Source organism: Momordica charantia (genome assembly GCF_013281855.1).
Source record: "Momordica charantia cultivar OHB3-1 chromosome 11 unlocalized genomic scaffold, Mcharantia_2.0 BLBB01000011.1, whole genome shotgun sequence".
Lineage (NCBI taxonomy): Eukaryota > Viridiplantae > Streptophyta > Magnoliopsida > Cucurbitales > Cucurbitaceae > Momordica > Momordica charantia.
The window spans coordinates 425,614-534,891 of record NW_028275159.1 but is presented as its reverse complement, the minus strand read 5'-3'; the positions used below and the strand labels follow the sequence as shown (position 1 = coordinate 534,891).

General features: G+C 35.4%; 19 protein-coding genes, 1 long non-coding RNA gene and 1 other non-coding gene across 34 annotated transcripts; 6 read left to right on the top strand and 15 right to left on the bottom strand.

The window, feature by feature from the left end:
• Positions 1-4,994: 4,994 nt before the first annotated feature.
• Positions 4,995-8,256, top strand: LOC111012154 (uncharacterized). Its single transcript, XR_002601522.2, has 3 exons — positions 4,995-5,475; positions 5,686-5,865; positions 8,070-8,256. It is a non-coding gene; the product is annotated as an uncharacterized LOC111012154 (long non-coding RNA).
• Positions 8,257-9,063: 807 nt separating this feature from the next.
• Positions 9,064-14,465, top strand: LOC111006037 (uncharacterized). The gene is made up of 12 exons (XM_022277776.2): positions 9,064-9,479; positions 9,765-9,984; positions 10,097-10,297; positions 10,412-10,482; positions 10,808-10,967; positions 11,783-12,376; positions 12,642-13,022; positions 13,134-13,209; positions 13,285-13,348; positions 13,658-13,793; positions 14,021-14,134; positions 14,221-14,465. The coding sequence occupies exons 1-12, from the start codon at positions 9,163-9,165 to the stop codon at positions 14,284-14,286; spliced, it is 2,400 nt and encodes a 799-aa protein (XP_022133468.1). The 5' UTR covers positions 9,064-9,162; the 3' UTR covers positions 14,287-14,465.
• A 159-nt stretch (positions 14,466-14,624) lies between these two features.
• Positions 14,625-20,008, bottom strand: LOC111012116 (Pseudouridine synthase family protein). Its single transcript, XM_022286163.2, has 15 exons — positions 19,777-20,008; positions 18,591-18,904; positions 17,775-17,895; positions 17,481-17,601; positions 17,020-17,138; positions 16,549-16,620; positions 16,370-16,438; positions 16,200-16,280; positions 16,000-16,119; positions 15,844-15,918; positions 15,627-15,707; positions 15,364-15,437; positions 15,213-15,273; positions 15,042-15,097; positions 14,625-14,964 (listed from the first exon to the last, which is right to left on the bottom strand). The coding sequence occupies exons 1-15, from the start codon at positions 19,933-19,935 to the stop codon at positions 14,880-14,882; spliced, it is 1,608 nt and encodes a 535-aa protein (XP_022141855.1). The 5' UTR covers positions 19,936-20,008; the 3' UTR covers positions 14,625-14,879.
• A 694-nt stretch (positions 20,009-20,702) lies between these two features.
• Positions 20,703-25,929, bottom strand: LOC111006263 (TCP-1/cpn60 chaperonin family protein). Of its 3 annotated transcripts, none has more exons than XM_088119452.1 (13): positions 25,810-25,929; positions 25,298-25,401; positions 25,032-25,094; positions 24,833-24,889; positions 24,653-24,718; positions 24,390-24,501; positions 24,095-24,223; positions 23,688-23,759; positions 23,410-23,525; positions 23,033-23,109; positions 22,341-22,826; positions 21,623-21,938; positions 20,703-21,070 (listed from the first exon to the last, which is right to left on the bottom strand). In XM_088119452.1, the coding sequence occupies exons 3-13, from the start codon at positions 25,035-25,037 to the stop codon at positions 20,924-20,926; spliced, it is 1,584 nt and encodes a 527-aa protein (XP_087975578.1). In that variant the 5' UTR covers positions 25,038-25,094; positions 25,298-25,401; positions 25,810-25,929; the 3' UTR covers positions 20,703-20,923. The 3 variants fall into 3 exon arrangements, with proteins under 3 accessions (XP_087975578.1, XP_022133788.1, XP_022133779.1); XM_022278096.2 differs by having other exon boundaries at positions 25,032-25,078; XM_022278087.2 differs by lacking the exon at positions 25,810-25,929 and having other exon boundaries at positions 25,032-25,078; positions 25,298-25,485.
• An 857-nt stretch (positions 25,930-26,786) lies between these two features.
• LOC111024532 (L-ascorbate oxidase homolog) lies at positions 26,787-32,686 on the bottom strand. The gene is made up of 8 exons (XM_088119633.1): positions 31,371-32,686; positions 31,163-31,272; positions 29,401-29,671; positions 28,720-28,819; positions 28,269-28,614; positions 27,681-28,046; positions 27,453-27,531; positions 26,787-27,368 (listed from the first exon to the last, which is right to left on the bottom strand). The coding sequence occupies exons 1-8, from the start codon at positions 31,506-31,508 to the stop codon at positions 27,156-27,158; spliced, it is 1,623 nt and encodes a 540-aa protein (XP_087975759.1). The 5' UTR covers positions 31,509-32,686; the 3' UTR covers positions 26,787-27,155.
• A 144-nt stretch (positions 32,687-32,830) lies between these two features.
• LOC111012778 (uncharacterized) lies at positions 32,831-35,454 on the bottom strand. Of its 2 annotated transcripts, XR_002601615.2 has the most exons (3): positions 35,003-35,454; positions 33,824-34,045; positions 32,831-33,122 (listed from the first exon to the last, which is right to left on the bottom strand). XR_002601615.2 is itself a non-coding variant. In XM_022287043.2 (2 exons), the coding sequence occupies exon 1, from the start codon at positions 35,347-35,349 to the stop codon at positions 35,023-35,025; it is 327 nt and encodes a 108-aa protein (XP_022142735.1). In that variant the 5' UTR covers positions 35,350-35,452; the 3' UTR covers positions 32,831-33,122; positions 35,003-35,022. The 2 variants fall into 2 exon arrangements, 1 of the variants encoding a protein (XP_022142735.1); XM_022287043.2 differs by lacking the exon at positions 33,824-34,045 and having other exon boundaries at positions 35,003-35,452.
• Positions 35,455-36,001: 547 nt separating this feature from the next.
• Positions 36,002-37,820, bottom strand: LOC111011363 (uncharacterized). The gene is made up of 5 exons (XM_022285096.2): positions 37,556-37,820; positions 37,325-37,446; positions 36,829-36,993; positions 36,588-36,737; positions 36,002-36,361 (listed from the first exon to the last, which is right to left on the bottom strand). Exons 1-5 carry the CDS (start codon positions 37,803-37,805, stop codon positions 36,296-36,298), a joined length of 753 nt encoding a protein of 250 aa, XP_022140788.2. The 5' UTR covers positions 37,806-37,820; the 3' UTR covers positions 36,002-36,295.
• Positions 37,821-39,655: 1,835 nt separating this feature from the next.
• LOC111022345 (Ubiquitin-like superfamily protein) lies at positions 39,656-48,946 on the bottom strand. 2 transcript variants are annotated; one of them, XM_088119788.1, is made up of 18 exons: positions 48,620-48,946; positions 47,463-47,610; positions 47,159-47,276; positions 46,443-46,538; positions 46,227-46,360; positions 45,913-45,990; positions 45,007-45,201; positions 44,825-44,897; positions 44,570-44,691; positions 43,066-43,230; positions 42,912-42,983; positions 42,229-42,349; positions 41,861-42,148; positions 41,669-41,793; positions 41,361-41,567; positions 40,506-41,144; positions 40,172-40,324; positions 39,656-39,972 (listed from the first exon to the last, which is right to left on the bottom strand). In XM_088119788.1, the coding sequence occupies exons 2-18, from the start codon at positions 47,586-47,588 to the stop codon at positions 39,904-39,906; spliced, it is 2,781 nt and encodes a 926-aa protein (XP_087975914.1). In that variant the 5' UTR covers positions 47,589-47,610; positions 48,620-48,946; the 3' UTR covers positions 39,656-39,903. The 2 variants fall into 2 exon arrangements, with proteins under 2 accessions (XP_087975914.1, XP_022155231.1); XM_022299539.2 differs by having other exon boundaries at positions 45,016-45,201; positions 48,620-48,945.
• A 1,248-nt stretch (positions 48,947-50,194) lies between these two features.
• On the bottom strand, positions 50,195-53,924 carry LOC111009062 (putative CoA ligase CCL5). The gene is made up of 5 exons (XM_088120099.1): positions 52,540-53,924; positions 52,183-52,328; positions 51,785-51,852; positions 50,740-50,842; positions 50,195-50,521 (listed from the first exon to the last, which is right to left on the bottom strand). The coding sequence occupies exons 1-5, from the start codon at positions 53,771-53,773 to the stop codon at positions 50,402-50,404; spliced, it is 1,671 nt and encodes a 556-aa protein (XP_087976225.1). The 5' UTR covers positions 53,774-53,924; the 3' UTR covers positions 50,195-50,401.
• A 2,132-nt stretch (positions 53,925-56,056) lies between these two features.
• On the top strand, positions 56,057-58,174 carry LOC111005527 (butanoate--CoA ligase AAE1). The gene is made up of 2 exons (XM_022277045.2): positions 56,057-56,449; positions 56,532-58,174. The coding sequence occupies exons 1-2, from the start codon at positions 56,252-56,254 to the stop codon at positions 57,993-57,995; spliced, it is 1,662 nt and encodes a 553-aa protein (XP_022132737.1). The 5' UTR covers positions 56,057-56,251; the 3' UTR covers positions 57,996-58,174.
• A 691-nt stretch (positions 58,175-58,865) lies between these two features.
• Positions 58,866-60,170, top strand: LOC111005567 (NADH dehydrogenase ubiquinone 1 beta subcomplex subunit). Of its 5 annotated transcripts, none has more exons than XR_002600751.2 (5): positions 58,866-59,076; positions 59,446-59,491; positions 59,596-59,646; positions 59,709-59,785; positions 59,883-60,170. XR_002600751.2 is itself a non-coding variant. In XM_022277129.2 (4 exons), the coding sequence occupies exons 1-3, from the start codon at positions 58,973-58,975 to the stop codon at positions 59,644-59,646; spliced, it is 201 nt and encodes a 66-aa protein (XP_022132821.1). In that variant the 5' UTR covers positions 58,866-58,972; the 3' UTR covers positions 59,865-60,170. The 5 variants fall into 5 exon arrangements, 3 of the variants coding, with proteins under 3 accessions (XP_022132821.1, XP_022132809.1, XP_022132798.1); XR_002600749.2 differs by having other exon boundaries at positions 59,872-60,170; XM_022277129.2 differs by lacking the exon at positions 59,709-59,785 and having other exon boundaries at positions 59,865-60,170.
• Positions 60,171-61,094: 924 nt separating this feature from the next.
• On the bottom strand, positions 61,095-61,167 carry TRNAK-CUU (transfer RNA lysine (anticodon CUU)). Its single transcript has one exon. It is a non-coding gene; the product is annotated as a tRNA-Lys (tRNA).
• A 566-nt stretch (positions 61,168-61,733) lies between these two features.
• VAR1 (FtsH extracellular protease family) lies at positions 61,734-64,802 on the top strand. Its single transcript, XM_022277024.2, has 5 exons — positions 61,734-63,176; positions 63,421-63,667; positions 63,754-63,937; positions 64,233-64,404; positions 64,491-64,802. The coding sequence occupies exons 1-5, from the start codon at positions 61,866-61,868 to the stop codon at positions 64,710-64,712; spliced, it is 2,136 nt and encodes a 711-aa protein (XP_022132716.1). The 5' UTR covers positions 61,734-61,865; the 3' UTR covers positions 64,713-64,802.
• Positions 64,803-64,867: 65 nt separating this feature from the next.
• LOC111005536 (serine/threonine-protein kinase BSK1) lies at positions 64,868-68,646 on the bottom strand. Its single transcript, XM_022277057.2, has 9 exons — positions 67,832-68,646; positions 67,571-67,706; positions 67,137-67,270; positions 66,900-67,005; positions 66,696-66,781; positions 66,012-66,200; positions 65,633-65,797; positions 65,397-65,510; positions 64,868-65,220 (listed from the first exon to the last, which is right to left on the bottom strand). The coding sequence occupies exons 1-9, from the start codon at positions 68,156-68,158 to the stop codon at positions 64,966-64,968; spliced, it is 1,512 nt and encodes a 503-aa protein (XP_022132749.1). The 5' UTR covers positions 68,159-68,646; the 3' UTR covers positions 64,868-64,965.
• Positions 68,647-72,297: 3,651 nt separating this feature from the next.
• Positions 72,298-73,564, bottom strand: LOC111005551 (DUF241 domain protein (DUF241)). The gene has a single exon (XM_022277082.2). It carries the CDS (start codon positions 73,483-73,485, stop codon positions 72,589-72,591), a length of 897 nt encoding a protein of 298 aa, XP_022132774.2. The 5' UTR covers positions 73,486-73,564; the 3' UTR covers positions 72,298-72,588.
• Positions 73,565-79,453: 5,889 nt separating this feature from the next.
• LOC111005558 (transcription activator-like protein) lies at positions 79,454-80,002 on the top strand. Its single transcript, XM_022277094.2, has one exon. The coding sequence runs from the start codon at positions 79,489-79,491 to the stop codon at positions 79,786-79,788; it is 300 nt and encodes a 99-aa protein (XP_022132786.1). The 5' UTR covers positions 79,454-79,488; the 3' UTR covers positions 79,789-80,002.
• Positions 80,003-81,552: 1,550 nt separating this feature from the next.
• Positions 81,553-84,208, bottom strand: LOC111005544 (uncharacterized). The gene is made up of 2 exons (XM_022277071.2): positions 83,473-84,208; positions 81,553-82,534 (listed from the first exon to the last, which is right to left on the bottom strand). Exons 1-2 carry the CDS (start codon positions 84,001-84,003, stop codon positions 81,761-81,763), a joined length of 1,305 nt encoding a protein of 434 aa, XP_022132763.1. The 5' UTR covers positions 84,004-84,208; the 3' UTR covers positions 81,553-81,760.
• A 2,673-nt stretch (positions 84,209-86,881) lies between these two features.
• LOC111005586 (O-fucosyltransferase family protein) lies at positions 86,882-91,956 on the bottom strand. 3 transcript variants are annotated; one of them, XM_088119605.1, is made up of 11 exons: positions 91,433-91,955; positions 91,278-91,334; positions 91,073-91,163; positions 90,652-90,728; positions 90,151-90,239; positions 89,817-90,000; positions 89,404-89,585; positions 88,812-88,914; positions 88,084-88,418; positions 87,473-87,948; positions 86,882-87,390 (listed from the first exon to the last, which is right to left on the bottom strand). In XM_088119605.1, exons 1-10 carry the CDS (start codon positions 91,589-91,591, stop codon positions 87,501-87,503), a joined length of 1,725 nt encoding a protein of 574 aa, XP_087975731.1. In that variant the 5' UTR covers positions 91,592-91,955; the 3' UTR covers positions 86,882-87,390; positions 87,473-87,500. The 3 variants fall into 3 exon arrangements, with proteins under 3 accessions (XP_087975731.1, XP_087975732.1, XP_087975730.1); XM_088119606.1 differs by having other exon boundaries at positions 86,882-87,948; positions 88,084-88,415; positions 91,433-91,956; XM_088119604.1 differs by having other exon boundaries at positions 86,882-87,948; positions 91,433-91,952.
• A 435-nt stretch (positions 91,957-92,391) lies between these two features.
• LOC111005486 (Tetratricopeptide repeat (TPR)-like superfamily protein) lies at positions 92,392-100,061 on the bottom strand. Of its 4 annotated transcripts, none has more exons than XM_088119602.1 (15): positions 99,835-100,061; positions 99,697-99,757; positions 99,362-99,419; positions 98,896-99,091; positions 97,891-97,998; positions 97,610-97,792; positions 97,305-97,379; positions 96,676-97,173; positions 96,268-96,363; positions 95,966-96,139; positions 95,209-95,436; positions 94,264-94,407; positions 93,983-94,171; positions 93,457-93,576; positions 92,392-92,996 (listed from the first exon to the last, which is right to left on the bottom strand). In XM_088119602.1, exons 4-15 carry the CDS (start codon positions 99,043-99,045, stop codon positions 92,595-92,597), a joined length of 2,367 nt encoding a protein of 788 aa, XP_087975728.1. In that variant the 5' UTR covers positions 99,046-99,091; positions 99,362-99,419; positions 99,697-99,757; positions 99,835-100,061; the 3' UTR covers positions 92,392-92,594. The 4 variants fall into 4 exon arrangements, with proteins under 4 accessions (XP_087975728.1, XP_087975727.1, XP_022132690.1 ...); XM_088119601.1 differs by having other exon boundaries at positions 98,896-99,086; XM_022276998.2 differs by lacking the exon at positions 97,305-97,379 and having other exon boundaries at positions 98,896-99,086; positions 99,835-100,059.
• A 1,112-nt stretch (positions 100,062-101,173) lies between these two features.
• LOC111005519 (butanoate--CoA ligase AAE1) lies at positions 101,174-103,822 on the bottom strand. Its single transcript, XM_022277033.2, has 2 exons — positions 103,386-103,822; positions 101,174-102,974 (listed from the first exon to the last, which is right to left on the bottom strand). The coding sequence occupies exons 1-2, from the start codon at positions 103,581-103,583 to the stop codon at positions 101,505-101,507; spliced, it is 1,668 nt and encodes a 555-aa protein (XP_022132725.1). The 5' UTR covers positions 103,584-103,822; the 3' UTR covers positions 101,174-101,504.
• A 2,627-nt stretch (positions 103,823-106,449) lies between these two features.
• Positions 106,450-108,946, bottom strand: LOC111009236 (butanoate--CoA ligase AAE1-like). The gene is made up of 2 exons (XM_022282258.2): positions 108,689-108,946; positions 106,450-108,124 (listed from the first exon to the last, which is right to left on the bottom strand). Exons 1-2 carry the CDS (start codon positions 108,884-108,886, stop codon positions 106,655-106,657), a joined length of 1,668 nt encoding a protein of 555 aa, XP_022137950.1. The 5' UTR covers positions 108,887-108,946; the 3' UTR covers positions 106,450-106,654.
• Positions 108,947-109,278: the final 332 nt, after the last annotated feature.

Genomic DNA, 109,278 nt, shown 5'->3' with positions numbered 1-109,278 from the left:
AACTTTAAATTACCATGAGTTCAAAATTTATAACGTGGCCCACGAAATGTTGAATTTAAGAAGTCAATATATAGAGCTTTATTGCTTTTAAATTTGTGTAAGATTAACCAACTCTTGGATCCACCAAAATTTCACATTCGCATAGGCAAAGCCAACATCTTTATCCCTACTAGATATTTTACGTTCGTTCAAATGGAAGAATATCATTTTTGGTTTATATTCGTGAGTTTTCAGACCACTTCGACTAATCTCATGAGGCAGGCGCTTGACCTTACAAAATTTGATGTTGTGAAATAAATAAGAAAATGTTTGGATCTCTTCAACTGATCTTACAGGACAGTCGCTTGACTTTATGATATTTGATATCGAGAAACACATAGAAATAAATTTAATTAATTATTAAAGTTGGTGTTTACCATCGGATTTGAATCTATTTGTACTTAGTTTATCCTAATCTCTTTTGACCAATGAACCACATATTATGATTAAATTAGACAATATCACATCACGGTAGAAGTGAATTTTTTTTTAATGAAAGAAATTAGTAGAGATACGGATTGAGTTTGGTGTGAAGTTAATAATTTGTTTTGACACAGCCGTTGAAAACCATTAATCAGGCGCGGAGGGATATGACCTACAAATATAATGCCATCATTTCTTCTTTTTCCCAATCACTCTCATCTACACAACGCTAAATTTAAGGGTTTCTTTTCAAAACATTATATTTTCGATTCTTTTAATCACTTCAATTATATTATTATTTTTTTAGATTATTAACATTTTTAGTGATATTGAATCAGCATCTACAAGTTTTCACTGGATTTTATAGTACAAAACCCTAATGGCATATTTGGCTTACAATGTCGTCAATGATCACAAATTTATACATTTGAGAGTGAAATACTTGAATTTGAATTATACTTTATATGTTATCTAAACGCTTAATTAGTTCTCATAAATCTTAAGTTTATGTAATTCGACTTCGGTAAATGTAAATCTCTAATAACTTCAAAATATCAAAATGAATCTAACAACTAAATAAATGGGTATGTTAATTTGTTTTTAAATCTCAAATATTGAAAATCTAAATCCAAGATCTTCCAAGTTCAATCTGAAAAATGGTGACTTAAATACAAAATTGTCAATTAGTCTAGTTGAATTACGGTGGACAATCTAAACTTCGACTGCTTTTAATGAGACCATTTGAAATGGTTGTCGAGAAAGGAAATTAGAAAATGAAGTAGATGTTAATTATCGTTGAAGTTCATGTCGAATACCGTATCGATTAGGGTATTAAATATCCGTCCCGTCATTTTCAATTTTATAATATAGTAAAGATTTTGAAAAAATATATTAATATTAATAATTTTTAACTCACTTAGAGAATAGACGTACTAAACTCTGTCATTATTTCCTTTAATCCATTTTTCACCCAAAACCATCAATCATCCTTTACGATTAAACCCCATCTCTCTCTCTCTCTCTCCCCTTCCTCATCAATCCTTGTCATATTAATTAATAACCCTCTCTCTCTCTCTCTCTCTCTATCTCTCTCTCTCTCTCTCTCTCCTCTCTTAATTAGTTTAGTATAGTACTGTATATTCACTTCTTTTTCATCTTAAATAGAGCCCCATCTCCCATTCTTCCCTCTAATCTTGCATTCCCCATTCCCCTTTCTCTCTCCGTGTTTCTGGGTCGCTACCCAGATCAGATCGCCTCCATGGAAGAATCAGACTGCTTGTAAAAAACTGTGATTCCAGAGCTGTGTTTTTTCATGTGGGTTTTGGTTATTAACAAAGGAATTTTCCCACAGAGTTCATTGGCATTCTGTCCACCTCCCCTAATTTCTTCTGTTTGTATGGTGGAGGTGGGCATACTGCCAACTGAGCTCTGTTGGATTCTCTTTGTAAGACCCCTCATGACTCATCCTTTTCCTTTGCAGATCATCCATCATCTTTATTTCTCCCCTTTTTCCATTTGTTTAATTATTTGCTCTATATTCTCTCAAGATCCTTCATCATGCTGTTTGTTTTTCCAGAACCCAAGATTCCATGGACCTCTCTTTCTCACCTTCTATTTCATCGTAGCTGTAGAATTCCATGGAGATTGCGATCTAGGGTTTCTCTCTGCTCTATTGGCCTGATTTTTCGTTTTTAGGGTTTCTTTCTGAAATAGAAAAAAAAAACCCAATAAGTTTCAATCGAGGCTTACTCGGTCAAATCTTGAATCTCCAGTCTGAAACCCCTCCATTTCTTTTGAGTGAGGGGAAAAAGTATATAAAAAAAAATGAAGTGATTGTTTTCTTATTTTTTTCTTTTTGCAGCTTATGGGGCCGAAATGATGAAGGTGTATAGTATGTGAGATGAAAGAACATGCAGATCGATAAAATAGGATGAACTTTTCAACCCTTTTTTTTTTCAACTGTTCTGTGAATTATTTTATTTTTTTCTTTTTCCTTTTGGGGTTTGTGGGTTTTGCGAGAATGATTTGGTATTGTAAGGCCACAATAATTAGTAGAGATTTTTCAGATTGTGTTCATGCCCTTCATGCATGCCTTCTCTCTGTGTCTGTCCCCCATTAATTTTTACTTTCTACTTTGCTTTAATTATCATTACTACTGCGTGAAATTAATTCTTAATTTTGTAATTAATATTAATTTTTTTTGTTTGGGCATTGAACTTTTAATATATATATATATATCTGATTTTACCCAATTTCCCAAGCCTTGAATACGCAGCCCTCATGATTGCCCACTGACAAAAGAGTTGAAGCTTTTTTCTATGCCTATTGCCACTGCAAGCGAGAGATGCTTCCATTATTAGCGTGTCACCGCGGCGGCGCGTGGAGTGCCGAATCAGCGAGTTCCGGGACGGCGCTTGGAGGCGACGTGCGGCGGCGGCGGCGGAAAAGAGGGATTTGAAGGGGGTTTAAATTAATTAGGGTTTGGGTATGGAGATCTGATATGATCTTGTTTCAGTTGGAGGTGTGGAGGTAGCCAGCTACAGCTAGCTAGGGTTTCGCCTTATACTTATAATTCCTCTGTACATGTCGTAGTCGTAGCCCGTAGGGAATGTATTTCTTTTCTTTTTAATTATTTTGTTAATCTACCCTTTATTTGCATTATTATTTGGGTGAAAATACTATTATAGCCATAATATATATATATATATATATTTTACTTGGCTATAACTATACTTTTCTTTATACCATTTTAAAAAGTTTAAAAGTGATGTGTTTAAGAGCTTGTTTAGATTTGGTATGCAATTCTGTTTCTTGTATATAATTTTGAATTTGAAACTTGATAATAATGCATAATTACATTATACCAACCAAATAAAAACTTTAAAATATATTATATTCTGTTGTATTATAATCTCATTTGGTTTTTGTTAAAACTAAAACATGTAAAGTTAATATGTTATAAAGTATATAATATTGTAAAATAATAATTATACAAAGTTTATAATATATATTTTAATAAATCAATTAATATTATTTTAGATTTAACTAACCACATGAGACATTGAAAATAATTTAATACCTCATTTTCATTTTTTTTAGATTGCTAATCAATTGTAAGTATTTGATAATTATTTTTATTTTTTGTTTTTTATTTGAGAAACAACCAAACGTGTCCATATAAAAATTTTACTTTAAATTTACGAACAAGGGAAGAAAAAAGTGGTTATTAAACCTGTTTTATTTTTATTAGTTGAAAAAAATGATAAAATAAAAAAACAGACAAGGAAATAAGTAATAAGAACAAATAAGTAACAAAAACTTTTGCGAAAAGGAATCCTTTAACTTTTAAAAATTTGTGTTATGGTGTGATTTGTAAATTCATGGATGTTTTGGAAATATTTAAATATTTAAAAATAAGTAATATCTAAATTTAGAGAAACTATTATTAGGATGTATTGTTTATAATGTCACAACCGTTTACTTTTTTTTTTTTTTTTTAATATAGTATAAAATTGACTTTTTCTTAACGTGTTTTCTACTTTGATTTGGATCATTAAACAACACATGTATTTTATGCTATTCGTGTAAACTAAAAATTGTTGGGAGAAAGTACAGAAATAGAGACTATAATGGTAATTTAGGCTAGTTAATATTAATATAAGCATCAGGAGTTTTTGGAAGAATGTTTACAAATTGAACTAAACAAATTACCAAATTAATTATCTATTTTAGGTTTTATGTATCTTTAAAATTGAGTTGGCTTTTACTTATGAAACAAGAAACTAGGTTATAGAGGTATATGGTGAATTTAAGCAAAGAGATTCTTAATTAGGTTCTCACATAAAATTTAAAAAATATATTAAATTATTGTTATTATTTTTTTTATTATCAAATAGTGTTATAGCATTAGCATGTTCACATAGATAAATATACCAATAAAACAATAAATTACTAATTTATATATTTTTTTTAAAACAAATTTTAGCAAGCCGCTTTTATTAAAAAAGAAAATTAAATACATTAATTTGAAAATTCTAAAAGATGGAAGATTAAAACCATTGAGAGGTATTTTAAAGTTTTATTTCAATGAAGTCCTGTAGAAACTTCAAATAATTAAAATTTTAATTAAACTTAATCCTGTATTAGTGATGTTGATGAATTTATGTATGAATAGATTGATCGGTTAGCTAAGAAAGATATGTTTTTTTATATATACAACCTCCATTCTAATAGTAAACATGGTAGCTTTACTCTCATTTTTGTTTACCTATTTATATAATATTTAATGAATACAATAATTTCACTACAAATTTATTTAATAAAAATATATTAACCTAACTTAAATAATCTAACTAAAATAAACCATCACTAAAAAATAATAATTAAAATAAACTAGTCCACTCTATGCAAAATTATACTCAATGATACGAAATAAATATATATTTATAAAAATATTATTACTTTTTATTTATTTTTAAATGTCAGCATAAGTTTGAAGCAGCCTCGTTATTTCTTTTGTTTTTCATCTTTCGGTTGCAACATACAAAGCGGGCCAACAAGCTTGAAGCAGCTATGGAAGGCGGGAAGAATCTGCAAGTCTTCTGGACGAGCCGTACTGGCACTGCTCCTCCCACACTTTCCCCACATTCACCGCAGATCATTTGTTGCCTGCTCTGTAATTTGTACTCAACCAGAAGCAGGACGCGATTCCGACGATTCTGATTGATTTCACAAGTAAAATTTCCCTGCCGGAGAGTTCTTGCCGACGGTCATCTTCTATAGAAGATCGTTGCTCTCATTTTCACTAGGAGTTGCGATGCCGGTGGCCAATTTATGGTCTATAATATATGGACATCGAACATATACGATGTTCCTCCGCGGAAGGAGCGGCCATTTTTTTTAGCTTTTATCTCATAGATTTCCGAAGAACTTTGGATTCGACGGCCAGCGCAACTCAAAATTCGAGTTCGGTTTTGGAACTACGGTGCGTTCTGCAGCAAGCGCGACTGCGAGGTAAATTTGCGGGTGAAAGTATTTCTCGATTTGGAGAATCACTTCTTGAACTGTGAATATTTTCTGCACTTGAAATTTTCTGAACTATTTCCTTATAGAGCCTTAAGTTTTGAGAATCCTTGTTTTTGGTTCATGTTCTTTCGAAGTAATTGGACTACAACGTACGTCACTGATGCTTATGGTGTTACTTTGGTCAATCGATTATTCCAGAATTCCAGATGCTAAAAGTATTGGATTACGCTCCCATGTTGACATTTATATGGTGTGGTAGAGACTTGATACTTAGAAACAGCAAACTCATGGGGCATTGGCTGGATGCCTTTTACATCTGGAAACAACCAGCTGCATAATTGATGTTTCTGGCACAGTTTCTTGATGACAATTTTAACGGTACCCTTCTTTTTCATCTTGTTTTAATCTTTTACGAGTTATGTTATGGTAGATTTAATAGGCTATTCTCTTTCTTGCCACTGGTTAGTTAAAATCACGGATTCAATTTTAAAGAAAAAACTATGTCTATGGTTCACGCCTAAATATAGCTGTATATATCATGTTCCAGGTATGTTCTCTAGTTACAAGAAACTACTGATTTTACCTCAGATTATTACACTACAATAGATTTCACTTAGTTTGTTGGAGGGTTTGGACCTTTCGAGTAATACAAGTGATCAGCTACTGAACGTAAAATTGGTCACAGACTCGCAGCTAGCTTTGTGCTGCCTTTATGGGAATTGCTTTTTACTTATCTTTTTCCACGAGTAAACACGTTCGTTTCACAAGTAATGTGTACCTTTTGGAACTTCTCGACTAGCTCCGTTAGGAATTATTCTTTTTCAGGTTCTGATTACTGGTTAGTTCTTCTGCCAGAGTTTCCAACTCTCTGGTAAAATCGAATGATGAAACTGTAATTGAAGAGTTACTATAAGTTTGTTCAACTTCGAAATGACTGGGAGATATGTGCCTTTTTGCCTCTTGGCAGGACGCTGGCAAAATTTCCAAGGTTGCATACAGTTGAAGTCTCTCTACAGTTTCATGTGTTGTTTAGTGACCTTAGTCCCATTGTGTTGAATAATCCTAATTAAGTTTCTCATGATCACCCTTGTTTTCGATTAACTGACCATGTTCTTCAAAAGAAAATTTAATCTGACCTCATGACGACCTTCCCCATTCTCCAAAGGATGATAACTTCCTCTTTCAATGTTATGATTTTTTATTATAGAAGCATGGTTAAGAATGCGACCATAAGTTCTGATAAAGGGACGATCATGGATGTATAAGTGTGGGAGTAAAAGTATGAAAGCTTATATCCGAAGTGGACAATATCATACCATTCTGGAATGTATAAAGGGTCCATTGTCCTTAACTAATGGTATTTAGAGACACGCTCCTGATTAGATTACGAGTATATAAGTGAGGACTATAATATCTCATTGGTATGCATGAGGCCATTGTCCCAAACTTGTCCATTGGAATCTAGGAAACCATAGCCTTATACCATGTGGGAGGGTGTCAACTGTCAACACGATGTTCATTAACTTTACTTTATTCTCTATCTCACAAACCAGCCCTTGATTCTGCTACCCCAAGATGGTTTTCCAGATGCTTAATTTAATGCAATCAACTTCAGTTTTAGGTGTTCGTGCTTCCAAATTCGCATAGCAGCCTCGATCCCATTTACTATATCCAGTTGTAATCAGTTTGAGAGGTACGAGTTATCCAGTAATGGGAAATGTCCTATACTGTGGTAGTACGGGTATTAGTTCCTGGGAAGAACTGATTGGCTATAGGCTATCTTATGCTGGTACAAAATTTTCTACTAACCTCTCTATGTCCCTCCTATCTCTACAATAATACGATGTTCTTTTAGACTCTACCCAAAATGAGATGTTATCATTAAGTATCCTAACATGAAACCGTCCAAGATTTGTTAAAACTTAAAGGAGTGTAGTCCAATTAATGGCAGTATCACAAATTACAGTGAAGCTAATAGAAAGAAAAGGAACAAAATCCTCCAAAAAAAAATGGAAAAAGAAAAGCCGAATGAGCTAATCTTGGTGTTCTAGGGATATTGAAAGGAAAGTAACCATTGTTATTAAGGAAATTGATAGAAAAGATTGGTGACCCTCGTGTAGCCTATCACTAAATTTTTTATAAGTATTTATTCTTTTGGGAAAAATAAATGATATATCTTCCATGATTCTCTCTTGTCGGTCAAAATCTAGTACTAGTATTGCCTAGTCAATAGAAAAATATTATTAGATATGATTATTTTATATATTTTTTTTAGTTCAAGAGCATGATGATTCTCTAACTTTGATTATAATATGTTATAATCAATTATGTTAATATGTTTTAATCAATTAGGTTCGAAGTTAGCAATCGAATATGTTGTAGTTTTTTTTTAAGTACAATATGTGGGGTGGAGATCGAACTCACCAACCTCTTGGTTGGAGATATGTACCAATTACCATTGAATTATATTCGTTTTGACGAAAATCTCGGAGTTACCGAGACATGAGACAGTGAGGAAATTAATATTAAGTCCTTGTGGAGTTGTCATCACATGCGGCATTTTTCTTCTTCGATATTGACAGGGTAGAACGACTTGGCTGACCGGTGAAGTAGCCACTAAAATGGAAGTTCGAAGAGTCAATAGTCAAGAGTCGAGACCCAAACTGGAGATAAGGTTTCTCTCTCTCTCTTCTTAATCATTTTATCTTTGATTTTTCTTGGGCTACTTCCTTGCAACAAAATAATATTTTTGTTTAGGTTAAACTTTTATGTCCATGTATTTTGATATCTAAACCTTAAATTGTTTTATATTTTAAATTTTCTCATATAATTTAATTCTTAAAATTTGAAATTACTTTAATCCTCTTCTTTAATCATTTTAAGTTCAACATAAGGCTCTATCTATTTCGAAATTTGACACTTGGACCTCTATTTGTTTTGAATGGATTTTAGGTGAATTTTTAATCCGAATAGATTTGAAATGAATCCGGTTCTATGTGATATTTGTAAATAAAATGATTTTAGTAAATTTTCAAATTAAAATAGTTGGATTTTACAAGATTTAAAACATCAATTATATTAATTAAACCTCATTAGACTTTATCTTCTCAATTACAAATTAATGGTTTAGGATCAGAAGACTTTTAATAAAATCAAGCGGACATCGGAATGCCAATATGAGCTTAGCTCAGCGGTAATTGACTCTCTGATGAATAGATTATGAGTTCGAATTCCTTATTCCTTCTCCAGACCAGCAAATCTAATCAACATTTAAAAAAAAATTCAAAAGCTTATTAAACACAAAATTTAAAGTCGAGGGTCCTAAACTAAAAATTTATGAACTTGTAGATAATTTTTAAACTTAAAAATTTTATTAGACGAAAAATTAAAAGTTTCAGTACTAAATTTGTAATTTAATCTTAAAAATTTTAAATTATAATAACTGAAGTATTTAATTGAATATGAATTTTACAATTCCAAATTTGGGCTCGTTTGGTCGTTGGTACCTATGCAATATTCTATTCCTCAAACAAAAGGAAAAAAGAAGAAGAAGAGATATTCGAAAAGTGTGGGTGCGTATCATCGGCGAAAAGTACGTGGGAGTCTATCTAGCTAGAAAGAGAAACGGAACGGAAGTGGGGTTGAAAAGAGGGCGTGGTGTGGTGTGGTGTCGACATGGATGGTGCCATGATGGTGTCATTAGCTCGCCACGCGCCCCTCGCCTTCCGTTATACTTATATCCCGTTATCCTCCTCCTTCTCCCCGCTCTTCGCGCCCCGCCTCCGCCTTCAGCCTTTTCGTCTTCTTCAAGTTTCTTCCATTCCTCTCTCTGCATTTCCCTCTTCCTCTTCCTTCAAGTTTCTTTCATCTTCTCGCCCTAACATGGGATCTCTCTCTGCCCTCCTCCATCCCCTGCACTACCCTACTGCTCGCCGAGATGAGTCTATTGTCGATGATTATCATGGCGTTCAGATCGCCGACCCTTACCGATGGTAAACCGAAATCCTGTTTCCGCTTTATTCTTTTATTGCAGATATTGCTGCTGCTCTTTCTGGTTTTTTGAGGAATTTTATGAGTCAATGGAGTCTTCGCTATTTAATTACTTCTTTTGACAATCGATGAATGTCGTCAATCGCGTTTGTTGAGATAGCATAGCCATCGGACTTGGTTGCATTTTTGGCGGAACAAATTCTATCCTGCAATTATATTATTATTGTTTGAACATAATTCTCGCTTTTGGAGAAGTCTAATTGCATTGAGACTTATTTTGTTCGTAGGCTTGAAGATCCTGACGCCGAAGAAGTGAAGGAGTTCGTACAGAAACAGGTGAAATTGACGGAGTCGGTGCTTCAGAAATGTGAATCTAGAGAAAAGCTCCGCGCCAAAATCACTGAGCTATTTGATCATCCACGATATGAACCGCCTTTTAAGCGTGGGAATAAGTACTTCTACTTTCACAATACTGGCCTTCAAGCGCAGAGCGTTCTTTATGTTCAGGTTCGTGGACTTCGTATTCGGATTCTTTATGTTTTGGCGTGCGCTCTTTAGGTAGCTAATGAATGTATTTGCATGTGTTTGTTTTTTCGTTTCTTCCGATACTGTCTCTCAGGATAGTTTGGATGGAGAACCTGCGGTTCTGCTCGATCCCAATGCGCTAAGCGAAGATGGAACAGTCTCGTTGAGTGCTCTTTCAGTCAGCAAGGATGCTAAATACATGGCTTATGGGCTCAGTTCAAGTGGCAGCGATTGGGTGACAATTAAGGTCATGCGAGTCGATGATAAGAAAACTGAACCGGATACATTATCCTGGGTGCGTAGTTGAAGTATATTTTTTTTCAATGTTTACTGGAACGGCAAAAAGTAGACAGTAATATGGCCCAATGGTAGATCTGATTTTATATATGGGTCTTCTATGATGTTTCAGGTAAAGTTTTCAGGTATTAGTTGGACAGTTGACGGCAAAGGTTTTTTCTACAGCCGCTATCCTGCTCCCAAGTGAGTTACATGTAAAATGATAGTTGGGTTTCGAGCAGTATTATCCAATCAACGATTGTATGTTTGATTGAATTTTTATTACACTACGGATTCTTGTTAAAATTTATGAAACATGGACTAGTGATATAGAGCATCGAATGTAGGAAATTAGTTTCGTCAATAAAACTTCCTCTCTTCAACTTCAGCAGTAACTTTTTGATTAACTAGTTTGAAGCCAAGCAGTTTAGTCAGCAGGATTGATTTGAACTTCTTTTTTCCCTTTTATTCTTGATAATGAACTACACAAATAAATGTTTGTTTTTTCTCCTTGTTTTTTGTACTGTAGAGAAGCAGGAGTAGATGCTGGTACGGAGACGGATGCAAATCTTTATCATGAAGTATACTATCATTTCTTGGGAAGTGATCAGTCTGATGATGTCTTATGTTGGAGAGATCCAGACCATCCTAAATACCTTTTCTCAGCCACTGTTACTGATGATGGAAAGGTGATAATCTCCCGTTTCATTGATTTTGGAGCTTTCATGAGGAGGAAAATAGTAGAGGATTGGTTTCTGATATTCTTCCCCTATGTTTGCTATATCATGGTCTTAAAAACCATTATTACTGTTACAACTGTATCACTAATAATTAGTTTTACGACTTCTGCACTGCTGTTTAACTTATGGCCTTGTTGTTCGTTTCAAGGCCTGCATATTCTGCATATTCTTACTTGGCCGTTCTGAAAAAAATGCAACTGTTTCTTTGATCGTCTCCCTGAATCTTGAACAGATTAAGCTGCCTTCTGTTATGGGCTTTATCAGCAAAACTTTGAGATGATAGAGATACTATTTAGCACAGTGTTGTAATATACTTCATGTGCCGTGCGTCATCTTAATCCTCCTAGCTTGCAATATACTTCTTTCCTGTTAGATCTCTCTATCATCTGTACAGCTTAAATGATCAATGTGAAGGTTTGACCACCTCTTTTCAAGCCATAATAGGTATAAAATGTATTGGATTGTGCCAAAATAAACCATAGAAGATACAGTAAGATGTTAAGGTTTAAAGAACTTGTAATAGTGTTGTTGTTATGCTAAATTTATTCAATAGAGGATATAGGATTGTTTTACACTCTATATTATTGACATGTATGCCATTACCAATTGACCTTAAACTTGTCAATTCTCCAATTCAAATTTCCCCATAAGTGGTTTTTAGCTTGAAAGCTCGTGTATAATTAAAATATTCCTCATATATTTCCTTTTTTATTGATCGTTATGCAATTGCTTAGCATTTTTACTAACACCATTCTAATTTCCAGTATGTCCTTTTGGAAACTGATGAGGGTTGCGATCCAGTCAACAAATTTTACTATTGTGACATGTCAGCACTTCCTAATGGACTTGAAGGCTTTAGGGGGAAAAGTGACCTGCTTCCTTTTACAAAGCTTATTGATGACTTTGATGCTCAATATCATGCAATTGCAAATGACGATACACTGTTCACCTTTATAACAAATAAGAATGCTCCAAAATATAAGCTTGTAAGAGTTGATTTGAAGGATCCTATGGTTTGGACAGAATTACTTCCAGAATCTGAAAAGGATGTGCTAGAATCTGCAACTGCTGTTAATGGTGACCAAATGATAGTGAGCTACTTGAGTGATGTTAAATATGTTCTACAGATTAGGGACTTGAAATCAGGTTCCTTGTTGCATAAACTACCCATCGATATTGGCTCAGTATCTGGAATTTCTGCGAGGCGTGAAGATAGTCTAATTTTCATAGGGTTTACTAGCTTTCTAACACCTGGAATTATATACCAGTGTAATTTGGAGTCTGGGATTCCAGATATGAAGGTATTCCGTGAAATTGTTGTTCCTGGATTTGAGCGCTCAGAGTTCAATGTTAACCAGGTAAGAGTACTTTATATGTTGAAAATTTAGGTCCATTTTATCTTGCTGAGTTATCATTGTCAATTGTGGCATGTTTATTTTAACTGTTTGGCTATTTGTTTCTTTAGTCAATTTGGTCCATTCATTGCATTATTTCCACTTGACCCTTGAAATTTATATTTCTGGGACTCTCTAGTTTGAAGCTATCTCTCTCAACACCAAGAAATATGCATCTCTTTTGGATCCTTTTCTCTTCAAAATATTTTATGGTTCTTCTTATGTCTAGGTTTTTGTACATAGCAAGGATGGCACCAATATACCAATGTTCATTGTGGCCCGAAAGAACATTGTTTTGGATGGATCACACCCTTGCTTGCTATATGGTTATGGTGGATTTAACATTAACATCACACCATCTTTCAGCTTGAGTCGTATTGTACTTGCAAGGCATTTAGGTGCTATTTTCTGCATAGCTAACATTCGTGGCGGTGGAGAATATGGGGAGGAATGGCACAAAGCAGGTTCTCTTGCAAAGAAGCAGAATTGCTTTGATGACTTCATTTCTTCTGCTGAATATCTTATTTCTGCCGGTTATACCCGGCCCAGTAAGTTATGCATTGAAGGTGGAAGCAACGGAGGACTTCTTGTTGGGGCTTGTATTAATCAGGTGTGAAACAGTTTCTAAATTTTATTTTACACATGCATACGGCACCTGCAGTGCACATATCTGTAATTGAACCAACTCTTCAATGAGGTTCTGAAAGCATTTCTTTGGCAGAGACCTGACCTTTATGGCTGTGCATTGGCTCATGTTGGTGTTATGGACATGCTGCGATTCCACAAGTTTACGATAGGTTGGTTCACATCCTGTAGCAACATTATTTTCTTTATTCATGAGCTCCTTGTTTGATATAGTGCTTGTCTTTTAGGTCATGCATGGACTTCTGATTATGGTTGTTCCGACAATGAGGAAGAATTCAAGTGGCTAATCAAGTGAGTGAAGCTTCATTCTCTGCATCTCATATATATGCCATTAGCTGCTACACATCGTAGTTGACTGAATGTTATCTGATTCCTGGTGTTTTTTTCCTCCTTGCTGCTGGAATTTCTCTCGGCTGAAAATGCTTATTGACTACCTAATTAGTAACATAATAATTGGCTTGTTTCTGTTTTCTGACCTATTGCTCAAAACATTACAAAAAGAAAGATTGCACTTGCGACGACTCGCTTAACTTCAATGCTTTGAGCTTGATGATTGGTCTTTTTATTTGCTGTTTGTTCTAATTCTGTTACTGTTTCCAGGTATTCCCCCCTCCACAATGTGAGGAGGCCTTGGGAGCAGCATCCTGATCAATTTGTGCAGTACCCAGCAACCATGCTACTGACTGCTGATCACGATGACCGTGTTGTGCCATTGCATTCGTTGAAGTTATTGGCGGTCAGTCTTTTTCTAATATGTGAAACCATGTCTCAACAGAGTATTTTTTGGTTGATCTTTGCATATAAACTCAGCTTTTCATGCATTGAATTGGAAATAATTTGGAACGGTTTGTTTTGCTATATTTTTACATCACTTTTGTTCAAATTGGCCAACATAGGATGATGATTAGATTACACTTAAAATCTTCACAGCAATTTCCGCCTTCTGACACGTTAAATTTTCAGACAATGCAATATGTTCTATGCACGAGCTTGGAGAAAAGCCCCCAAACGAACCCCATTATTGGTCGCATTGAGTGCAAGGCTGGCCATGGAGCCGGCCGCCCTACAAAGAAAATGGTAAAATCTCTTCTCTTCTTTTTTGGATATAAAGAAAAGGGACAATATTTTACGTGTGGTTTGACATTCGTTGTTGAATTTTACAGATAGACGAGGCATCTGACCGTTATGCGTTTATGGCCAAGATGTTGGAAGCAACATGGATCGATTAAATTAGATACCACAATCACACAAAGTGGTCTACGCCTTCGGGGCATCAGATACTCTTAAATTTTGCGTAGTCTTAGTCTTGTTTATAAGAACTCATCCCCTCGTAATTTATATTTTATTTGAGCGGCCATATTACTGGCAGAGAATCCATAATTTCAAATATTTGAACTTTTAATTTTCACCTGAGCAATAACTTATCACCATTATTAGTAAATTTACTTAACAAAAGCGTACTATATGTTAATTTTCAATTAATTTATCTTATTTTATTTTATTTTATTTTTCGAAATATCACTCTTAATCCGAAAGTCACAATCCTCAATTCTTAACTTAAATTAGCTTTTAGCTTAAATTTAGATCGAGTACGATCTCCCACATTGATAATTGATGAATGAAAAAAGTTTTGATTATTACAGAAATCTATTCTAAGTCACCAAATTAAAAAAAAAAATCTATTTCAAATGATCAAATTAAAATACCAGGAAGACTACTGAGAACTTGAAGCCATCATTAACCAGTTGATATTTTCAGAAGTTGATAAAAGGGAAGAACAATTTCAAAACCCCACGAGAAAGATTGGTGCAGGAACAGACCTTCATTCAGTGAAATGGGAGTCCATTTTAATATCCGTAACGTCAAGTTGCAGTATCTCTGCTCTGCAACTGAGAATTGATCCAAAACTGAAACACAAAAATCAATTCTCTTAGCTTTCTGGTAACTTTAAATACAAGGTTCAGAAAATAAGTGTTCCTCATACCTGGGGTGTGTGCGACCAAGATCACCATGGACAAATTCTTTAATGTATGTTCCAGCCTGTCACACAGAAACGTTAGCATTTAAAAGTGTATAAATCTGATTTTTTATACATAGGACTATTTATTCATCCATCACAAACTAAGGTAGTCCTCATTCAACGTTAAAAATATACCTGGGTACACAAATGCAGAAGATAATACTGAGAACTTTCAGCAAACTTCTCGATTTTCATCCTAAAAATGAGGAAAGAAAACATCATTAGTGATTCTTAGGGCAAGCATGAATGGATCATTGCATCATTGTATAATTGGAAAAGTTCCAACCAGTGAATGATCTTTTCGCGTTCTAATGGACTACGACGATGAAGCACTCTTATTGGAGTTCTCTGCAAGACTTTCTGCACAAGAAACAGATAAACAATTCCATAAGCATATTTTGCCAAGAAAAGAAATAGAAAAGTTTAAGCTATAGAATAAGCATGCATTCAAAATACAGCTTCCTGGTAACTTAAAGAGTATATTTATGAGAATCTTAAACAGGACTGAGATACACGAAATATGAGCATCGAGCTTGCAGAACTCCTCACCAAGTCTTTTAGTGATGATATTGACAATAAATCGTCATCCTCAAGTGGGCGAGATGTCCACACAAGTGCAGCATATTGCTTCTGCATAATTAACACAGAGCTAGTAACCAATACAGAATGCAGACTTCTTATTCCACTAGTAAGCACAAGCCTCGTTCCATATAATTGAACAGAACTCAGTAATTGTAATCATCAAAAAGATTGTTCAGAGGAAAACCTGCTTCTCTGCTTCTCCTTCCTGCACAAAGGCCCAACCCTCGCTGCCAACAACTTTCAGATTTCTTACGCCAACCTGCATTACAATTTGATTGGTATGCAGTTCGCAATTATTTAAACCAATAGAAGAAGCAACACAACATGAACAGTATGTAACCAATTTATTTTCTGAGCTATTTATCTTTGACTCCATTTCATTTATAATCATCTCAGATGGGATATGTCGAGCATTCTGTATCTCAACCAGGAAAGGTCTACCTGAACCCAACATTCGAACCTGACAAGAAAATTAAAATATTAATTAAACAGTAAATTAGCTTCACGTCTGTCACTTAAGTGAAATCAGATTTTCAGTACATCGAGATCCTCTCTACCAGCAGCATGGAACTTGTAACTATCACCTTGACACAGAGGAAGAATATTGTTGCCTAGAATCTCCTGCAGAAACCCATGATACTATCAATTTTCTCATGCCCAATGAACAGTTGTACAATAGAAAAGTTAGTCACCAGAGGAACAACCACTACCTCGACAGATGCTTCTCCCATTCTCTCGTCACCAATGACCCAGCATGTTTGACTCACATTTCTTGAATACTACAATAAAATGAAATAGTTCATAATCCAGAAAGTTATGAGTCAGTGAATACTCAACGAAGTCTACCTGGGGGGCAAAAGAAAAAGTAGTAAAGCAAAACTTAGCTTACCTTAATGTATCTACCAACCAAGTATATTGGAGCCCTATAACAAATTAGAGCTAAATGGCATGGTTCATTGACCTATGTAGATTTGGGGCGAGAGAGAGAGAGTACCACAATTAGTAACCAATTAAAAATGAAACGAAAACCTGAATGAGAAAGTAAGCATCAAAGTCCTAAAAATGTAAGCAGAACACAAAGTTAATCTCTCGAGTCTCTTAAACTGGGAATAGGAAATGACAAAATGAACAAGATTCACACCACTTTTCCTTCACCAAGAGCCAGTAGTTCAGTTTATTGAGTTTAAATCCTTGGATCAAACATCCATATACTTTCGGTGAATTATTTTTTTGGATCGAGTATACTTTCAATGAAAGCATATAGTAAAGGTCACAATTTTCTTAATATCTGGAAGGACAAAAAGACCAAAGTTCATTCCAGTGAATGGCATCATTTTTTAAATCTATACAAAAAACCTACCTTTTCTTGAGGAAATTCAAAGCACTTAGGAAGTTCAACTTCTTTTGATGGGTTGAAACAATCATCAGCAACAGAATTGGCACCACAGTTTGAGATATCCGAGGGTTCATCATTGCCAGCTGCAATAGTATCATCAATAGTTTCTGAGCTATAATCACGGCTTTAACAATCCACAAATCCATCTAAAGTTCACATGTCAGAGGTTACTGATTCAGTACGTGTAAACAATACAAATCAATTCTCTACACTGTGTTTTTAGAAGTTCAGAACTGATTGCAGCATCCCTATAGGTTTCAGGAGGTAGGAAAAACAAGAAGGCCTCTAGGATAAAATAAGAGAACATATGAAATGGTATTGGGCACTCTCGCACAAGTTTGCTTCACATAAGACAATGACAATTTTTGCTCAACAGATACAAAAGAGGTAGCGACAATTTGATAACAAAGGTTCAATTAACTAACCAATTTTTCTCATCTTGCAGCCGCCCTGGCTTCTTTTGATGGAATTATCATTGCAGCTTGAAGCTTTAGGATGACTATAAGTTAAACGGATGCGCAAACCACTTGAACTAGATTTGCAGTCCTGCATAACTTCATGCATAAATATTAATCAATGAACTTTTCCCTTCAAACGCCCAAATCATAAGAGAAAAACCTACTAAAAGAATAGTCCACCTATTAACAGTTGTCTTCAGTAAACACCAGAGAGAATTAATATCGAACAAAAGAGAGATACAATCATGCAACTCTACTCACCAGTAAAGTTTCAAGAGGCTTTGTTATACAGATTTTTAATGCATCCTTTGCCGAAAGACATAAAGGAGGAGGCTTGCCCTGAAACCAATGTTCAGAACCATATTTTCTTTTCAAATACAGCCTGCAATGCATGGATGAAAATAATAGTTAGTAAATCAATTGACACTTTCAAATGAACTATTGAAAAGGCCCACTTGGCGGCACAAACGCAAGAGGTTTCAAGAGGATTATTTTCTTCAGCCATGTCTCATATTATTATAAAATCACCCAATAATAATAACTTTCAAAAGGTGATGTGTTTTAGAGCTTATATGATAACCATTTCCTTTTCTTCTGTTTACAACATGAATTATCCAAACAGTGTTTGTTTTCTTTTTAAAAGATACTTCAAAAAAATTAACCGAATTCAAAAACTCACAAAAGTAGTTTACTAAAAAGTTTGTATTTAATTTTTTGTTTTTTCAAATATTAACTGTTAGATACTGCTCTATTATAACTTGTTTTCCATTCCTCTAAACAGAATTTATTTCATTAATCTTTGCATGTACTTTCTCTCACTGATCTGTTTCTGCATATCACTTTTCACACAATATCTCTTGTTAATCTCTTTTCAAGTAAATTCTCACTTTAACTCTCCGAATAAATTAGCAGTAGCCACAAAGTTTTCTTTATAAATTACAAGTCAATAAAAAAGAATTAGAACAAAAAATCGGAAACAGTAATAGGTACCAAAAACAATTTATTAAAGTTTTTGTTTTTTTTTTTTAAATCTAGGAGGACGGACGTGTGTGTTGGTTAGTTGGGGGACACTCTTACCAAACAAGCTTCTCATTCTCCAGCATAATCGAAGGAACTGACACCTCAAGAGAAAAGCTATCAATCTGATGGCCCTCTTTCTTTACCATCTCAGAAATTGAGACAGCTAAATCATCAGCTCCTTTACATTTCACAAAGTTACCTTTGTCGTCAATGTAAATGAACTGCAAAATACCTAAACACAGCCTGCAAGTGTTTCTATTATTATCATCATTAATTGCTTCCTTATCAGAACCCAAGATTGATGCCGAAACTGACAAAGAATAATTGTGTCTTTCAATCCCAGATAGGCGAATGATGCAGGGGACGCATACCTGCAAAGGAAATATGACTCAGACGTCATCCACGCCATCCCAAATCAGTAATCATAGATGCAATTCCAACACATGACAGTATTATTTCTCGAAACAGTAAAAAATAAACCTAATAACACCACCGAAACGCATTATATAACATAATAGATGCCGATCAACTGTAGACCACTAATAAGTCCAGATAAAAAAATGCTGTCGGCCATGCTACTATTATCATCGTCATCTTCTTCTTCTTCTTCTTCTTTTTATTATATCATAAAATCATTATCATCAGCATCATGCCAATAAAACAGACATTGAAACACAACGAAATTTCCTCCAAAATACAAACTATCAAGTTATGATTCATCGCATTCCTAATAACTATGAAATTTCCTGTTGAAATTTAGGTAAAAATGAAGGATAGCGGCCTAATGAAGAAGCACATTCAAATATAACCAGAATTTCCTCCAAACTGCAAACTGTCAAGTTATGAAGTGATAGTTTCATCGATCGCATTCTTAACGACGGATATTTTAACAATGAAATTTTAGGTTGAAGTTCAAGAAAAAATTAAGGATAGCGAACGAATGAAGAAGCACATTCTAACACAACCGGAATTTCCTCCAAACTGCAAACTATCAAGTTATGAAGTGACAGTTTCATCGATCGCATTCTCAACGACGGTTATTTTAACAATGAAATTTTAGGTTGAAGTTTAAAGGAAAAAAAATGAAGGATAGCGAACGAATGAAGCAGCAAATTCAAACAGAACCGGAATTTCCTCGAAACTGGAAAGCATCAAGTTATGAAATGATAGTTTAATTGATCGCATTCATAACGACGGTTATTTAAGACTATGAAATCCTAGATTCAGAGACAAGAAAACGTACCCCAATCGACAACAAGTCTTTCATGACGTGAGAAGGAATCTGCGGGACGACATCGTCGAGCAGTTGCAGTTGTTCATTCTGAGAAATGGCTTCTTCTGGGGCGGAAGTAAGTAGTAGTGCTTCAGAATCAGATTGCACTTCGTTCCGTTGGCCCGCCATAAAAGAAGTCCTGGAGAGAAGGCAGCCTCCGCCGACTTGTTAGTTTTAGTTCACTTCACAACTTTGGCGGAAAGGGAAGGGAAGTTTATATACATTTTACTCGATTAGGTTTAAAACCATTGCATTTTTTTAAATATTTTGATCGTTTTTTTTTTTTACTGCATGCGGTAACTATGCCCACTTTGTCTTGATCAACTTATTTTACTAATATAACTTCAAATATGTATCGCAATCATCCAATGAATTAATATCGTTTAAAAAAAAAAGTCCAATGAATTAATATTAGGTAATCAATACCTCACTAAATAAGACATCTCATCTTCCTTAAAGTTGAAACTTTGGAAATTTGATCTTCCGCTTACATACTCGTTGAAATAAAAGTATGGGCTAATATTAAGTGGCAAAATAATAAAAATCTTGAAAACTTCAAAGAAATAAAAAAAAAAAAAAATCTGTTCTATTTTTGACACGTATATTTCATCATATTTCAGGAAATACACTTATTTTCCATTTTTAAAAAAACTGAATTAATTATGATAACCATTTTCCAACTCTATCTCGCAGTTTACTCCAAAACAAAACAATCCATACATTGAAATGAAGTCACAATAAGAACACGTTTTACTTTTACCTTCTTTTTCAAGTTTTTAACTTGGTTTCTGAAGCAGTAGTATATTCAGAAACCAAGTTAAATATGGGCACCAACACAAACATCCTTTGGCAATGGACAGAAGGAAAATAAAAGGTTGAAGAACAAAAGGATAAGGTAACCAAAACCCAAACAACATATGCATCCTCTTGTAAGTTCATCAATGAATGCCATATCAGAAAAACTCGGCAGCGTGCGGAAAACCCAAAATTCTTGCAAGAAAATGCAACCTCCCTACAAAATCCAGCCTTACATATGACAAACATTCACAAACACTGATGGCAATAAATATATGTCATAAGATAGAAAACACAGTTCCTTACAGACTAAACCACTCTTTTACATTCTATCTTCTCTCCTCCGTGGGGCACAAGTTATGATTTCATCAACCCTAAGAATCATCTCAGCTGCCTCTGTTGCAGAGAGCAGTATGGCCTGCTTGACTTTGAATGCTTCTGAGATGCCAAGTTCTGCCATATCTCCCACCTGTCACAGATATCACACAACAGAACAGGGTTAAAGAAGAAATTTGAACACAATAAACTATGGCGTAGAGTCAGGGAGTCTCTCTTTGTCCTGTGAATTAATGACATTGCTTCATATTACAGATTGGCCAGCTCTAATGAAGTATCAGGGGAGGTGCTTGAGGTATGAAACTAATTGGCCCTCAACCAGGGTTGTAAGAATATTTTCAAGCAAATCTGTCGTTAGGAACCAAACTGAGTGGCACTAATGCAGTTGGACAAACCTAGTTGATTAACTTAAAAAGTTCCCTATTGTACAAGCATGGAACAAAATGGCAATCTTCTATCGACAAATTTCAGTTCGCAGCCTATGTCTTATTGAGCTTCAATATTCTAACATGACGAGTGTTTAATCTACAATCAATTAAATAACATAACAAAAAGAACGGGGGATTGCCACATCATGAGGATTGGGGACTGTATCTTCCTACATATGATATGTATTCAGTGCAGCAATTTGTTTTAAAAATTGAGGTGTTACCCTTCTAAAATATGTTTCGATCTCAACACTTACCGATCCGGAGACGACATCAATCCCTGCATTGCAGCCTTCCTTGTGATGCTCAGCCCGGAGCTGTGCAATCAAGTCAGCACTATCCAACCCAGCATTATCAGCGATGATAGTTGGAATAGCCTGAAGAGCACGTGAAAAAGCTTCGATAGCATGCGATTTCTTCCCAGGAGTCTTCCTAGCCAACTCATCCACTTCTTTTGACATAATCATCTCAGGCCATCCACCTCCAAGCAGGACCCTGCTGTCATTGACTGTCTGAGACAGTACACACAAGGCATCATGCAGAGACCTTTCAGCCTCGTCAAGGACATGATGACTGGCAAACAACAAAAACAAGACGCAAAAATAGCACTGTCAAAACATATAACAACTCAAATGAGACAGCTCCAAGGTAAAATGTAAATGTAAAAATAATCATTAAAAAATATCCAACTGAGGGTTCATCTGATTGGACACCAATTGCAGGGTAACAATTGTAGGTGATAAAGCCTTCTTGCACCAGAGGTCCAAAATCACTTTATGATATTTACCATTCTTTTTTTTTATCAGAAATAAACCATCCATAGAAATGTATGATAAATATTATGTTAAAAAAATTATTAACTGACCAAAGTATAGAAAAATTCTCTAGGAATTTATGTTTCTCTGTAATATAATAAAGCACTCCAAAATATCTGTAAAATGAGATAAACGAAATCTACTGTATTTTTTAAAATACCTTGCACCCCTCAGCACAATTGTACAAGCCTGACCCATTTCCACACCTGAAAAATGGATCAGTTTGTCCTCGCCAATCATAATCTCCTCGATCAACTTGCAATGTCCAAGTTTCACAGATTCGGGATTGTCAAAAGTTGAAGCAATTTCACCACCAGTTACTAAACCCAGACGCTCTATGCCATCAAAATCAGCATGCTCAATAGCAAGTATTCCTGCATCTGCAAATAGTTCCTCTGGGAAATTGTAGATCAACTGTCTGTTAACAAAACAGTTGATTCCATGAGCAATTATCTTCTTCACCTTCTCTCTCATTTTTTCCTTTTCAGCTCCCTCAATTTCAGCAACTTTTGCCATTGAATCAACACGAACTCGAGCACCATAAATCTTAACTTTGTCAGTGTCCATAGCAGTATTTGCCACTAAAATTTTGGCATTCTCTATGCGTTTCGGTTGCCCAATACCAATTTTCTTGTCAAGAATAAACCTGAGGAAAGAAAATACAATACCAAACTAAATTTTATTTATTAAAAAAAAACTATTTTTCCAAGAGGATAAAAGAAATTATGACCAATTTTTTACATTTTCTAGTTATATTATATACCCTTTAGAATGTGGATTTGTAACTTTAGCATACTTGTATAGGCTTCAAACTTGTTATAAGGTGGGGAAAAACACTAAACCAAAACTCACCCTTCATCTAAAAAGGAATCCTTCAAGGATCCTCCAGGTTTCTTGATGATTTGAATTGACTCTAAGTTTGTGCTGCCCTGCAATTTCAACAAAGCAAATATCAAATAAAAGTAGAACACACATGCCCAAAGGGAAAGGAATATAAAAACACACCAACACAACATGAACACAGCTACATAGCATTTAACATGTGTCTCTCTCCCTCCCTCCCTCTCATCACACACACACATGAACATAGAATATATTACATGGAGAACAGTATCCATCTAATAGCAGCAGCCAACAATAAACATCAATATATTTAAACTTGGAACCAAACTTGTTCTTACATAATTTTAACCAAAATCACTATAAATATATTATGAATGAGCATTCACCTTTAACCTCATTACAGCATCCACTGCCAATTTGGCAAAATGCTCCTTGTCTTGTGATAGAATTTTTGAGCTCAGGGTAGTCATTGCAATCTTCATCAAGTCTGATTTAAATTTCTCTGAAAAAAGGGTAATGTGTTGCTTCAGAATATATAAGATGGAGAACAGTTCTATTCTAGTCCATAGAAGATTTGAAACTAAAGTTACTGATTAGAAAAATATACTTCAGTCTCATGCTAGACCAAGAAAAGGTAAAATGATAGAAAAGATGGGCATAATACCTAAATCTCCTTTGTTATCCACAACTTTCTGCAGCAAGGCATTACGAGCACATTCTGCAGCCATCCTATAACCTGAAAGTTTCAAATGAATCGTCATAAGTTTGAGACTCGTTACAAGGTACCACAAAAAAATGAAAACTGCAGAAAACATGATGTACAACGTAAAAGCATCAAAAAGCTCCCAAGATTGAATAAAATGGTAAGAAAGGTTAACAGATAGTCAAATAATCCATCTAGCTGCCAGAGAATGAAAAATGAAAAATGGAGGAGGGAGAGAGAGAAGGAGACATGGCATGCATGCATACATACACACACACACACATAGAGAAGAGAAAGTAGATTCATCTCCATGTCATACCTCTAGATGTCTATACAGTAACGTAGCATAAACATAATTATAAAAATACCTGCTATAATTGTCATCGGATGAATCTTTGAAGCAACCAATTTCTCTGCTTCCCTTAGAAGTTCTCCCGCCAGAACAACAACTGAGGTTGTGCCATCACCCACTTCATCATCTTGAGCTTTTGATATGTCTTAAACTTGTGGTCAAAGAATCTTCATATAAAGCCATAGGAAAGGCACGACTTCAACAGTAAAATAAATGAAGTACCCATACAAGAATTAAACAAACTTCCAGGACTACAATAGCCATGCAATTGCGTAAAAGATAAAACACGGCAAACACTCGACAAAGGATACCAACAAGAACTTTGGCTGCTGGGTTATCAATATGGAGAGATTTTAAAATGGTGGCACCATCATTGGTGACAGTGACTTGCCGTCCTCTGCCAGTAGATTGGAGAATTTTGTCCTGGAAGGTATTACATGCACAATCACAGAATCATATAAAGGTAAGAAATAGAGACCAGCTAAGCTAGTAATCCGTTGTTTCATTTTGTCACATTGGTATCTGGTTATAATATATATATATATATTTAGGAAGAATAAGCAGTGGGACTTACCATCCCCTTTGGTCCTAATGTTGTCTTAACCAAATCAGCAATCGCCATAGCACCAATGAATGATGCCTAAGAAAAGTGATTGAAAGATATTAAACTTACGAATGGGAAAAAGCGAAGAAACTTCTACTGGTACTGGTAGTATAATCAAATCTCTAAAACAGCACGAATTCTGAAACTTACCATTCTAGCACGCTCCCCCTTCTCTTCGTTCGCTTCATCTTTCAGGATTTTGTCGACCTACAAAGTTTGACATTCACGTAATAAACAAACAAAACTAGATAAAAACAATAACAAACAAGATGAGCAATGACTGTCATAGAAATGATGGAAACATCTGAAGAATGAACTAGAAAAGTATAGTCTCTAGAAACTAACTTACCGCCATAGAAATGATGGAAACTGAGACCTAACTGAAGAATGAACTACCTGAAACGTTGCACCGCTTTTCAGTCAATAAAAAGAAAACGAAATGAGACATACTGGATAATAACCACAAAGCAAGCCAAGGATCGCTCAGAATCAACTCGGCAACCATTTCCGTTTCCGGATTTTTCTTTAAGAACTAGGTTGCAAACTTTTCGAGCAGCCACAAAAATTCACTCACAACTAAAAAGGAAAAAATAAAGCTCTAAAATAAATCATTACCGTGGACGATAATGAACCCTGAGATGAGAGGCGATAGACGGCGGCGACGGGCGAGGGCGGACGGCGGATGGCGGCAGTGAGAAGAGTATGAGAGGCAAGAGTTTCTGAAATCGTGAGATTGAGATCGTGAGAGAGGGGAGAGGCAGTGAGATGGAGAGCACTTGGGCTTTACTGAAACTTAGCGGGCTCTATTAGGTCGTAGCGGTGACATTTTGATCGGTTCAGTTCCATTTTCAGCAAAAATTTATTTTAAAAAAAATCGATTCGGTTTATTAGTGAAATCGGTTTGGGTCGGTTTGCAGAAAGGCAAAAAAAAAAAAAGAGAGAGAGAGAGAACTCAAAACGACACCCTAATTTCCGAAGAAAAGGAAAGTGGCAAAATTTAAAATCCCATTTCTGAGAGTCCAATACAGAAAGGAAGGGGAAAGAAAAAAACTGTGAAATCCAAAAAGAAAGTGTCGCAAAAATAGGAATTTCAATTAAATACAACAACAGCAGTTGCAGATCCAAACCCCAAAATCCCCTCTAAAACTGCTAAAAATCGGTTGGTCCTCCGCTGGAACTGGACGACGAGAAAGAAACACGATGGAGCTTCTACGGGAGAGCGGCGCCTGAACAAAGACCCCCAAACCCTCGTTCTTTCCGGTTATAAACAACACCCCAACCGTAGTATTGATTAACCCCCGCTGGTCGGTTTTTACCATTTATATATAATCGGTTCGGTTCATAATAAACCAATAATTTAATTTATTAACTGATGACCGAATCGATCGGTTCTTAGAAACTTAACCCAACCCAAATCCAACATTTCCCTACAGTTTCGATTGGGTTGCTGAGGTTTTCTCTGTACACCGCTTCGTTCCTGGGTACAAATTGAATTTTTTTTAAACCTAATTTATATATTTTGTATTATTTTTAGTACAATAAATGGAAAGTTGAACTTTTGACCTCTATGAAATGGACAACATGTCATGACCAATAAATTATATTCATGTTAGTGTACCAAGCAATAGCTATCTTACTATGTTTAATACTTACTTGACCTATAAACATGTTTAAGAAAATACACTTCAATTAATATTTCTCAAACTTTTGTTAGGTTCATTTTTCACACAAAATTATTATTATTCACTCAAATTATTTATATTAAATGTTATCATGGTTCAAATTATTATGGCGTAATTACAATGGATTGATAGTCATTAGAATAACTTATTTTATAGCTAATGAAAGTATACGCTATTTTATTTGAGGTCGGAAGTTCATGTCCTCGTATCATGTACTAAAAAAATCTTATATTACTATATATGTTTCTATATTTTATTTGTTCGCTCCCCACAAAGAAATAGGATATTTTCAGCTTGCATGGTAGTTATTTTCCCTCTTCCCCACCAGTGATCCTCAAACAAAACAAACAAGCCAGTTCTAAGCGTCGATAAAAGTTCACATAGAAAAAATTATCAGATCCAATTTCTCACAATTCCAGACATAATCTCAAATAACATCTTTTTAATCTCAACTATACTCCATTTAAAAGAGTGACAATATCCACGACAAAAGATACATGCGGCACAAGCTTAAACTTGATTCAAGCAATATTTTGATATTAACTACCATTGATAGATAACAATATAGAGAAGAGATGGCCAAATGGGCAAGGAAATCCAATGATATCTAGCGAAAGAATGTGATCCGACCCTGAGCTGGGGTCGGTCGATCAGTGGGAGCGGTCTAACTATAGATATTCCAGTCTACGACAATTACAAAAGCAAAGAGACATTGCTTTTCCATGACATACCGAAGCTAAGATAGGCATTAACTACCTCTCAGATATCTAAGTATTTGGAATGCTATGGATTTAGAGTGGTCTGGTGTGTCTACCACTTGCCCTGCCACACAGAAGAGCATTTTTTGGAATGGGGAACTCGTCCCTAAGCGAAGTCGATGTCGTATAGACACGGAGGTAGAATTGTTGTCCGAGATATTGTCTAGCCCAAAACTCCGACCTTACGTTCCACATCCCTACGTTATCGAGAGCTACGTAAATTGCAGTCCATGAATAAGGGTATACCTGCACCAAACACCATCGTTAGGCGATTCAAACAGAGGAATTGTTTGGCAGAAAGCCAGAAGGGAATTGAAACTCAAGGCTTGCCTGAGTCGTGCAACGAGCAATTGCATCCCGGAGATTGTACTGGTTTCTGCTAGACTGCGTCCATTGGCCCCCATCCATGCTGAAAAAACAAAACGCTTTCAGAAATCGAGAACACGAATCATAGATCGACTGGTATTACAACTAAATATCTATTAGAGTTAACCAACATATATATCAACAACATATATATCAAGCATCTAAAGTATGTGAATACTATATTGAGCTTACCCGACCACAAAGAAAGAGTAGCCATCAATATGCCAACTTTGGATAATGTTTTCATTGTTTTGGAAAACAATTTCAACGAACGCTCTATAGTCAGCACCCATCACTGACGTGTCGAGGTAGATTCCTCCACCGGTAGGCCTGTCAGAGATGCTTCCAACGCGAAAAACCCCTCCGATGTTGAAGAAGTCAGCAAGCTTCAGGGGAGTGTCAGCAGGGATGAAGGATACGCTGTTAACCGCATACCTTTGTTTCCGGTTGACTTGGCCGGCAGAACTTGCAAGTATGATGGTTTTAGTTGTGTTTATGAGACCATAGTGATATGACCCTTGCGGGTTTGGCCTTGGTCCACTGGCTGTAAGATTGGTCCTACAAAAAGAAAAGGCCACAATCAAGACTATACCAAGACATGGAAAGCAATGGCCTAACCACTTGGTTTTGTTTAGTGAAAGCGATGGCCTAAACTCACTAGTGTAATGGAATAACTATGTTAAATTACCATTAAATTAAATCTAAACGCTTACGCTGAGTTGTTTAATCTATAGCCTATTACTAAGCTGAAAAGGATAGAGTGTATGGAAAGTAGCCAACCTAATAGAGCGGGCTTGGTTGAGGGACCAGTCGATTTGTATGGTAGGACCACCGGGAGGGGGGCCTTTGACAGGGCCAGCAGAGTTGCTATAACGAAGAATGCCGGTGGCAGTGAGGACCCGAGAAGTGAAACGAGTGGAAACGACGACGTAGTAGTCCTGAGCTGGCTGGTCTGCCGTGACGAGCACGGAGTAAGACTGGCCGACATGAACATCGAGCGAGGAGTAAGTTGTTTGAAGGGTGTGTGTTCCCTCCACCTCTACAAGCTTCAACTTGTGACCTTGAATCCGGAAGTTGAGGGAATGCTCTAGCCCCACATTAGAGATTCTCAATCGGTAAGTTTTTCCTGCAACAACAGCATTGAAAATTAACAATCAATCATCTTGTTTCCATATTGGATACCCATTCTCCTTTGAATCAGTGATCAGATTAAACCAGGAAAGTAAACTACCTTGTTCAACGCTAAAAGAGGTGCCATTGCCACGGCCATTGATGAGCACGCCATCCGGAAATGGAAGCTTCTTACCACGGTCCAGATGAGCCTTCAACGTCTGCTTGCCAAAGATTAGAGAACAAAATTATGAAGGTTCAAATTATATTTTGGTCCAAAACCTATTTCATTTTAGTACTTATTTTTTTATTCAATCACGTAAAAACCAAATCATTAGGTAAATAAACCATTTAAAACCGGTGCATGATATGTTTTAAATATAATGGCAATGATTTTTCTTTTTTAAAAATAATAAAATAAAATATTTAAAGATTTAGATATAGAATGATAAATGTATCTAGAAAAAGAGAGATAGAATAGTAAATATGAAAATTTAGAAATTAAAAAAGGAAAAAAACACGAGAACTTTGGTGAAGGGAAAATGAAGTCGCGTATTAAGTTTTTGGTTGGATTCATTATTAAAGCCCACCGAACAAAAAAGCGAAGCATTTGATTGGGTGGGCAATAATTCAAAAAATTTAAAAGTCAGGGGGTGGACCCCACAGGTTACCGACGGAAGGCACCGCAGAACTAGCGTAGCGAGAATGCCAATGCGATAATGCGATCCGCAGTCAGCGGGAAGCCCATTCCCCATTTTAAAAAAGTTGAGAATATTAAGATTGAACCTGAAAACGAACGTACCGTGTGATTGGATTTGTACCAGTCTCCGACGAGAACGGTGTAGTCGCCGGCGGGATCGGGGAAGGGGACGGGAATGCGGGGGCGGCTGAGGATTCTGATGGCGCCGAAACCGCCGGCGGCCTTGTGGAAGGCGAGAGAGGGGAAGTAGTAGAAGCTTCCGATCTGATCCTTCACTTGGAGAATGTAGGTGAAGTTCTTCCCCGGAGGGATTGGGCACGTCGTTCCATAAACACCGTCTTCGTATGAGTTTCTTCTCTGTTGAATCCCGTTCCTGTATTCCACAATTCAAATTTCAAACCTCCGATAGGATAGACGCATATTCACACCGGGGAAAACGAAAAAAAAAAAAAAGCTAATATTTTTTCTAAGAAAAAAAAGTTAGTTTGTTAGGTTTACATTAATTAAATATCATTTAAGTCATTAAATTTTAAAATTAAAAAGAAAAACAAACTATTTTGTCTTTTCCACCACTTTATGCATCTGAAGTCAAAGTCAAGTTGTTCGTTTTAAGACATAATGTGAGATTGAACTTTCGCTCCCAGGGAAAGAGGTTGGAACAATATATTCAATATATTTTAACTATGAGCTTAGCTCGTGTTGATGTCAAATCAAATTATATTCATTTTAAAATAATTAACTACTAAAATAGTAGTGCATGAACTGAAATTATCAATTTTTGGATTAAATGATAAAATCTTTTTTTAGTACAAACACTATAAACTTTCAATATTAAGTCCAGTAAGTTCCTAATTTGTAAAAACATTTAATGAATCTTGAAACTTTTACTTTTATGTCTAATAGATATTTAATTTACAAAATTTTTTTTAAAGTTCATGATGTATTGAATTCAAAATTAAAAGTCTTCCGCAATCGAAAACTTTTAAGACCTAATAGTTTATAAACATGTTTAGACATTTATTAGATAAAAGACCAAATTTGTAATTGATTTATTTTTTAAAAAAATTGAAAGACATAATTAATTTGAAATGTTAGATAGAAATAGCATATGGTATTACAAAAATATACATTGTTAAGCGTGCCATCAGAGGAAAATAAGGAAAAAGAAAATAAAAGTGAAGGTGCTGAAATTTTCGTGCGTGGGCCAAATATCCTAATCAACAACCCTCTCTACTCTGCTTTGTGGTAACACATGCATCATAAAAGCACTCGGAATAAAGTGGACCACCAAAACAAAACAAAACCAAATCAAATCAAATTATTCAAATCATCAATGTTTACAAGCAGTGACCTTCTTAATTACTCAAACGACTTCCATTAATCATGATAAATAAGCTTCCTCAGCAAACACAGTTCTATTAATTTCCACTATATTGCTGAGTATTTAAGCCAGAATCATACAGAATAAAGATGTTGGCAATAATTGACAACAGGTCTCAAAATCAATCCAGTTTTAGTCAAAATAACAGACACAGATCCAAAATGGGACACAAATTAAAAGACAAGACACGAAAACATGCTTAAAACTAAAAGTAAAGTGAAAAAAAAAAAAAAAAAAACACACACACACACACAAGTGAATGGATGGTTGAAGGAGAATCAGATCTATGTAATGAGAAACTAATTGCAACACGACAACTACTCTCCCACTGAAACCGTACTGTAATTGCACAGTAAGTGGGGCGGTGGTTGTCGTACCTTACTCTTTTTTGTTTTTTGTTTTTATTTTTTAATAATAATCTTCTTCTAATTATTCTTCTTCGATTAAAATGAAGAACCGAGAGAGTTAATTAAATTGAAGTACCAGGAGATGAGGAAGGGCTCATCCAAGCTGTTGAAGACATTAATGATGAGGTTGTCATTGGTTACGCAGTGGATGTCAGGGCCAGGGAATTGGCCATTGACGAGGATTCCCTGCAGAGGAAGAACAGATCACGGCCGCCATTGACGACATCAGATCAAAGGAGAAAAAATTACAAAAAGATAAAAATGGTAAAGAAGAATTAACCGACCTGCTGGCGGATGCCGAGGGGGTAGATGTTGCCGTAGGTGATGTTCCAGGTGAAGAAGCGGTAGGGATTTTCGGCGGTGACGGCGGCCAAGAAGCAGAGGAATGCACAGAGTGCAGCTCCGGCGGAACTTGGAAGCATTTTCTGTGTGTGGGAATGGGAAGAAGAGTGGGAGACGGTGAAGGGAATGGGGGAAGTATTTAAAGTGGGATACAGACACAGGAACACTAAAGCGGTGAGTTAGAAAACGAGTCTTGGCCGCAAAAGAGAAAAATTTAAAAAAAAAAAAAAAAAAAAGGAAGAAAAGGCAAAATAACATACTTTGGTGCTGATTGGTTATGGAAACCACGAATCAAAATTTGACAGCTCTTTATTTTTTAAATGAATTAAAAACTATATATTTCTTTTTAATTTGTCAAAAAGTTCAATTACTGGAAGGGAAATATGGGAAGAAACACAAGAGGAAGAACTAAGAAGGAGAGTGTGGAGTGTCGGTGGTGGGGTCCCACATTAGCACAAATATAATGAATTTTTGCATGTATGTCTCTCACATGGCATGGTTTTGACGAAGGTTTAGATTGCATGTGCTACTGACTGGTGAATTCCCAATTGAGTCAGCGGGGGGTTTTATTTTCCTTCCTTAAAATTTTTAGATCTATAACATGATCATCTATTTGATATATTTATTGAAGCTTGAAGATTGTGCTTTTGCTTACATCTATATTGTTAACACCATTGATAAAATAGTAACTAGCAAAACTATTTAATTTTTCCAACTATTTGCCAGCATTGTTAGAATGATAAAAGACAAATGAAATATCAACTTATAATATAGCTCAATAAATAAAACATTTATTATTATATCCTAAAATTGTGGATAGATTCCATCCATGTAATTATTGAACTTGGATAATAAATAACTAAATAAAAATGTGCATAGTTCCATGGTTAAATCACTCTAGTACATTAGTATACTTGGAATGGAACAATATATAGCAATAATGCAACATACATAATCTTATGCCAACCTAAACATAACTTAATTGGTTAACATTCCCAAATAAAATGGTTGGAAGTTCAAATCTCGGGTGTTTTTGAACTAAAAAAAAAAACTCACAACTCTGTTTTTTGAAGGTTATCTTTTTAGTCCCCGGGTATTTTAAAATTAACCTAAAGAAATAAATCACATTCCGAAAAGGAATCGATTGATTCTCTCCCAATCCCAATTGGTTGGACCATAGGTGCGATGATTTGTAAATAAAAAAGATATAGAGGAAATTTGTTCAAATCTCATGATGGGCACCTACTTAAGAATTAATTTTATGTATTTCATGGCAACAAAATGTAATAGAATCAAACGTGATTAGTCTAAGGTGTGTGCAAATTAGCTCCAACACTAACGATTATCAGAAAGAAAAGAAAAAAACAAACAAATCAAATGCAAAGGCAAATCTTTGCAGTAATTAGGCAGCAAAAAGACCATTTTCGGCATAAAGAGGTTGCCAAAAGCAACAGAAAGGGACTGTTTTTAATGAATAAACTAAAAAGAAGGAAGCGTCAAATCTAGAATTTGAAAACATTTCCGCAACAGGCGCTCATTCCATATATATATATAATAAGTTCAAATTATCACTAGAAAACAACACTGACCCACAGACAGCTGCCTCCCCTTTTGCTGCATGTGGACTGGACATTATTGAAACCATACCCACATAATTACGCAATCCAGTAAACCAAATCGCCAAGCCAAGCAACCTGTAGCATTACAACAGTGCCAGTTAACGCGCCACTTAGATTTAAACTCAATAGATGCAAAGTTATTTTCAAATCAAATGCTCATTATGTCTACAAATCGCTTCAAAAACAAGGTTCAGACAAAAAAACCCTCTTCTCAAGAGAGGGGTCAAAATTTTTCGCCATTGTACTACAGCTTTGATGGCCAGACTTCCCTTGAATGCAATTAGTTGGGAATATTTTAAGGCCCCAAATACTAAGAAATCTGATCGGTGCTTTAGATGAGCTCTAGAGAATCAATGAACAGCTCTAACAAGTTTGAAGTAGCTTCTCTAGTAACCATATATTGCCATCCATCACCTGGGGAGGGCCATTCGAAAACTTTTTCACCCTCTTGTTGGGGTACACCGACACCCAATTGATTCATATGAGACGCTTCTAAATTGATGGGTCCAAACCGATCAGAATAAGCTTAGAGTGTGATTGCTATCGTACTTGATCATAAGTGATCAGAAGGACAACTGTAACTTTTGAGTGAATTAGTTCATCTGTCCTACATGAATCGGTATAAACTTGGCATTCCATGCTCAAGTCCCATAAGGTGCACTCTAGAGGAATTTGTTCCAAGAAAAGGAGAATGATGCAGGCATCACTAGAACATGTGGGCACAAGGCAGAAACAAAGTGAACTCTTTTATTAATAGGTACTTTTAGAAGAATTACGAGATCGATTCTTGGTGTTGGGACTGGGAGTCCCATGTTAGTCTTAGAGAGATTTTTCTAAGAATTATCCAGCACTTGAACATGGACGTGGGCCCTTGGCGGTTATCCTCTGGCTTGTTTGTGGGCACAATCGGTTTAATAAGCAATGTCTTTGACTTGAAAAGATGGGTCCAAACAGCTCTCCTATCAGCTACAACTCTTAAGCAAATGGATTCCTTTATCCTACATCACAACAATTGCACACCATAAGCTTTGTAGTACCCTTGTGCCAGAAATTTCGCAAGAGATTACACAATAAGAAGCTTTATCATTAGTTGTCACATTTTAAGTAGTTAAAGGTAAAAGAACAAGATGTTTCAACATACAATCCTAGCAATAGCAGACTTCCTGTTATCAGCTGCCATTATTTCCAAGCCTAATCATCAATGGATCTAAATTGATATCTATATGCAAATTTCTTTGGTAACTAGAGATTTTCTTGGTTCCTCAATAACCATTTTATTTTTGGTTTTATGTTTTTAAGTTAAGCATATAAACACTATTTCTACTTATGAATTCTTTGTTTTGTTATCTAAAGCATTTTTCACCTTTCCAAATCTTACCATGAGAAGATCACATTATTTCAAGAAGAAGCAGGATGTCAGTATCAATCATCTTCTTAGCCAGGAAGAAAATTTTCCTACGGGTACGCCGAAGTATTACAAAAACTTGCATAAATTCTTTCATCTACGTTTTGTTCAGCGTATTGAGCACAATAACCTTATCATTTCTATCTAGGCCTGAGTGGTAAGAAATGATGACACAGGATAAATCAGCATCCCATTTTTTTCCACTTGAGAATTGTACCCCTACAGAATTCTTCTGTTATCATCTCTCTTCCTTTTTTTTTTCTTTCAATCACCGAGGGGACAGAGGTTACGAGAAAGCCGAATCATCACTAAAATCCTAAATCACTAGGGTTTTGTATTGCTCGATTCAACAAATTCAACCATCCAATTCTGTAATACCAAAAATCAAAAGGGCAAAACTAATCCAAATAATGGATCGGCCTTGTTATTACTTAGAAAAGAAAACGGAAGGCGTCGTCAAGCATTCTAGAAGGTTACAAACGGCAACAACAAAAATGTAAATCGGGTACACCAAGCAGGAAACAGATAAAAACCTAGACTAAAAACTCACAGATTGAAGAATTAAAGCCGTCAATCTTCATCGCTGAAGAGAAGACGAAGCCTGGATGCGAAGAAGCCGGTGGGGTCGAGGGATGCCTCGTGAAGGAGGCTGCGCTTTATGTTCTTCATACGGTCAATTAGGGTTTCGTGTTCTTGTTTGAGAGCCGAAGTGTCCTCTTGAAGGTCGTGGATACGGTACTTCTGACCCAAAGATCGGACGCTTAAGAGCATAATACCAGTCATGGCGAAGAACTGAATGAAGCTATCCTTGCGTTTCAGTGCGTTTGCGAACAGACCAAGGGGTTTTTTGGGCAATTGGAATTCAGGGGCTGAGCTTGACGGAGCTGAGGGAGCCATGGGAGAACTGTAACTGCGAAAACCTTCAACAGAAACGCAGACGAGAAAAGCGATTTCTTGAATCTCTCCGCTGAAATGGAAATGGGAGGAGAAGCGAATAGTGAGAGTAAAAATCCTCTACGGCGGTTGGTTGCCTTCATAAACAACAAAACCAATAGAATTTTGCCACGTGTTACCTCTTGAAAACAGTATTTTTTCTTCCCAAAATTGACTTTGAATGAATTATGAATTTTTAGATTTTGGTGTAAAATTACCAAAAATAATTTATGTAATTATTTCATAAAATTTGTAAAAGAATAGCCAACTTTTACACATTTATTTTAAAATTAATTAGATACAGTTTTTTGTTTGTTTGTTTCCTTTTCCTACTATGTGTCAATCTCCTGTCAATTTAAAATGTGATGGATAAAATATACAGATTATCTTTTTAAGAAATATTTAAATTACCAAATAAATATTTCCACATTTTCAAATAAGTAAAATTTTTTAATTATTTATATTATTTCTACATTAATAATATTTTATTTATATTTTGTATATTTTGTAGACTATTTTGCAATACTACGAAGACATAGATTCATTATTTATGTTGATGTCGAACTCATAAACATTATAAATTTAATCTTAAAAAATTCGAAAATGAATGATCGCATCAATATAAAAGAAAATTGTATTTTACAGGCCAATATTCTACCATTTTAACCTACATCCTCTTATGAGTAGAATGACCTTGGCCCAAACATCTAGGATTAAGGCATAAAAGAGATTATAAGAATCTGTCTAAGAAGACAACGCACAAGAGAAAAAAAAAAATTAAAACAAAAAATAAAAAGCTGGAGAAGCATTATCTAGAGAGAAATCAAGGAAGGGAAAAAAAAAAAAAGTGGCTTCAGTTTCATCCAGGAATCTGCAATAATATTCTTCCAGTTGGAGATGTGTACTAATATTATTCCTGATCTGTACTGGCTAGCAACCGTCGGCTTATATCAGTTGCTAACATATCTATATATTCCTGCAACAACACAACACCTTATATTACATACCAATCAAATTCCCGACACAGCTTTTGTTAACCGTGACGGGAATTGAATAAAGTAATGAACTGATCATTGAACTTTCAACTTTTTATCCAATTAAAATTTACGCCACCGGACACTTGAATTTGTCATTACGCAATCGTGAAATGATAGAAACTTTTTTAAATACTTGAACTGTATAGACATAGTTTAAAGATTGACCTTAGCAAGTATGTCATCGCTGCACAAGTCATTTGCGATATCTTCAGTAGTATGGCCGGAGAATCGAGCTGAACTCTCGGCCACAGCACGAAAGACATCGGTGGCAGAATTGGTAGATATAATCTTTTGAACGAGATCTTGAAACACAATCTAAAAAAACCATCAAAACAATTTGGTTTAAACGAGATCTAGTCGACACTTTTCAAAATTTAAAGATTTATGAGACAGTTTATGAACTTACGGGTGATTGTCCCATGCGAAAGGTCAAGATCGTACGACCAAGTTCGAGAAGAAGGGCTCCAAATTGTCGCATACTAAGTCCTACTTGAACCAACTCTTCCTGGATTTGAGCCCTCACATTTGGATCACTGGAACACCCCTCTTGCTCCAATCGCTCAACAATTCTCTTTAATAAACAATATTTTTCCACAAGACACCATAATAACATAACACATAACATAAGTACTTATGAGCAATATTTAAGGCCATTATTACAACGCTTCAACGTCATGGATTCAAAAATGACAAAACTATATTTTTATTTATGTTTTGGGATAAATAAGAAACGGAAATAAGAAACAATAAACTTGTTTTCGTTGTTTTCAAAATTTCTATACAATTTTTAAAATTTCTTAATAAAAATTGAAAACGAGAATATTACCAAACGGGTCCTAAAAAAAACCTCATAATCGTTTCATCGTTTCATTAATGGCGATAACAATGGCCATAATACTTACCGGCAAGGAAGTGGTGGCATAATCACTTAGAAGCTGTTGAGCATGTCGCAAGACAAGCCCCAAAGATTCAGGAGTTGGCAAATCATGGGGATTGGTAGGCAGTTCCACCCTTGGCAGATCTCCTATACATTGTAATAATATTTATTCAATAATACAAATCAGACCAGGAAGAAACTTGTTCAATTCAATCAAATCAAATCAAAATCGACGATATAGTTGTTCAAAAATTACCACCATTTTGAGATATCGCATGCTCGAGGGGGTTCATGAACTCGAAAATTGTTGTCAAATGAATCAAGAATGGGCTAAAAAGGAGATCAAACACAGAAAATTGGTAGGAGTACACAATTCTCAGAAAGACCTCTTGAAATTTCTTCCTTGAAGAATGAATTGAATCTTGAGGAAAAAAGAAAGGCTTAGAATTTTTCTGTTTCGGCAAATTTTTGTATCTCACAAATTCACCATTAAGTTTTCTTATCATTTTTTTCCCTTTCTTCAAGGTCAATGAACTCTCCGAGTAAAAAGCATATAATCATGGCTGAGAAAACTAGAAAATAGTTAAAAAGAAAAAGAGAGGAAAAAAAAAAAAACTTTTGCGTCTTTAATCACCTGAAAATGGTAGATTTGTGAATATAAAGTCTCGATGGTTCAGCTCAATAATAGGAGTGGCAGCCTCTTATGTGTTAGTATTTTGTAGGAGGGAGTATTGCCTGTCATGAACCTCTAAACCAATTGCATTGTGCCACGTCTTAAATGTCACCGGATTTTTTTTTCTTAGAGATATAGACTTTATTGCTGGTTTTTATTGGCAGAACAAGTTTTAGAACGGGTTAAGACACTTATCTCCGATCAAAAGATTAAAAATTTGAATCCCACGAGAAAATTATAACCTTTTATTAAACTTTAACCTCATATTGGCATAAGATGTTGTTTGTTAAAATAATTTTAATTGTGAACTTAGGATAAGATTATTATGTAATTGATCATTATTGTAAATTTAAGCATTTTTAACAAATAAATTAATGAAAAGACATATCATTTGTGCATAAAAATATATATAAGAGATATATCTAATATAACACATCCTGATATATTTAGGAAGATTTTTCCTCATTTTAAAAAGCCCCTTATTATAAAACATATTGAACCCTTTTTTTTTTTCTATCTTTACCAATGAAAAAAATTGTTACCATATTTATAATTAACTCTTTGATTTTACTATATTTGCAAGTTGCCTTTAAAAATACCCATTTTATGAACCTTTACATCATGTCTACAAAAAACCTTCCTCTTGACATCCTAAATATTGTTCTACTAAATAAATAAACAAACTCCCTTGCTAGTGCTACTAGAAGAGTGGATATCCTCATCAACCAAACAACAAAGTTTGCTTCACATGAATGACGTTGGATACTCATATATTTTTAGATGTCCAAAATTTGGAAACATCCTGCCTTTTTATCTATAATAATAGGTATTTTTTTTTATTTTATTTTCGTACTTTTTTATAATTTATTTGATACATATAATTTATTTGATACGTAGAAGTGGATATGTAAACCCGTATTTTCAAAAATGATAACCTTAAGACAAGGTACCCGAGTTTTATCAGTAGAAGACACGTCCCTATAACCCTTTGGGTACTATTTTCTTTTAAGATGCATGAGTTTTAATTTTATCATTCATTTTTATTATATATATATATATATTCTTTACTATATTCATTAACTAATTATATTCATAAACTACGTTTATATATAGAACAAACTTTAGTTATCAATATAATATCTTAATTTTTAGTGTACACTATTTCATTTTACTCTTTTAATATAGTTAGCGAACATCAACTAAATTGACATAAAAATACAATATTAAATTAATAAAAACAAAATTAATGTATGAATTCAAATGATATTATATTATATTTGAAAAAATATATTTTAATATATAAGTTATAGCACTATTGATAAAGATATTATGAAAACAATAGTACAAATTTTGCCAAACAAACGTTGTTTAAAAGTATTTTCCTGCACACTGTTTAAGAATACCGTACCTATAATTACAAATATCTAATATTCCAAACAAATGAAGAATCCCGAATGAAAAAGATTAGCTTAACTTATACCTTTCGTCACCATGGTGATAACAATACCAAGATTGGCACTTATTTTCTTTATGATTTATTAATTATTGTTAATTGTTTTGCCAAACAAATTTCAAAGAAACACACATACACATATCTAAAAGAAAGTTATCCACGGTATTCGTTGCGATAAGTCGATGTCTTCTTCTAGAAACTTACACAATAAAGGGTCACTCGCACCCACAAAAACAATATGAAACTTCATAATAAACTTGAAAGAATCCGAAAATAAGTCGGTCATATCAGCCAAAACAAAGTACTTTACAACCTAAAGATCTACAATTAAAGCTAAGGCGAAAGCCACGTAATAACATAACTTACTTTTCGAGCATCGTCTGCTGGAGAAGCATTGTACCATAAAAAAAAAACATTGTCCAATCACCATTACCATCTAAGCCCCACTGAATCTGTAATATCCTTCCGCAGATGTGTATTATTTCTCCTGTTCTGAATTGCCCTGTAGCCGTCGGTTCACATCACTTGATAACATCTCTACATATTCCTACAAGAATCCACAACCCGCTTAAATTCCATACAAATCAAATTCTCAACATCCTCATCCTCATCTGTTACTTAGGCCCTAACTCGTGTACTGTCATTGAAAAATTTACAGCTCGTTCTTTTAAAACAAGTGTTTAGAAAAATAGATTCTCAGCAGTTATAACTTAAGTATTTTCGGATGATGCAAGAATAATATTTACCTTAGCAAGTCTCTCGTTGCTGCACAACTCGTTTGTGATATCTTCGCTACTGCTACTGCCAGAAAGCCGAGCTGAACTCTCTACCACAGCACGGAAGACATCCCTAGGAGAATTGGTAGATATAATCCTTCCAGCCAGATCTTCGATCCCAATCTACACAACATAAAATTATTAGTTTTGTTATAACTTCAACAAGCAAAAACAATAACTTCAACAAGTCACAGAATTTTTATTGCGTCCTCTAGACAGATAAATTATAGCATGCATGAAAATGACAATACAAATTACAAAATAGTACATTGAAAGAATAATGCAATAGTCATGTTAAATGTACCTGAAAATTTTGGTCATTAGGTGTATCCACTCCACTACCAGACCTCGCACTGTGAGGCCTTGGCTCTCTTTCCACGTTTGAGGAGGGTGGTTGCATTGGCTCTCTTTCCACATTTGAGGACGGTGGTTGACTTAGCCCTCCTCCAAGCACTTGAGAAACGACTGGCATCATCTGTTGGAACATCCTCGACAAATGGAGACCACCACCCTGGCCTCTTCTTGACCCAGAAAACATGTGTTCAAGATCTCGAGTGTCGACCTGTTGAGCAATTTGATTGACTGTATTTCTCATCTGAGGGCTTTGCGTTAGCTGTTGCAACATATTCCTCAAGACATCTGGAGAGCCAACTCCAGTTTGCTCTGAAAGGCCTGTCAATAGTCCATTCAAAGCAGGGTTCTGCAAAACCTGAGACATACTGCTTGCTAGATCAATTTGGCCGTCAGAACCTAGCCCATGCAAGGATCTGCTATCCACAGTTGGGCCAACAGTCGATCCTAGGGCTGAAGAGGGCTCATGAGCATTAGACGTATTCATAGAAGCACTAGACGCAAGAGATTGTAAGAACGGCTGGCCTGCAGGACCCTGGCTGGTTCCTCCGTCACCCCCCTTAACCTGTGGACTTTGCTGTCTGCCTCGCCTCTAATCAACCAATTTATTAAAAAAATGAAACCGAAGGAAATTGCAAATTAAAATCCAAGAAATTATGAAGAAATCCATTTGGTAGAAATGAAATCCAAGTGCTCCCATTGCCAATAGGCAAAACGTGTATAGTTCAACAATATGTCACCAGAACATAAATTTAATATTACAACATGAATAAAAATCAAAATCCAATAATATATAGTTTCGGCTTACCCGACGTTCCAGACCTCCCATTCCAAGTCCAAGTGGAACAGCTTGGGCAGACCCAGCTCCCATGCTCTTCTCACAAGATGCCTGACTTTGAAAATTTTCTCCATTACTTTCAACACCCTCAGAGCCCCTACCACCAGAGCATGTCGGTAAATCAGTTGAGTTTACAGCCCTTCCTGTATCTCGACAAATATTGTCTGTGTTTACAATCTGTGGTTTGTTAAAACTAGATTTAGCATTTAATCTAATACAAATACAAGCTAAAAAAAAACTGGAGGATGAGGAAGAAATTTATTGTACAAAATATTTACCTTCTCACTTCCACTTTCAGGGTTATGCCCAGGTAATGACTCACTCGACTCTCCAGCCATGTCCCTTGTCTCACTCCCTGCTCCAGAACCAACATATGAATTCTGAACTGCCGTTTGCCCTAGACCTGAATAAAAGAAAGATGTTAAGTAGAGGTGAAAAAAATGTAATGAGTGACCAAACAAGTAATATACCTGATTCAGTATTGGTACCACCTCCAACATTAGCAACTAATTCTCTAATTCGTGAATTGACATCAGCCACAAGGGAGGATAGTGAAACAGAGTCGGGAGGAGGCTCGGAAAAGGAAACACCTTCACCAGGTTGCACAGCAGCAGAAATTGAAACACCCAAAGGATGTGGAATGGCAGTCTCAATAACACTTCTCATAGGAGGTGCCTGTGATACACCTGAATCAGTAGAGCCACTGACACTGTGGCGCTCTGCAGGTTCTCCATCCCCATTGTTCGACCTGGTACCAACTACAGAAAAGGTGGCAGAACTTAGGGGAGAGCACATTGCATGAAGACGACACAGAACATCAAGACAATATCATCCTCACCAGCATGTATATGAATGTTGATGTGCCTAGGGGCAGTTCCAATACCAACTGCACCAACAGACACTGGATTTGATGATAGTACAGAACCACCCAAGAGGGGATTAGTTTGCAGGGGAAAAGGCTGTAAAAGGAGAAGATGTGATTTGCGAGGAGGAATAATCACAAAAGCATAGGGCCTGATACTAAAATTAAGCAGGATGACCAAAGGCAATATTTAACAGAAAAGCCCCAAAATTTTGTTACCTATCTATAACTCATGATGGTTAAAAAAAAGGTGCCAAAAATGTATTAATTCTGTTTTCAAGAAACGTACCAAAATCATAACAGTTGTATTGCAATGAACGTTTTACATATTTAACAAAATACAAATTATAACTAGAACTGCCCCATCCATGAAGGCATACAACAGCAAAATATAATTCTAGTGTAAAAAAATTCCATTCAACCACAGAAGCACTTGGTTTAGGATACCCCAAATCATATCATGCAACAAGAGAAATAAATTATTCCAGAAAAGTAAGAGAAAGAGCATAACTCGGATTTTAACCTTCCAGTGTGAGTACAACTCAAAACAAGAGCATGATTGACTTTGCAACTAAGTATATTCCAAATGCACATAAAAGAAACTAGTTAATTGCATGATAGAAATTTTAGAAATTGATTAGAAAAACAGTCACTCTAACCTGAACCATTATGGGATTTGGCCCCATAGGAGAGATATAAACTGCTGGCCCAGCATTAACAACTGACGAAGCCTGCAACAAGCAAACAGAAATGTTAATACAATTCTAATCGCAAATCAAACTACTGTATAAAACAGAATAGACAACAGCTTACAGATGATTGTCCCATACGGAGTGTCAAGATTGTACGACCAAGTTCCAGAAGAAGCGCTCCCATTTGTTGTGTCCTAAGTCCTACTTGTACCGACTCTTCCTGGATTTGACCCCTCACGGTGGGATCAGTGGAGGAGCCATTTTGCTCCAAACACTCCGCAATACGCTAAATGTTTTTGACATATCCATAGAGAATAAGATAAGTACTTGGAGTGCAAAATCCACTAATTGCACCGAAGTATAAAACTCATTGCAATCTCATCGAGGGCATAAGGTAGAATCTGAACTATGTTATTCCAGAGTTTATTAACAACCAACACGATACTTTTTGCATTCTAGGTCATATAACCACGAGCACATTATTTATTAATTCATATAATGCGACGTAAAGAAATATTATGGACATCCTCATAATTGTCTCGAATCACAACCACTGATTCTTATGCAACTCATTTGAGTTCCTGGAATATGGAAAGTCTAAAGGAACTTAGGAGGACCAAGAATATCAGAATCTAATTAATTTTTTAAATTTCAAAAACGTGGTAGCTAATGCTTACAATTTCATAATTAAATTACTTAATTGTTTATTAAAAATAATTAAATAAAAATACAATCAATAAATGCCAAAAAACGCAATGTTTGATGGACATTGAAGAAGTACCATCCACCAGTGACGGTTCCAAGCAAAGAAATGCTCCAAATGAAATCTAGTGTAGAAAAAAAACAAATTTCAAACCCCAAAAAATCAACTAAACTAATTTACTTATTAAAAGTAAAATCTTAAAAAAACAACAAAAACAAAAACTTGCTTTCCACGCAGCAGCTTGTAAAATCCATGAGCACTCATCATAAGAGAAAAGCTCCATTTTCATCACAAAAAGAAAGACCCAAGAAAGATGAAGAGAGCAAATTGATAGAGCTTGAATACCATGGCAATGCTATTCTTAATCTTATGTTTGAACATAAGATATAATCTGGACATATACTTCTCGATCTAATTGAGCTAGAAATAAATGTTTTGCGACAGTAACATAACTCTAAAGATTTGTCCCAACTTTTGTTCATCTGGACTCTTGATGAGGTTCTTGTACTTCCTTTGAGAATGTGTTTGTCTTGACTTGCTACTTTTCAACCTTTTTTCATTGGCTTTTTTGTAACTAATTAAAAAAAGGGATATAAAAAATACTATAGAATCGGACATAGACATTGGAACGAGAACATTGAACATATATATTAAATAATCAATGCTTCCAAAAATGTACAATTCTCAATAATAATAAAATTATTGACTAACTCGCATATTATGAAGCTAGATTCATCTAGAGCCAAATCCAAAACATGTCATTACACACCAATAAAAGCTAGGCTAGTCTACCAATTTGTCATATCCCATAATGCCTGAATGAAAATCTACAACTGTCGAATGAAACAGATCAACAATTCATTGTTCCGACATAACTTCTATGCCCTTAATTTCAAGTAATGTAACTAGATATAGTACTTACAGATAGTGAAGATGTGGCATAATCACTTAGAAGCCGATGAGCATGTCGCAAGACAATGCTCAAAGATTCAGGGGTTGGCAAGCCTTGGGGATTGGTAGGCAGTTCCACCCTAGGTAGATCTCCTGCATTATTAGAAAAGGTAAAGAAATTGTTATTAGTCCCCAAAACAAGTTGAGTAATATCAATGTATGAAGAAAGCTGCTCAGTTAAGAAATTATTTTAGTATCAAATTGTTGATAGTGCTTCAACGATTACCCCCATTTTGAGATATTGCATGCTCGACACGGTTCATGAACTCGGAAATTGTTGTCAGAGAATCGGGAATGGGCTAAAAAGTAGAAGGTAAACAAATAATCAATATGACAACCAACTGACCAAGAAACCAATTCTATCAAGCAATATAAATCACAATTTTGCCATGGATAAAGAAAAGCTACGTATTCTACCGCATGGATGGAAGGAACTGAAACAGCTGCACTGGCAAGTGGAATTTGAATCACGTGAGGAAAACTTTGTGATGGCTGGCTGGGAAATGCCTGTCCAGTTTGTGCCTGACTTGTTGCTTGTCCTCCAGCCCCAACATTAACTCTAAATGTTTCATTTCCTTGACTTGCTGTGCCACGATTGTTTGGCTTTAAGAGTATAACCACCAACAACTATTAGAATTTTATACCAGATCCAGAAAAAAACATATACAACCATCACACATACATACACATTCACACAGAAACAAGCAAAAAACTGTTGTACGATATGGGCAATGCAGACAAGATTAGGAGGGGGGATACAAATTACATCTCAAGCGTATTCACAATGCCACCAAATGAAAATGCATTTGCAACAACTTATGGTTCTACAAGTCACCATAAATCTAAAGGTCAGAGGCTAGAATAAGAGAAAATGGTGCTGAAAGCAACTGAAACCATGAACTTGAGGTGGAATATAAAGAAAAAAAAATAACGAATAAAATCTAGGAGAGAACAACAAAAATCAGAGGCAATAATTGACTGGATGACAGAGAACACAGAGTACAGCATCAAAACAAGTGCTGTTTCGACCAGAATGTGTGGCAGGTATTATTTTAAAAAAAAAAAAGACAAAAGAGAAAGAAGAAAGGAAATATCCTTCTAGTGGAATAATCAACTCAAAGGCAAGGATATTACAAAAAATTACTCCCATTGACATTAATCAAGAAAAAAAATGGTCACAAAAGAAACCCTATTCAAAAGGCTCCAAAGAGAGACCTAAAAACTATGATATCCCCAACTTCCCAAAATTTCTAGATTTTTCATGGAAATATACACCATTTATCATTTAAAGATAAAGAAGAACTTCTCACTTACCAAGGTAGACTGCATCCCACTTGCAACATTTGTGTTTTGGCTGCTTATTCCAATAGAATTCAGAACTGCCCCAATAACCTGGGGGGGAAAAATTTTTGTTTCATTTCCTACTGAGCGATACGAAATTCAACGTCCATTATATCTCTTGGCATGAGAAATATATTATATAAGATGAAAGTCCATGATAAACACAACAACAGTAATGATGATGATGATAAACAAATAAATAAAAGGATTTTTTGTCTTTTTGATATCCATGAGTGTAAATAAAAGGAAGATATGAAGGAAAAAATAAAGAAAATTAAACTGTATACCCGAGAAAGATCAGGAACAAGGCCTTCACCTTGATCACCAACATTAAATGTTCCTAAAACGACACTATGTGCAATTTGTCCAACACGATTTCGAGGGGCACCCGCTCCAGCTTCGTTACCAGTTGATGAAGGCACTAAGAAGCAAATAAAAGGAAACTTAAGAAGCTGAACAATATCCCAAGAGTTCATAAATTCTCAAACCAATTATTGGTATACCATTCGCAGTTCTGTCACCCATGCTTGTATCGGATGCTGCCTGTTGCTGAGCTGGTTGTCTTTCAACTAAATGCAACGTGTGTCCATTTTCCAAATCTTAAAGGGTTAAGAAACTACCATGCAAAATCCAATCCATAAACAAGAGATTTCAATTGCGCAAAAAGAACCATCAGGCAGCAAAACTTAGACTTAACAACAAATTTGTCAAGACAGCAAATCTGAAAAGATATAATCCGACGATCAGCATATAATGAACATAACCAAGCATTAGGGCTGTTAGTTATACGACTCTCGTCAGAAAAAACAGTTGCAAGTACCATACATTCATCTAATATTACTAGAGTAATGAAAAATATCCCATCCGCAATATCAACTAATATGCTAAAGCTTATATAAAAGAAATTATCTTGTACCGCCAGATTAATCATGCATATCAATCATAACGATACAAAAAGATTATTATCCAACTAATTTCAGATCCAAAATGCAGGTCAGAGATCAAGTTCACCCTACACGAAAAATGTGGAAAAATGATTCATGTACTGGACGCATTATATTCAACTGAAACAAGAAGGCTTTATGGAATTTCTTACACATTGCTACGAAGAAAACTAATACACATGGTGGCCAGTTGGAAAAGAGAAAGGAAGGCGTGATATGCAATCTTCCTTACAAATGTTAGAAATATATACTGAATGTAAAAAATGGTAGGATACGATACTCGGAAAGCGGATGTTCATCCTTTAAGACCTTTCCCCTGAATATCAAACGTTGCTGATTCACTGGTATTCCTATTTCATTCGCAATTTTCTCCTTGAATAATTGAACTGGCATCTAAATAGATTACAGGCAAAGCAAATATGTAATTAATGCTCACGAAGAGGTAACAAAATTGAATATAGAGAAAAAGGAAATTCCTACAATTTTCTTTTCTCGTACATTTATGTACCTCACAATTTAAATTTTTTTAAAAAAGAAAAAAAGAGAAAGAAACAAAGAAAAAAAACAAATATTTTTTACATCTTTATTCACTTGAAAACTGTAGATATGTGAATCCAAAGTCTTGATGTTTAGCTCAATAACCGAAGTTGCAGTCTCCCCAGAAATACTGCTGGTGCTGGAACCTTCATTTGAATGGTCTGCCATGCTATTCAACTGCAACTACCGCCTAAACAAAAAGGTGCATTCAGAAACTCGATCTCTGTAAGCCTCTCCTCCACTCAATGAATGGAGGTCGTAAGAAAGATATAAGTTGCCAAAGAACAGGTCAAAACAGATATTTGCAAAAGCGAACTAAAAATACATGGAAGTTAAGTCACCAACACAATGCACAACCAAAAGAGTAAAAATTCCAATAGAAAGGAATGTTAAAGTCCGGACAAAATTACAAAGAGAAGAACACCATTCTTTAAGAGAAGGTATGATAAAAATAGCACAAGCCAAGAGGAGTTGAAGTTTCAGTTTCCAGTTGCATTTGCAAATGCAAGTGTCTTTTTCCACATTAATATATTACAGTTCAAAGATATACGACTAAAGGGTACCGAACTATCCAAGATAAACCCTTATTCTTGGATTGACATAGCATCTCTTTTGGGAAGCGATCAGATACCAAATTATAGTCGAAGGTTTATCTTGAGGGAACTGGCTGGCGTGCAGCAGCCGCACCAACTCGTCGTCCCCTATAAAACATATAGCACTAGACGTGGGTACCACAAAGATGGATAACATGGTAAAATGATTTCGCAAGAAGAGAAGACTGGGTGGGAATCAAAATTCCATCATTCAAATTTCGAGTAGCGGAGCTATAATTTAAGATACCTCTATTCGCGCCTATAGAACAGTGTGCAACGATAAGATATATAGATCTATAAGTACTCAATCTACGCCAAAAGCTAGCCAGATTAAATCGTACAGGCACAGTTCTGAGCACGAAGAAGTTGTCATATTCACTTGAGAGCCATCCAAGATGATGGTCGAGGAAATGCAACAGCTATGGATGATGAATAGAAACAAGAAAAATCATCCAGGAAACTAAAAAGGGCGGGAAAAGGTGAAGATCCAATCGAAGGAAATAATCATCCAAACAACGAAAAGAAACCTCAACGATCCCGATCAATCCAATAATCGTAGATACATTATCTGCATAGGTTTTCCGGAAACTGCAACGAAAAACAAACCTCTTGAGACGAGAAATGGAAACCGAGAGAGACAGTACGAGCAACGGCAATAAGCCCCGGCGCCGACGGATACGAATGTCGTCAAGAATCAGAATACACCACCGGCGAAATCCTTTTCTTGTCGGAGTTCGATTCAATCCAATCGCAGAACCGCAATTTCCGAAGGCGATGATGGAGGGACGGGGCAGGATAGCGAAGATGTTATATAAAAAATGCTTCCAGAAAGATCTAGAGTTTCCCGACGGCGAATTGGCTTTATCAAGAACGGAGAACGGAGTCCAAAAGTAAAACCGGAGGTGAGAGAAGAAGAACGCCAAAACGGTGCGTTTTTTGTTTCAGATGGATTGTTCGCTGTTTCGTAATGATCTTTGCTTGCGATTAGCCGTTTTCGTTTACTTTTCGAGACTTAAGCCAGGCCCACGAAGCCCAGTCTGTCGGCCCAATGCAACGTAGTCTTAGAATTTCAAATTTTCATCACTTATGTTTTTTTCCTTGTTACCACCTAATGGATTTATTGTCCGAAGAGTGCGTTATGACCTATGGTTGCCTGTCTGGTGAGGGCGGGATCGGCTCTGCCTAAGGCAGGTGCACGGGAGGGCGGAGGCGAAACAAAAATCGTCACACATCCACTCAGGTTTCGTCTCGAACTTCCGGTCTATTAATCTTTCACTGTACCTATTTTGCCGTAGGAGGTTAGGATTGTATCATTCTAAGCCTTTTTCTTTTCATGCTTTTCCTAGAGGTCTGGAAAAAGCCGCCATTAATAGAATTTTCTTAATCTTCCCTTCCCAAAAGCAAAAGGCAAGACATATCTTGAATTAGTCTTTTTCGCCACATCGCATGTAATAGAAATCAAACCCTCTTTGCAGCTGGCGAGTGGATGGATAATGTTCGAGATACTTTGATCTAGCCACGAGGGGAAGGAGCGAAGCCGCTTTACCGAGTTTGATAAATATATTAATCCTCGATGAAATTTCATTGTATATAGTACTGTCCAACATATTTTATTATTGTCATTCAACTATTTCAATCCCTAAATTTTTTATATTTGATTTATTTTAGTTTTATAATATCTCCGCTCTATATTTATTTATTTTTTACCTTAATCCCTAATATTAAAACAAAAAAATATTTTAATCACCATTATTATTTGTTATTAACAATTTAACAACTAATCAAACTTATTTTAAAACTTGAAATTAGTCCCACTATATATAATAAACATTTTCGTCAATACAAATAAACAAAACATATACGTTAAATTTTTTTTTTCATAGTACAAGATGTAAAGGTGAAGTTTCAAACTCACAATAGTTAAACTAGTTGAGTTATACTTATGTTAGTTTACGTAGATTAAATCGTTAAATTGTAATTAAATGATTTACAAATAAAATAAATAGAATAAGCATAAAATTTAAATCTGACAGTAATTACCAATCAAATCATGAATACTATATGTTCAACTTTTATTACGTTGTATCTGCAATAAATTCCTATTATATTTTAACGTCTATTAACTTACCCACTCGAATAAAATTCAACTGATCAAAGTATCTACCTCGGATAGAAGGGTCGTGAGTTGAAATTCCTACTCCACCTATTGTATTAAATAACATAAATAGTCGAGAGAAATCCGGAAACCAGTATTTATTATCTACGGAAGAAAAAGAATGTAAACGCAGAAGATAGAAAATGACAGCGTCGCAATCAACAGAATTAGTATTTACTAGTGGGACCAGCAGCTCCGTGTGGATAAGACAACTGATTCTTCCGTTTGTTGATTCAGAGTTTAGAGTTAGAGGTCGCGAGCTTTATGAGATCCTTCCTCAGGATCTTCCCCGACGGATTCTTCGGAATCGAGTCCACGAAAGCCACCCGCCGGATTCTCTTGTACGGTGCCACCTGTACAATTCCATAAATAAATATTCACTCCACAAGTAAATCAAATTTTTGTTATAAAATACTCTTTTTTTTTTTTTTTTTTACCGAGCTCTACTTCATTTTATACATGTTATAAACATTGCATCGTTCTTAAAACAATTTTTTTTTTTTTATCAACAACGGCTGACAATTCGAAGGAGAATTTTTCACGTTACTGTAAAACAGAGAAATTTAATGACCTGTTTTGCAATGAATTGCATTACATCTTCATGTGAAATGTCATTTCCACCCTTTCTCACAACGTACGCCATTGGATACTGTCCAACGTCTCTGTCCGGATACCTGAAATACAAACAAATATTAAATAAATAAATAAACTCACCGGAATTTGAAAAGTAGTATTTTTAGTGAGCGTTTAATTTAATTTTATTTTTTGAGAAATTAGTGAGTGTTTAATTTAAAAAATAGTCAACAAACCTATGCATGATACTCGTAAGACATTTGTAAATAGATGTCCATCTAACATATGATCTCCTAATCAAAGTCAGCTTCATTTTAAATTGTTTTGAAACTCGCCTTTTTTATATCCTTAAAATTACATTATATTAGAAAAAAGAGAACAAAACAACTACAATTATAATTTGAGCAGCTCAACGCTCACACATATATTCTCGAACAAAAGTTCGAAGGTTCGAACCATCACTCATATTTATATATATATATATATATATATTAAAACTAAAAATATACTAAAACTATATATATAGTTTTAGTATATTTTTTTAGGAACCCACTCTTTCTTTATCAATTTATATTTTTATTTATTTACTCTATTATATATATATATATATATATATATATATATATCACAAATTATATACTTTTTGAATATTCTATTGCTGTGTCTGTTTAGCTCCTTGAATAAACAATCCATGGTATAATAAAACATATTATCCCAACCTACTCAACTTTATTATTCAAAAGATCCCAATCATGTGGGGCCATTGCCTTAGATTTAATTTTTCGAAAGAGAAAAAAATACAAATACAAATTATTAAAAAAGGAAAGAGTCTTGAAGTTTGAAGGTGGCTCTTGATTCTTTCTTGTTATTATTTAACTCCCTTGAATTAAACAATTCAAATGGTTTATAAAATTTTTCTTCTGGCATGTGTAAAACAAAAAATTAATTAAGTAACAAACATTTTATAGAATTAACTAAAATTTTTATAAGCATTTGGTTGAATTGAAGTAAAAAACTAAGATCCATGGAAAAATTGAACTTACGGAATCACAGCTGCATCAGAGATATTAGGATGAGTAAGTAATAAAGCCTCTAATTCAGCAGGAGGGACCTGAAAGTAACATTAAACAAACAAAATAAACAAATGTACATTAATATATATATATATATATATATATATATATGCGAACGAGCATGTTCTCTATAATTTTTCTCATTAAAATAAAACAAACTTTTATTGTATGTAGCTATCTATAGCCAATTGGAGATTCCTCTGGACCCTCATTAATTTTTTTGTAAGCATGAAGAGAAAAAATGCAATACAAGAGAGAGAAAGATTATTATATTTTAATAAATAGTTTTCAATATATATATATATATATATATATATATCTACGATGGTAAAAAAATGAAAATTAAAAACAATATGAATCAAAATTACCTGATAACCCTTATATTTGATGAGTTCCTTAAGCCTATCAACCACAAAAATAAAACCGTCTTCATCAATGTAACACAGATCTCCAGTTCTCAACCATCCCTCCGAGTCAAGTGTTGAGGTCGTGGCCTCCACGTTACCAAAATACCCTGCAACAAAACAACCAAAGCCACAATCACTTTTCCGCCCTTTTTGTCTAAATCCGTAATTTGCCGTTACATTGCTCCAATTATTAAAGACTTAATTTAACTTTTCTTTTCTGGATTTATTTGAACGAAACAAATATCAAATACTGCAGTACCGAACAAGGACCACGTGTCAAATTGGGTAAAATCATGTCGGCCATTTGCCATTTTTTACCTTTCATTATGGTGGGCCCTCTCAGCCAAAGCTCCCCCGTCCGCTTCACCGGCAGCGCTTCGCCGCTATCAGGGTCCACGATCTTCCCCTCCGTGCTCGGCGACAGAAGCCCCGCCGTGCCGTACCGCCGGCTCTCCTCCAGAGAATCGGTGGACGCCCCAATTCCGGTCGATTCCGTTAAGCCGTAGCCCTGAAGAATCGTAACATTCGGATACTTCTCCACAAACCCCTCTATCACCTCCTTCCCCAGCGGCGCTCCACCGGAAAGTGCCGTACGCAGCGAACTCAAATCGTACTTCCCCTTGATCTGATCGGCGGCGTTCACGAGCGCTACCAGAATCGGCGGCACGAGGGGAAGAAACGTCGCCCGGTACCTCTCGATCGCCGACAGCATTTCGTGAATCTCGAATTTCGACAACACAACGATCGTCGATCCCGACGAGAGAAGCCCCGTCGCGAACGCCACGAGGCCATAAATATGAAACATCGGAACTGTACAGATGAAAGTTCCTTCCCCGTCGCTTAAATTGAATCGCGTCACGACGACTTGAACCATGGCTATGATATTCTTGTGGGACGACACCACGCCTTTACTCGCCCCTGTCGTTCCAGAGGAATAGAGCAGAGTCGCTGTGTCGTTCTGCTCCACCGGCTCCGTAATTCTGCTCCCGCTTGGATTTTTCCTCATCATTTCCCCCAAATTCGACACGATTTTGACTTTATTTCCTGCGGGGTTTTCATTTTGACCGTCGATTAGGACTATGGGCAAATTCGAACTGGCGATTTTGGGGATCAGTTGCTGGGTTGTGAAGGCCAAAATCGGCTTCGAATCGGCGATTTGTTTGGCGATTTCTTGGGCGGTGTTTAGTGGGTTGGTTGTGGTGATGATTGCGCCGATGGACATGACTGCGAGGCAGATGATGGGGAAGAAAATTGAATTTGGGGATAGAAGGAGGATGACGTGGCCTTTTCTGATGCCGATGTCGGAGAGAGCGGCGGCGACGGAATCGACGAATTCCCAGAGTTGGGAGTAGGTGATATGTTGGCCGGTGGCGGCGTCGATGAGTGCGATTTTGCCGTTGTGGGGGCGGGAAGAGATAAACGACGTCGCATTCAGAGATTGCTTGGGTGGGAGTGGGATTGGGCGGCGTTTGCTGTGGAAGATTTTAGTGGAGCTGCAGAAGCCGCTTCTTGGATCCACTGCGGGATTGTCGCCGCCGCCGTAGAGCGCCATTTGACTGTCGGAAAAGTAGGTGGAGAAGGGTGAATCGCCGGCGCCGTCCGAGAGAGAAGTGAGAGTAGAAGGTGGAGACTGTTTGTGGCCGTGCAGGTCCTCGCGTTCGCATGTATAGGAGGTGCAGAGCCGCCGTCGTTGACTGGTCAACCTGTTTTTTAATTCTGAAAATAAATAATAATTTCGTTTATATTATTTTTTAAAAAAAAAGCGTGTATGGATTTGCCACTATTAGACTTCCGATTTCCGGCTCGCAATTTTTTAACGAGAAAATTATGCTGGAAATTGAATTCCGAACGTGTGGAAATAAATGTCTGCGATCCTTTATTTCTGATTGCTCAATTTATTTTAATTTTAAAATTAAATAATTTTATTTTTGTTTCGTAATATTTGGACGGCAACACCTTTCTTATGGTTTTTTTTTGCAGGTGTAGCCCTTGTATTTATTTTCTGTTTGAGAATAAAGTTTAGTCCTTTTTTTTAATAATGCTTTATGTTAAAAACAAATATTGAAATTTATTTTAGTAACTAAAAAAATATCGATAAAGATAAATAGAAGTGAACCAAATAGGATAATAGAGATAACTATGGTTGAACATGAAATTGGCACTCAAACATCGTTGGTGAATCTTGGTGGAGAAAAGAATTTACAAAAGAAAAGTGAGTACTTCGATTTTCTAGTCAGTGGAGATCCGAGTTGATTAATCTAAAAACGAGTTAAGATGTACATGTAATTGTAGATCAACTCGACTTTTTTTTATAGGCGGTCATTTATGGTTAGGTGAATGACATCTTATCGTGATCGTGGTGCACCTCAGAGACTGAGCGAGCATTAATTTCTCTTAGGATTTGTGATGTATCCCAAATCTTACCGAACGAGTAATGAGATGGTCATATATGGACACCACAATTGTGTCTAAGCTCCTTCTTTCTAGTTCTTTACCCCTTATGAGTGCTCATGTCTTGTTCGGATCGGTTTGGAGATCTAGTCCGAATTTATGACACGCTACAATAGATTTATGACCTTCCAACGAATTAAGACCCTATTTCTATTTACGACGATAGAACTTTTTACATAATTTCGTCATATGCCCTTTTATCCTGCCCATCATTATTTATTATTTATTTGAGATGCATGGTGATAAGTAAAATAATATCGAAGATTTGCATCAAATACGAATACTTCCTCCACTCTCATGAACCACCATGTTTTCAACTTATCGTCGTTGTTTTTTTGTAAAGCTATCAAAATCTAGTGCTTAATTAATATCATCGCCACCACTATCATTATTTTTGCCGTCTAATCAAAATCGAAGAAAGATGTATGTTTAATAAATGCACAAATAGTCGAATTGCTTTATAAAGTTTGGAAGAAGATGAAAGGCAAATTCATTTGGACTCGCAAGATTTTGTCCTTTTTACTGTAATGAAATTGAAAGATTATTTTTTAATTTTATTTATATTTTAGTTGCAAACAAACCATAGAAGAGCTTTCAAAAAAATGTTTTAGCCGGGTAATATCAAGACCAACAGTAATGCTCCGACCAACATAATCTTAGTTAAATGGTATGGACATCTATCTCTAGCCATGAGGTTGCGACTTTGAATTCCTCCACCTCAAGTTGCTGTACTTAGAAGAGAGAAAAAAAAAATAATGTCTGCACAATTTTTGTCCTTCCTTTGATTTTTGGTTTTGGCACAAAACTGACCGTAGGCCCTCCGATTTTCGGTTGGTCAATGCTATTATTTTTATCTATCTGTATAAACCGACCATGGACGGGTCGGTTTTCTTTGGTTTTTGTTGAACGTCAATTCCCCCCACTCCATGCCCTTTGCTCGAAAAGAAGAAGGAAAAAAAACTCAAAGCCATTGCTGTCGACTTTTCATTGAAAGAAGATGGAACTAGTGAGAGAAAGAAAGAAATAGGGGCTTAGAACGAGAGAAAGAAAGGAAAGAGGAGAAGAAGAAAATAAATAGGGAGACGGAAAAGAAAAAAAGATCAGAAACAATGAAGGAAATGGGAAAGAGAGAGGCGAGGGAGGATTTTGAAAAATAGAAAATGGAAGAGAAGAGGGAGTAAAAAGAAAAATATTATAAATAAATTAGAAAAAAAAAAGAGAGAGTAAATCAACGTGATTCACGCTTCATCTACTAACCGTGAAAAAATGTCGATTCGACACCTACCTACAAACTTTAATAACTAATAACAGGTTAAAAATGTAGTTTTTTATAATATGGTAAAGTTAATAAATAATTATTTAAATATATAACTCACATGCTGATTGCCCCTCATGTCCCCGCACGCACTACCAGATGTTTTCTTCCCTCACTGCCTGCAACATAATATATTTTTTCAGCTGAGGTTTTCTAAATTTGCAGATTCGTTGCCCACCAGAATCAAATTAAACCACGGTCTAATCTTCTGTTCAAGTTTCACGCTACTGGTTTCTCCCGTCCCGTCGATCGCCTGCATAATCCATGGATGGCATGGAACGCTGCTCCGCCAATCACGCGCCTCTCACTCCAATCACCTTCTTGGAGCGCTCCGCCGCCGTCTATGCCGACAGAATCTCACTCGTCTACGGACACCTCCGATATACTTGGAGAGACACACTCCAGCGTTGTACCAGGCTCGCTTCTGTGCTCGTCCGCTTGGGAATCGCTCGCGGAGATGTGGTCTGTACTCACAAAACTCTCCCATTTCCATATCCGTTTCCATTACAATTATTGATTTAATTAATTTTCTCTGGACCTGCAGGTTGCTGCTTTGGCACCGAATGTTCCAGCTATGTACGAGCTGCATTTTGCTGTACCAATGGCTGGTGCGGTTCTCTGCACCCTCAACATACGTCACAATGCAGCAATGGTTTCTACATTGCTAACCCATTCCGAAGCCAAAATCATTATTGTGGACTACCAGTTTCTACACGTTGTGAAGGGAGCCATCAAAGTTATGTTCGAGAGAAGAGAAAAAAAGGCGCCTCTTGTTGTCATTATTCAAGAGTTTGGTCAAGGTCGACCATCCGACTCCATCGACCCAGATCATCTAGAGTTTGAGAGCCTTTTAGCCACGGGAGAAGTTGATTTCAAGATCAGGCGACCTCGAGATGAATGGGATCCAATTTCTCTTAACTATACTTCTGGCACAACATCAAGACCAAAGGGTGTGATTTACTCCCATAGAGGTGCGTATTTGAATACTCTGTCTACCGTTCTTCTTAATGATATGTCGCCACTCCCTGTGTATTTGTGGACTGTGCCAATGTTTCACTGCAATGGATGGTGTTTTACTTGGGGCGTGGCTGCACAAGGCGGCACCAACATCTGCCAGAGGACTGTGACTGCTAAAGAAATCTTTGCTAACATTTCTCGACACAATGTTACTCATATGGGCGGTGCACCGACTGTGTTGAACATGATTATCAATGCACCAATTATCGAACAGAAGCCACTCCCTGGGAAGGTAACTGTGATGACTGGTGGCGCTCCACCACCTTCTCATGTGCTCTGTAAGATGAGAGCGATGGGGTTTTTTGTGGTTCACACGTACGGTTTGACAGAAACATATGGTGCAGCAACTGTTTGCAGTTGGAGACCTGAATGGGATTCCCTTCATGAGGATAAACAGGCAAAATTGAATTCTCGCCAAGGATTGCAGCACGTAGGTATGGAGGAAATGGACATAAAGAATCCTATCACCATGAAGAGTGTTCCAGCTGATGGAAAAACTATGGGTGAAGTTATGTTTAGAGGCAATACTGTGATGAATGGATATTTGAAAGATCTTAAAGCCACAAGAGAGGCGTTTAGTGGCGGTTGGTTCAGGAGCGGGGACTTGGGGGTTAGGCACCCTAATGGTTACATAGAATTGAAGGATCGTTCGAAGGATATCATAATTTCCGGGGGAGAAAATATTAGCTCAATTGAGGTTGAGTCTGTACTCTTCAGTCATCCATCAATTCTGGAAGCTGCTGTTGTGGGAAGACCTGATGACCATTGGGGAGAAACACCATGTGCATTTGTGAAGTTGAAAGATGGGCGTAGCGCTAGTGAAGAAGAGATCATAAAGTTCTGCAGAGAGCACCTATCCCATTACATGGCTCCTCGATGCGTCGTATTTAAAGATTTGCCGAAAACTTCAACGGGAAAAACTCAGAAATTTATTCTCAAAGAGGAGGCTAGGGCCATGGGTAGCCTTCCAAAGAGGATTAGCAAACTGTAAAAATGCACCTTGAAACTTGAGAGGGAAGAGCTAATGGCGTTCTGGTCTTGGTTGGCATCGGTTATTTGTAGACTTTTATCCGTGGGGTTCGATTCAAAGTTATAGCTTATAAATTCTAAGGATTGTGTTGTTTTAACGGAGATTTTCATCTTTTAAATAAAATTCAGTTTTAAACCTCATTAGTTATATATATGTATTAATTTAATATTGTGTAACTATATCATGTAAAAATAGACTAAAATACACTTTTAGACGAGAATTATATTTAGTTTCTAAGTTTTAGAATAATATATAAAATTTTGAATATAGTGTGCTTAAAGTTAAATTGTCGTAAGTGTTTTTAACATAAATGTCATTACGTGCATATGTGGTACATATTTTAATTTTAAATTATCTTTTCTTCTTGGCATGGGAAAATGATTAAAATTAAAATATAATTTTACTTTTTAATTTTATGGGAAGTTTGATCTCACACCTACCATGGTCAAAATTGAATGTATTTCACATAATTTATATAAAAATAATATATCTAGTATTAATATTAGGATATTGAAAATAACAAATAATAGTGAAATTAATAAATATTTATATATCACATAGTAATATATAAAATAGCATATACTATATAAAACTATATAATTCGTTAAAACTAGTTATAAATTATATAAAAATTGCTTAATAGTCTAATCTAGTATTAATAGCTCGCCTAGGAGACGTGGGTTCGGCTTTTAGGTTATGTATGAGGTTTGGATACAGTTGGAACTGCTATATGGGCCATGGGCCCTAATAAAATGGGCCGAATGAAAAAGCCATTTAATGGAATGACCCGTTTGAAGCCCATTTTATGGCTTCCCCCAAAACTAAACACAACAGTCGGATCTTTCGAGTGTTTTTTTCTTCTTCCCAGATTCATCTTCTTCACTCGATCATTTCTGCAATCAGATTTTACAGAGCAATTCAAAGTGCAGAGGCCAAATATGGGAGGTGGGCATGGAGCGGGTACAACTTACAAGGGCATCACCATACACCAGCCGAAGCGCTGGCACACCGTCACCGGCAAGGGCTTGTGCGCCGTCATGTGGTATAAACCCTAGCTTTGCCGATTCCCGATCACCAATTTCATTGAAGGAACCTCAATTGATTCTTAAGTTTTAGCCAATCCGCGCCATTAGTTCTGTCTAATTTTATCTCTTTACTCTTTTTCTCTGTCTTTCCGAGTTTTGTATCTTCTCCGATCTGTGCGTCTCGCATTGTTCAAAATTATTTCATCGCGATCGAGCGAAGTCATGAGTTTTACTATTATTTTGATTCTATCTTTTAATAGTTCGTATACAATTTGATGTCTCGGTGGAAAATTAGAAAACAAACAGAATCTGCAGGATTGAAAAATTGGTGTTCGAAGTGGTTCGAAATCTGTGTTTTGACCAAATTATTGGTTATTATATTTCAGGTTTTGGGTGCTATACAGGGCGAAGCAAGATGGACCTGTAGTACTGGTGATAGTCACTGCAATTGAAAACCATAGATTACATCTCTACTTATAATTTATTTTCTTTAGAAGAAAACTTTACTTATGTGAACTTTCTGCTGATTCTTCTAGGGTTGGAGACATCCATGGGAGGGCCACGGTGACCATGGACATGAGCATTAGGTACCCTTTTAACTACTCGCCTCTCTTTTCAGTTTTCCCCAATTAATTCTCAATTTTTATAGATAAAAAAGTCGAAACAAAATGTGTCATAGCTTTCTGCTGTAGTGCCACACTGAACTATTAACCACTTAACCATCAGGTAATATGAGTGCTTCGGGCATGTGACTGCTTCTTTCGTTACTAAATTGGTTTGCTTGGTGTGTGGTTTTGTTAACAAGCTTTCAGGTTCTTTGTAGGCCCGCTGTCCGTCCAACCACGGGCGAACCGGGAACGATAAGGCTTCAGCTGCAGGTTTCCTGTTTGATTGAAATTACGAATACCATATTTGCCAAGTTCTGTTGAAATAAGGATATTGTGACAGCCAAGTGACTGATACATCAATTCAACATTTTACCTTGTAATCACGAATTCTTCTGATGTGTTTTGAATACTTGATTTGTGTTCATGTTCAATCTCCTGCTGTTGTTGAGTTGAAGCAAAATCAGTACCTATTTCTGAATACAGTTTGCTCTCTGTTCCCATTATCTGTTGCATGAATTCTTCCATTCTTCCAATCCTCGGTTGTCTTGAAAGGATGCTCAATTGCATTCCACTTCATTTCTTTTGGCTGAATTCATGCAGCCAATGGAGATGAAGCATTCGTGAATGCCTATTTGTCCTGGAATTTAGTGTCACGACAGAGGGACTACTAGTTTAATTGCTTTCTACCACTGCACATAAAGCAACTTAATTCAATAGACATCGACACTGCATAGAAATATCTATTAAAGAGCATTCCAATCTCACAGCTTTCTTAATGCTAAATTTCCAAAGCCTCAGTTGCACCTGCTGCATAGCTCTCGCATCTTTGCTAACAATTTCAATGCTCAGTGCCTGCTTGCTTGCTCTGGAGAGTATGGCCGGTAGAGAGATGGTTCATTAAAGTAATTTATACAAAAGCACACGATTTTATGGGTAAATTGTGTCTCTGAACAAAAGTACTTTGTTTTCTGTAATGCATATGAAAGTATTCCATTTTTCACATTGATGTAGAAAATGCATTGACATTTTTCTTTACAAAGAATTCCCCTTTTTTTTCCTCCTGCAATTTCTGCTAAGAGCACATTGGGGCGGTTAAATTTCATGGAAATCCAAAATTTTCACTAGACGAGCAAGATATGTCTCTATATGAGGCATTTATTTCGAGTGCGTCTACTTCACGAACAACATTGCAACTAACAACATTGCAACTTGTAAGAATGAGGTTAGGTAACTTCTTATATAATTTGATGGAGTTTTGCGTAATTTCATGATTTTGATTGGGTCTTGAAGATGTAATTTTGATAGGGCGAACCACACGATAACAATATTATAGCATATATAAATTATCTGTTGCCTGCCAAAGGAAAAAAGGTTTGGTGACTATAAAGCATCTTCCGGGAAAAAAAAAATTATAAAAAATTTAATATCGCCCACCGTGGGGCTCGAACCCACGACCACAAGGTTAAGAGCCTTGCGCTCTACCAACTGAGCTAGACGGGCTGTCGATGTGCAATGGATGAGAAAGTATTATGTCTTACTACAGTTTTTGATGTTTTTATATTTTAATAAAATATTTGGTTGTTTTAATAACTTTCTTGGAAGAAACAAAATACTTGTTTGAACAAAATCCATTAATTTAAAAGAATTCGATTCAAGATTTATGACAATCAAAACACTTAATATTTATGGAATTGTAATATTAAATTCAATCTTAATTTATTATAATTCTTTTTCTTGAATTACATGTAGGTGGTGAAGATTCGAATTCACTATATTTTGATTAGAAAGAGAGGTTAAATCTGATGAATTATATTTAAATGCCTTATAATTCATTCATCTATCCATTATCTAATTCGGTTAACTATTTATTAAAATAATTCAACTTTTACCAAAACCAGCACTCAACAGTAATTATATATACCTCAGAAAAGTTTTCAGAAAAGTTTATTGAACCAAAAGAGAAGAAAATTATTCGAAGGAAGAACTAATTGGAGTTTAAGCATACACGTGGACGAGACGCTAACACTTGTTGAATCCATGGCGCGGATAGAAAGTTGAACCAAACTCACCCATTTCTTTGGACCCAATTTCTCCAAATTCGCAGCTCTTCCTCTCTCGCCATTTTCTCTCTATATTTACTCTCTTTTCCACCAGTTTCATCAATCTGATCAGAAGCTACTGGAAATTTCGTCGGAATTATGGCTTCCTCCGCCACAAATCTCCTTCTTTCTTCATCTTTCTTCGGAACCAAGACCTTAATCTTTCCTCCGACCCCCAAAACTACCAGATCGGCGACGCCTCTGCCATTTTTTCCGAAGAGGAAGCTCGTTCTTACGCGGAGCGTTCTTAGCGACAGACCTAAGTTTCCATCGAAAGCTACTTTGGCTGCCCTAATTTTCTCCTCACTTGCGCCGCAAGCTCTGGCTCTGGATGACGCTTCCCCTCCACCGCCTCCGCCTCCTCCGGTAATTGAAGCTCAATCGGTGAGTCCCAGTACTTCAACCTCCTCCCCGTTCTCTCAGAATCTTCTTCTTACTGCCCCTAAACCCCAATCCCAATCGCCTTCGGACCTTCCCGAAGGCACCCAATGGCGATACAGCGAATTCTTGAATGCGGTGAAGAAGGGCAAGGTGGAGCGAGTTAGGTTTAGCAAAGACGGCTCTGCGCTTCAGCTCACCGCCGTTGATGGCCGCCGGGCCACCGTGATTGTCCCCAACGACCCTGATCTCATCGACATTCTAGCCATGAATGGTGTCGATATTTCGGTGTCCGAAGGCGATACGGGAAACGGTCTGTTCAGTTTTATTGGTAATTTGTTGTTCCCGTTCCTCGCTTTTGCCGGATTGTTCTTCCTCTTCCGCCGCGCCCAGGGCGGACCCGGCGGCCCTGGTGGACTAGGCGGGCCAATGGATTTTGGAAGATCGAAGTCCAAATTCCAAGAAGTGCCAGAAACTGGAGTGACTTTTGCTGATGTTGCCGGAGCCGACCAAGCGAAGCTTGAACTGCAGGAAGTGGTCGATTTCTTGAAAAACCCTGATAAGTACACTGCTCTTGGAGCCAAAATCCCAAAAGGGTGCCTCCTCGTTGGACCTCCTGGTACCGGAAAGACTCTTCTGGCCCGGGCCGTGGCCGGAGAGGCTGGTGTGCCATTCTTCTCGTGTGCTGCCTCAGAGTTTGTAGAACTGTTTGTGGGTGTGGGTGCTTCGAGAGTGAGGGACTTGTTCGAGAAGGCCAAGTCCAAAGCCCCTTGCATTGTCTTCATTGATGAGATTGATGCTGTGGGAAGACAGAGAGGGGCTGGTCTTGGAGGTGGGAATGACGAGAGAGAGCAAACGATCAATCAGCTCTTGACTGAGATGGATGGCTTTTCTGGTAATTCAGGTGTGATTGTGTTGGCAGCTACAAATAGACCAGATGTTCTTGACTCCGCTTTGTTGAGGCCCGGAAGGTTTGATAGACAAGTCACTGTCGACCGACCCGACGTTGCCGGTAGAGTTAAGATTCTTCAGGTCAGTGCATTGGAAACTCCTCTTGTTTTAAGTTCAAAGACAAGTCACTTATGCTTATGGTCATACTTGATTTTAAGATGTATCAACCGTAGAAACAGAGCCAAAAGATGCCCATTTTTGTTTTTATTGTGCTATATATATCTACAATGTAGTATCATAGTTTAGAACATCTGTCGGATTCAGTTTTTGTTAATGTTTTAAGTTCTCTATATTCTCCCTGAAATGACACACCGATGCCCTGCAGGTGCACTCAAGAGGGAAGGCTCTTGCTAAAGATGTCGACTTCGAAAAGATAGCGAGGAGAACCCCCGGTTTCACTGGAGCTGATTTGCAGAACTTGATGAACGAAGCAGCCATTCTTGCAGCCCGGCGTGATCTCAAGGAAATAAGCAAAGATGAGATATCAGATGCTCTTGAGAGAATAATTGCAGGACCAGAAAAGAAGAATGCCGTTGTCTCGGACGAGAAGAAGAAATTAGTTGCCTACCATGGTATGTGCGAATGGGATCATAGTTGTTACATTAACTGGTTTTGCAATTTTATTAACAAAATCTTTTTTCTTTCTCTCCAAATGCAGAGGCAGGGCATGCTCTTGTCGGTGCATTGATGCCAGAATACGATCCCGTGGCAAAAATATCGATCATCCCCCGTGGGCAAGCCGGTGGACTTACCTTTTTCGCTCCAAGTGAAGAGAGGCTCGAGTCTGGACTGTACAGCAGAAGCTACCTGGAGAATCAGATGGCTGTTGCCCTTGGAGGAAGGTATATATTATTCAAAATTCATCCCTGCCATGTATAAGATTACCTGGCTTATTACTCAACAGTATTTTACGAGTATCGCTGTGATCATTCTTTACTTTTGAATTTAGGAGTTTAAAGGAAAATTTTATTTTATGACAACTTCTACGAGTATCGCAGTGATCATCTTTACTTTCGGATTTAGGAGTTAAAAGGAAATTTTAGTATGACTTTTGAAAGGGTGAAAAGTGTTTATATTTAGTTATTTAGGTACTTTAAGCTTATATGATACTCAATTTGCATCTAATGGCCAATGTAGGGTGGCCGAGGAGGTGATATTTGGAGAAGACAATGTGACAACGGGTGCATCGAACGACTTCATGCAAGTCTCTCGAGTAGCGAGGCAAATGGTTGAGAGGTTTGGATTCAGTAAAAAGATCGGACAAATTGCAATTGGCGGTCCGGGCGGAAACCCCTTCTTAGGTCAACAGGTATACTCTAATGTCGCTGCATTCAGGTTTCAGGTTACCTCCATATTTTGACAGACTAAGTTATAATGAATGTTTTGAACTTGCAGATGTCATCCCAGAAAGATTACTCCATGGCAACTGCAGATGTTGTGGATGCAGAGGTTAGGGAGTTGGTAGAGAAGGCATATTCGAGGGCGAAGCAGATCATCACAACACACATCGACATTCTTCACAAACTCGCGCAACTCCTTATCGAGAAGGAAACCGTGGACGGGGAAGAGTTCATGAGCCTCTTCATCGACGGAAAAGCTGAGTTATATGTTGCATAGATGATAGAAACATATGGACACGGCATTGTATTATAAAATGTCAAATACACAAAGATTAATCAACTAATCACTTCACTTGATTTCACAAAATTGCATACTTTCTTAATTGATTAAACTGACAGATCCCATGGTGTGCCGTTTTGCCCGATCTCGACCGCAACTGTTCGTTACAACTTTGAAGAAGATATGGTAGAAAAAGAAAAAAGAAAAAAAAAAGAATAAATACATCAAAGAATTTTGAGAGAATTGATTATCAATACCCTCTGCCCCCTCTATGCCTTTTCTTCTCTAATGTTGTTGCCTCATTCAACATGTCAGCTGCATCCTTATGCATTCCAAGCTTGGCAAGAGCAACAGCCTGCAAGTAAAATGCAATAGCCCACTCAGGGTGAACCAATTGTGCTTGCATAGCGTCTCTAAGGGCAGCATCTGGTTTGTCACAGAGCATATAACAAATACTTCTTCGTGCATACACTGTTGGAGAAAGAATGTTCCCGACGTCGATGAACTGCACATAATACCATACATTTAGAGGTTAGATCTTGAGCACAGAGTAACTCAGATGTCTGGTGAAGTCAGGGAGAGAAGAGAGATGATCCAGAGAATGCACAAGTTAAATCAAGGGTATCTCCATGTTTGGTGAATTCTCATCTTAGAGTTCATCAGGAAATATGTGTAGCTTACCGTAGTATAGCCATCTATTGCACCTCTAAAATCTTTATCTCGGAACGCTAAGTCGCCTCGCTTGCGAGCCTCCAACATATCTCTTATCTGCTGTGTCCATTCTTGGAAGGACAGCTGCATGAATCCAGATGGAGATGAAAATTTTTAGTATTTGAACTATCAACAATTTGATGGGGGAAAAGCTTCAAGAAATGAAACGAAAGAAGCAAGTAGTTTGAGCAACAGAAAGGGCTTACTTCGCAGGATCCATCATCATCTTTGTAGTGTGACATGAGCAAAAGCTGATGAATGGCTGTGAGGTCCATTCGAGCACAAGCATCACCCATTGCAGAGAGAGGCTGTTGTGGCTGCAACGCTATTTCCTCATGTTTTGGAATGCCCAGCATCTTATAGGATGGAACCTATAAGCAAGTATTTATCATCTTAGAAGTTAGAAAACCGAGTAAAAACGATTGTGATTTAACTGATATTACAAGAAAGCATATTATTTCTTATGATCAAACCATATGCATTCCATCAGTATCTAGTTGATGAAAGGAAAATACAAAGACGAGCACGCATAATATTGAATCACGCACCACGAAAGGTCCATAGGATAAAGAAGGAATTGCTTACATCAGATTTATTTTGCAGGGGAACGAGTGCTGCCACAAGTTCTCTAATAGTTGGTCGATCCTTGGGTTCATATTGCAAGCACTGTGAGGCAAGCTCAAATACTAAAGTCGCCTCTTCAGTTGAAAATTTCCCCTCTAAATGTGAGTCCATCAGGAGCATTATGTTTTTACCTCCAATCATATCAAGCGCCTGCTTACAAGTCAAGAGAATAATTGAGTAAAATGTAAAGGAACTGTGTTCTTAAGAATAATTATATTCGCCTCTTCAGCAAAAAAAATGAATTCAAAGACAAAAACATTTTTTGGAATCAATTATTTTAGTTCTTAGAAATTGAGTTGAGATTTTAAAAACATTTTTTAAGCACTTGAATATCTGCACATGTAAAGTCCATGCCCAATAAGTCAATGAAGTCAAAAGCGCTTTAACATGCATTTGAAGAAAAGAGTGGCAGAAAAACAAACTCCAGAAAACCGGCTATAATTAAATAGAAAAAAAAAAACAGAGGGAAAAACAAGAAATTTGAAGCTTCTTAGATGAGTTTTGATTTATTTAACATAAAATCCATGTACAACGTAATCTAAGAAAGGTTGTCGCTGGTGACACCCTCATACCCATAAAATATCTCAAGAAACCCAAATTCTTTTATAAATTAAACATTGGTATTAGTATGTTCCATGAACTTACTTGATTTGGAGGAACATGTTTTCCACTAAGAAGATCTAGAAGGACAGTTCCAAAGCTATAGATAACGCTTTCAGGAGTTACAGTTCCTGAAAAAAAGCAACCAAATATGACAGTGATTAAACAGTGAAAAAAATACAGATGTTCTTTTGTAAATGGAAGAAGAAAGAAATGACTGAAAAGGAAAGAGTTAAGTTTGATTGGTACCATCTCTTAAATACTCTGGAGGTGCATAAGCAAGATTAGTGCTATAACTTTTTCCATCCATGCTGTTCTTCATCAATCCAAAACACGATAGCCGAGGATCACCATTCTGCAAAATTTCAACAAATCAGAAAAATGGACAATTAAGGAAAAAAAAAATCACAAGTTTTCTCTCAAATCTTATCATAACAGATCAATGACTTTTAGGACGAAGAAGAGGTTTGTTTATTGTTACAGCACCTCGTCAAATAGAACACGATCTGCATTCAAGTCGTGGTATAATGGACGTTCTGCCTGATTACAATATTCTAATGCTTCAGCGATGTATAGAGCAACCCTTAAACGCATTGCCCACTCGATGGTTTGTTTCTCCCCTGCCAAGGAAATTGTAAACTGATTAAGTTTTACTAGGAAACAGGAAAAATCATAGATGTAAGAATCAAAGTCCAGATTTCATTATTTTATTCATTGAAGCTTCCAATAAAGACAAGAATGAGCGTTAAAAACTGTATAGATACATGCACAACGCCTTAAATATAGCAAGCCAACTTCATGAATCCGAAGAAGACGAAGACGAAGAAGAAGAACTCGTTTGATTCGACAAATTGCAGATATCGTAAATCACGAATGAATTTTTGAAATAGGCAATTAAAAGGCAGTTTGAAAAGACTTACAGTGGAACAAATGCTTTGCAAGGGTGCTATTGGGCAAATACTCCGCAACAAGCAGCCTTTCGTCGCCCTCGCAGCAATACCCGATTAAATTGGCCAGTCTTTTGTTCCTCAATTTCCCCACACCAGAGGCTTCCTCCTGAATTCGAGTTCACCACCAAAACAACACAAGCAAATCAATGGAGTAACAACTACGAAGACCTAAGGCTATACAGTGGGCAAAATCAGAGCGCAAAAAATGAAGAACATAAACAGAGCGCGTACCGCGAACTGTTTGTGGTCCGGCCACGCAGCTTTGGAAAATTTTTTAACCGCAACCCAGCGTTGATTGTTCTCTTTCTGGAGACGGGCCTTGTAAACGAGATTGGGAGTTTTATCACTGCTTTCCGAGACAATATAATCGGAGCTGAAGTTGTTAGTCGCCGCCTTGAGGTCGGCGAAGGAGAACTCAATAAACGACGGCACGCCTTCATCGGCCGGCGCGGATTCTACTCCATTCTGGTGGTGGCTCTTCTCGTCTTGAGAATTGTCTTGGCCATGGCTATCGGCAGCAGGTTTTTTCAAGTTAAGAAACGATTGGCAGCAGCCCATAACGCAGTCGATACAACTATATCTGCAAACTCGAGCTCGATTTCTCCTTCAGAAATCAAAACCAGAAGTGGCCGATTGCGTGAGAGAGCTGTTTGAATAACTGCGGAATGCGCTCGTTGTTGGTTTGCGAGAACGAGATAGAAACCTAGGTTAGCCGGTGCTTGAATTTCTCCTTCTCATTGCCTTGGTTCTCTCCTCGGTGTCTGATTCTGTTTCTGATTTTTCCCTCTTGCGGCTTACAGAGCCTCAATCTTCCTGGTTTCTTCTGCAAATGAGTTGTTGTAAGAGATAATTATCCAAACATTTGTTGCAACTTCCCTTTGATTTCTCGCGCCAGAATGTGAAATCGATCCTCTGTTTGTTAATGATGAATGTGATTCCTCCAACGCATCGCCATTAAAACAACTGCTTGACTTCTAACAGAAACACAATTTTCAAATCTTCTCTTCCATCCTCCAATTTCTTTGCAATGGACAGCTTATTTTTCCTGTAATATTCTTTTTTTTCTCCCTAATAAAATGGCATTTCAATTCTTACGTTGCTTTGAACTTTGAATTGAATTCTATTATTAAACTTTGAATGCTTTAATTTTATTCCTGCAATTTCAAACATTTTGTTCTACTTCATCAACTTTAAATAAATAAATAAATAATACAATCTTTCTATTGATTTTTTTTAATAAATTGTGTAATAAAATCATAACATCGTCAAATTTTTTTTCTTTTAATTTACCTTATGAATAACTGTAAGTTGGGAACAATTTAAAATAGAACAAGTAATCAAGATGTGACTTAAATCTTCTATATTTCTTCTAACCTCATTTCCAAATTATCGTTACATTCTTTTTATCTCTCATTAGTCTATCTATTTTAAAAGTTTATACCTTTATTGCTAAGTCAAGTATTTTTTAATATTAATAAAAAAATTAACATATCAATACGAGCTAATAATTACTATCCTAATTATTGATGGTTCGATTCTTGACCAGGAGTGGAAAAGAAGAACTTAACTGAAATTTGTTGCGAAAGTAATATTGACTTTTTATTTTTCTTTTTTATTTGTTTTTGGGACGAATTATTTAATAATTATTTGCCATGAACATTGTGGAGTGCAATATTTTTCTAATGTTATATTTAATTTTACTAACCCAAGTGAATTAAAATAATATTTTTCATGATATTATATTATACTTCTGAAACATTGTATATGCTTGACATTCTTAGGTATTTTTTTAATATTCCCATGTTCCATTTTAATTTTGTTATTTATTAGTCTAGAATTTTCTATGCTGAATTTTGTAACTAATAATTTTATAGGCATTTGAGAGGGCGTCCTAACTATTAGTTTAATTCCTTTGAAAAACAAAAAAAAAAAAGGTTTAATTAAAATTTGGGCGCGTCTTTAAAAGTTTGGAATTTATTAAATTACCGTTATCTCCCCAAATTGCATTATCTTAGCTTAAAGTGTAAGGTTATGCAAGGTTATTATATTTATTGTAATAAAATTATAAATTTAGTTCATATATTTTCTTTGTACTATCTACGTAAACCATGTTTTTAATTAGTATTTATGGTTAACCTCCAAAAATTTTATAATTAAATTGTTAGATTAAAATATAGGCTTCAGCCATACATTTTCACTCTCTTTATAAATTTACAAAAATTTTGGATTTGTTTTCTACTAAACTCTTATTTACTTTATATTTTTGTCTTTTAAATTTTCAATTTTAGCCCAAAAATTTCATCAAAGTTTTTATCAGGTCCTTATAAAAAACAATAATTTAAAAATAATATGTGGATAATAAAATAGTGTTAGATCAAATCTCTAATGATTTAGAATAATACTATTTTATGGAGCCTAAACATGAAGTTTCACAAATAAATAAATAAACATGTTTCATAAATAAATAAATTTAACAGTGACAAATAACAGAAAGTGGATAACATTTAAATTATAAAAATCAAATTTCTAAAAGGTCATAGTGAAAAAAAAAATGCATATTTAAGTCTATAAATATGTTTATATGATTTTGGGGATTCTGTCTTAATTATGACTAATCCCTTTGAAACGAGGAACCAAAATAAATGTTTTAAAAGTAGAAACATGAACGAAAGCTAAAATTTCATAAACCAAAATATTATTTTAATTTAACCTTAAACTTTTGTCTTAAAATAGGCATAGAAAAATCCATTCAATGCATTAATATTTTTTAGAAAAAGAAAAAAGATTAATTATCACGTCATGTTGGCCTTATCATCGTCATTCAGTCAAATCCCATTATTTTCTGAACAATACGGACTACTGAAAATTCGGTTACCAAACAACCTCAGTTTGTTTGGAATCTTTAATTAAAATAGACATTTTTTTTTGGATATATTCTAAAATTTCAACTTCTTTCAGTTTCATCTAATTAATTTTATCAATTTGATTCAAAAGATAATAAGAGGAATTGTCAAAATAAATAGAGCGTTTTGAAAAATGGTCAAATGAGTTAACGTTTAATTATCAATATTATTTAGGATAGATATGCCCAAAAATCAAAGGGCAAAAATTACAGTACAATTCGTGGGCCGGTGGGATCTGAAGGCCCAATAAAAGGCCCAACTTTTCAAGAGTTCATGAGAGAAACTGTAAAACTGAGGTAAAAAAAAAGGTCAAGTAATTTTAGTATAATATTATAGACTATGAATCAAAATGAAGGAATATAGGGCTCGAAGGTTCCTGTTTCTTGTTAAGAAATGTTTGACCCATTAAAAATATAGGAATATAGGAATATAGGAATATAGGGCTTGTTAAGTAATTTCCAATTTCAAAGAAATGTTTTTGACCCAATAAAAATATTTCAGGTTTTTTTAAATAATATTTCATGGTATTAGCTCAGATTTTACATAAATTACTTTCAATTTTGTCAAGAAAAAAATAAATATTCAAAGCCATGATTAACATTAACTATTTACTATTTTACGTTTTAGCAGAGCACATTTTACACGAATTTTCTCTCCACCTTTTTGTTGGATTCGTAAGGAGAGTGCAAACAAAGTTATACATTTGACATATAAGATTGGACAATTATCTTGATTGGTATGAAGTTTTTTTTTGGATGAAACCAAAAATAAAGTTGCGAGGGTTATATCCAAAGCGGACAATATCATATGGGATACCGTTATTAATACTTTTATGATAATTTTTTTGTTGACGGAGTTTCTATGACAATTTTTTTTAGAAACTCAAAAAATTATTCAAGACGTAAAAAGGTAGTAAGAAAATATTTTCGAACCCATTCAAAACCAATTTTTTTATAAGTAATGTCTTCATTTCTGAAATTCTCTATTTTGGAGTCTTGGCCTTCAATAACATCAATGTCGGTCATTATTATTTTCTTTTCCAAAAAAAAAACACTAAAAACGAAAAATAAAAAAAAAACAATTTGAAACACCTCATTTTCTTCTAGAAAGCTACGTTGGACAAAATATATATTTTTATACAATCAGATTATCTGAACTCCGAAGATCGCCGCCGTGAATTTTGTAACTTAATTAATGAATTATGCACACAACTTGACCAATAGTGGAGCAGACGTGCCGAACCAGCAAAAAGCCAAAAACAAAGGCTTTACAAATACAAGCTAATATTTGTGGGGAAGAAAAACTTTGACAAGTTATGATAAATAAATTTGAACTAAAAAATAAAGAAAAATAAAAAATAAATTCGTGGTAAATCGGAGGCTCATAACATGATTTACCCTTAAATCTATCTCTAGAAAAACAGTTTTAGATAAATTAATTGTGTTTTATTTTGAATGTATATTACATGAGTTAAAATGTGTTATAATTAGTCCTCAAAACATCTTAGGTATGTTCTTGCCCTAACCAATTGCTATCAAAGTCAAATTGCAAGTTAACCTAATCCTTCGATCTAAACTTCGTCCTGATGTTGGAGACCCAAGATTCTATTTTAAGCATGACCATTATTTTGTTAATTCCCATTACTTTTAAGTTTTGTATGGTATGTCCTAGAGTAGGATTTTTAATTTGATAATCTTGTGATGTCTCGATGTATATTAATTTCGAAATTAATTTAAAAAATGCATTCGAAATTAAAAAAAAAAAGTCATACAAATAATGATAAAACTTTCATACTAACGTTAATCAAATACATAAAATTTATTTACTTTGTTGAGTAAAAAATAGACAAATCATTACATGGGATGGTGATGGGCTCAATCTTCTACACACTTCCAAGATTCCATCCTCAAATATATTTTCATCAAAACCAACTCAGCTGTACAGTACACACCTTATAATTGTATGTTATTTTTCTAAATTTTTAACACCACGAAGTTTTCCTTCTTTTTTCTTAAAAAAAGGAATAAAAATCTCTAAATCATGTACAAATTTAATAATTAGTATAATTTCGTATAATTTTCTGCCCTATTTTTGCAGTGGTTGCTGCTGGGACAGAGCGTTTAGCAGCGAAACTCTGGCACTGATCAAGCTTCTGAACACTCTCTGGCTTCGAGTTTCTATGTCGCCGATCCAATCCTCCAAATCTCTCATCTTCTTCATCGCCATTCTCGTCTCCTCCTTCCCTTTCTTCCTCAATTCTCTCAAATTCTCCAATCCAATTTCTCTGAACTCTCGAATCCCCTTCTCCTCCTCCGCCGATTTCCTCGCCTTCTTCGAGACGCGATCCAGTCGTGCCCACGCCCATGCCTTCCTCGTCCCGAACGATTCTGCGATTCCGTTGAACAGTGCGAGAGACACCGACATCGTCACTCCGACGACTTCTTCGATCACGGCGGCAAGCTCGACGGCGCCGCCTTTCTCCGCCGTCCTGATCTTCTGCACGCTCGAAACCAGCTTCGCCATTTGCCTGGCCAATCTCTTCCTAGATTTTACGTATAACGCAATCTTCTCTTCGTCTTTTCTCCTCATCGCCACCTGCGCCGCGGAGTGCTCCTCCTTCATCGCCAGAATCAACGTCTGGAAGATTCCGTAGACATCGACGAAGCGTAGGAAATGCTCGAGGAGCGTATCGATCCACCGCGGCTGGTGGCGGAGAGACTCTAGCGTCTGAGGGAGATTGAGAACGTCGTCGAGATGATTGTGGACCGTCTTCAGGCGGTTCAAGCCGTCGCAGATCCAGGAGGCGGTACGGCGATCGGAATCAGACGACCAGGATTTGAGATTCGAGATCTCGTCCTTGAGCTGGAAAATCAACGGATGCGATCTGCAGGGGAGACTGATGGAACGGACGTGATGAGAGAGAGGAGGCTTGGCCGGAGCCTTGTTCGGAAAGGAGAAGGATCGCCGAAAAACGCCGACCATGGCTGCGATATATATATTTCTTTTATGGATGTTGGTGAGAATTTGGGGGTTTGGCGAGGAAGAAGAAAGGGAATTTTGAAGTATATAAAGGGAGGGAGAGAGAGAGAGAGAGAGAGAGAGAGAGAGAGAGAGAGAGAGAGAGAGAGAGAGAGAGAGAGAGAGAGTGAGGCGCACGAGGGGGAGAGAGAGAGTGGGGGACTGGATCCGCGAATTCAACAAGGAAGGGATTGGGCGGCCAATGATGTGGGGACACGGTGGCGGTTGTGTTCTACAGTTCTCGTGGGGAGGAGACACCACGTGGTCTTGACACGCTGGATCAGTTATTTTGGCGGGCCCACCTACGCGCTGCATATTGTTTTGATTTTATTTTAATTCCAGGCAAGAATAAGATATTCGTTTATTGAGTTAATTAACAAACTTGATAATCAAAATCGATACCAACATTAAATAGGTTTAAATTTTATTTTAGTTTTTTTTTTTAAAGTTTTTTTTAATCTATTTTCGTTCTTGAATTTTTAAATTCTATAATTCAGATTTTAAATTTTCCAACTTTTCTATTTTACAACCTTTTAAAATCTTTATTTTAGTGGACAAATTTTAAAAGAATAATTATTTTGGTATTTATTGATTAGTTTACTTCTGGTTTCGAGTATTGTTCAGCGGTTAAGGCATTATACTCATTTTTTTTGGTAGGTAACTTAATTATCATGTAGGTAAGAATCAAAATAGTTATTTTTTTAATTTATTTTTTAGTTTTATAATGTTTAAGAGCTCTAATAAATATTTTAAAGTTTCAAAGAACTAAAATATAATAATATTAAAAATTGAGGGCATCGTAAGATGTAAACCACTTCAATTCATCTTCGTACTCAAAAAAACAAATAATTAATCTTCTTTTAAAATTTTCCTTTTTGTAAGAGTGCTATTTCTACTATATATTTGATAGGATTGATCTCTTTGATATACATCACATGATTTGTTGGAGCTAATTAAGTTACCACTATTTTGGATATATATAAAGGAGACTATTTTAAAGCATAGATTTTGCTCGGGTCATGTCCAACTTCGAGAGATACATTGTCCTTCAACACAACAACACAACACAGTATCATTTGTCCTCACAACAGTTATGGTAGGTATTAAGTTAGATGAGACAGTCAAATCATTTTCTACCACTCAACAAGTTAAGACACCTATATCCGACTAAAAAGTTGTGAGTTCGAATCTCTACCTTCACAGATCATACTAAAACAAGCTCTATTTAGTTCGACCAACTCTACTTATTTGACTTCTTTTGCTCCATGTACATTTACAAAGTCATCGTTCATTACAAACTTCTTTAAAATAATTTTGGTCTATATAATGATTCTACGATGAAACATCTTCAAAACTTATTTAATCTTTTTTGGTTCATAGTTTTTGTTATTTTTCTTCTTATCCTACTATATACGACAAACAATACATTGATATTAATTAAAAAAATTTAATTTATTTTTTCAAGTTTTCCGTACTTAATTGAAGAACTATTCGAATGAAACCCATAATAAATCGCAATCATATAATTAAATCAAAATGAACAGGTGAACCAATGAATGAACACAGTGGATCAACTTGACATTTCTTTCAGTAACAAAAAAATGGTAACGGTTATGTGCACCTTTCTTTGGCCATACCAAGTTGTTCACTACAAGACAACCAAACGTTGTGATTTATGAAATAAACTGTGCTTTATCAAATAATTCCCAACTACAATCCCACACCTTATTTCAAATTATTGTTCCAAATTACTTTTAGTATTTCCAATTGTAAATATATTACAAAGTTATTAGTTTATACTCGGTTTTAATTTTGTTTTTATGATTTGATTCAATTTCATCCAATAATCATATGATAACAAGTCGTGTCACCCTATTAAATATGGTAAAAAAAAATACTACATTTTCGTGATTTATTCCTACTTGGATAGTCAATTGTGTTAAAATGCTGTGTCCGATGAAAAATAGGAAAAAATATGCATTTTGGAGCATTAAAGATATTATTTAACTAGCTTGGTAATTTAGGGTTTTGACCATTTGAATTCTGTTTCTTATTTTGCGATTTATAGAGTTAGAATTCATAACCTCTTAGTTGAAGATATATGTCAATTACCATTTAACTGACTTTGACTCTTTTTTTTGGAATTAATATAGATAAAATATAATATATTATAATTTATATAATATTATAAAATAATATTTATACAAAATTATAATTAAAATGTTGATAAATTAATTAATATTATTTTAGACTGTAGCTGGTGAGTACCAATAGTTTATAAATACATTACTAACATCCATTTAACAAATTTTTAAGTTAAAGGTTCAATTTTCAAATCTGTCAAAAAATACAATGAATCAATTGTTTTTAGATTACCAATTAAACACATCCTTATTTATTATTTATATATTTAAAAAAATTATCCATGCTACAACTAATTGACCACCGTGAGTATATTTATATTTTTAACAAAGAGAAATTATATTATAACCAACCATTTTAATCAGATGATTATATAAATAAAAAAATAGAAAAAATGAATAATTAAATCGAGATGGGATGTGATATCTCATTCCTTTTAAAACATTGATTTTTTTTTTTTTTTAGAACAAAACATTGAACCTGATTACTTTTTAGCGCACCTTTTTAATAAATTAAATTCGTTATTCCAAAAAACTTTTCAATGTTTAAAAATATGCAAGATTAAATTTCTGGTATATGATTTAATCAGTTAATTCTAAATGGTAAATTGTAATAGCAATCAATGATACGCTGTAATAATAAGTTTTATGATTAATAATGAAAGCAAAAACTTGGTTCTGCATGTATGTAGCTGTGAGACGCGTCCAATTCCATGAATAATCATAAGTCCACGTGGATGATCGCAATATCGAAGAAGATCTGTACCGTTGAAATCGTCGGAAATTAATTAAAGATAATCAGAGAAATTAATTGGAAAATCCCCAAAGTTTCGGATCTTCGCGAGACGTGAGCTGAGGTTCAGGTCAAATAAAATAAAATGAAATGAAATAAATATTTTGTTAAGAAATCAAAATTAAGGGTTTAATTTAAAAAATTACGGGAATGCCATGGAAGGGAAAAGGCGTGAAGTGATTGGACAGGAAAGGTCAGAATTAAAACAAATTAGAAATGTTGTGTCTGAATCTCATTCCTCAAGTCAAAAGAAAAACTCATTCTAGAATATTTAAACACACCACTTTATGCTTTTTCTACTCAAAATTATGCTCTAATTCTATAAATTCCATTTGTTTCAACTTTATTATGCCTCCTCTTTTTTCAGTCAAAATTATGCTATCATTCTCTAAATTCCGTCTGATTCAACTTTATTTTAAGCCAAAATTCCTTAAATTCAACATTAATTTATCAATCAGAGAACCATTAGTTTTGACCAATGCGTCAATCTTTCACATTTTATTTAATTTTTACTAATTCGTCCGTTAGTTTTCAAAAAAATAATAATAATAATAAATAAATATCGTATGAAACCAAACTCAATCTTGTAATATCTTGTCCCAAAAAAAAACATTGATTGATATATTAGATTGAACATTAACTAAATCCCTCAGACTCACACATTTAAAAAAAATTGCAGCTTTAGTGACCTATTTTTTTTCCCTAAGTTCTATGAATTTTGCACCAGATATATATATATATTTTTATTCTCCAAAGGAAAGCACATAATAATATAAAATTTTTAATATTTATTTAAATTTGAAGTAAAAATTGCAACACTTACTTTACTTTAATATATTATTCGATGAGATTAAAAGTTGTGAATAAAAATTGATATATAATTATTTATTTTGATTGATTGAATGTATTATTTTACTTTTATTAATCACTTTATCTAACCACTATGACAATTTATCCTTGAGGTGGATTACAATATTTAAATATAAAAAATAGAGATATAATTTTTAAACTATTTTATCAGTTTGGGGTGGGGAATCGAACTCACAACTTTTTGGTTGGAGATATATGTCAAATACCGAACTATGCTCACTTTGACACCTAGTTTAATTGGTTAAAATATAAATAACATTTTGAATGATATCATAATTGTTTTGAATTGTAATTTAGCTTTTCAAAGTATTATAATAATTTGAAACAATTGGCTAGAAAAAAGAGGGAAGAAGGGTTAAAAAAGAAATCCAATTTAGAAAAATTGCAAAAGCAGTCCAATTTAGAAACACATTAGGAACCAAAAAGAAAAGAAAGAAAAATCATGTGAACAGTTAGCAGACTGGGCACCACGCAACAGAAGGAATCTAATAACTAAGAATGGCCTGCAAAACGTGACGTATTGAACATATAAAAATAGTTTTGCAAAAAGGAAAAAGAAAAAAAAAAATATATATATAGATTTAAATATAGACAAGTAGTTAGTTAAAAGAGGAATTTTGTATTGATGTGATTTTTATTTAGATTTAAATATTATTTTAGTTCAGTTCAATTTAATTTATTTTAATATTTATATTTGAAATCGTCTATTTTGATATATATATATTTTTAAGTTTTGTTTACCTTAGTAATGTATCCTCAAAACCTTTGTTTTAACCCATGTACAATTTTTAATCATTTTATTTTTAATTTTATTTCAATTTTTTCGATCACAATTTTAATTAACATGACACTTTATTTATTGATTTCTTAAAACAGTAGTTATAAATTTGTATTAAAAAATTTATATGGTAGGTAAAGTTTAAATTTTGCAAATATAAAATGTTACTTTTTTCTTAATGCTTTTGAAAATTTAGAGGGGCGGCTTAGATCCATTCCCCCTTCTATGTCCCTTGCATTCACCAAAAACCTTTAAACTACCTCTCTCTCTCTCTCTCTATCCTACCAATGATTCTCTCTCTAGCTGTCTCCATGAATTTGGGTATCATTCAAAAAGTTTCATAAAAGAAATAATATCAATTATTGATTAATTTGCCTTCAATGCATTAGAGATTATATTAATTTAAATTATCAAAATGTGTCTTAGTACATGTTAGATAGTTCCTTGCCATCTTACATTTTTATTTAAATATTCATGAACATCAACATTATTGTCCATCCCATGACGGGTTGTACTTTTGTTTAATAATTGTAAAATTTTCAATTTAAGTTCTATTGACAAATGATAGTTTTTTTTAACTTAGCATATATTTTGCTAGGCGACATGTTTTCATATCTAAATTGAGTCTCCATGTTAAGAAATTTAATCATAATTGTTTCAAAATCATAGAAATCAAATCAAAATATTTAAAATTATAACAACAAATGAAATCAAGTACCACCTAGAATGATAATTTAAACATCGTTAATTATACTTAATAATTTGGGGCAGAAAACTAAAATGTTATAAAGATAAAAGCTAATGATATATATATAGTATTTAATTCATTTTTTGAGAGAAATATTTAAATTAATAATAATAAGAAGAAGAAGTTATTAGCAGTGTTCATTTTAACATTTGACCCTATAGACGCTACACAAATTTCAGGCACCAAAAAATGTATTTTTCATTTAAAATTACGAATTCGCTTCCATAGCCATCCATTTAATCGGCATCCAATAAACGACAAAAGTTATGCTTTCTTTAGAAATATTAGGGAAAAAAACATTTTTTAAATTGAACTGTAAATTTTAGTTTTCCTGCAACTTTTTAATGCTCTCCAGAGGTCCATCATTGGGCTCAATGGAGTGTTAGAAAGTGGGCCTCAATTGCAAGTTGATACATGGGCCTGGACTTTGATGGAGTCGACCCAGCCCAAAACACGAATTGGATAGAAGCGAAATGGAATCAACCCACGTGACATGGCACATGCCACGTGGGAGGCGATGCGGTGGCGTCTTGTAGAATTGCCAGGATAGTAGTACAGACACGTGGCGTAAAATAAAAATCAATTTAAAAGGTAGAAACCAACGAGGGGTTTGCGAATCAGAAAACAGAAGTAAAAAATGGAAAGGAATCAGAAGATCGAGATGGAGCGGGAGGAGCAGAGGCGAGAAGAAACGAAGAAGATGGAGCAACAACCGCCGCAAAATATTTCTCCGATGCAACCGTTGACGGAAAGTGCTTACGGCGGAGGAATGTACGGCGCCGAGGAAGGCCAACAGCAACTCCTGAAGAAGAAACCGGCGAGCGACACGCAGAGCGCCGATGGACCGGTTGAAGCCGGAATGAAGCCGAAGCATGCGCCTCCGCCGTCGTCCGGCGACAGAGATATCGACATCACCGGCCAGTCGTATTTTCAGTAGTTTGGTAAGGCGGCACGTACGTTTCAATCGTTGGCTGCTAATTATTGCCTTTTGTGTTCGTTTAATAATCGGGAGAGGTATTTCGTATATTGTAATCTGGTTCTTCTCGTTACTCGATTGCGCGTTTCTTGCGAATCTCTGAATGATTACAACTGATATTCGCGAGGAATTTGGCAGATAATTTTAATCCGAACAAAATTAGGGCTTACATGGATACTAGGCTAGTATACGTGTGGAAGCTTGTGGTTTTATTTTACTCGCTCATTTGGAAAGATTTACTAATTAATTTAGGTTTTTAGATAAAAATTCATTTTTTAGAAACACTCGCAATGTTATTTATTATTATTTTTTTAAGATTGGCTTTTGTTTTAAAGTAAATCACAGTCATTAAAAAATTATTAAAAAAAAGTGCTTAAATTTGCAAGATATACCAAAATAAATCTGGCAGGGGCAAAGTTAAATGTGATTATAACTGATTTGAATTTAGTAAATATTTATAACAATGGTAGCCAGTTAAAAACTCGTTTTAATAATTTTTCTTTTCTTTTTTTTTTTTTTTTTGAAGCGACGTTATTTTAAGAAAATTTTAATTTATGTTGTATATATATAATCTTATATTTTTCGAATATATTGTGTGAAGACAGTGTTTGTTTAATGTTATATAATTAAGAAATTATGAAAATACATTGTACTGTTACCAATCATTTTGTTATTGATTTTTTTTAGTACATTATGTTATTGAATTAATGTTTATTTAAAAATTACATAAAAGATCAAATCGAAACGTTAAATAAATATTAAGATTAATTACGACAAAAAATAATTTTTTATTTTTTATTTTTAAAATTTCACGACCTCGAAGACTTTTTAGGCGATACCCAAAAACTCTTCGTTTATTAAAGTTGACTTACAAGCGACGAAATGATTTCAAATCACTTTTGTTTGTTGGTTGGAGAGGAAAGAAAAATTAGAGGTTTGATTTACATAATAAATTAATGTGTTAAATTATAAGTTTACTCCTCGAAAAGTGTCTTTAACATCTCATTAAATTTTGCACTTTATAATTTAAAAATACGCCTCAATTTTTAAATTTTAAAAAATTTTAATTGGTAGATTTATTAGATATTTTGTGAGTTTTAAAAATGTTAAATAAGCTAAGAATTTTTTTTCGTTAAAATTTAATTTGTAGATTTATTAGATGTTTTTTAAAATTCAAAGGTTATTTTGTGAATTTTAATTTAAAACTGTTAAATAAGCTAAGGAACATGGAAACTGGGCCCGGAAAGTTTCCGATCATAGATTTACTAATATAAAATTTAATATACTAATTAGATAAATTAATAATTACTTTAAAAGAGAGAACAAATATCAGATCTAAAAATTCAGTAAAAAGGGGGAAACAAACAGAGGGGTCTTGTCATATTGTGCATAAATCAAAGTATAATCAAGAGTGAGAATTAAGGTCAGTTGAAGAAGTGATGTGTCTCCTTCCAAAAGCTAAACAATAATATTGAATAATAACAGAAGTAAACATCGCTATATATGAATTATGCCGCCTTTACCAACAATATATTTAGGTCACCATCTCCATCAATAAAAGTTCAAAATTTGAGAATATAAATTTTAGATCTCTCTATCGAATTTTTTATTATTTAATGACCATTATGTTCCATCTAGAAGAGAGCCATCCATGTATTACAAAATTTGAGAGAAGTTCTTTATTAAGGTCTCTTTCTAAGATTTCAACTAAAAAGTGGTTCCCTCTACATTTAACTCTACTACGTTTTTATTTAAAAAAGCTTATCTTATAATTTTAATTAAGCGAAATGGGTTGAACTGATTTGCATTTGTAACGAATATATATGTGGCACTGACTAAGCTAAACAAATTATATAGACACAGTGACACACCAAGGTAAAACTAGGAGTAAAAGGCAACCAAAAACAAAAACACAGCACAAGTATCATTTTAACTAATTACCAATTTGAAGGAGGCTGCAGATATCCTCCACTGGCGGAGCTTCCCAAATTCCACTTCTCCTTTTCATTTCATTGAAATCATCACTGCACTGACTGGAGTTCATGTTCTGGATCCTCCAACTGGCACCCGCCATTTCAACCCCAACAAATTCCTCGTATATTTTCTCCCACCCTTGTTCCCAATCTCCATGGGCGTCGCACAGAGACAGCGTCCCGTTTTCCCAATCCGTCCAGCTCCATCCCCTCTCCAGACGCCCCATCACCTCCCCCACGCACTCCCCCTCACACGCCGCCCTGCACGGCCTGCACTTCGCCCCGCTCATCAGCCCCGCACTCCACATCGCCGCCACCGGCACTCCGAATCCCCTCGGCGGATAATCGTACTGCCGCTCCGTCACTATGCAGAACGGCTGCCGTATCGCCCGAAACGCCACCCCTGCGCTGCTCAGCTGCTCCTTGAACGCGCTTTCCGAGTTCAGTTGCCGGAGCCCGGCGGCGTCCAGATTAGGAATTAGAGCCAGCCGTGAGAGAGCGACGGTCGAGGTGTTCAGGTCTCCCACGCCGAATCGGTCGTTTAGTCCGCCGTATGAGGATCCCGGCGGTACCACGTACTGGCCCGGTACGAAGTTTTCGGGTCGGAGCGGGCCGTTCCAGAACCCATCGACCCGAGTCCGGACAATCCAGTCGTAAGTGAAGTTGTTGCGTGACTGGTACGCGCGGATCATGGTTAGGCATCCTTCGACCAGATTGAAATACTGTAAAAGCCCCTGAAAAAAGACGCAGCAACTCCAGTTAACAGACGCATCGACCTAATATTTTGTAGGGGTATTATCGCACTTTTACTTCTTTTCCATTAGGAATAATAACGTACTTAATATCACACTTCGAAAACCTCGCTTTTCAGAATGGTCCCCACCCCACAAACATATCATACATATTTCAGCTTTAGTTATTTTCAATTTCCGTTGTATCATTCTAAGTCTCTTAATTTTTTTTAATGGTAAATTTTGACGTATGCTATATTCAATATATTTTTTAAAATATAACAATAATTTTATATTAAATTAATTCTATTCTATATTGGTAGAATTTGTATTGAAATTCAATACCGATCAACATTTTAAAAGTATCTCACCAATATTATAGTATTCAAAATTGGCCCTAAATTTCAATTAACAAAACTAAATCATAAATTTAGTAAACATCTTAAAAACCCAAAGCTCCAATTTATGTTGAGTTGTTACAGTATAGGCTGTGTTTATATTTAACCTTATTTCATTTTATAAAGGTAATTTTTTGAAAAAATTATGGAGCTGTGAGATACGATAATCTTTTGGATCAATATTAAAAGTTCAAATCTAGGACTAATTGGTATTGAATAAATATGAAACCAAATCAAGGGTGGGATTTTGTTATTCTTTTTCGGCTTGGTGTGATCTCACACACGAATTTTTGGTGCAGAAGAAAGAAAAAGGAATCAATTAAAAGGCAAGCAATAGTTGAGGTTTTTTCTTCCTTTTTGGGGGAGTTGTAAACGGTTGATTATAAAATAAGCAAAATAAGATGTGTTGTTATCGTGAAAGAACAGAGTTGGTTACACAGATACAGCTGCCCTTATTGTTCATCTTCTTCCAAACAGGTACCTAATTGCATAAAACGTTTCAACTTAAAATTTGACCAAAAAGAGTTCAGTAGATGCACGAACCTGAATGCCGTTTGGCGAGTTGCTCGCCGTGAGGACTCGGAGTTGCGACTCGGTCTCCGGAATCGGTTTAGGCTCGAAGATTCTGACGGCGGCGAGTTTGGGCGCCGATTTCAAGTACGACAACTTGAAGGTGTTCCGGTCCAGCGGAGTGTGCAAGAACAAGTCCGCATTCGGATACTCCTTCAGAATGTTCTCCACAATCGACGGTCCGGTTATCTCGAACCGCCTCGCTCCGCCTACCAAACACACCGCCATTTTCGATTTCTCCAACTCCTTCTTCGTCTCCCGAAGACTAATCGAATCTTCAGTAGTTCGATTAGTATTCTTTTCAGGCTGTGGAAACGCACGGGCGATGATGAAGGATCGCAGCGGCGCGAAAGTCGGAAACGGAGTCGCAGGGACGACGGCGGTGGAGGCGGAGAAAAAGGCGAGGAGCGAGAGCGTAGTTACGATCAGAAAGAGGAGACAGCAATCCACATCGGCAGCCCATCGTCTGAACACCATAGCGATTTCCGTAGGGTTTTTGAGCATATCTGATCCCTAGGCCCTCAAATATGGAAGAAAGAGGAAATCAATGGCGGATTCTTGCGTTGGAGCATTTTGATGAAACGAAAAAAGGCTCTGAAATCTGTGCGGTTAAATTTCATTTTGATGAGAAATCAAATCGGTTAGGTCAGGCATTGGAAGAGGATGGGTCCGGCTTTTGGCGTGAAAGCGTACGTTAATCTCATGCGGTTGGATGTGGGGTAATTTATATTACATCATTACGCTTAATTATAAATATAACACTTTTAAATAATTTCAAATTATTTTTTTAAGCTAAAATTTTTAATATGATTACAAAAAAAAAAAAAAAAAGCGAGGTTAAGCCACTACTATCTTAACTATTGAGTTACACTCGAATTGATTTTATACCGGAGGTCTGACGTGACGAATGAAAAAGATCTAATTTAGCAATCAATTTTCCGAGTAAAATTGTCTAAAGGTTTGTTTTGTCAAGAATAGTAATGGTAAAAAATTAATTTACATTCCTTTTACAACATTATTGCAAAGATAATTTTCAATTAATTAATTTTTTAAAATACATTATTTAGAACTAATTATATAAAACCAATTAGTTACCATTTTTGTCTATACCGATATGTGAATGGATATTAAAGAGTGGAGGAAATATTTACGATTATATTTTAAATATATTTAGAAATTCTGGATTTGACATTTACCAAAGTTTTCTTTGACTGAAAATAGAAAAATAATTAAGATGCGTTGAAAATAAGTGAAAGCTGCTTAGAATAATCTTTTGTGGTACTTTGAAATTGAAATTCAAGAATTATATTTCAATATAAAAAATATAATTTCTAATACTTGTCGTTTTTTTTTCTTCTGGTCCCATGATTTTCTTTTCCCATGCAAACATTTTCCTTATTTTAAACGATGCTTGAATTGGTCATTTCTTTTTCATATTTTAATAAATATTTATAATTTCTAAACTTAAAATTCAGGAAAATAATAATAATAATGATAATGATAATAATAAAGGTAATGAATTGTCTCGTATTTATTTTCTGAGTTCTCGATTTTCAAATTAATTTTTTAAAGATTAATTTACTATTAGGAAAAATTCATCGAGTTTTCTCATTAAGAAAATAATTATCAGTAAAATATTATTAAAAAAATAATTGTGAAGTGTATAATTTTTAAAAGCTCCGTTAATGAATTGATTCGAGGACAATAATAAATTATTCCTCAGTTTAGCAGTAATTGTTGATTTGATTAATTACTAATAAATGCCTGTTTTGCCGTTATATTTACCATTATTCTTTTTATTCTTTACTTATACTAACCCTAATATATATATATATATATATATATATATATATATATTTTTTTTTTTTAATTATGTAGTTCTTTCACATGTGCAGTCCATAATTTAGAAAACTTTTTTTTTTAAATCTAATCTAAATTCTACAACCTTAAGAAAAATATGGTAAACAAGGGCATCACGATGAAATATTTTTGTTTTTCAATAATTACGAAAGGTCGAATTATTCATTTGCCTAAAAAAAAGTTGAAATATTCATATTTTTAACCTTTTTTTTTAACACACATGACATGTGAAGGGAATTTGAACTCGGGATCTTTTGATTGGAGATGGGTGACTCAATTAAGCTAAACTTTGACATATTTTTAACTATTATATCAATTTAGTCTCAATACTATTACTAATTTCATTACAATCCTCGTTCTTAACTTGGACATTTTGTCTTATCACAAGGTTTGACATGTTGTATTAATTGAAAATTATGAACCTTGAGTTAAGTTATAATAATTGTACTAAAAAAAGTTATGTTAGAATAAATTGTTTGGTAGAAAAATAAAAAGTAGTTAAAGTTAATCTTGATTTAAAGTGGAGCTATGGCAACCAATAATATATACCTATTTTTATCATTTGAGTAAAATATATAATGGACCAAAAGATTAAAAGTTCAAATCTCCATTCCACATGTTTGAACTCAAAGGACAAAAAAAAAAAAAAAAGTTAGTTTAGTTTTTACTTCTTACTACCAAATTGCTAATATATTCTAATTAAAATATAGAGACTAAAACCATACTTATATTATTTCATGAGCTTCTCTTTACGAATTTTCTAAATTAATTGAGATTTATGAATACCGATTTATATTGTGAAATTCAATGGTGGAGGCTTTCAAATTTGATATAATGTCGTTTCGTTATCAGTCTCCTAATTAATGGACTAACGTAGTCAAACTTCAGAAAAAGCCTAACATATAATATATATATATATATATTTTGACAATTACGTAATTGACTTAACAGTTGTTTCGAATTTTTCTTTCAAAAATTTAATTTGATTGGATACTCATGTTAGGCTTTCAAAATTTTAAATGTTTGATAATAATACAAGAAATATATATTAAAATTTCGAACTCTATGAGAGAAAATTCCATTGACTGAAGAGTCCAATAAATTATATTTTTCCTGATATTGGATAAAAGTATGAAAATAGGATAGAGAGGCCAAATCAACCTAATCTACTGACCACTCCAAGGGAAAACCTAACTTTGAAAGGAATTTGGCATCTTTGAATGGTAGAAAATTCATATAGGATTGTAATTATATATTTTATTGATCAATCAATCAATATTAAGACTAAAAGTATAAGCTAAATTGCAAATTTAGCATATAAACTTCAAAGTTTTATCTAATTAGTCTCTAAACTTTCAATTTTATGTCTAATAAATCCATAAATTTTGAAAAGTGTTTAATAAATGAACTTGTAAAAAATCTATTAAATATAAAATTAAAAAAGTTTAAAGACTTATTACATATTTTTTAAACACAATCTTAAAAGTTAATAAATCAAACTTATAATTTAACAGCTCAACTCTACTTTTAACTATTAATCGCATTAATTCGAGACATCAAAACAACAAGAAAAGTCTGCAAATCCAAGGGACCAGAATGCAATAATTGAAAGATGGGTTTCGTTTCCTTTTTTTTTTTTTAAAGGTGATGGTGTATTCAACTAGAATCCATCCCTACAAATAAAGAAAATGCAAAACCTAATCACCAAATTCACTAGGCAAAATCAGTTAAGAATATGAACCACACTGAATAAATATTTTCAGGCAAGGTTTGAGAGCCCTACCTCAAGAATCTGACGAAGCATTTCTCTGGTTCCTGCACTCCCTTCTTAGCCCCCAAACATGCTTGCAAAAGCCCACTATACCACTTTTTGAGATGCTCAAACTGTTGATACAAGATCTGACTGTTAAAAGCCGCGGCCGTTATATGATTGTCCAAAACAAGGAGACATTTTCTTGGCTCTTGATGGGGCATTATATACAGGATGACACACGCACCAAAATCAACAGGTCCTGTTGTCTGAAATATGTTCTGTTGGGATCTCACTCTCAGTTCGTTTCTAGGTTGGGGGTGCAAAGCTTCTCTATGAAAGAAGGGTTAGCGAAGTACTAACATGAGAAAGGATCGGTATAGAGCTTTGTTTAGTCTGATAGCATCTCTTCCAATTCAGGTTCCTCAGAATTCATTGCATCATAATCCAATCCCGTTGTGTTGAATGGTCCTTTATCTTGAAAATCAACTTGTTCCTCCTCTTCATCCAAGTCGGGCCATTCTGGTTCGTAATCATTGTTTGGTTCATCTACTGTCGTGGTTTCGTCTCTCCTTGGTGTAATATCACTCTTCCCATACTTTCTGGGTGCTGGATCAGACTTTACATGAGGCTTAGCATCTTCACATATACAAGCCGATGGGTTTTCATGAAATTCACCCCTGCCTGGCCTCACCTCATTTGGCTCCCCCATGAAGCCTCTCTGATAAGTTCTAACTTTAGAGGAAAATGCTCCCCATGTCATGTTGTTTCTGTTCAAGAACAACCTATAGAGTTTTTTGGCATTTGGACGAATGGTAGGCTTGTGTCCGAAGTACCTTCTGCAATAGAATTGAAATTTTGGAAAGTTATTCATCAGATAAGAGTTCATAAAATATGTGCTTGTGGGCATTTGTTTTTCTTCTTCTTTTTTTTTTTTTTTTTTTGTTGGGGGGATTACAAGAAAGACTCCGCACCTTCTGCCTGCTAGTATTCTTGCCATGTTACCATTATTGTTGGTGACAAAAACATCACTCTCATCGCAGACAATGAAATCAAGTGCAGCCATGCGAGAGGAATATGAAGAAAATGACTCCAATTCCTCCTTGGAAGCTATGGTCTCTTTTGAATGGAAATTGGGAAAAAGTGCTTTCAAAGGGGCAAGTGTTTCTTCCCCTCCATATACTTCTCCAGATGCCACATAGATATGGACATCCTGGCCATATCCCAGTGCTCTTAGCATCAAACCGACCTCTTCTGGAGTCAGTGGGCATTTTCCATGCCTCCTTTCCTTATCAGGATTGCTTGCCTGCTGAAATAAATTCAAAGGAGTTTTATAGAACAGATCAGACTAGACGTGTTACTTTGGTTGCCATCTTGAGTTTGAACCAGAACGTAGAAAAAAGGCTCATTTTAATATCAGGAAGTATAAATATTTTAGACAAATTTTGCTTACATACGAGATCAGAATCTTTATAGAGGGCCCACCATTGTTCCTCTATTTACCATATTCCACAAACAAGGATTACTTATGGCAAACCAACCCCAGGACCCCCAATATTGCCCCCATTGTTATTCAACACAAAAGCCACTTTACTAGTCAATTGCACTATATTTGACATATATTGGTGATAACTGATAAGCATTGGATTTTCTGCACATGAATCAAACAAATTGATTCACATAATTAAAACTAGAGCCTTACGTGTAATGTTTTCCATCGCCTTCGAATTGCCCCAAGTTCTCTCCTTTCCTTTTCACCTCCACCATAATAGCAACCTGAGAATGCTAGCATATCTGGCTCAAACCTACGGTAATACACAAATGGCTGGATCAAATCACAATTGATGTCCCAATTCTGCAATAAGCATCAGTATGCTTTGAGAAGCGCATGGCTTCAATAGAGTAAACAAACTCTTATTCTACAATACCTTATGCACATTAAGACCCTTCACTCAGACCAGGAAATTTATTTATTTAGAGAGCAATTTTGATGGAAGCAGCGTGTGTAAAAAAAAGTGAAATGAATTTATACTTTCAGCTACAGAAGACTATAAAAGAACACCTACAGAAAATATGAATACCTTTGTAAAACTAAATGTGTTTCTGTGCATGTAAATAGAGCCATAAGCCAACACAAAAAAAGGGCATTTCAGTCCATCAAAGCAATTTCTGATGAACAACTATTACAAAATAAATCATTTGAGAACAATACACCGGTGAAAAAAAGCATGTGCTGTAATAAGACAATAATGACAACTACAATAATTTAGGATGAAGGGCTTATGACCATGTACCTGAGGTGCAAAGTAATGTAATGCTTGCTCCTTGCTCGCATTCGATGGACCAATTTTTCACCCATCTTCTGTATTGGGTCTGTGAATTTCAAAGCATGGTAGTTAACTCTACATCTCAGTTTCTGTAAATCTGTCTCCAACTTATTTGCTAGTCTGTAATCAAACTTGGATAGCTGAATAGCCTGACACATTATGAATATTTCTGAGTATATATTTTAAAATTAATATAACCTTGAGACATAGCAAAAGCACAAAAAGGAGCAGTCACAGACTCACTGTACAAGGTTTTTAAGAAAGGCATGCAATTGAAACACATATAAGAAATCTAAACTCACATTGATATTTGGAAGCTGAACAATAATAAAAGTTTCATATTTGTTTAATCAAATGGGTTGTATGAACGAAAAACTTACATGCCTTTTCAAAAGAACAGGCAATACACGGTTCTGATAACATCTTTCACTACACTTCCTGGGGACGCGCATTGAGTGTGTATTCCATGTTTTGCCACCCCTCTTTGGTAGCTGATTAATGATTTTAACATCTTTTGACAGGAATGATACAAACCAATCAACATTGAAGATCTCTGAAAAGTTGCTGTTGAGAAACAATAATGAATAAACACATTTCCACAATATAACGAGGAGAAAAAAAGGCAGAAGTGTTGCTTAAAATTTTAATAGTGACAACCATTCATAGAAACTGCAAGTAGGCTGGTATACATTTATTTTATAAAGTGTAACCAACCTGGAATCCTTCCAAAAGGACTTCTGATCAAGCTTAGGCACAACAAGAGTAGCATTTAATATGCGTGCTGCAACTACTGCATCTGTTATCTGCCATTAGGAGCTTCAGTCAGCTTAAAAATAGCTAGAAGTAATCTTATCAAAATTTAGCTAGAAATAAAGAAATCAATTCAGATTCTGAAACCAAAAGGATAGACAGCAACACAATAATCCGAGAGTGTTTGAACAGAGGGCGTTGCAGCTATGGAAGGTATGCACAATTAATACGGCAATAGCCAACAGCTGCATGGCCTGTGCATATTATTACCACTCACTACACATCAAACTCGTACTAGCATTTTGAATATAGAACCACTTTTCACATATGTACGTCATTTTCCCTGTCATCATTTCATATAATGTCCATTTTTCATTGAGGTCCTCCTAATCTATCTTTATGGCTTAGTAATAGCAACGCAAATACAAAATCCTCAACAAGAAAAATGCAAGCCCGTGACATTACCCCAGTTCTTTGTTGATTTAAACCTCCACTGGTAGCTATCACCAAGTAACGATTCGGATGCGTAATAACATTAACTTCTGCATCAAAATGGAAAAACATCAGTTCTTCTGTTTCTCAAGCGAAAAGTTAGGAAACCATATAAAATGCGAGCAGTGAACAACCAGGTTTCACATGAACTCGTTTCTCTTTCATTTTCAAGATCAGTAAAAAATTTTGGAAAAATAAAAACCTGGAAACAACATTATTTAAAAAGATTAATTTAGGGATCTAATCATCTCTAAATCGTCAAAAAAAAAAAGTCGGTAACTTAATTCCTTTCAATCGCTAAACAGATAAGAACCTTAACTATTGAACGCAACATAAGCATATATAACCAGCAGAGTGGGGGATGGGGAGGAGCTGGAATTTATCTGGAACGTACTCTGGAACTTGTTGCTAGCATTACTACATCCAGAGTAGAACTTCGCATTTCTGGAAGTCCAAAGATCACGACCGGATCTCGCTCCATTGCGCTGGTTCGAAAATCAAGAAATCACGTTAAGCAAACAAAGAGCTGTCTCAGCCCCAGCATCAACCAGCAGAAACAGTAAAAGACGCCGAAGTATCAAATTCCAGAAAACCCTAACCGGAACACGAAAATGCGAAACTTCAATCGCCTCGTCGGAAGCAGCATCGAACTTAACCTATTCCAGTAAACAGAATTCAGCAATTACAAACAAAAAGAATCAAATTAAACCACAAAAATAAATAAATAAATACAAAGACAGCTCGGAGTATATACCGGAAGAATGCGGCGGGGATGATCGGAATCAATGGGAGTAGGAGCGAGAAAGGAGAGAAGTGCAAAGAAGAGAAGGAGGGCACCGAAAGTGGCCGAAATGAATGGGATCAAGAATCTAAAGCGATGATAATAGTGGTTGCGCCGCCGCTGAAAAGCCATGGCTCCTGGTGACAGTGACCACCGAAGCTCCTGTCTCTCTCTGCTCGCTGTATCTCTGCACTCCGATTGGAGGGGAGAAATTTTCCTGAAGACAAAAAGAAGAAAAAGGGAAAAAGAAAAAAAGATGAAAGGAAAATGAGAATTGAGAATGGATCTCTGTGTGCTACGGCTCCAGCATAGCCCGGTGGAGAACCTTCATCTTTTTTCTTTTTTCTTTTTTTTTTCTGAAAAAAGGAACACTCAAATAACGACAATGGAATCGGGAAATCAAATATATAGCTTATTGTCTCGGAAACACAACCGATTCGTCGGAGAGTTGTGGGCTGGCCGGCCCATTTTGGCTCCCTTTTCTGACACTGCCTTTTCTTATTTTTCTAATTCCAGTTCTACCCTTCTCTTCCGCCTTAACAATGCATGTGACTCCTGAATTCCGTACTCTTTAACAATTTTCGCCTTTTATCTTTTTTTCTGTTTTTTACTTCTTTTTTTGCTTAAATTGGATAATAATTTGTTTCAAGTATCGACCAAACTGTCTACCAGCTCCAATCAGACTGTACGACGTCGCTGTGGATTGCTTCAATTCAATGGCCTAAATCGGGATAATCTTTGTTCACCCACTACGCCTCACTGAACCAGCTTCTTCCAAGTTTAACGAGGAAGATGTTATAACAGTTCGTATTTTTAGTTTTCACTATCACCAAAAGAATGGTTAACATTGACATACCCACTAAAGTTTATATGATGTAACATGTAACAAATTAATGAACGTGCCATGTTGATGTCTTCCATTAATGGTATAATGAGACAAAGATAATCATTTTATTCATTTTCGGCACTCCCTCAATGAATAGCGGGACAAAATTTTGAAACTGCTTTGGCACAATGTTGAATCGCTAGATCTAAAAAAATGTAATATTTTACCGAGTCATTCTTACACAAAACACAATATGAATTTGCACTTAACTTAGGTAGAGTATAACAATGAGATTCTGATTGATTGAATCTATGAACTTCTGTTGGCATCATAGGAATTTGCAAGTCTCATTGCCCACGGGCTCTGATTAGGGGAAGAACATAGCGAATATCCCAGCATGGCAGACCATCTCAAGTTGAAGAGGGCAAAGCTCAGGCTCTCTTCAGAGCATTTGAAGAATTCCAAAATTCGCAAATCGGCTCCGGGGTCTTCGGCAAGGACAAAGTTTTCGACATATTCTGTCAAGTCTGGAGAGGCATCTTCTTCTTTGGACAGCATACGCATACTCAGTACTTGAAGTGCTTCCATAGCGGTGCTGTGATAGCCGAGGTTCACATATGCAGAGAAGACGCTATGGCACGTTGATGGGTCAGGTTGGATCTTTTCGCGATTCATCCTCTCAATGACGAACTCAATCACATCAACCCTTCCCTAACATACATTTCAAAAAAAGAACCCAGAAAGAGAGATGAGCAAAAATTACAATAGAAATTATTAAGCACATGTATAATAAATCACAGATACATACAAAAACAAGTGATGATTTCAGGTGTACAAGATTTTCTTCCCAAGAATGTCTAAAATTGTAATAATAATAGCTATTGGCTTTTAAGATACATGATGATTAGTGAGCTTCGCATACAAGGGATACAAAAGTATATATGCTATTTTGACAATAAACTAGGAAAATCTGATAATGCGGCAAAGTCTGATGTGCTTGAAAGGAAATACATTTATTTAAAATAGTTGTTGGAGCCATGGAAATCTGCAAGACTTAAAGAGTATACTGAATGCTTTTAATGTATTTTGGTATAAACATCAAGTGCTGTTTGACAAATTTTTCTAAACATTGCTACTAAGTGTGACATGAGGCCATGAGGGACGAGGGTACCTTTTCACAAGCTTTCAGCAAGATGGTATTCATTATAACTACATCAAGTTGAATCCCTTCTGAACTGGCTTGATCCAAAAGATTCAAGGCATCATCAAATCCCTCAGATCTCAATACAATCTGCATCAGGATATAGTACAAACATTAAAATTTGAATATTATAACACAATAAAGAAAGAAAGAAAAAATAATAATAAAAATTAAGGGCAAAGTGAAGTATTGGTAGGCAATTATTGATATGTAAAATAACAAACAGTGCATCCTTGTGGAGGTCAACCAATGTAGAATTCTAAGGACCCTACTGTTTTAGTACAAAACTTTTTCATGGTCAGAAAAAAAAATGAAAAATATATAAAATATGATGAGATTGCATGCTAAAAACATTCAAGTGGACAAAAACATGAGTGCATAGCTAATAGTCCAAAAAAGTGATTTCATCAAAAGACCTTAATACCTTAACTCAAGATGAATGCTTTAAAATTATGCTTGCAATGAGTAAATGCACATGCATAAGTAAATTAAATACCTTCACTAGACTCGTATAAGTTAATATCTGTGGACAAAACCCTGTGCGGACCATCATGGAAAGAAGGGCAAAAGCTGATTTCAAGCATTCCATGACACTACAACAGTCAACCATCATCTCAAATGTCGCAGCATCTGGAAAGAAACCAGAATGCTTCATATTATTGAATAATTCTATTGCCATGTGAATCTGCACAGTATGGAATAGAATTATCTGTTTAACACAAATGTCTGAACTCCTCTATAGCAAACATAAGAGAGTGCATGAGCACAAGCACTTACTTCCTTGGATTCAACTAAAAAATGCAACACTGTGTTGTAAACAGGCGTTCCCAGATAAGTGTTATTATAATAGAAGAGGTTCTCTGCAACACTTAAATACTGAAGCAGCTCCTTCGTCATCCCTTCTGCGCCTAGAGCTTTCAACTAAAGGGAACAAATAAAATCGAAGAAAAAATAGTAACAACATTAATGTCATAAGCAGTGAGGAAAAGTAATTCGTCAATTTGCAACTGTGGTTCAAGTAGAAAGTTTTTATAAAATTAGTAACAAGCAAAGACAAATATAATTATGCGCTCAGAAAATTTGAGTAAAACTAATGCATTTCTTGCTATGTTCTAGTGCCAACCACTAATGATTGAAGAACTAATACTGTTCACCAGCGCAATTTTTTCAACTGTAGACTGTTTTATTCGTGCCATTTTCCATAGCTAGTATATTATAATTCATCATCAAGACTACATACAATAATAACATCAATGGTACTACTACAATATTTTGATATTAAATTGAGCGTATGCAGACAATGTATGTTCTAAATACAGCAACTTGAATTAAATGGAATTTATCCATCCTAATTCATCAAAACCTTTCCTAAATGTTAAACATTTCTCTAAGTGGAGCATATATATCAAAGTACATTAAATGCTTAGATCCTGAGTAGATATTCTTCCCAAAATATGAGCCGTGTACTGTAGATACAAAATAAGTTACAAACAGTAAACACAAACTATGGAGAAAATATTAAAAAGACTTCGAAAAGGGGGTCAAATAATTTCATAATTTCAGGAGAGAAGTAGATGGGGACTGGCAACGTGCTCCAGTCAGACGTAGGTAATAAGCAGACCAGAGCATCAGTCAATACATTGTACCACTGCAATCTCTTTTTTCCCTTTCTTGTGTGTGAGTGTGTGCTGGTGGTGGGGGCGGGGATAGTCGCCATCTTACCAAGTTCGTCATAGATAAATTACTGTGTTGAATCCCATGTTTTGCCATATCCATCTCTATCATGCGTATCCTTTTGCCAGCATCCGCCTGTGACAATCTGTTGCCCTCCTCATATGGAGCATTCACGTTACCAAATAAAGAATACAAATGCTCATATGTGTTGACATTTGGAAGCACCTTCAACTGTTTCATTTTAACCAACATACGCATGGCACGTTCAGGCTGATCCTGCAATAAGTATACCACAATCTGAGTTTGACTCAATAATTCAAAATGAATACAGAACTATATGGTACAGAAACAAATATATCATCATAAACGCTTTTGATAGGCAGGTCCTTTATAGCCCATAAACTTGATTTCATTTATAATTTTAATCTTCCTCCAACGTCACAAATCAATGAGATAGGCAGGTCCTTTATAGCCCATAAACTTGATTGCATTTATAATTTTAATCCTCCTCCAACGCACAAATCAATGATAACCCCTCCAGAAGAAAATAAAAGTAACACCACTTTTGTAAGTTGTAACAGATGCCAAAAAAAAAGCCCAAGTTATGGGTCGGAATAAAACATAATTAGGTGCTTTTGCAATAATTTCTTCCACACTGTATGCTACTTCCAACTATTCTTGAGTAGCTTCAGCTTTGTGCTTCCAGCATATTAGTTGCACTGAACTTCAAAAAGTTAAGAACATATAGAAGGCACCAAAAGAAACAATTATAGTAAGAAGTTTCACCTTAAAATTGTTAACTTACCATCGTATCACATGCTTTAAGAAATGCATTGAAGGGGTGTGGGTAAGGGCAAGCAGAAATTTGTTCAAGTAGAGCCTCAGCCAAATCAAGTTCTAGCGCCTTGCTACAACTTATTGAAACAGCAGCGAGAGTTGAATCATACGGCTTCAATTTCCTCTGTTGCATTATTTTTAACTGGAAAAGAGGACGGTTTTTTTGGTTGGGGGGAGTGAATACATCTTTGGCCTCATAACGAAAATCAACAAAAGCTTGTAACGATAATCAAGATGTAAACAAAGCCAAAACAAAAAAAAGAAACTTACAATTTTCATGCCATCACTGAAACCTCTCTCTGAAACAACTGATCTAACAAAACCATCAAATGTGTGGCATGAAGGTTGCAATCCGAGATCAAGCATCTTCAAATACATGGCCCCTATTGTCAGTACACGTGAAAATTGAAATGCTAAACTAAATAAAGTATAAAAATATGAACATAAGATACAAATAATCAAATAATAATTGTTGTTTCTCCAAGAATGCAGTAATGAGAAAGAGCAAGAAAAATCCAACTTGCAACTATTCAATGCATTTCAAACACATTATTTATTAAATAAATAAATATATATATATTAGTTTACTTATCTGCCGAACAAACTTTTTTTGAAGATTTCTTGCACCCATTGGCTATATCATCAAATAACAATCATCTTAAAGAAGAGAAATAAGACCTGTTGCATTAACTGCTCTGCAAGACCGCAGTCCCTAGTAAACGCACATGCGTGTATCACATCATTGAAAGACCATCTCAAAACCTTCATAACAAAACTGCTTCTGCAATTGTTCTGGAAAGTTAATGGACCACTTTCATCTCCACATTTCATTCCATTAACAGAAAACTGCCCTATGTCATCATCGCAGGTGACCAATTTCTTACGATATAACTCATCAGAAGAATGTTCATTATCCTCGAAACTAAAATTGTTACGATAGAATTCAGTGCTTGAAGGTATAGGAATGTCCAATTCTAAAGAGGGTAACTTTCCTCCTGCGGCTCCAACAGCCAAAGCCACCATCTTTTGCAATGAAATACACGCAGATTTTAGGTCTCCGAGCCTTGCATAAGACCATATAAACTTTCTCAGAGATAAAACACTTGGGCTGTAATTTTTTACAAAGTCCGTCCAGATTTCATGCACAGAAGACAAGTTTTGCTGAAAAACTGCAAGCTGATTGAAAAAAGAAAGCAATCATCAAATATTTCAGTATCCATTCACCGTGAATAAATTACAGGGTTCAGATCCGCCGAATTAAAAATACATTCTCGTACAGCAATACAAGGATGATCATCATAACTTACAGGCGAAGAGCATTCCTTGATCAACCCATACTTCTCATCATGCTTAGCAAGAGTGCATGGACAATTGAGCATACACTAAGAAATTTAAAATCATAACTACATCAAATTTTAATTTATTTTTACCAACAGGATGATACTCAGATACCTATGATTGATCCAGTTATGGTGTAGAAGTACAATGCATAAGAGCAATTTTTTAAGTATCTCGATAATGATCACCAGCCCATAATAAAGTAAGCAACAAATGATCTTGAAATATAGCTTATAAAAATAAAAGGTCATCATAAGTTAGGCAACTAGCAAACCTTGAGAAGCTCAGAATATGTAGCTTCATTCTTCCCAACCATTCTGTGGTCCATCAGATCCAAACATTGACCAACATGAACCGTACTTTGCATTTTGACACAGGCTCTCAAGAAACAATTGTACACGGGCAGAACAGGAAACATGACACGACTTTCTGCTAGGAAATTTATTAGACCAAATGCCTGTGTTATTACGACAGGAGAAAATTGTTGTTATAACGGCAACTGGATGTGGGGGCAAAAGATTGCATACAATTTCAGTATATATGATATGTTTATACCTCATCCAAGTAACCCCCTTTACAGAGTGCTTCTATCATAAGCAAGGAGCATGTGTTATTTAGGAAAATTCCTCTATCTTCCATTATTCTCCAAGTCTCCATGACAAACTGCAAGGAGAAGAAACAATACATATACATTAAAGATACATGGTACAAAAATTCTAGCCTTGGGCTTCAGCATACTCATCAGTTTATAGAAAATAATAAGGTTGTCGTCATTCTTACCTTCCTAGACTAGCATAAGATATGCAAGTGAAATGTAAGCATGCCATAAGCTAACGATTTGTTGCATTCTTAGCTAAATGCGCTAAACAACAGTGCCATTATTTTAGACTTAGACCCCATCCATTTTACTTACTCCAGGACAGCGAAACTAGAGCTAGAAAAAGGTGTGGACTAAATTGGGAAGTTATAATATTAGTTAGTTATGGTTAGAACTTAGAAGAAGTGGTCGTTTCCTCGTTCTCAAGGTGGTTACGTGAGTTAATTTGTTGTGGCATAGTTATAAAGAGGGAGGAGGGAAGTAGACAGGTATCATTTAGGAACTGGTTGAGTTAAGGCTGTCTTTTGAATACTTAGCTTGAATTTCATCCGCACCTTTGTGCATTGTATTTAGAGCACCCTTCCATTAGTATCAATGGGAGTTGAACTACTTCACACTTTTTGTGTGTATATGTGATTGTTGTGACTGCATGATTTTTTGCTGCGATCTTATAATTCAATGTACACAAGTTCATACAATGCATAACAGTAGAATTACAATTAAATGCACGCAAGTAAATACTTATGTAACACATATCTTCTATTCATTTTTCCCCTGTGCTAGCCAGTAAAATGGAATAGATGCCAGCTAACAATGTAAGTTTGTGGCTTATTCTTGATGACATTGTATCATACATCAAATATGCGAACAAGACATGCTCTCTCAACACCCTTGAATTGAAAATAATAAAAACAATAATAACATGAGATGCAATAGAGGATAATAAAGAACACAAAACCTACCAATGGATCAGGTGATCCTGCACAGTAGCTCAAAATTCGAACAAAATTATCTGCAGTTAAAGAATGCTTTTCCTGGCCAAGTTCCATAAGTAGGTTGGAAGCACTACTTCTATCACCCAGACGAAGTGCATCAACAATCTGCATCTGCATGAACTTAGTTGTCTCTGCTCCATTTCCCAAAAATTCACTGTCTACACTGAAACAATAATATGTCAACGCTTTCTACATGAGTTGGGAAACTTTAAAATGTTTCGCTATCTAGGCCTATGCATTCATGTCATATACCAAATTTGAGTATGTGTCCTGCCAGAAAAATATCATATAACTAACTCTCTTCCAAGCTTTGAGTATTAAGTAAATATTAGAAGACCAATATAAATATCGTAAGCCAAAAAAGAACACGAGATTATTTCACTCATTTTGCTGAAGTAGGAAGTATTCAAACAACTTATTTGCCATAAATTACCTTTAGAGATGAGAAGAGTCCGATGGAATGCCAATTTGCTAGAAGCCTGTTGTCGCCCCTGTTGCAAGACTGATGTTGGTAAGGAGAACAAACAAAAACTCACAAAATTTAATGGGAATTCCTAAATGGCTCCAAATTCCTTTTCACAAATGCTAACCCAAAGATAAGTTCATTGTTCACAATGACTGTGTTTAGCAATTTTATCAAGAAAAACGATGCATTAACTGAACCAGTTATCCCCTTCAGTAAGCTCCCCACTACTTTTCTGTTTCTTTCAAAATAACAAATTCGAATTCATGGAATCCAACTACATTTCCGAACTAAAAGATACTGACATGTTCGTGCGGCTTGAATCTGTACAGCGAGTCAGCTATTGATCCCAAACGAGACGTTGCCCTGAGGAAGAATGCAGAGGAGAAACTAGGTTAGGGCATTGGTAACTGCTATCATGTCACGGAAAGAAATTTACTTGCCTGTGCATGGTTCGAACTCGCAGTACTTCCCAGCAACGACAGGCGTCGATAGCTTAGTAAACACGAGATTCCGAATGCAATATGAAGAAAATCATGAGTTCGACTTCGATTCTTGCTCCGTAGCCGAAGACTGTTCGTTGTGTAAAAATAGGGTTTCTTCTATGAGAATAAATATTAGATCTCAACTTTCAGAAGTAGCCCAGTTACCTTCCGCCAACCAGTGGCCTCCCATTATTACTTCGCCATGGTATATTTGTTCTACAGTTCTAATTTGCATTTATTTTATATATTTTCTATTTTTTACATAAAATTTGTTCAAACTAGTACAAGATGTGGGGTCAAAAATCAAATTACCACTGGTTCGTTATCAAATTTAAAACTATTAACAAAATATTGTATCGTCTCCAAGGCGTGTTTAAGTGATTAAAATTATTTACAAAAATAATAAAAATACTATTTTGGTCTCCATATTTTTTTTATTTGTTTTAATAGTGTATTTTTAAAATATTTATTTTGGTCCTTATACTCTCAATTTTGTGTATGTTAGTTGTTGTATTTACCTTTATTTTTTGTTACTGCACTTTAAAATTAAAAAAAATAATTATTTTGATTTTCATATTTTCAATTTTGTATATTACTGCTAAACTATACTCATTTTGACAGCTGATGGTTGAAATTTATAACATAATTACTGAATTGCGAATTTATTATTTTTTGACGAATTACAATAGATATATTTTTAATTAAGCAATTTTTTTAATCCTTAAAAACTAAATTATGAAAGTCGAAAATATATTTTAACCAAAATAAATAAATCTATGAGACTTTAGTTTTTTTCATTTTATTTTTAATTAAGTTTATCTACTAATGGTTATTTTGTTTAGATCTTATTTTTAGAAAATGGTCCATAAGTATTACTAACTGTTTTAAACAAGAAACAAAACACTGAAAACTATGTCAATTGTTAAAAGTTAGTTGGAGCATATCTAATAAATTTTTTATTTTATAAATGTCCCTTTTCTACCTCCATATCAAAACTCTCCTACTTGTTGAATAATACTTGAGTGTTGAGCATTTATCTCACCAATCCAAATTTGACAACTCTTTAATATTAAAAAAATAGAAAATTATGACACACGTCAGTATTATTCTTTTATCACTATTTTAATATTTAACTACCATTCTAAATTTTAAAATTTTCATATTTCATTAAACTCATTGTCAAGAACATCAAATGATTTAAAAGAGAAGAAAAAACTAAAAAAGTTATATATGAAATAAATTAATATCATTATAGTTCAAACGTTAACTCCATGAAAGATCATAACTAAATATCACATGTAATAATGAAATATGTATTTTAACATATTTGTTGAATGTTTAACTACACAATAAACATAAATAAGTGGTAATTGGAGATTGTGAGTTCAATCCCTCGCCCCCACATGTTGTACGAAAAAATACTACACAATATTATAATTATCCATATCATTCGTTTTTTTCCCTTTATTTCCCCAAGGCGCAAAAAAAAAAAAACATTCAAATCCATTAAAAAAAAGAGATAAGATTGTAGGCCTGGACGTATATGGATGCCAACCAAAAGCCAAAACACATAATAAGGACCTAACTTAAACGTCATTACCTTCCTTTTCATGTTTCAAGGTGTATTTTCACAGTTTGCTAATCCTCTTTGAAAGGCTACCCATGGCCTTGGCCTCCTGCTTGAGAATAAATTTTTGAGTTTTTCCAGTCGAAGTTTTTGGCAAATCTTTAAACACGACGCATCGAGGAGACATGTAATGGGGTAGGTGTTCTCTGCAAAACTCGATGATCTCTTCTTCAGTAGCACTACACCCATCTTTAAGCTTCACAAATGCACATGGTGTTTCTCCCCAATGATCGTCAGGTCTTCCCACAACAGCAGCTTCCAAGACTGCTGGATGACTGAAAAGCACTGACTCAACTTCAATTGAGCTAATATTTTCTCCTCCGGAAATTATGATGTCCTTCGAACGATCCTTCAATTCTATATAACCATCAAGGTGCCTAACCCCCAAGTCCCCACTCCGGAACCAACCACCATTGAATGCCTCTCGTGTGGCTTTGAGATCTTTCAAATATCCATTCATTACAGTGTTGCCTCTAAACATAACTTCACCCATGGTTTTCCCGTCAGCTGGAACACTCTCCATTGTGACTGGATCCTTTATGTCTACTTCCTCCATCCCCACATGCTGCAATCCTTGGCGAGAATTCAGTTTTGCCTGTTTATCTTGAGGGAGAGAATCCCATTCAGGTTTCCAAACGCAAACTGTTGCTGGTCCATATGTTTCGGTCAAACCGTATGAATGAACCACAAAAAATCCCAATGCTCTCATCTTATAGAGTACGTGAGAAGGCGGTGGAGCGCCACCAGTCATCACGGTTACCTTCTCGGGAAGTGGCTTCTGTTCGCTAATTGGTGCATTGATAATCATATTCAAAACAGTTGGTGCACCTGCCATATGTGTAACCTTGTGCTGAGAAATGTTATCAAAGATTTCTTTGGCAGTCACATTCCTTTGGCAGACGTTTGTGCCACCCTGTGCTGCCACAGCCCAAGTGAAACACCATCCATTGCAGTGGAACATAGGAACAGTCCACAAATATATCGGGTTTGAACACATACCATTCAAAAGAACGGTAGACAGAGAATTGAGATATGCACCTCTATGGGAATAAATAACACCTTTTGGCCTTGATGTTGTGCCCGAAGTATAGTTAAGAGAAATTGGATCCCATTCGTCTTTAGGCCGTCTAATTTCGAAATCAAGTTCTCCAGTGGCTAAAAGTTTCTCAAACTCAAGATCTTCAGAAGCAGATCCAGCTCTATCTTTGTGGGAGGATGGTTGATCATACTCTTGAATAATGACAACAAGAGGCAACTTCTCTTTCCTCTGGGACATAACTTCGATGGCTCCCTTCACAATATGTAGAAACTGGTAGTCTACAATAATGATTTTAGCTTCCGAATGGGTTAGCAATGTAGAAACCATTGCTGCATCGTGGCGTATGTTGAGGGTGCAAAGAACCGCACCAGCCATTGGTACAGCAAAATGAAGCTCGTACATAGCTGGAATATTCGGTGCCAAAGCAGCAACCTGCTCCAGAGAATCGTATTCCGCCAAAAAATTAGATCGATAATTGTAATCAAGGAACAACTTAATCTATGTCTCAACGCGGAGCTTCATACTACAAATTCAGAACTGAACAACCACAATAAGAAGGAAATCCAGAGTTCACCAAACAGAACAATCATTACCATAAACACAAAATTAGATCCTTATTCCTTAAGCTTCAATCATCCCAATAAAACTAAATATCAAAAAACAATGGGATCGAAGTAACGAGCATAAACAGGATCCAAATAATTGATAATTCCTAGTTCTGCCAAAACAGCCATATATCCAATCCAGATTCTAAGAGAGCCAAGGCCTCAAAACACACAAATATATATCAAAATCAATAGAAAAATAAATGGAAACGGAAATGGGAGAGTTGTGAGTACAAACCACATCTCCAGGAGCGATTCCCAAGCGGACGAGCGCAGAAGCGAGCCTGGTACACCGCTGGAGCGTGTCTTTCCAAGTATATCGGAGGCGTCCGTAGACGAGAGAAATCCTGTCGCCGTAGACGGCGGCGGAGCGCTCCAAAAAGGTGATTGGAGTGAGAGGAACGTGATTGGCGGAGCAGCGGTCCGCTCCGTCCATCGATTACGCAGGCGGCGGAAGCGAGAAATCGGTGAAGAGAAGAAACAATTAAAGGCAATAATAATCAACTGGAAGATAGGTGAATTAGGAGAAGCGCCATGTCCATGCGATTGGAAAATGGCAAGAAACAATGATTGAAGAGGAGATTTCGCAGTAAAGATATGGATTTCTTACTCACATTTGAATCTGACTATTCGGTGTTTTCTTCTGCTTTTGCATCGCATGGATCCAAGACGCATTCAATGGATGAGGGCCAAAGACGTGACATTATTTCCGTTTTTTTTTATATACATGTGAAAGATTAAAGAAGATTTTTTTTTTTTTTCCGAAAGATGAAAATAAAAAAATTTTACTATTTTTTTTAGAAATAAAATCTTTTTTTTTTTACTTATAAAGTTTAGCGTGAATATTAATTCAACGCTATACCAAAGGGGCTAGATTTTTTTTTTAAGAAAAAAAAATGCTTCATTAATCAATTGTAAGGTCCTTAATAGCCACAATTAGGGATTAAAAAATCTCACATTTCACCTTCCCTACTCTATTAAGCAGGACACACAAGGTGATGTACACAGTAGTTCGTAACCCGATCAACCTTTACAAAATCACAAACTCCATTCGAATCTTGTCAATAACGAATTTCTTTAACCGCCCATAAAATTTATGTCAAATCGGTATCCTCTCCTCTCAAGAGCGATACCACCTCCGTAGAATCAATTTCATTCGGATTGAAAAAGTCACTAGATAGATTTAAAAGAATTGCTATAAAGTTGTTGATCAGTGCATTTATAAATATAGTTGTACCATGTCATGAATAATTAATAACCTGCCGCAAAACTTTCTAAAACACATCAAGTAAAAGACAAGGTTAAATCTTAAATTGGTTGATAAATTTGGGTTATTCACTACGACTTCTTTGTAAATAACTATATTGCTTTTTTCAAAACTGATGTACAGCTCCACGTATCGTTGAATTAAAATAGATTATTTTTCATTTTGAGTCTAACTATTTTATTGACATATCTAAAAAAATTATATACTTTTAATGTTTTATGAATTTTCTTGACAACTAAATATAGTATGATAGATAATTGTCACGCTAGATTATTCGAGTTGTGCACAAGTTGTCTCGAACACTCGCGGTGTACTAATAATTATTATATATGTGATTATGGTTCCTATTTCATAAAATTTGTGGTAAATAACATCAAATGAATAATATTCTTATTTCGATTCATTCCCATTACGATTCTCAGCAAGTGAACAAGAATTTGAACTTACAATTTTTTGATTGGAAATAGTACTTTGACTCGTTGAGGTATCCATAATGACAAACTATATTGACATTATCATTAAAAAGAGTAAGTTTGAAGATTTGAACTTTCTACTCATATTTTAATTCAAAAGCAAAATAAAACTAAATTGTTTACTAAATCTTTTAACTTAAATAGTTTTATTATTACATTTAGATTGTAAGAAAATTAAATGGTCATATAAAAGCCATAAAAATTAAAATAGGCCTATAAACAATATTTTAATATAAAATATTTTCTTCTTCTTTTTTCTTGATAAACAAAAATCATAGTTCAACGATAATTAGTATATATCTTCAATCAATAGACTATGAGTTGAATTCCCTACCCCTATACGTAGAAAATATATATATATATATATATATATTATATGAATTCCAACAAATTATACTTAGACGACAACCAATAACATAAGGTTGACGTTTTTTTTTTTTTGATACAACATGTGAGGATGAGGGTTCGAATATAAGGTTACGTTTTTTTTTTCATACAACATGTGGGGATGGAGGTTCGAACATAAGATTGACGTTACTTGTTGATGTAATTGAAAATAAATGGATGGATTTGCCGGTGTCCAATTCTCGAATTACGAATTATACTAAACAAAAATGTAGATAAAGCTATGTTTGCTTTTTTCTGGTTATTCTGGTCAAACTTTAACCATAAATCCATTTTGGTACGGCCCTTCAATTTTTTTTTCCCTTTACCTGTTTTGTACAACAAATATTGGATTTTTTTTTTCTTTTTCCGAATTCAAACAACTAAAATAACTTTGGTTTTCTAAATTTCATGGAGAGCTATTATTATGAATTCCCAAATCACATTTAATTAATTTCGAGTTCATTGCATAACTTCATTGGATGAATCTAATATAAATATCTTTGATAGGGAGATAGGCGGGAATTGAATAAAAAATGACTCTTCAAATACTTTATAATCTCATTCTCAATCATGGTAAGAATGAAATCTAGTATGAGATGAGAAATCTATGGAGGAAGGTAATTTGAAGAATTACTTTTACCTCTCAACTTGAACTCGGTAATGAAGTGGCAAATTTTCTTCCTCAACAGGTTTGAAATGAGCATCACACCGAAGTGTGGAGAAAGGATTGCCCCCATCTAATCACAACAAGCTTTTCGTCTCGATGCAATTGGAGTGGGGATAAAACCACGGTTCGTTAAGTCGATTTTTTTCCCTTGTACTAACAACAAAAACTTTCTAAAAGCTAAAACTGAAGTTTTGATTTATTTTAAGTTTAAATACTACTATAGTTTTTTCTACTTTTCCATCGTATTTAATCAGATCCCAGTATCAAAACATCTATTTTTCGACTAAAATTGTTGCTTTTAAAGAGTACAAAAACTAAAATAGACGTTATAAAAATATATAAGTTAAAATTAAAAAATTAAAATTTAGGCCAACTAAATAAACAAAATGCAAGATTACGTGAGCCAAAATAATATTTAAGCATATTATTATGTTTTAATGTCCAGTTAAACAAATGGGTTATAGCAAAATTAAAATTGGCTAACAAATTATTGACGGATTCGAATCAAATGATTCACTGATCAACGATCATAAATCAACTTCATTATATATATAAATATATTTTAAAACAAAATAGATTTATATATACTGAAACTGAGACAATCTTGTTAATCGAAGATTGGTCCATTTGGATTATAGTAAGTATATATTTATTTCATGGTACTTTATTTGGTTTATAAGAATACCCTTTTCCTAATATATTTTTATTTTTCATTAACTGCTGTGTTTACTTCTCTGGAGGCTACCCATGGCTGTGGCCTCCTCCTTGAGCACGAATTTCTGAATTTTCCCGGTTGAAGTTTTTGGTAAATCTCTAAAAACGACACTTCGTGGAGCCATGTAATGAGGCAGATGTTCTCTACAAAACTTTATGATCTCTTCTCCATTAGCACTACACCCATCTTTCAGCTTCACAAAAGCACACGGTGTTTCTCCCCAGTGGTCATCAGGTCTTCCCACAATAGCAACTTCAAGAATCGATGGATGACTATAAAGCACAGACTCAACTTCAATTGAACTAATATTTTCTCCCCCAGAAATTATAATGTCCTTTGAACGATCCTTGAGTTCTATGTAACCGTCAGGATGTCTGACCCCTAAATCCCCACTCCGAAACCACCCACCATTAAAAGCTTCCTGTGTGGCTTTGAGATCCTTCAAATATCCACTCATCACAGTGTTGCCTCTAAACATAACCTCACCCATGGTTTTTCCATCAGCTGGTGCACTCTCCATGGTGACAGGATCCTTGATGTCCACTCCCTCCAGCCCAACATGTTGTAGTCCTTGGCGAGAATTCAATTTTGCCTGTTGGTCTTCGGGGAGGGAATCCCATTCAGGTTTCCAACTACAAACTGTTGCTGGCCCATATGTTTCTGTCAAACCGTATGAGTGGATAATAAGGAATCCCAATGCTCTCATCTTATAGAGTACATGAGAAGGCGGTGGAGCGCCGCCTGTCATCACGGTTACCTTTCCGGGAAGTGGCTTCTGTTCGCTAATTGGTGCATTGATAATCATGTTCAGAACAGTCGGTGCACCGCCCATATGAGTAACATTGTGCTGAGAAATGTTAGCAAAGATTTCTTTGGCAGTTACAGTCCTCTGGCAGATGTTTGTGCCGCCTTGTGCAGCCACGCCCCAAGAGAAACACCATCCATTGCAGTGAAACATTGGTACAGTCCACAAATACACAGGGAGTGAGGGCATATCATTTAGAAGAACAGTAGACAGAGTATTCAGATATGCACCTCTGTGGGAGTAAATGACACCCTTTGGCCTTGATGTGGTGCCAGAAGTATAGTTGAGAGAAATTGGATCCCATTCATCTTTAGGCCGCCTGATCTTGAAATCAACTTCTCCAGTGGCTAAAAGGCTCTCAAACTCTAGATCTTCTAAAGCAGAGTCGACTCCATTGATGCAGGAGGATGGCTGATCATATTCTTGAATAACGACAACAAGAGGCAGTTTTTCTGTCGTCTTGGACATAAGTTTGATTGCTCTCTTTACCATGGGTAGGAATTGGTAGTCTACAAAAATGATTTTGGCTTCTGAATGGCTCAGCAATGTAGAAACCATTGCTGCATCGTGGCGCATGTTGAGGGTGCAAAGAACTGCACCCGCCATTGGTACAGCAAAATGAAGCTCGTACATAGCTGGAATATTTGGTGCCAAAGCAGCAACCTGCTCCAAAGAATTGTCGTTATTTTAAAAACTAGACCAAAGATTGAATTTAAGAAATGGCTTAACCTGACCAAATGCCTCGAAACTCGTAATAACAGAAAAAATTTCAAACTACAAATTCAGTAAGCGTAGTTTCATCCATCATCAAAACAATTAGAACACCAAAGCTCATAAAAATTCACATCGGATAAAAGTCAATATAAAAAATAATAGCATCGAAGTAACTCACGTGTTGCATATTACACCAAGAATCACCACATCAAACCAGTTCAGAATCAAGAGTAGGAGAATGATTGAGAAGAAACAATAGAAAATAACAAGAAGAATTTAAAGTAGTTCAACGTCCATTTGCTCCGATAAAGCCAATCCACTAATTCAGTGATATACAAGCTAGAGTTTAAAACCAGATTCGTTGTTCTCATTTTTCTATGCAACTATTTAGTTTAAATGACTCCTGCCTAAACATAATCAAATTATTTCCAATTCTGCATATACAGCCATATCCACAGATACTAAAAACAATGATAAACACAAGATCGAAATGGAAAAGTTGTGAATACGAACCACATCTCCTCTCGAGATTCCTTTGCGAACTAGGGCAGAAGCGAGTCTGGTACATCGCTGGAGCGTGTCTCTCCAAGTGTAGCGGACACGTCCGTAGACGAGAGAAGCTCTGTCGCCATAGACCGCAGCAGAGCGCTCCAAGAAAGTAATTGGAGTGAGAGACACACAATTGGCAGAGCAGCGTTCCATTCCCTCCATTGATTTTGGAGTGACGAGAGAGAGATCGTTAGAACTTTTTGCTCATCCTTCCACTCTACTCTGTAATATAAATAATGAGAACATGAGAGTTTTTGAACTTTTTTTAAAAAATAAATATTACGTTACATAATAAATAAAGGATAATTTTTTTTTTAATATGTTACAAAGAGATAAGAGGGAGGAAATAGAGTTATAACTTATAACTTATAATCCATGAATATACTTGTAAGTTTTGTTTTTAATATTACGTATAAGTATTTCGTTTGTCTTTTATTTTTTAGTAATTAAACTTGTTAATTATTCCAAATAAATAAAAGAGAATTATAACCTCTGTTATGTTTTCGTTTTATATAATTATAATGTTACAAATAAATAAGAGGAAGGAAATAGAG

Excerpts from the sequence above, each read along its gene's own strand:
- LOC111006037 (XM_022277776.2), top strand. The coding sequence starts at position 9,163 with ATGGATGGTGCCATGATGGTGTCATTAGCTCGCCACGCGCCCCTCGCC. Across the intron at positions 10,298-10,411 it reads AACCGGATACATTATCCTGG|GTAAAGTTTTCAGGTATTAG; the intron begins GTGCGTAGTTGA and ends ATGATGTTTCAG. Across the intron at positions 13,794-14,020 it reads ATTCGTTGAAGTTATTGGCG|ACAATGCAATATGTTCTATG; the intron begins GTCAGTCTTTTT and ends TTAAATTTTCAG.
- LOC111012116 (XM_022286163.2), bottom strand. The coding sequence starts at position 19,935 with ATGGCGGGCCAACGGAACGAAGTGCAATCTGATTCTGAAGCACTACTA. Across the intron at positions 16,120-16,199 it reads CTGGTAGAGAGGATCTCGAT|GTTCGAATGTTGGGTTCAGG; the intron begins GTACTGAAAATC and ends TTTTCTTGTCAG. Across the intron at positions 15,098-15,212 it reads TTCTGCATTTGTGTACCCAG|GCTGGAACATACATTAAAGA; the intron begins GTATATTTTTAA and ends TCTGTGTGACAG.
- LOC111006263 (XM_088119452.1), bottom strand. Across the intron at positions 23,526-23,687 it reads GGATAACAAAGGAGATTTAG|AGAAATTTAAATCAGACTTG; the intron begins GTATTATGCCCA and ends CCCTTTTTTCAG. Across the intron at positions 21,939-22,340 it reads ATTGTGCTGAGGGGTGCAAG|TCATCATGTCCTTGACGAGG; the intron begins GTATTTTAAAAA and ends GTTGTTTGCCAG.
- LOC111024532 (XM_088119633.1), bottom strand. The coding sequence starts at position 31,508 with ATGCTTCCAAGTTCCGCCGGAGCTGCACTCTGTGCATTCCTCTGCTTC. Across the intron at positions 29,672-31,162 it reads GAGCCCTTCCTCATCTCCTG|GAACGGGATTCAACAGAGAA; the intron begins GTACTTCAATTT and ends TGTGGAATACAG. Across the intron at positions 28,615-28,719 it reads CTCTTTTAGCGTTGAACAAG|GAAAAACTTACCGATTGAGA; the intron begins GTAGTTTACTTT and ends CTGTTGTTGCAG.
- LOC111012778 (XM_022287043.2), bottom strand. The coding sequence starts at position 35,349 with ATGGCTCCCTCAGCTCCGTCAAGCTCAGCCCCTGAATTCCAATTGCCC.
- LOC111011363 (XM_022285096.2), bottom strand. The coding sequence starts at position 37,805 with ATGATAAGAAAACTTAATGGTGAATTTGTGAGATACAAAAATTTGCCG. Across the intron at positions 37,447-37,555 it reads TGCGATATCTCAAAATGGTG|GAGATCTGCCAAGGGTGGAA; the intron begins GTAATTTTTGAA and ends TACAATGTATAG. Across the intron at positions 36,362-36,587 it reads GCGATGACATACTTGCTAAG|GAATATATAGATATGTTAGC; the intron begins GTCAATCTTTAA and ends GTGTTGTTGCAG.
- LOC111022345 (XM_088119788.1), bottom strand. The coding sequence starts at position 47,588 with ATGGCAGACCATTCAAATGAAGGTTCCAGCACCAGCAGTATTTCTGGG. Across the intron at positions 41,794-41,860 it reads TGGTACCAATACTGAATCAG|GTCTAGGGCAAACGGCAGTT; the intron begins GTATATTACTTG and ends TCTTTTATTCAG. Across the intron at positions 39,973-40,171 it reads GCAACGAGAGACTTGCTAAG|GAATATGTAGAGATGTTATC; the intron begins GTAAATATTATT and ends GGATTCTTGTAG.
- LOC111009062 (XM_088120099.1), bottom strand. The coding sequence starts at position 53,773 with ATGGCGCTCTACGGCGGCGGCGACAATCCCGCAGTGGATCCAAGAAGC. Across the intron at positions 52,329-52,539 it reads AGGGCCCACCATAATGAAAG|GGTATTTTGGTAACGTGGAG; the intron begins GTAAAAAATGGC and ends GTTTTGTTGCAG. Across the intron at positions 50,843-51,784 it reads TCTGATGCAGCTGTGATTCC|GTATCCGGACAGAGACGTTG; the intron begins GTAAGTTCAATT and ends TTTGTATTTCAG.
- LOC111005527 (XM_022277045.2), top strand. The coding sequence starts at position 56,252 with ATGGATGGCATGGAACGCTGCTCCGCCAATCACGCGCCTCTCACTCCA. Across the intron at positions 56,450-56,531 it reads GAATCGCTCGCGGAGATGTG|GTTGCTGCTTTGGCACCGAA; the intron begins GTCTGTACTCAC and ends CTGGACCTGCAG.
- LOC111005567 (XM_022277129.2), top strand. The coding sequence starts at position 58,973 with ATGGGAGGTGGGCATGGAGCGGGTACAACTTACAAGGGCATCACCATA. Across the intron at positions 59,077-59,445 it reads GGCTTGTGCGCCGTCATGTG|GTTTTGGGTGCTATACAGGG; the intron begins GTATAAACCCTA and ends ATTATATTTCAG. Across the intron at positions 59,492-59,595 it reads AAGATGGACCTGTAGTACTG|GGTTGGAGACATCCATGGGA; the intron begins GTGATAGTCACT and ends TGATTCTTCTAG.
- VAR1 (XM_022277024.2), top strand. The coding sequence starts at position 61,866 with ATGGCTTCCTCCGCCACAAATCTCCTTCTTTCTTCATCTTTCTTCGGA. Across the intron at positions 63,177-63,420 it reads GTAGAGTTAAGATTCTTCAG|GTGCACTCAAGAGGGAAGGC; the intron begins GTCAGTGCATTG and ends GATGCCCTGCAG. Across the intron at positions 64,405-64,490 it reads ACCCCTTCTTAGGTCAACAG|ATGTCATCCCAGAAAGATTA; the intron begins GTATACTCTAAT and ends TTGAACTTGCAG.
- LOC111005536 (XM_022277057.2), bottom strand. The coding sequence starts at position 68,158 with ATGGGCTGCTGCCAATCGTTTCTTAACTTGAAAAAACCTGCTGCCGAT. Across the intron at positions 67,707-67,831 it reads CGGACCACAAACAGTTCGCG|GAGGAAGCCTCTGGTGTGGG; the intron begins GTACGCGCTCTG and ends ACTCGAATTCAG. Across the intron at positions 66,782-66,899 it reads TCCAGAGTATTTAAGAGATG|GAACTGTAACTCCTGAAAGC; the intron begins GTACCAATCAAA and ends GCTTTTTTTCAG.
- LOC111005551 (XM_022277082.2), bottom strand. The coding sequence starts at position 73,485 with ATGGTCGGCGTTTTTCGGCGATCCTTCTCCTTTCCGAACAAGGCTCCG.
- LOC111005558 (XM_022277094.2), top strand. The coding sequence starts at position 79,489 with ATGGAAAGGAATCAGAAGATCGAGATGGAGCGGGAGGAGCAGAGGCGA.
- LOC111005544 (XM_022277071.2), bottom strand. The coding sequence starts at position 84,003 with ATGCTCAAAAACCCTACGGAAATCGCTATGGTGTTCAGACGATGGGCT. Across the intron at positions 82,535-83,472 it reads ACTCGCCAAACGGCATTCAG|GGGCTTTTACAGTATTTCAA; the intron begins GTTCGTGCATCT and ends GTCTTTTTTCAG.
- LOC111005586 (XM_088119605.1), bottom strand. The coding sequence starts at position 91,591 with ATGGCTTTTCAGCGGCGGCGCAACCACTATTATCATCGCTTTAGATTC. Across the intron at positions 89,586-89,816 it reads CTGTTCTTTTGAAAAGGCAT|GCTATTCAGCTATCCAAGTT; the intron begins GTAAGTTTTTCG and ends ATAATGTGTCAG. Across the intron at positions 88,915-89,403 it reads TACATTACTTTGCACCTCAG|GTTTGAGCCAGATATGCTAG; the intron begins GTACATGGTCAT and ends GTATTACCGTAG.
- LOC111005486 (XM_088119601.1), bottom strand. Across the intron at positions 96,140-96,267 it reads TCAGTGATGGCATGAAAATT|TTAAAAATAATGCAACAGAG; the intron begins GTAAGTTTCTTT and ends CCTCTTTTCCAG. Across the intron at positions 94,172-94,263 it reads TTTTAGTTGAATCCAAGGAA|ATTCACATGGCAATAGAATT; the intron begins GTAAGTGCTTGT and ends CATACTGTGCAG.
- LOC111005519 (XM_022277033.2), bottom strand. The coding sequence starts at position 103,583 with ATGGACGGAGCGGACCGCTGCTCCGCCAATCACGTTCCTCTCACTCCA. Across the intron at positions 102,975-103,385 it reads GAATCGCTCCTGGAGATGTG|GTTGCTGCTTTGGCACCGAA; the intron begins GTTTGTACTCAC and ends TCTCTGGAGCAG.
- LOC111009236 (XM_022282258.2), bottom strand. The coding sequence starts at position 108,886 with ATGGAGGGAATGGAACGCTGCTCTGCCAATTGTGTGTCTCTCACTCCA. Across the intron at positions 108,125-108,688 it reads GAATCTCGAGAGGAGATGTG|GTTGCTGCTTTGGCACCAAA; the intron begins GTTCGTATTCAC and ends TCTTTGGAGCAG.